Here is a 144,179-nt window from a genome sequence, read left to right as displayed (position 1 = left end):
AGCAATCATGGTCGCATTTACGAAAGTAAATGAATCAAACTGTAGCAAAAATAACTTTTCCTAATTTTTACTTTATTCTTCTTACTTGCAATCAAAAGTTTTTGTTTCACTATGCTCGCCATGGCTTGTTACAAAATGAAAATGTTTCTTATCTTATGATAACATTTTGTTTCTCTGTACTTTACCGTTTTCAAAAACATAGCATATACCTATCCCCATATAGACCCATTCTTTCGTAAATTTAAGGTGAGTATACGCTGGAAAATTTTAGGCGGGTATACCTTCGTTTCAATGTTTTTTTTATATAAATTTTAACAAATTTTAATTTTGAATCTTCTTTAAAAAAAACATTTAATTTGTTCCAAATTTACGGTTTTGTTTCTAAAATAATAATGAAGTTACAGAGAATGATTCGTTTTATTTTTAAAATAATCATTGGTGTAATAATTTTTAAAAGAATCAATTTTGGTACGTAATACTGATATTCAAACAATAAGAACATCATTTAAACGAATTTTCTATATTTTTTTGTTCAAACTTACTTTTCTAGCGTTCGATCCCAGTTCGCGCCGTATGAACTTTGTGGTGGACAAACACCGCGCTCGTGGGTATTCTCGTGGTTCTACCGTTTCCTCCCACTTTCTTCATTCCACCATTTCATTCAGTTCTCATCATTATCGTCTCCTTTAGCCTAACCGGTGTAACAGTGAGATGTAAAACTTAGAGATTTCATTTCATTTTTACTTTTCTAGAGATTGGTATAGTTACAGGTTGTGAGGAACGCATGCGCATGAGGGCTACGCAAAGAAAAGCCCACAGCAGCACAACAGCATTATGCACCTATCTCTACGCATATGTCTGTGCAAGTACAATGTGTAATTCCTGTATCTGTGTAATATCTCTTACTTCAACTACCCATTACTGAAGCCAATAATCTTGCTAAATAAATTATTACTAGGAATTATTGTAACATTAGTCTTTTATTATTATTATTTTCCAACTTTTGCATTTTTTCGCCTGTTTATTAAACTTAGGTACAACGTGCACCCCTAGGCCCGAGCCTAGTGGGCCTAGTGGTAAATCCGGGCCTGATTATACCAGTATGTTGTTTAGTCAAGTTTGAACCATTCGAGATCGTCAACCAAATTTCGGGTAATATTGATCTGTACGATATTTAATTATCCTCTAAATGTCTTCCTCTCATCCAATATTCCGCAACCGGTGTGTCGAGCCACACTAAAGGTTTGACGCTAACTTTTACCTACTTTTGGAAATTCATTGTCAAGTTATTATTATTATATCGCAGTTTGAACTAAATACAAGCCTTTCATTTCAATTTGCTTGTATTGTACAATTATCATTATAGAAAAATTTGCACTTTAATTTTGTACTATTTAACTAACTTCATTTTACACTGTATTTATTTCCTTCTTTTCAAAATCAGTAAATCCAAAGATTAGTGTTCAGAATGTTGCAACAAAAACTATAATAGTGGGATCGTACCCTAGAACCTCACTAGATATGCCGTGACACTTTTATTCAAGAATATTTTCCTATGTAGAAAAATGAAAGGAAACGGCATTTTCATTTAAAACTTCCTAGAACAGCATTTTCATGAGAGACAATTTCCAAAAATTTCCGAGGAAGGACCCCCAAACTTCCCGGTTGTGCACTCTGAATTAGAACGCCCTTGGCACTCCTGGTCTTGAATAATTTTCGGGTGCCGCGAGTAAGAAAACCGTAGAGAGATAAATAATAATAATAATAATAATAATAATAATAATAATAATAATAATAATAATAATAATAATATACATAGGCGTAGCCAGAAATATTGGATAGAAGAGGATATATTTCCATATTAATTTTAATAATATCAACTTCTTTCTTTTGTGTTAAGTAGAATACATGTTCACTTCTTTCTCTGTCATTGTGGCTCTGAACACAACATATATACCTCTTCTTTTGCACCTTCAGGCTTCAAATTCAAGATCCCGTTTCCGTCTCCCCGTTATCTGTAAATTTCTCTGGATTGCGTCTGTTTGTTATAGTTTGCCTTTTTCACATGATATAATAGTATTTGAAGTTATGCCCATCCCCTACCTAAAAGATCATGAAGCACAGTGAGCAACATAATATCTCTTTCTGGTAAACCATGGAAACGTAGATTTTCAATCGTACATCTCACTTGGTCTCTCTTCTAATGCAGTTTTGGTGTGGTGCTTCATTTTCTTTCAGCTTCGTTCGCTCTGCACGATTAGATTGACACTCTAATCACTAGAAATGACATACGGCTATGTTTCATTTAAGTAAAATATTCCTTCGTCTCATTGCCCCCTCTGGATAGGTATGTACTCTACCATTCACCTCTGGGATGAATTGTCATACTTGACATTAAACCTCCACCACAGAGATTTTCAATTCCAAGATTTAAGAAAGCTGATAGCTTTTCCATTTTAATAGTACATGAAAAGCTCAATGGGAGGGACTACAACCTGTAACCACCCCCGCTTTGAATATATATATATATATATATATATATATATATATATATATATATATATATATATATATATATATATATATATATATATATATATAGGTAGGTAGATATAGATATATAGTAGAATATTCAAGTATAGCATATTCAAGAATTATATATGCTACTATATATTCATAATATTTAAAGGAAAGGAACGGGGTCATTCCTTTATTTAAATGATCAGAGCACCACCAATAATTTTGGCAAGTCGGTGCCAATGATATATATATTGTGGTTGTTTTCACGAACTGGTGCGAGCGGTTCCACACTTTCACGAACTGGCGAATGTGCAAAAATATGGATCTGAGAAAATCGAAGTTAAAAGATTGATAACTTCATTCCTTGGCGTATCTATGTAAAACTTTTCATAAATGAAAAATATTACTAGAGATCAATGAATGACATCTTAAAATACAGTTCATAGCATATTTGCTTTATAATTTAGATTGTAAGCTGAAATTTATTGCTTTTAGTCTATTCGTCGGTTCGTGAAATTTGTTTTTACAAATTTGCCAGTTGATCGTTTGGCAGCTTTTCATAATCTACAATAGCGAATTCGTATTTTCCGTAATTCGTAGGACACTAATAACGTAAATTTCGAACAGTACAACAACAATCATAGGCGTCCGCAACGTGGGTGCCATGGGTGCCTTGGCACCCCCATTAGACAAACTTTTTTTATGTAGAATTATTACAAACTGAGAAGAGATTACGCGTAAATTATTTCCCGTCTGCATGTGTGCCGTTCGTCGCCGACGCAGCGTCGGGTGCAAGGACGCTATATTTTCTTAGGGTAAAGGGGGGGAGGACGACATTCCATATGGTGGTACTTTAAATCTGGCACCCACACTCCAAATGTCCTGCGCAGCGCACGCTAGTGACAACAATTGTTTCAATTCAAGTGCCTACGCTACTACTGTACACTATTAATATATACAAGCAGGTTTTGAGTAGCGTTATTAGCATCAGAAAATGAAAATACTGGACGCATTTACTGAAAGTAGCATACACACCAATATGTAAAGTTTCGTGAAACATCCTTAAAATTGAAAACTAATTTATAATTACACACATTTACAAGGGAAATAAGGATAACAATATTCACTTACATTCATTGAGTGGACCCGATTTGAGTAGTTGCTAACGCTTTCGGCTCTGGTGCGAGTGGTTCCGGTTTCCATTCTCGGTGGGGCCACTCGGTCGAAAAGGTGTAACAGGAGAGAGGAAAGCCCAAGTTTTCCTGGGTTTTAATTACTCACACCAGGGAAATGCCGGGATGGTACCTAATAGAGATCCTAGGACACCTCCTTCCCGAATTATGTGTTCCTAGCTACGTCATTTCTTGCACATGTCGGAAGGAAATAAATAAAATGAAGTTAGTTAAATAGTACAAAATTAAAGCGCAAATTTTTGTATAATGATAATTGTACAATACAAGCAAATTGAAATGAAAGGCTTGTATTTAGTTCAAATTGCGATAAAATAATAATAACTTGACAATGAATTTCCAAAAGTAGGTAAAAGTTAGCGTCAAACCTTTAGTGTGGCGCGACACACCGGTTGCGGAATATTGGATGAGAGGAAGACATTTAGAGGATAATTAAATATCGTACAGATCAATATTACCCGAAATTTGGTTGACGATCTCGAATTTGTTAAAATTTATATATAAAAAAAAAAACATTGAAACGAAGGTATACCCGCCTAAAATTTTCCAGCGTATACTCACCTTAAATTTACGAAAGAATGGGTCTATATGGGGATAGGTATATGCTATGTTTTTGAAAACGGTAAAGTACAGAGAAACAAAATGTTATCATAAGATAAGAAACATTTTCATTTTGTAACAAGCCATGGCGAGCATAGTGAAACAAAAACTTTTGATTGCAAGTAAGAAGAATAAAGTAAAAATTAGGAAAAGTTATTTTTGCTACAGTTTGATTCATTTACTTTCGTAAATGCGACCATGATTGCTCTTTATACGTTTAACGAAGAGAAGAGTTTGCATTCGCCAGTTCGTGAAATTGTGGTTTTCATTTTCTCAGTATTCGCCAATATAATATTGCTAATATCTCAAACACGAAGCAGACTTCGGGTCTAAGTTTTCGCTCACTAATAGTACACATGTATCTACGAGTTTTCGTAGCACAAACTCAAAATATGCGTTTTTTCACAATCACCGTTTCCTGAAAGTTTGGAGAGACTAAATTCGCCAGTTCGTGAAAACAACAACGATATATATGTCGTAATGATTTTAATAATTATCTTCATAAATTTCTTCACATCTATTTCGAAGGTCTATATGCATTTAACACATTTCATCAAATTTAACAAATACTTTCAACAGTAACAATAGGGTTGCAGTTTCCATTAATAACTTTACCGATCACGAGATTTGGTCTAAGGTCCAATCAGGTGAAACTGCGGCTCAGTGGAACTTTGATAAATTCCTGTGTCACACCAAAGCATTAGAACGATGCGTGAAGCTGGTAACTGAGGCGTCACAAAAAGTCGTCGGTTTCAATTCCAGGGATGGTTTTATAAGATATTTAATGCCAAGTTTTCAAGCAAATCATTTTTTAAACTAACAAAAGAAACTAAAGACAAGTAAGGACTGTATTTTATTAGAAACTTAAGTTTTACACAATCAGGAAAAATGTCTATTTCAATGGAAATTTGTCTTGCTTAAGTGTTTTTATAAGTGTAATACGCTGCTAATAAATTGCAAAATGTATTCCTTATACATTTATTTATCTTTTCTATAATTTTTTCTATTGAAATATGACTATAGGAAATTGTTATAGAAGTTATCTAAATTTTCTCCATGTATTGGAAAAGTTACGAAAATCGTATATTTTTTTCATGGTTTAGGGTCGTTACGCTACCGCCAGACGTAAACAAAAAGACATATTTCTTTTGCAATTTATTTATCTACCATAGGGGCAAGTTTTCCGCGATATAGCGTTTCAAACAAAGAAAAAAATATTTTTTCGGACCACTCTAATATATGAGGGTCACTACTAAAGTTTTGAGATGTGAAATAACTTACATACCTAAAATCAATTTAACACTTACATTTTCTCAAAGTATTCTCCATTACACTGTATACAATTTTTCATCCTCGAAAACCACTTTTGGAACCGGTGTTGCCAGTCTTTTTCTTCAAGTGTTGAAAGTTCATTCTCGTATGCCACTACAGCTTCTTCAGGGCTGCAAAATCTGTTCCCACGCATGCGATCTTTGATCCTAGGGGAACATAAAAAATCACAAGGGGCCAGGTCAAAGCTATACGGCGGATGAGTCATAAGTTTGACCTCCGTAGATTCTAAAAACTGAATTGTGATGTTGGCCTTGTGTGCGGACGCGTTTTTATGATGAAGCAGGATCCCACGCAATTCAGTTCTTGGACGCCGTTCCCGAAGCTTCTGGAACACTTTTGTTAGGCAAACAGTGGTGTGCCACTGAACAGTAACAGTCCTTTGTTCTTCAAGTGGAACAGTTGCAACATGGCCAGATGTGGAGAAGAAAGTTGCGACCATCTTCTTCCCCCACTTCGGGGTTTGCTTCACTTTCTTGGGTGGATTTTCGTCTGGAAATATCCAAACTGTAGACTGGCGTATATTTTCAGGGTCAAATTCATAGATCCAAGTCTTATAACCAGTAACAATGTCAGAGACGTGTCGAGAATTGCCTCCATCAAATATTGCAAGCATTTCTTCACACCATTTCACACGCATGCGTTTCTGCTGTTCAGTCAAAGTGTGAGGCACCCAACGAGATTAAACCTTCCTGAGCCGAAGATGATCATGAAGAATTTTTGATACTGCTGGCGATCCAACGTTCACTGTAGATTCAATATCCTTGAAAGTTGTTCGAGGATTTTCTCGAATCATTTGTTTCACATCGGCAATGTTTTCATCTGACACAGCTGTTGCCGGACGTCCAGCTCTCTCTTCATCTTTAAGCTATGTCCGGCCTCTTCTGAATTCACCAAACCACCGAAAAATTGTAGAAGGGAGGGGCAGGAACCACCAACCTTTCACTTACTAGCCGCGTGCTCTTCCGACTTGGCCACGGAGGAGATGAAGAAACCGTCGCTTGTAGAGGGATAAATTCTTGAGGTCTTTTGAATTTGGCTAATCAGAGTACTCCTTTAACCCGCGTATATTCGACGATAACCGTTCGGGATAAAATCTGCTCGCCATGTAGACCTATTTTTTTTTATAACAAAATGACGACTGTCTATTTACTTTATTTTATAGTTCTTCCATATTCACTTTCAAATGATCGTCGCCAGTTGCCATCTAATAAAGTTGATACATTTGTTGCTTCTAGTACACAACCGCTTAGAAAAAGAAGCAATAAATGCATCAAACGTAGGAGATGAATTTAGAACACCTAAATGGCACATGCCTAGTACATCTTGTGCTGTTAGGGTTTCTTCAGAAACATTTTGTAAAACAATTGAAAACACATCGCGCGGTTTGTATTTTGAAATTTTGCGTATACTTGGATTTGTTTAAGTATTTCTTTCTACTGTGTTTGCCTGTAGCTTCAGTTCATAAGCCTTTATAATTAGATGCCCAACATATTTGGCAATCACGCAGAAAACAACACTGAAGATTCTACACTTGTGTTAATGTAACACACAGGCTGTGTGTCATTTCAACTAGCGACACTTTACACACAACTCCAAACGGAGAGTGAGTTGTTCTAACCACTTGTTTGTGTTATATTTTAACACAATCATGTTAACATATAGACATGTCGTTGAAATAATACAACGATTTTTTACAGTATAGGCACTTCCAGTAGAACTACAACGATTAAATTTGGCAAAGTTTTTAGCCTCCTGGGACTGTATAGAAAATTTCCAAAAGTGAATATTTTCCATTTTTAGCAGCTTTAAAGAGACAAATAACTGTGTTATTTAAATAGACTTTTTGGATGTATAAAATCTCACATTTTAGGTACCGTAATTGAAATCGGAATAAAAACTAGGAAGTTTGGTATGTTAGTAGGCTTGTGAGGCGCGAGTCCGTAGGATGAGAAATTTTGTATCTGGCGACAAATTCCCACCTACTTAAAACTAGATTAATTATATAAACATTCAATTGTGCCAATTGCCAAGTTCATAAAGAAATTTAAAATCACAGCAACTGGGTAAGTAAGAAAATGCTAATCCAAATGTCAATTGAAAGTAACGGCAGTCTTTTAAGTAAATATTGGCAACAACGCATTCTAATTTTCCAACTTGGTCAGAAGTTAGCAGGGTTGTTAAAAATAGTTTTTCTTTTTAAAAAAAGAACAAAACGCGTGTTTAAAACATGAGAAAGGTGTTTAAAATGTTTTAAAGATGTTTTAAAACACACACGAAAAAATACATGTTTTAAACATTTTGAACAGTTTAAAACATGATTTTAAACATATTTCAAAATCGTGTAATCACGTATTTATTAAGCCTTTTTGCTCTTTCAACCGATCTTTTCATTTATTTTATTCTCTAAGACTGCACAGTGTTGGGTACAAAATATTACAGTATAGATTAGTAATTCTCAACTTATTTCATATAGCCACCCCTTTTATTACATCCTTTTGCCAGTGACTCTCATAAGTATTTTCTTGGATATAGTAAGCTTTTAAGGTAGATTTTAAAATTTACCAACTATAGAGGTTTCACACAATCTATCAATATACATGGCAAAACAAAAGTCCTCACCATTCTTGTGCGTTGAGAACGGGTTGAGAGAGAATGATGAAACTTGGAAGTGGTCTGACACATCAGATGGTGCTATCAAGCATCATGGCGAACATCTTTGCTTAGTATTCGAAATTTCAAATACAAATGGTGTCATGTTACATGAGGGCTAGAATTTTACCAGCAATGCAGTTGTGCGGTTATTTTAACCATAAAGAAAATCATTTCGAGTTACCGCTTCTAAAAGTTTTGTAATTATGCCTTTAGGGGCTAAGCTAGCGTTTCGTGGAGGCGGGTGAGATTTTTGTTGCAAAATTTGATTACTATTTCATAACACTGATGCTAATAAAATTATTTTATAATAATAGGGCTATGTTTTCGAAAAGTAATATTTGAAGCACACTTCATATTGTGCTAACTTTATATTTTCTGCAAGTCTGTAATTGGTTGTTTTTTGAGTCAAAAATTTATTGACGAAAGGTAATATTTGGGGCGTTCAGAGCACAATAGATCCAAATCCATTTCCAATAAATTTCAGTTTTCTTCAGCAAATGAATTCTATTTCAAAAAATAATACTTCGCAGTCAAGAGTCCAAAATAAATGTAACTAAAACCATGCGAAAAGGCGTGGGATAGTTTCATATGACAGCCGCTAGTAGGGGCGTCAGTAGAACAGGAGAGCAATCGCCCTCATCCACACCCTGCATTTCAGATCTTGGGGACAGTAAGACAATTTTAGTAATCTTTTGATAAGCAAAGTCCAACAGAATAAGCTAGAGGTAATTACACCGAATAAATACGAAGAACATACAGATGATTAAAACTGGGAAGTTGCTTAGGTCCAATTTGCTGAAGTTTAAGCAGGCCCGAAACTCGAAATTACCCACCTTTGAAATCCTTGGGTAAAAAAAAAAAATATACAAGAAAGCAATATAGGCCTATAGCTCCTTACGGCCAATGATCAAAATCCGTATTTATTCGGTGCAAGGACTTCAATTTTTAAATGTTGGACTTTGCTAAGCAAAATATTTCTAAATCTGCATTACTGACCCAAAAATCTGAAATTCAGGGTAGAAGACGGATGACTTCTAAACGAACGCCTTTATCTAGCGGCAATCATACAAAATTCTAGATTCCTTTTTTTCATGTAGTTTTTCTTTCTTTCATCTCGGATTCGTGGTTGTGAAAATATGACATTTTACGTCGATGTATTCTTTTGGACACATTCTGCATTTATGTAACGTAATTATGCATCATTGACTACGACATTCGGAGCTTGACTTGTTAATCATTCCAACGCTGCAACATACACAATATAAGTATAATGCTAATATCTTAAATGTATGAGCAAGGAGGGGTAAGTGAAAATTAGCCCTCCTCCCCATTCCGTCAACGCCCTTGTCTAGCGGTTGTCCTATGAAACTCTAGTCCACACGCTTTCCCGTCGTTTTTGTTTCATTTATTTCATACCCTATGCTACGAAGATATTACGTTTGCTGAGCAAAAGTGAACCTTTCTGGAAATGAACTTGGATTCCTTGTGCTCTAAATGTTGAGTTGGAGCCAAATTTATCCTGCAATCCAAGTTTGTTCGAAACATATAAAATTAGTTTGTTTAGTTTGATTGATTACAACTTGCATCAGTAGCAAGGCTATATGAGACAGGGCTTTTTGTTTAAAGTGGGATCCGACCCACTAATTTTGAAATTTTACGTGGGATCGCAGTCAAAATCTATACAGCAAATTCCGACGTCTCGTGTCTCTATCCTCAAAAATTAATGTTAAAAGACTGAATATTGCACCCTGCAGCGTGGTACATACATACAAACAAACAAAGTGAGATCGATTTGTCCCAGACGTTGACGTTCAGCACTAACGTTATAATAAGTATCACACTTCGTTAGTTACACGATCGACTGCCATACCTTGCGTTTCTCGCCTGATCTGTTCATACAAGTTATGCCAAGTTGTAAAGTTTCAAAGAACATTTAGAACTGTGGTAGGGAAGTGGTACGAAATAAAATTTTCATAATATAATGAGAAAGATATTGTTGATACAAAATTAATTGTTACCTGAAGTTTCCAGTTGCATCTCAGCCACACCACTGACGTTAGATTCATCAGAAGCAATTTTCGGATCAACAGTTTTACCATTTCTTTGGGTTTCCATTTTTTAACAAGCATTGCATTTTTCATAATGATTTTCGTTCTTGGAACTAAACCACCCATTTCTTTCTTACACGTTTTGCAACAAACTCGTTTGATCGTTTACTTACCTGATTGAGTTTGAGTTACTCTAATAAATTTGTACCAAATCATGTCCTTCTTTTCTTCCCGTATAACCCATGTTAAACGATTCCATGTTGTACGGAGACAGAACTAACATGCACTGTACAAACGAATGCTTGCGATATTTTAATTTCAGAACCTCAACGTCGCAATGAATACAACACAACAATTTGTTTCCGTGATAATTATTTTATTTATTTTTTAATATCAGTTCTATAAGTAGTCCAACCTTCGACTACGACACTTTCTTGCAAGTTAACGGAGAAGCATTTAAAGAATACAATATACGTTAAAAATAAGGGGGAAAGAGACAAAATAAGTTGTAGATCACCACATTGACCTGCTGTAGCCACGAGAAATCAAACCATTCACATGGGAAGAAAATAGTCTTCTGATTGGGGAGCACTTTTCGACAGTTCTCTTGCTCTGGAAGGTTTTTTTTTTTTTTTTTTTTTTTTTACAAACATAAAATAAAATGCAAATAAACATATGTTTAAGACAAGTCTTCAAAATACACGTGTTTAAAACAAAATGTTTAAAACATAAACAAAATTTGTTTTAAACAAAATCAATTGTTTAAAAAAAGTTTTTAATCACTTGTTTTAATTATTTTGTTTTAAACAAAACAACCCTGGAAGTTAGTAAATTTGGGACGAAGCGCAAATCAGCAAAAACTTGAACTAATTACATGAACCTTCGATTGCGCCACCTGCAAAGTCTATAAAAGAAGTGACAATTCACAGCAACTAGGTAACTAAGAAAATGTTAAGCTAAGTTAATTGAACGTAACGGCAATCTTCTGAACAAGGAATTTGCCAACTTGATCAGAAGTAATGGCTTTTGGGGGGAAGCTTCTCCTTTCTCCTCCTTTCTTCTTGCTGAGACAAGACTTAGCTTTTTCGGCTCTCCTGAATAAGTCACAGTCCCCCAAGAAAAACTTCCTGGGTACACCCCTGTATGATTATTTAATTATATTTGTCACTATTTTATTTGTCAGTTTCGTTTCTATGCAGTTTGTATCGTACGCAGTGTGGATACTACGCAGTGTGGATGGTACACAGTTTCGATCGTCCGCAGTTTCGATCGTACGCAGTTTGTATTCTACGCAGTTTGGATCCTACGCAGTTTGGATCGTACGCAGTTTCGATCGTACGCAGTTTGGATTCTACGCAGTGTGGATGCTACGCAGTTTTGACGCTACGCAGTTTCGGTCGTATATAGTTTTGATCCTACTCCGGTTTTTCCCTATATAACTTCAAAAAAATTCTATTACTTAATATTCTGTGATTATGAAATAATTGTTTTTTTTTATTGTTCGATCGTATGACCTTATCTGTTTTGGATCCTATGCCGGTTTCAGTTTCGATCGTACGCAGTTTCGATCGTATGCAGTTTCGATCGTATGCAGTTTCGATCGTACGCAGTTTGAATTCTATGCAGTGTTGATGCTACGCAGTGTCGATCCTACGCATGTAACCCTACGCCACGAAGGGGCTCTGAATTCAAACTTTTGTTCCTTGTACTCTTATAGTCGTCGAACATTACTAACCTAGCCCAAAAGAAGTTCTCTTGTAACTCGTAAAAGTTATCACTTGTTGGTAATGAAGATACATTTTATATATAGTTCGTACTTGAAAATCAAAGAAAAAATATTCATTGAAAATAATTAATTTCAAATTTTCCTACACTTACAATAGGTTTATTATCGAAATTATTAAATGGATATATCAAAACGTAGTGACTTTTGTCTATTAACTTACGTTTTATATAGGATTTAGAAGATATTCATTATAAACGAAAATACGTATAAAAGGAACAACTTCAAATTTCTACATTTTCATAAACTTGGCTAGCAACATATTAGTGGCTCTTACGAGCATAGCGGTAAATGTCACTTCCGTTGAAATTGAGTTATCAGGTGGAATAAGCCGGGATTCATAGAACAGTATGTAGGTAGTTTAACGATGTAGATAGTTCAATTTTGGCAAAGCACTTGCAGAAGGCATGAAAACCTTGTTTGGTATGTGTTATTACACTGAATTGCATGGAAATGTTGAGCTTCTTTCCCAGTTTACTCACAAGTTAGAAAATGTGATTGGGTATACTACTGTTTCCCCCTATCCGTCCATGTGCAAACATGATAATACAAAGTTTTTAAATCACTTCTTTATATAATTTCTATAATTTATTCTTGTAAAAGGCCTTCGTGATACTCTTAAAATTCATTTATTAATTGAATAAAAAATAATTATCTATATCAATGGTTTCCAAACTGAAGGTCATGCCTCTCTGAGGGGGGCGTAAAGAGCAAACATGTTATGACAGCAAATGTGAAATGTGAAATGATGCATAAAACCCAACTTGTAATAAGCATTTACACTTTAGCTTTAGCAAACTTCAAAACGCCAATGTTTGACACTTCGTCTTTCCTATTTCTATTGAAGATTTTTACTTTATTCAAATGATTATGCAAAGTATTTGTTTTTTTACAAAATTAAAAAAAAATGAGAACAAAATGCTATTCGAGCGTATAAGATGGAGTTCAAAAATTTATCAAGTAAGGGCAAAGGAACAACTCTTTGTGATAGTTGGCATTGCCATTCCTTAACAAGTTTCTTAATATTCGGTGACAAGTTCGACAAAGCACACTTGAGATTACTTTCCACTTTCAAACGGTTGCGATACTTCCATTTTATTGTGGTCATGTCGAAAATCCTAATTCACAAAGATAAGTTGTAGAAATGAACAAGAACTTATAAGGATTCTTTTGGTACTCTTGGGTAAACAGGAAACAAAGCCAAAATTCTTTCATACATGTTGGCTGAAACAGTCTTTGGCACCTGAATCGCATTTTAATTCAATTGCTTCATCCTAAATTTCACGTAGAAGTAAATTCACATCAATGGAATCTGAAAAGCGTTCTTGTTAATTTTCACTGCCAGTATTCTTCACTCAAATAAGGAAAATATCGCTTGAATTCATTATAGACTGAGTCTAGGTGTGAGTTAGTATTGTTCTTTTCATATGGTTAAATCACAATCTTTATTGTCAAGAAGTTCATTCAAGTAAAATTTGAAATTAATTATTTTCAATGAATATTTTTTCTTTGATTTTCAAGTACGAACTATATATAAAATGTATCTTCATTACCAACAAGTGATAACTTTTACGAGTTACAAGAGAACTCCTTTTGGACTAGCTTAGTAATGTTCGACGATTATAAGAGTACAAGGAACAAAAGTTTGAATTCAGAGCTCCTTCGTCGCTAAAATGTTAGCGTACGCGTCTTTGACGTGGGAGACTCGGGTTTCATTTCCGGTGAGAGTTCATGTGGTTCGGATTCCACCATAATCAGTAGGTTCCGTCTCATATAGCTTCGCTGCTGAAAGGGATATTAAACTCAAAATTAACTTAAGTTTCGATTTCGCTCTTTTTATGATGCTTTGTTTATATAGACTGAATAAAGTGATAATTTATTATATGGTTATTTTTATAAAATCACTATAAGAAAGGTAAATAAAATGTTTCTTAACTTAGTTGCATTCACTAACACATTTAGACTATATTCTCTTCTTTTCTTTACTACAGTTTTTTTCAATATTAACAGTTTTAAGAGTAGTTGGAAGCGAGTCTGGTACGATATATCAGTATACTTCGAAATATGCATGAGCTATTAAGTAAAATCTGAGATGTTTACAAAATACCTGCAATAGGAATGAAAAGATATATCACTCAATTTTATATCGTTCTTCTTTCTACTCCTAGGTTTTCTTAATAGTCGTTTCATGATTAAACTTCCAGTTAAAACTTTGAAAGATTTTCTACTTTCTTAGATTTTGGCTACATGACCTGCCCCCTTTAGCCTCCTAGACTCCATTTATCAACTACTTTTATTTTATTAAAGCAATGAAAATCTTCATACATGTTAATCTAAATACTTACTTCGAGCTCTTCTAATAAATTAATTATCTGACTTTCTAAAAACTTCACAATTTTTGGGTGATCTCAATATGATAAGAAATAAAATTCACTCCCATTACAAATTATCCATTTTTATCTCAATTTTATGAGCTCTAAAGATGCCAATATATTAACACACTCTTCTCTTTCAACAATTTAAACAAAAAAATTAGGAAAACCAAAAATGGATCAAAAGATTGCGGCTTGGCCAATAGTTAGTTTTTGGATCAGGGGCCACAAAATTTTTGTACAATTCTTAAATCATATTTTCTACGGAATAAGCACATCATACTGCGTTAAGTGATAGTTTGAGTTTGGCTCCACTGTTTGTAGTTCTTCAGATAGAAGGCGCAAAAGAAAATTTTTGATTCAAATATATTGGATTTTTTTGATCCAAAAATGAAAGATACAATATTCGAGTGTTATTTTAAAATGCATTCTTGTTGCTTAATTTTGTTGTTGCTCTTCTCCTGTAAAAATAATCTTGAACAGATTATATTTCATTCTTGTTACCTGGCATCCTCTTTCATAAACCTTGGATATTTCACGCCCTCTCCTCAACCTTTCTGCTCCTTGGTCATACTGGTTTTCGGCTCCCTTCCTGTGACTTTAGATGCAGATTTGTATTCTCAAATCTTGAATATAATAACAATATCCATTTCTCAAGCGTTTATATTTCTTTCCAGCCAGACTTCTGCATACTATTGTAGTGCATTATCATAATTATAATACTACTACTACTACTACCATTATTATTATTATTATTATTATTATTATTATTATTATTATTATTATTATTATTATTATTATTATTATTATTATTATTATTATTATTATTACACAATTTGGTCTTTATGAAACCACAGTTCTTACTCAATAATTATTTTGCTTTTGTACGATACTTAATTTAACGTCTCTTTATAACCATTAAGAAAAAAACTTGTCATTTAGTGTATCGTTGGATCCTTGTAAAGCAATAAATCAGTTATGAATTGTTTAGTGTCGTTTTTAATTTTTTCAGCACTTTTAAACACACCGACAACCCTTTCGACAATTAAATAAATAATGTAATTGTAAACAGCTTTAGCAACGAAAAGTTGCGAGTAATGTCGAAAGAGAACAGAGAAGTATTCAGGATTTATTTTCGGTTCTGTTGGTAACAATTAATATATGAAAATCCTACATTACTTTGTTTGAAGCTGATTAGTGATCGATTGATAACGGACTCTTTCTTTCTTGTTTCAACAGTGTCACTATTGTGCTTCTGAATAATAAACATAACCAGATTGCCCACTTCTGCAGTATTGGAACCATGTACAAACATTTCTTTAATTTTTAAGGCTGGTGTTCTTATGTGAGAGGTTTATTTTGTGGTGTTGTGAATGTATTTTTCGTTTGTGTCAGTATGTGTTTGAAGTAAAATGGCGGCTTCCAGTTCAAAGACAGGATAGTATAGTGAAGATTACATCAGGTATGTTTTTAACTTCATTGAAAAATATTGTATTCAACTACCACAATGTGTTGTGTGCCACGTTGTCCTTATTAACGGTGCTCTCTGCCCTGTCCGATTGGAACATTTGTTAGCAGTAATCCAGTCCTCAAAGCAAATCTAAAGACTTTGTTTATTGTGGAAATAAAGTCGCTGATGCATATGAAGTTGGGCTCCTCTGGAACATTTCACGAGCAAAGCGAGAAGGTGATGGAAACATTATAGGACCTTTCTCTTCTAATAGCCGAAGATTAAAAAACAAATGCTGTTCGTGAGACTTCTATCAAACCTTCCTACTTAAGGCAATAAAAATTTACTTGGGAACGAAAGCCAGAAAAAATGACAAAATATCGTTTGCAAACAACACAGTGAAACGTAGAATTAATGAAATGATGTAATGTTTAAAAGGTCAGATAATTGAAAAGGTAAAATCTCCATTTTGCCCTGTAGTGTGATGATTCCATGAACATATCTCACTGTCAGTTTTGACATTTTATACTGTATTGTCATTTCGTAAATGAAAAGAGGTTAATGGAAAAACTATTGTTTTAAAAAACTTTGGAGACACCATCCAAAGGTTCCGGTGTTTGATCTGCATTTTTTTTATCAAAAGATCCAATATATTTCAATCAAATATTTTCTTGTATGCCTTATATCTGGAGAACTGCATTAGTGTAACCAAGCCCAAACTATCACTCAACTCAGTATGATGTGCTTATTCCGTAGAAAATACGAAAACTCTCTTTCGGGGCAGCAAAAAATTTTTGTAGTTCCTGATCCAAGATCCAATATATTTAATTCAATCAATAATTTTCTTGTACGTCTTATATCTGGAGAACTACATATAATGTCGCCAAACCCAAACTATCATTTAAGTCAGTATGACGTGCTTATTCAATAGAAAATACGAAGACTCTTTTTAGGGGCAGCTCAAAAATTTTGCGGTTCCTGATCCAAGATCCAGTATATTTAATTCAATCAAAAATTTTCTTGTACGTCTTATATCTAGAGAATTACAGATAGTGTAGCCAAACCCAAGCTATCACTTAACTCAGTATGATGTGGTTATTCCGTAGAAAATACTAAAGCTCGATTTGGAGACCGTTCAAAAATTTTGCGGCCTCTGATCCAAAAGCCAGTTATTGGCCAAGATCGCAATCCTTTGATGCATTTGTTTGGATCATTCCTAAAATTCTTGGCCAAGATCGCAATCTTTTTGATCCATTCTTTGGACCATTCTTGGCCAAGATCTTCTGATCCACTCTTTGGACCATTCCTAAAATTCTTGTTAATGATTTGTCTTTGAACAGAGTTATAGGAATATCTACTGATCGAGTTCCGGTAATGTTAGGTTCGCGGTCTGAATTTCTAAAGCTGGCAAAAAACAGAAATCCTGCAATTGTTGGTTCGCGCTGCTTAATTCACAGGCAATAATTAATATCATAAATTTTACCAAGAAACTTGAAGCAGGTATAATCATTGGCTATTAAAGCTGTTAATTTTCTAAAGTCTAGTGCTCTGAGTACTTGCCTCTTTGAGGCTTTGTATGACAACCTCAGTACTGTACATAAAAATTTACTTTTTCATTCCTAAATTCGTTGGGTGTCCAAGGGTAACGTTAAGGAGGCTTTTCGAGCTTATGATCTTTTATCTGATCTTTTAAACATTACGTCATTTTATTAATTCTACGTTTCACTGTATTGTTTGCAAACGATATTTTGTCATTTTTTCTGGCTTTCGTTCCCAAGTAAATTTTTATTGCCTTAAGTAGGAAGGTTTGATAGAAGTCTCACGAACAGCATTTGTTTTTTAATCTTCGGCTATTAGAAGAGAAAGTTCCTATAATGCTTCCATCACCTTCTCGCTTTGCTCGTGAAATGTTCCAGAGGAGCCCAACTTCATATGCATCAGCGACTTTATTTCCACAAAAAAACAAAGTCATTAGATTTGTCTTTGAGGGCTGGATCACTGCTAACAAATGTTCCAATCGGACAGAGCAGAGAGGACCGTTAATAAGGACAACGTGGCACACAACACATTGTGGTAGTTGAATACAATATTTTTCTATGAACTTAAAAACATACCTGATGTAATCTTCACTATACTATCCTGTCTTTGAACTGGAAGCCGACATTTTACTTCAAACACACACTGACACAAACGAAAAATACATTCACAACACCACAAAATAAACCTCTCAGATCAGAACACCGGCCATAAAAATTAAAGAAATGTTTGTACATGGTTCCAATACTGCAGAAGTGGGCAATCTGCGTTATATTTTTTATTCAGAACCACAATAGTGACACTGTTGAAACAAGAAAGAAAAAGTCCGTTATCAATCGATTACTAATCAGCTTCAAACTAAGTAATGTAGGATTTTCATATATTAATTGTTACCAACAGAACCGAAAATAAATCCTGAATACTTCTCTGTTCTCTTTCGACATTACTCGCAACTTTTCGTTGCTAAAGCTGTTTACAATTACATTATTTATTTAATTGTCGAAAGGGTTGTCGGTGTGTTTAAAAGTACTAAAGAAATTAAAAACGGCACTAAAACAATTCATAACTGATTTATTGCCTTACAAGGATCCAATGATGCAGTAAATGACAAGTATTTTATGGTTATAAAGAGACGTTAAATTAAGTATAGTACAAAAGCAAAATAATTATTGAGTAAGAACTGTGGTTTTATAAAGACCAAATTATGTAATAATAATAATAATAATAATAATAATAATAATAATAATAATAATAATAATAATAATAATAATAATAATAATGGTAGTAGTAGTAGTAGTATTATAATTATGATAATGCACTACAATAGTATGCAGAAGTCTGGCTGGAAAGAAATATAAACGCTTGAGAAATGGATATTGTTATTATATTCAAGATTTGAGAATACAAATCTGCATCTAAAATCACAGGAAGGGAGCCGAAAACCAGTATGACCAAGGAGCAGAAAGGTTGAGGAGAGGGCGTGAAATATCCAAGGTTTATGAAAGAGGATGCCAGGTAACAAGAATGAAATATAATCTGTTCAAGATTATTTTTACAGGAGAAGAGCAACAACAAAATTAAGCAACAAGAATGCATTTTAAAATAACACTCGAATATTGTATCTTTCATTTTTGGATCAAAAAAATCCAATATATTTGAATCAAAAATTTTCTTTTGCGCCTTCTATCTGAAGAACTACAAACAGTGGAGCCAAACTCAAACTATCACTTAACGCAGTATGATGTGCTTATTCCGTAGAAAATATGATTTACGGATTGTACAAAAATTTTGTGACCCCTGATCCAAAAACTAACTATTGGCCAAGCCGCAATCTTTTGATCCAATTTTGGTTTTCCTAATTTTTTTGTTTAAATTGTTGAAAGAGAAAGGTGTGTTAATATATTGGCATTTTTAGAGCTCATAAAATTGAGATAAAAATGGATAATGTGTAATGGTAGTGAATTGCATTTTTTTTATCATAGTAAGATCACCCAAAAAGTTTGAAGTTTTTAGAAAGTCAGATAATTAATTTATTAGGAGAGCTCGAAGTAAGTATTTAAATTAACATGTATGAAGATTTTCATTGCTTTAATAAAATAAAAGTAGTTGATAAATGGACTCTAGGAGGCTGAAGGGAGCAGGTCATGTAGCCAAAATCTAAGAAAGTAGAAAATCTTTCAAAGTTTTAACTGGAAGTTTAATCATGAAACGATTATTAAGAAAACCTAGGAGTAGAAAGAAGAACGATATAAAATTGAGTGATTTTAATGCCAAGTATTAGGCTGTATAAGAATCCTCGAACATAGCACATTCCTTCATCAAAAACTGGTATTTTCGAACGGAATCCGTATTGCGATCAGAGATCGAAACGCCAGGACAATAAATAGTATGCCCAAGAAGGTCTAAAGAAAAGTGTCCCAACTTTGTTTTTTCTGAAGAAAGTTTAAGTCATCTTTCGAATAACTTTCCTCCTTAATCTGTCGAATAACTTTCGGGTTGTTTTAATAACTTCATCAATCGTGTCCGATTCCCATACAATGCCATCGAGGTAATAGTATACAGAATATTTATCCAAACCAGCAAGCGTTAACTTCATCAGATCGATCAATGCAGCTGGGGAAGTGATGCATCTTTGTGGTAACGGACAAAAACAGTACTGCTGGTCACCAGGAATCGAAAATATAGTATATAATTGACTCTTTTCAGTCAATTTCACTTGAAAAAACCCACTCGAAAGGTCAGTAACATTAATATACTTTTGTCCACTAGACCGTACGAAAATGTCTTGAATAGGTGGCACGGGGAGGATGCTGGGTACAATCAGTGTCGTAGGTTAGGGGGGCAGAGGGGCCGGGTCCCCCATAGAGGTCCGACAATGTACTTTGATGTTTGTAATTTCTTATATATTTTAATGTTTATATATTTTTTGTTTGTAATTTTTCTCCCCCCCCCGAAACACACATCTTGGCTACGTACTGGGTACAATGCAAGAATTCAACTGTCTGAGAAAAGCAATAAATGTAAAAGATCCGTTTTTCTTAGGAACTAAAATGATTGGACTGTAATAAGGGCTACTACATTCTTTTAATAACCTTTTGTTTAAGTAATTGCTGCACTTGTTCATTGACAGCTTCACTTATATCATACGGAATCGTGTATTGACGGACGTTAACTGGCTGATCAGTTTTTAGTCGAATTTCATGCTCATAGCCACGAGCTTGAGAAAAATTGTCCGGGGACCACCTAAAAACATCCTTGAATTTCGTTATTTAATCATAAAAGCGTTGTTTTTCACTGTCTGAAATTTCAGAATTCACATTTACTCTAGTACAGTCAAACTGATCACTTTTGAGGACCATTCTCAAGTGTAAGGTTAGTACACAAATGTTCTTCTCTATCTCCAACCGTATTATTTAAGATCTTATTGCGTCATAAAAGAAATCGCTTCTCAGTGGGATTAGTTACCATACAGAAGACAAAACCTGAAAAACTGGTGTGACTAAAGTTGCAAATTCATGAGACACATAATTAACATGAGAAGAATCTGGCAACGTTGAAGGTGGAATCTTTCCAAACCTTGTAACTTCTAAAGTCAATTAATTCTGATCTATGTTAGCCTTGTATGCAAGCAAAATATCCTGTCCAAGAAGTGGAAGATGTACTACGTAGGAACCACTTTAAATGGATGAAAAAAATATGTGATCCCAGCCGGAATCGAACTAGAGCTATCTCATTAACTGGCAGAGTGTTCCCCGTAACCCCTTTAAGAAAAGAACTCGTGCCCATTAACTTAGCACCACGTGGAACCATGTGAGAACCTATACACGAAATCTGAGAACCAGAATCAAGAAGAATAGGGCCCTCCTTTCCACTTATAATAGCATTAGTATGTAGTAGAGTTCGTTGTATGTATATAGGGACTTCAACACGCTTAAGAGTCGATGTCCCTTCATCATCAACCCTCTGTACTAGTTTAAATTGCTCCTACAATGCTGAGCAAAATGATTCTCTTTGCCACATTTGTGACAAATTACAGGACGTCTACTAGAATTCCGTGAATTACCACTATTATTGTTGTCACGAGAATCACTGTGTTGTGATCTTTGGCCATTCCCCCTACGAGAGGAAAAATTATTATTATTATTATTATTATTATTATTATTATTATTATTATTATTATTATTATTATTATTATTATTATTATTATTATTATTATGTCTAAATGAATTGCGCTGGTCAGTAATTTTTTCACTCTCATCTACTTTTAGACTAAACTGATTTAGTTGTTTCTGAATTGCAGCTAACTGATCTTTGTATTCCTCTCTCGGCTGTGAAGCGGAAACAGGAGAGTTCAAAGTCCGAGTCGGAACTTGAAAAGGTTGAGTTTGCATAAAATGTGTTTCTTGCACAGCTGCAGTCTCCGGAGGATTTAACTGAATTGAGGAAATTGCTAAGAATGAATTTTTCTTCACGATTTTCTCTATTGCTTTACGTTCAAGCAACACATGAGCTTTTTCTTCCTCAAGTAAATCCTGAAGCAATGCTTCCACAGTATCGTATTTCTTCTTTATTGCCAACCGCATTTATTCAGGAATAGGTCCGTCTATAATAAGCTGAATTTGTTTCGTAACCGGAGCATTTTTGTCATTGCGAAGAATAAGCTTTCTCTTAGCATATACGTACGAAACTACAGATTCAGTCTCATTCTGCTCACGTGCCCTTATTTCCTGTCCCCTTAACTGAGGTAACAAAGAATACTTAAACGCATCAAGAAACCCCTGTTAAATTGCACACATGTCATGTCAGGAATGTCTGACTGTTTTGAAAGTGTGTCAAACCAATAACCCGCAGGACCTTTCATCGAGGAACCTAGAATCCATTTCTTTTTCAAATCCGACCAATTATTCACTTGGGCTAATATTTCAAACTGATCAACATATCTCTCTACATCATCGCCTATCTGCCCACAAAATGGTTCTGGCTTGAGAATATGTGACAAAACCCCTATATTATCTGTCTGTCCACCTTCAGCCATGTCTGATTGAAACAAACTGTAACTATTTTGAAAAACTGAAACAGAGGGATCTTCTATAGTAGATAGCGAATGTGAAAACCGTAAATTTTCTTTAACCTTATCTAAAACTTTCTTGTAAAATGAACATGTCCTGGAGAAGAGGAGGCAATTGGTTCAAAAAATTCGGTTATATCTAATTCATCACTAATGTTCTAGCCTTCCGCAAAATGACACAGCATAAAAATATACTAATTATATGCACATATTAAATATAGCATATTAAAACTACTTTAAACCAAACCACCAGACGAATTCCTGCTAAAATTCAATTATGTAGAGCTGCAAGGTACTACAGAGAAAGAAAAAGAAACACAGCATCAATTCCACTATCTTCCGTCACTGAGAATAGTGTCGACATAGCACTGAAGGCAACCTAAAAATATATTAAAATCGTTGCCCAACAAATTGGGGATGTTGACTTCACCACCAGCTTTATGAAAAACTGGAAACATGAATAAGAAATTGTATAGTTCTTTCATGAAGATGCAAGAACACTAAATTCGGGATGTAGCACTAACAGAGGTAGTATTGCAATTATAAATGATATACACAAAATACATAATTAAAAGATGCACCAGAATTTGGGTACGTAAAATAAAATCTTAGGTCTGTATAGTGAAATGGTTAGTAATGTAAAGTCCCTTCAATATGTCAGCTGATTACAGCACCTTCAAATATTGAGGTAGCTCCATAACCTGTCGTCCAACCAAGTTTCTCCATCAAAATCTTATTCACACTCCCCGACAAACTCGGTGTTCGTGGTTTTATTCAGAGGCTCGTTTTACAAAACCCAGCCCCCTTTCTTCTCTTTTCCATAAAAGGTAGCAAACTTCAAATGATCCCACAATCACGTTGTCTTGACGTAAATCGAAAAATCTGGAAGGTTTAGGACATATACCTTCAAAGTTCAGTACCACAAGCGTTACCCTCACTCAACCTCACAGGAGATGACATCGTCCAACGTGAACTTACCAATATAACTGATATAATAGAAAATAAGGATTTGTGACCAATCCCAGATTCGTGACCAATCGTAACGTTAGGCACGTGAAAAAAATTGGAAACCCAAATGTACTCATATTGTATCAAAATCGAATAAATTTTACGGAGGTTGTTATGGAAAAGTTATTTTCTTACCATAGCAATTATTATAATTTAAAATTGCTACCATGTGATATGCATATGAAGAATATGTCGAGTAGGAGTGAATTTACCTGCTTACCCTTGATCATTTCAGCTCAAAACTGAAGAATTTTCGGGGAGCTCTGAAAAAAAACATACTAGTTGTGCCAAATCAGATAAGTTTTACGAAAATTGAATTGGAAAATTGTTTCCATATCACATGACATATAGTATATATGGAAACTTGAACATGGGACAAATGTTGCTAGTTTATAGTTAACGAATTTCAGTAGAACACAGCAGTATTATTTTTCAGTGTTGTGGAAAGGCATATTCAAAGTTTGATCAAAACCTAATAAATTTTCTGAAAGTTATGGAATGGATAGATAAGCACACAGTTTTCCTATGCTTACTACCAAAATCGGAGAATAGTTAGGCTATTTATTCTCCACCATATCGCTTGAAATTGTAGTTAAATCATCTCATCGTTTTTGGTGAATTACACTTTCAAGCAGTAGGGATAATTGTGTTGAAAATGTATACCATATTAGAAAATATACACTTTTGCGATTTTCTTGAAAATATATTTTCTAGAAAAGACATGCTTAATATTATTTTTCAAATTAATTTTGTAAATATACTCTTAGCCTCTGATTAATTTTAATCTCTCGAACAATAAGAGTAAGCCTTGCTTCTGAAACAAAAGAAGACGTTTTGTATCTCAAAAGTCGGAGAATTCGTAAGAAGAATTTATCCTAAAATATAATTTTTCTCTCTTAAATTGGGATAAGTTTACCCATATTTGCCAATTTCAACCTCAAGCTCCGCAAATAAATACGAAAATTTATAAAATTTTTACTATGTTGAATCAAAATGAAACAAATGTTGGGAAAGTTAGTTTGGAAAATTATTTTCTTATTATGTTTTCTGTATAATAATACTTAAAAGTGGGGATCGATTTACAGCCTGTTCTTACCCCATTTTAACTCCAGGTAGTGAGTATGATCGAGAAGTCTTTAAGATAACATACACCGTATTGTGTTAAAAAAGGTTAGTTTTTACAAAGTTATAGCGTAAGTTTAATTATCATAGTATATGTATGTACAAATTTACAACATGCGGTTGATTTTACTTTTTGGATCAAAAGATCCAATACATTTCATTCAATCAAAATTTTTTTTGACACTTTATATCTGGAGAACTACATACAGTATAGCCAAATCCAAACTATCACTTAACTCAGTATGATGTGCTTATTCCGCAGAAAATACGAAAACTTAATTTAGAGGCCGTTCAAAAATTTTCTCTCAACTGATCCAAAACTAATTATTGGCCAAGATCGCAATCTTTTAATGCATTTTTGGACCATTCCTAAAATTCTTTGCCAAGATCGCAATATTTTGTTCCATTCTTTGGATCATTCCTAAAATCCTTGTTTAAATATCACTTCATTCTTCACGAAATTTGACCACAAAAAGTTACTTTCATTTTCTAAAGTTAGAGGAAGACACATTCAAAATTTCATTGAATAGATCTGATTTTTAGGAAAGTTTTCATGGGACAGCCACACAAATGTTGGTTGAGTCGAATAATAGAAACTTGCTTACATTTACTTAAATAATTAATGTCCTGCTCTATTAAAAATACTTAAGAGAAACACTCGTTATGTTTCATAACAATTGTAAAAACATTATGAAATTTATGGTAGAACATTTTTTCTTGGGACGAATCGAAACGTCACTACAAATCAATATTAATTCCAATACAATAGGAATTTCTGGTGCGATTCGAGGTCATGCGAATTTATGGTGGAAAATGTCGCATTCGTGCATTTTCGAGGGTTTCTCCCATTTTCTCTCACATTCTCGTTGAACCAATTCTTTCATAATCATTCACTTTCATAAATGATCTCTTTCTTCATTTTAAAGATTATAAATATGAAACATTAAATCAATTTAAACATTTCATTCTTATTTCTCAATATATGAATACATCTTCTTGTCTTTGATTGATGTCAATCCCAAACAATACTTTCAATTGAGAAGCCTAACAAAGCATACGTTATTCATTATGAAACCTAATAATTTTCATGAAATATATAGATAAACATGTATTTTTAAGAAAACTTGAATTTTAAAAAAATAATTCCAAACAGTAGGAAAAGTCTTAAGTCTGAAACAGAACACACTCACAGTTTCATGAAAATCGGAAAATTCTTGTAAAATTTGTAGTGGAATATAATTATTAAAATAGGAGGTAACAAAAATAAAAAAAAATCTATACGCAAACTTTGCACTAAAATCATAATTTTAATGTCTCATGAAAAGATGTTAATTCCTAGAAAATAAATAATGAATAAATTTTTCCTCAAGACAGGATAAATTTTCCTTTTGCCTCGACCTTCAACATAAAAAATGAAAATAGGTATTAATCTTAATTCTTAAAGAGTGCATTCACTATGTTACACAATAAATCGGGTATTTTTTAAACGAAATTTATCGTGTAATATATTATTATTGTATTGAAACAAAGGTGAATTAATACTTTCATCTTTTTTTAACTTAAACTCCAAACAATAAAGTTACGTGAGAAGCTTCAAAATAGTATTCGCCATACTTAATTAAAATCAAAGATTTTTTACGGAAAGTATAGCAGAAAGTTATTATGTATCGTTACGATCAAAAGTGAGTTCCCATTCCCACCTACTGCTCTGCAGAGTATGTGACTATGATTTAAGTATAGTAAGGCAATGAAATTAATTCCTCCAGTTTAACATCTCATGATTATGTCCTTTAGGCTAACGAAGGTGGATGATTAAATGACACGATGTTGTTCCAATAAATTCACTTCGCTGGTTATCGTACCATAGATGCCACGCACCAGAGGTAAGTGTTCTACCACTGAGTTCCCGTTCCCCACTTGATAGAGTTATTAATTTGACTAGAGAACTAAGGAATTGGTTTATATACTTAAGGCTCAGATTCACAGCATCAGCGAAGTATAAGGTCAAGAAAGATTTCAATTCTCAATTTCTGGATTTCTTGTCTAATACGTTAAGGTAAGCACCACAATATGTATTAATCAGTGAAACATACTCATTTATTTTTATTTTAAAAAGCCGACTCAGTAATCTATTTAAAGCTATATTCATCTCCATAGACAAGATAGAGGGAAGAGAAAGAAAGAGATATAACATCTGTAATATCTATTTGATTCACTAAATGACTATACTCGAACTACAAGGCAAGCTAAAGAAGAGCAAGGAGATATAAAAATATGAACTTCTGAAAATGTCCTGAAGAGGTGTAAATATGATTAAATTTGCCAATATAATAATTTAATTTCTCTCGTTTCTCTTAATTTTAGTATACTTATCACTATTTTAGTAGGATTACGAGAGAAATGGAACACATTTCCTTCAAAATTTAAACCAGAAAAAAATTGCTGCTTCCCGACCGTAATTTGAACACACAACTCCTTCAATATCTATCTAACACTCTACCACTCAGCTAAATACAACACCTTTGCAATACTTCAAAACTTCATACTACTGCAACGTGTAATGCAAGCTTAACCAGATTTCATGTATTTACCTATTAGAAATATATATAAACGACTGTTTTCCTATGATTAAACATCGTATTGGTATCGGTTATAACCATAAATGTCCAAAACTAATTGATAGTAGTTTTTGTATTATCTTATATATAAAGTTAAACATTGTTTCTTTGTCATTCCATATTGATGGGCTTTTCCAAAGTTCTCCCTTTTCTTCCGACATCCTTATTCCACTACTTCTTTCATTGTCTCTCTTCTCCATTAATTTCCGTCTCCTTTAACCTAAAAGGCACAAACGTGAGAAGTAAAATTAGAAGTTTTATTTCACTTTTTGTCCATGCAATTCTACACTATTGATGGTATACTTATAGGTAGTGATGTGAGGTGGAAGATTTTCCACAGAAAATTTTCCATTTCGAAAAATTTTCTAAAAAATTTACCACTATATTTCTCGGGAAAATTTTCCGTTCTAAAAAATATCAGCAATCAAGTAACAATTCCTCAGCGATCAAACAACTGACTAAATTCATGTTTAGAAATGTTAAAAAGTGAAAGATCGTTTAAATAATCTGAAAAGTTTCATGGGTAAGACAATTTTCAGTACTATGTAGAAAAAGTGAAACAATTTTTCATGAATCGAAAAATTGTCTGTCCTGTATGGAAAAATTAAAAATTTACGTGTCGGAAAATTTTCATCATTTTGAAGCAAAAAGTAAATCGGGAAGATTTATTGCTCTGTGGAAACAAGTGAAAGGAATTTTCATAGATCGGATAAGCTTCATTGCGATGTAAAAACAACAACAACAAAAAAAAACAACTTTTCGTAAGCTGGACAATTTTGGATATTATGTATAGTGTTATTAGGTGGAAAATTTTCCGCTTCATTTAACTGCACATTAAGTTACAAAGTTGAATTCCTGAAGAGGAAAGTTAGCAAAATTTTCCAATTAGCTTCGGGAACCGGAATTTTTTTTTTTTAATATTTCAAGTTGGGAAGTAAAAATTTACATATTATTTTCTCTCTCTCTCTCTCTCTCTCTCTCTCTCTCTCTCTCTGCGAGTTCCTTCGTTGATAAGGGGTTGGCATACGCACCTTTGGCATGGGATACCTGGCTTCGATTCCCGGCGGGAACTCATGTGGTTCGGATTCCACGTTAATCAGTAGGTAACGTTTCATATAGCCTCGCTGCTGAATGGGACGTTAAACTCAAAACCAACTCATTCAACTCTCTCTATTTCTCTCTCTGTGTGTGTAAAATGCAGGGAACATACATCGAGTTCGTAGAGTACAAGTATCCCATTCTGTTATTTAAAATTTAAATTTATTAAAAGTGATGAATATTTTCCGATTCATAAAAACATTTTCTACTTATTCGTACATCGTTGTTTAGTCGTAAGATTTATTGGTAATAAATATTGTCTAAAAAAATTCATGAAGTAAAAATCTAACGATTCTTCATTTTTTTTAAAAAGGTTTCAGAAACTTCAATCCGTTCTTTCCTCAGAATCCACCTTTGATCTCACAAAATTATATTTCGTCAGTTTAATACGCGTAAGACGAAGTTTTCTCATAGCTTTACTACTTTTCTAGATTTACATACTGCAACATTTATAAATAAGTAGAGATAATATAAAGTGCCTACTGTAAATTTTTGACTTCCCAAAACTTGGATTTAAGTAACCCATGAAAACAAATTATCACCATTTTCTGAAAAAAAATATTCATATATTCATTCAGTAGTTGAGCTTTCAATAAAATAATAAAAGAAACGTAAAAAGCTGCACTGTTAGCTTGCGTTCTAAAAGCAACATAAAATTTCATTTTAATTTACAAAATTATATATATAAATATGTATTTGTTCTATCAAATTGGTATTATTTCTAATATATTTTTAAATATAATAATGGTAGTTTTACAATACAAATATCTGCTCTAAGATGATTGTACAAAATTCCAATATTGAAATTATGAATTGCGACGTTAAACACAATAAAATCAAAGCATTTCTTCTTATTTCCTGTTACAAAAATAATCTTCATAAGGAACTTTTATGTAGTTATTTCATTAGATGTACATGGGCAGGCCTATATGTGAAGAAAAAGTGGAATTTTCTGGTTTTGAAATATTTGATAAATTCAGAAAGGTTTCTTTTCGATTTCATGTTACATTTTAAATATTGTAATGGGATATTTACTCTCTGCGAACTCCATGTCCCTTTCCTGCACTTTACACACAGATAGACTCTCTCTCTTTCTCACACACACACACACAGAGAGAGAGAGAGAGAAAGAAACACTGTAAATTTTTACTTCCCAACTTGAAATATTAGAAAATTTTCCGGTTCCCGAAAGCTAATTGGAAAATTATAATTTGTTGCTGTCTAACTTTCCTCTACAGAAATTGAATTTTATAGGAATAAATATAGTGGAAAATTTTCCACCTAACATCACTCTACATAATATCCAAAATTTTTCCGGCTTACGAAAATTTTTTCCATTTGTTTCTACATCGCAATCAAAATTTTCCGATCTATGAAAGTTCCTTTCACTTGTTTCTACAGAGCATTAAAACTTTCCGATTCGCAAAAAAATGTTTTACTTTTGGCTAAAAAATGATGAAAATTTTCCGACAAAAAGTTTTTCGATTTTTCATACAGGACAGACAATTTTTCGATTCATGAAAATTTGTTTCACTTGTTCCTCCATAGTACTGAAAATTATCTAAGCCATTAAAATTTTCAGATTCTTTAAACGATATTTCACTCTTTAACATTTCTATACATGATTTTAATCAATTTTATGAACACTGAGGAATTGTTACTTGATCACTGATATTTGTTTAGAACGGAAAATTTTCCGGAAAAATATAGAAGGAAACTTTCCACCTCACATCACGGCTAAACAACGATGTAGGAATAAGTGGAGCATGTTTTTATGAATCGGAAAATTTTCCGGAAAATTTTCATCACTGCTTATAGGATAGATCTGACACTTCTAAGCCACTTTAGAGAAGAGACTTTACGCCATTGATAATTAGAGTTAGAAACTTAGTTTCCGTACAAGTCATATTGTATTTCACGTCACAGTTACATATATAAAACAGTTTGAATCTGTTAACTAATGGGGGTTTAGTATGATGGTTAACTGTAATAATAATTACAAACAACACTAAAATTACAATAACAATTACCTAAAAGTAAAATTTAACGAAGAAAGATAATTGACAGGATCAGTGCAGTAGAGCTAGAGATTTCGGCGCCCGGGGCGAAGTAGAATTCGACTCCCTTACATTCACCTTACCAAACATTTTTAAAAAAAGAAATAAGATAAGCAGCTTTTGTTGTTATACTACGCTGATTTTTTTTATCAAACTGCTAGGACAGACCAGTGCAGTACTAAAACGATCAGTATGTGTAGGAATATTTTCAAAAAGCTCATTTTGGACTTTTTGTTAACCTTGACAAAACTACCGTTGGTTGTATGCAAATCCAATTCAAAAATAATTATGAAAATTTACAACTATTTACAATGTTTCATACGATAAGAAATGAAATTTCAGGACATTAGAAACTATGAGCTTTTGTTTGAAATGGGTGGCAGCATCAATTTCCAGCAAAAATTGTAAACTTTTGAAATTTTTTTCTGTATGTGACCACAAAATTTTTCGGTTGTTTCCGGTATAAATAATAATGTGAAATGGAGCAAAAATTCAGGAGGAGCATTCTTTGCGAATTCCTTAATATTGATCTTTGGAGGTGAAAAATATGTTTAATGTTTGTATTTACAATCCAAAACAGTTTGACTACTGCATGTATTTGAAACTATAGTAATTCTTAATTTCTTTATAGATGAAAATTCTGAATTTAAGGTTATTAACTATTAGTTAACATATTAAAAATACACTAACTCACATACACACACGTATATATATATATATATATATATATATATATATATATATATATATATATATATATATATAATATGTGTATATCTTTTGTATGATAGATAGATAAAATATCACATAATTAGATACGTATGCACAAACAAAAGAAATCCTGGCTTTGCAAGTAGTTGATGAAGAAATAATCCCAATAAATTCCTTCAAATTAGAAGCATTTCATATGTAAATAAAAAAAACTGGCAATGATCAGTCTTTGAAAAAGACGAAAATCGTTGGGTTAAGTTATGACCGGTTAACCCTTTATTGGGCAGTGTTGTTCTCAAGCAATATCGCATTATATTGCGTTATCCGCATCAATTATAACTTCAGTGTTCGTCTGATTGGCATTATTACTTTCATACATTATTCATATACATGATTTGCGTGTCGCTTCTTTAGATACTTCTAATCTTCGTCAACAGGGGACAGTCAAATTTAGTATTGTAGAAGCTTTTTCTCCTACGTTCCTCGAAAGTTGTTTTCTTATTATTTTTTTTTATTTGTGGTGTCTTGCTCTGTAGGAAAATATTTCAACGAAACAGTTGTAATTACTGAGAGTATTCTTATGGTATTTTACAATAATAGGGCAATGCTGCTCAGTAGCTACACATAAGACCTATTTCATGGCAATGTTGCTTTGAAATACACACCCTTTATTTTGTAACCAAAGTACAAAAGTACTTTAAAAATTATGAAATTATGATCATCAAAACATGGTTTAACCATAAAAGCAAACTAAATATGTTAATGATAATGCTAATAATGCTGGCCAAGTAAAGGGTTAATCTCCTACTCTACAACTGCTTCAAGTCCGAAAATATTATTCCCCCTTGTTTACTTCCATTTTTATTAGTTCCGCGCAAACAGCAGCTTGCGCGTGTCTCTTCACTCCTATCATTTTTCATAACTTCATTCTCACCGTTATGATTAATCCGATTGGGTAAGTAAGCGTGATTAACGAACAAAAATTACCATTATGAAAACACCGAACACGTATTTCAGACTTTGACCATTTCTAATTTTGAAAACGCTCTTGCGTACACTATAAGTCATTACATGCCGGCATGTATATTATATCGTCATTAAGAGATCGTATATATTAAATTCCTTTAAGTAATAAATAAAAACTTGTTATGAGTCTTATTGAAACGTTTGGATTGCGAGCAAAACGAGCAAGAAACTTTTTTACAAACCTATTTTTTTGCAAACCGACAATATTGATTTAATAGGGCGCCAATACTTTTTCTGGGCGACGCATCATTTACTCATTTCCGACACTTTCTCTCTCTTCTTGCTCGTTCGGCGCTCTCTCGCTACCAGCGCCCGGAGTGACCGCTCCGCTCGCCCCCCTCATGCTACGGCTCTGTACATGATGGGACCGTCTGCCGTTTACAATTTGACCCCTTTGGTAGAATTTCTTCACGTAAATCTGGTAAATTAAACCACTTGTTACGGAGAACATGAAAAGCATACTTTACTTTAAAATATTTCAATACCTAACTAATATTCCTCCACATCCTAATACATTTTAAGGAATTGAAAAACAAGTCTACCATCTTTTCTTCTTCCTAGGCTGCGGGGTCAACATTAAAACCTCACGCCAATGAAATGTTTCGAGACATTGGATTAGTCTTACATGTAAGGTTTTAAATTATCTAACGGTTTTTGTACAATAAATGGTCTGCATAGGTAAGAAGTTACTGCAGTGAATTTCTATTCAGGCGGTCCAAATTCCAATCCAACAGGTCCGAGTTTTTTCTTTCTTTTTTCAACATGGTTAAATTTCAATTCCAATTTAAATCCATACTGTTTGATATGTAAGATCTCATGTGGAGATGGAAGGAGATGTTTGAATGACTAGAATGACAGAAAATTGGAGTAGGTCCATGATTATAGGCAAAGATTTGCATACTTATTTCCTTCAATTATTCCAGATTTGATATCAGTTAATTTCAACCATTTTTAACTCATGCATGATCAGTGTTTTTTTTTCTCATACGCAGTGTGTAGTGAAATAATTCATCATACACACAACGAATTATCATATTATTAATTTACTGCATTCATTGGACAACACGCTCCAACTAGTAGAGGTAAATCTTAGAATGGAGAAATTTCCGTGCATCAAGCTTATTTTAATGTTCCACAGGCTTACCAACTATAGTTTTCTGCTTGAAATGTCAGATGTAAGTTGGGTTGCAACTTTCCAGGCGTTTGAGATATCCGCGAAAGCAATGGACCCGACCTAACGGAATTGTAGCAGTCAGGAGGGGATTACTTTTGCTGTTGACTGTAAAAAGTAGTTTTATCATTGTTTAGAAGTAAGTTACAATTACAGATATGCTCTGCAATATCCATTTATTTATGTGAATATTGTTTCTTATACTATTGTGCCCTTTATATAACACCGAGACAGTGAAGTATAATGTCTACTTAATATTATAAATAACTTGAAACGTGGCTTAGTTTAACTTAATGTCTTATATCTCCACTGAGGAATGACCACGTGTTCTGGAAACACATGCTAAACTGTCTATGGTTGAAGAACACTTACATAAGTTTTTGAAAAATATACCGAGGTACCTGCTGTAAAGAGTGATACTTATTAATACAGAATATTGTTCGAAGAATACATACTCAGTTTCAGAAAACATAGAATAATAGCACACAATGTATTTTTCTTTAATTCTTATTTCTTTTCCTTTCTGGATACATCTTCTCATAGACTTTGTGCTCTGATAGTAGCGAAGAGTACAAGGACCACAGAAGTAGTTGCCACTATTATATAGTAATGATTGTAATATTTTAAGGAAAATTATAGGAATACTGGCTTTCATTCTATTACAGTTTTAATTTCCTTAACGTGTTGGTTGAGCCATTTATTGTCTGTACATGATGTGCAAATTAGCTTGTCAGAATATGAAATATATGGTAAAAATAATAAAAATTAATTGGTAAACTTGAGTGGGTCTATTTTCAACTAGCTAGCAAAAGGGGCTAGCATGGTGACAGACAAACAGAAAAGACTCTTGCACATGTATACAATTGTCTAGACAATTTTGAGCCTTTGAAGGTCAAAATTCTTACTACTTTTATAGTGATTTAAAGTAACATTATGAAACCACAACTGAACCATTTTGATCGATGGTCTTCTGCAATTATTCCGTCAATATCATAATCCTGTCGTTATAAGTGTTCTGTAATTTCTGGTTTTAAAAAATTGCGCGTGGCTTTCACAGGCCTCTTTTGAAATTGATATTTAGGGAGTTCTGCAGAGACCGATGCAATAATAACTTTTCGGTGTAAAGTTCGGGCTATATGGTAGATGCATTAAAACCTTCAAGCCAAGTTCTCTTAATTTTTGACGGTTCGTTCGTTCTTTAGATATATAGTCTGGAGTTGTCAGCATCGTATACGAAACTCTTCCTGTCGAAAAGTTTCAGACATATCTTTTGAATTGCTAGTTGCAGTTGCGCTAATTATCGAAAATGCAACTTCAGGTCTATCGTTGTGCCCGCCAGCAGCTCATAATGCACGATACCCTTTCAATCCTAACAAAAAACAGTACAACCTTCCTTGGCGTCAGTGTGGGCTTTGCAACAGATTGTAGACCTTCTCCTTACTTCGACCATGATCTTATTCGCACATGGCTGTACTAGGTTATCCATTTTTCATCATTCGTGATCAACCACTTCAGAAATGTCTTGAGTTTGTTACATTTCAGTAGGCTCGCAGATAGAAATTCGATCGAGTAAATGTTTCTAGTGAAATGGTTTGGCTTCGAAACATTGAACTTTGTTTTGAGACCAGCTTTACAAATGGTTTAATAATGTTAGGCTAGATTGATAGTTCATTGGCGACGTCATGACTGTTTACGTGCCACATTTGCTCGACTTTTGCCAAAATATCATCCACTTTTGCTGTGATTGCTAATTGCGAGTAGTATCTTGGATATTAAAAATTTCCAGAACGATAGAGACTAAGACATCTTTTAACTGTTGCTTTGATAATGTATCTTTGCTCATAAATAGCACAAATTTCTTCAAGGATTTGTGCAGCACTTGTGCCATTTTCGGAATAAAATTGTAAGATGTAACACTGTTTTGTGAAAGTTCACTCATCTTCACGACGCAGTACCTTGCACGTGATTACAATTACTCCAGCACTTTTTTTTACACATCTACTAGCTTCAATTGTCAGCTGTCAAACGACGTTAGTTCAGACTGGCCACGACTCTTATATCCTGAAATTTGAGATTATAACGTCCTTTCGTGCGTAAAATAGTCACTATGTTTTTTATTCTACCTGATTTATAAAACCGAGAAGGTGACCTTATTTAAACCTAAATCAGCCCTTAATTCAGATATTTGTATGTGGAACTTGTTGTTCAGAAAAGGGCAATTAGAGATTGCTTGAGATAATTCAAGCCATCCTTGACCCTATATACATTTCTCTCGCAAATTTCGTAATGTTCACATCAAAGTATGTTGCAGAAACTCCTTCACCGTATAATAACATCAAAATAATTCGCACGTTACAATTATATGATTTATTTAACAGTTATATACGGAACTTTCGTTAGTGTTTCATACAAGTCGTTCCAAATTTGGTACTACATTCGATGTTCCAACGTGGAAGGTGGCTTTAAGCTGGAAATCTTTTTCCCCTCTTGCTTCTAGAAATTGAGCATTGAGAGATCAGGGAAACATTTTAATTACAATTTCTGACAGAAAAAGAGTGAGAAGTCCACCTGGCGGCTCAAATGATAGATGTTGGGATACGGCAGGATAGGGCTCATTGGTCGGTTGTTACATGTAGCTATTTTAGTCTAAACCAAAAATAAATTCCTAACTACATCACTGACAAACAAGTCGTGACATTAAACCGGCAGAACAAATCGACGACGTTGTCTCAAAGTTTGTTATTCTCGAAAGCTCCTTCCATTTCCGACAAACAATCGACATCTTTTCTCCAAAATAGATTCCTTGCGACTTCGCTCAAGAAAATGTCAGTATATTGAAAACAACCGAGTAAATTCAGAATGCTAATAAAATAGCTTCTTAGTGACGTTAGCAGACAACTCGACATTGAAAAATGCCGGATAGATTGAGATGGCTGATAACAAATATGAAGACCATTTATTAATATCTCTTTTACTATCGAGATACAAGCCTTACAGGGGCCATTATAAACAGAAAGGCTAGCACGAACAAGATTACACTTTTCTTTCTCAAAAGAAGTTCATAAAGATACATGCCACCGCACTTAACTTTTTCTCTCACAATTTATTACATTGAATTATGTAATTCTGCAATTATTACGGAAACATTTATTTCTGCAATTCAAACAGAATTATAATAGGCACTTTCGGAAAACATCGTCCGAAGGAAAAACACTAAAAGAGTAAACTACCTTTCGTAAATTTTTTGATGACTAATAAGTTCTCTTCATTTATTAAATATGAACAAAGTCGCCAAGTCAATTTTGAGTAAATCGTCCGAGAACAAGTCACTCTAAGAGCAAACTATGCCTTGTGAATGTTCTCATGCAATGATGAATTTAGAAAGTTTTTCCAGGGGAGAATTTCAACACAAGGAGGTGAAAAGTAGTATTGTGAAAATACTAGGAATCCACATTGAACTCGATACGAGATATGATCCCGAAGTAAACTTCGTAGTTACGGGGGGGGGGAGAAACCCCTGAAACTATCACTGTTCAAATGAGTAATGGATAATGTCATCTGTAATGTTAATAAAAGTTTTATTTATGAAATACAAACAAAATTGCCTGAATCCTTTTAGCTCAGGCAGACCAGTGCGACTAATTCGGAATAAGCTGATTTCTCGCTCACTTGTTCAGATCAGGCTTAGAAACAATACTGAAAAAAATCATTGATGTTGGCTGTAGGGAACGGCCATCATGTTTAAAAAGCCGTTTCCGGTTTGAAGTTTTTAAACAATTTTCGAAGTTTTAGCAAGAATTATGAAATCAAGAAAAATGTGAAATGGGGTACATGGCGACCAAGACCACCATCTTAAATTTGAAAAGAAAACAGAACATGTCATATATCAGATAACACCGGTGTGAGCTTTTGAATCGAGATGTGTAATTCTTTCTTTCATATGTTGTATAGTTTGCATGTTATGAAAACTGAAAATTTAAAAAGTCTGATTGTTACTGACAGAATGTCTTATTGTTGCAGATGGATTAAGATCCTATGACAAATAAGCAAAAGTTACCTTGGTAAAAACTATACTTATATCGGGAGAACGCATTTTCAGGCACATTGCAGAGTACTACGATAAACGGCACCCAGACATCCAGTACAGCACAGCATGCTCGAGTGTTCGATAGTCAAATTTCGAGAAACTGGCATTGTGCAAGATAGGGCACGTAGTGAGTGACACCAATGAGGAGACGGCAACGACGATTCTAACATCGGTTGTGAAGAATCCCACACACAGTACTCGTCGTCTCTCACTGGAAAGTGATATCATTCAGTCCTCCACTGACCAGATATTGCATACCAATCATTGGTATCCTTATAAACTGCACATGCAACATAAACTAAGTGAGAATGAACCAGATCGACGGGTAAAGTTCTACAAGTTTGCTACAAGCCAATACAAACTAAATCCTTCGTTTACATGTATTCAGTGACGATTTCTATTTCTGTTTGAATGGGGAGGCCAACCGGCATAATTGCCTACTAGTGTGACAAAATTTGAACTCGGTTGGTTCGCGTAAGGAATAAACACATGCAATGGTAATGATGTGATTTTGGCATACATGACACCTTCATCCATTTTTGATTGACACTTTCTTAGCAGTGGTATCAGTGTTTGGCAATCCTGCAGGAAAATACGTCTCCGCCCCTTCTGAATCCAAACGGTAACTTTTCTTCTTATTTTCAACAAGATGGGACCACTTTCCACTAGGCTAAGGTCTGAGCCAACGATTCGATTCACAAATCCCAGGGAATTGGATTGGTCGGCGTGGTTAAGTGGAATGGTCGCATAGATTACTTGACTTCACACTTCCTAATTTCTATCTGTAGGGCCATCTGAAACAGAGTTTTGATGTCGATAAATCTCGAGATAATAAAGAACCTACAGGACCGCATTCAGTATGGGTGTGTCCATATTTCACTTGAAATTCTCTTGCGTGTGAAGTCGGAATAGGTTAGGAGAATACCAGAGTACATTAGGTGGAATGGATACAACAAAGAACATGCGCTGCAGCGTTCCCTTGGTGGATGATGGTCAAACTTTCAGCGTTCGTGCAATGTGTTGCAATGTGTAAATCATAAGATGTGAAGAAAATAATTATACAATTGGATTCCTGAGCTCACACCGGTGTTACTTGATATGCGATATGCCCCACTTCCATTTCAAAATCCATTGAAACCTTGGAATAAATCTTCAACAAAGAAGAGCGGACTGCCTGTTTCTGAAAGGTAACAGTTAAATTCATTCTCCAAGGATAACCTGGAGATTAGTTTTTAGAGGAAGACGAATGCTGATGCATTTGCAACATCTACAAAGTTTGCCCTATTGGTCTCTACGGAGATGGAAGGAACCTTTATCATCTACAAAGATGTTTTATCTCCAAACAGAAACGCGTTTATATCTTACAACTTAGAGGTGCTTAATGCTGTTAAATACAAAAGATTTATGTGTTCCCTTTGTAATATAGATGTGTCCTTTATATAAGTTGTTTTGAACACCATATACTTGAGTTTCCTTGGGTTCCCTCGTTTCCTCTAATTTCTATCATTTCACCATCATTATCCATCTCATCATCTCCGTCTTCCTCAGCCTCAGTACATAATCGTGGGGCGTTAAACTTAAAACTAGTTCTCTTTGAATTAGATAAAAGGATAACTATCAAAATCGTTTAGGGTAATAGCATCTTTTTTGCTATTTGTTGCTTTATTTTTAGCACTTTTTCCCTTCTATTTTCCTATGGATTCACCTTAAAGATGCACACCCTCCTTATAATACTCCTTAGCATCTCAATTGTATCATCGCTTTTCTATAACCTAAATCATTTCCAACCTATTAACATCTACTTAGAGTATTTCATCAGGTGCAACTATGGCTGGGTAAAACCTGAAAAATGGTAAATACAGAAAGAAAATGAAATATCTTTAGTTCCAATTCCTGCATTAAAACCACCGTTACCCGAAAACATTTTGAAACTAAAAGTATGTAAATACCAAAAATTTTGCTATTTATGTTGCAGCTGCTTAAATATTTGCTTGAATTTCTTTATTGCATGCTTTTACTGTAAAGGATTAGGATTTCAAAATTCGATACCTTCTATACAACCGAGGAAGGAAACATGTTAAATGAAGTTGAAAACTAACTATTCTAAGGAGAAGAAAATGTAACAATATCAGAGGATAAAGACAGGCAGATTTGATGAGAACGGTTTTGAACACTTATTAAGGACAGTGACCGAAGAAGGATTAACACCAGAAGTAGAGAGGCGAAAGTCAGTACATTCAGATGAAGATATTACGGTAAACCAATTCGAGAAATCAGCCACAAAGGAGCACTTTGTATTGAAGACTGAGGTAATAAGTGATTTTCTATCTGAGTTCGGTTTTGACAAACCTAGCTCATCACAAGTTACTAGGAAATTGTGTTGAAACGAGTCTCACAAAGTTCAAGTTGATTATCAGACATAATATAGCAAGTGTATACTGTAAAGAAACGAGAAAGTTAATATAGTTGGGTGTTCCGTCTCATAGCCTAATCTCCCATCTAGGTAACCTCAATCTACAGTTGCAACGCGCAAGCCTACCTTAAGATGAGGTAATGGCTCTACTATTAACGATAGAGGAACCATATATTCCCTATCTTTCCTGTGTACTTTTTAGAGTGAGACAATATTTATAATAATTGAATTAATTTCAAGGTACGAATATTCAAACTTTATTACAACCAAATTTAATCACTAATTATAGAATAAGCCAACCACTTTTTATTATTTTGTTTTAATCATTGTACAAAACTCTTAATGTTATTATTTTGAAACAAGCTTCCAATAATGAAACTTTTTCAAAAGACAAATAAATAAAATATAAAAAAAGTGCACAGATTTCTGTTCACTTATTGATATTTTTGAAGACAAAGTCAAGTTTGAATATTCATGTATTAAAGTTGATTCAATTATTGTGAATAATGTAACATGCTACGAAATATATTCAGAAGACAGAGGGTAAATGCTGTCAATTGTTAGCAATAGTAGAGCCTTTACATTCATCTTAAGGTCGCAGGGACTGTTATTGCAGACGAGGCTTTGGCGTTCACATTGGAGCTATTTATTAAATCACTTAAGCTTTATTTGATGATTCAGGGGTAAACTTTAGCATCCATAAGGGAACAGTTATTGTTTTTTTCTTTACAAATATCAACATTCAGAAAACTTGTGACAAAAGAGAAAGGTTCGAGTGTAGAATATGTGTTCAATAAACTGAAAATTTCACTCTATCGAAAAAAAAATCAGTAACATTTTGTTCGTATTTCAGATAGTTTTTGCATAAAAAACATAGAAAATTATTAAGAAACCTTAAACTAGAAATGATGTTTTCAAATAGCGGCTTTTCCCCATCGTGGACATCAATGGAGATTTTCAGCATTGTTTCTAAGCTCGATCTGAACATGTATTCAAAAAGTCAGCTTGTTCCCAATTAGTTTCACTGATTTCTTTCTGAACCTAATTTGCCTGGCCTATATCTAATAAAATCGCCCCAAATGAACTCACCAACAAGAGTGAACTAGCCAAACTGGACCCCTCTCAAGTTACTTTTATACCAAGAAATATTAATTTACGGAAAATATACATATACAAATGAAAAATATGAAAAAGAGCCGTTTAAGAGAAAATCTAAATTTTCGAGATTCACCCTTCAGTAAACTGTTCATATATTTTTAGGGATAAGAATATTCAAACACTTTTGAAAAATATTTTTAAAAATCTTAAGTTTAAAATTTGGTCCAAATATGTTGAACGATACATACATCGAGATGAACGGATGAATAGAAATTCAACAACGATTTTTTCGGTATGTAGAGACCATGAGCCGTAAATTCCTTCCGATCTCCAATTCGATTTTTCAGGATTACCTATCGTCGTACAGTGAGGTATTTTGCAAAATCAAAAGTTCTAATTAACAATAAATTACAGCTTAGTACTTTTTAGAGCAAAATGCATTATTGACAGTCATCTTTTACAACTTATACCAGCAGGAACGCTATTATGGTAGTGGTTATTCAGTCGTTATGCATACTGAACATTTTTCTGCTCGGTGGTTGCCATAAAGCAATTTTAAGTACTTTACATATTGTTGAGATGTGTGATTTGCAATGAAATTGAAAGACCAAGGTATGTATTCCATTTTAAAATTGGAATAATACACTTGAACTTAATTTTTTTTTATCTCGTACTAAATGAAATACGATAAAATAGAATTTTAAGTCAGAATTTTACATATTTTCAATAGGCTTAAGTCACATTACGTCAAAAATAAATCATTGCCTCACACTATAGTATAAGACCTTTAACAAAGTATAAACGAGGAAATATTTTCCACATCCATGGCGCTATTACAGAAATAGCTTTTCTTTTATTTTGAATATGCCATTACTAGGTAAATATATGTTAATATAGGATTTATTTTCTTTACAGAAACCAAAGAAAGTGCTACGAAAATTATCAGAAGTGAATTATATATTTCTAGTAAGGAATGACCTCATTATTCTCTTGAAAAGAAGTTAAATTACATGATTGTTTTAGAAATCACTCATTCCCGAACATATGAATAAATTGAAGTATTTCAAATTGAGGTTCAAGGAACAATGTAACATTGAATCGTATAAGGAAGAACGATTTCTACAATTATAATTGGCGAGCTGGTTATGTGAATTTAATGATGTGCCTTGAAACATTCCTAAATTTTAATAAAATTGTTTCAAATATAATTTCTGGAAAGGAGATATCAATTTGTAAAGTATTTGTAATATCAATAAAACTGTTTGGAGTTAGATATAATTGTTTTGATTAGATTCTGGCTAACAGATGCCACTTTGAAACTGTTTCTTTATATTTCCCCCATCTTAATCGGACTATACAAACATTTCTATTTTAAAACCAAAGAAGAAAGAAAATGTATTCTGTGAAGTTATTAATTCAACATTTTCATAACGTTACTTTGGAATATTATTTACCAGAAAGAAATTTTCTTCAGAAATTTCAGATCCTTGCAAAAATTATATCTCCAATCATAGAACTCCTATATGATTTCCTTCGTCACTAAAATTTCATAATTCCGAACACCTACTGATTATCTAATAGCCTGATTTCAATAATACTCGAATTCCCAGTGAATATGTTTGATTAATTTCAGATGTCGCAGAAAACGAAATCCAGATTTCAGATTACACCAAGAAATAATCATACATTGATCAAAAATAGCAACGATGTTTGATAGAACACACATATTCTCCTTGCTTTTGTTTAACTAATGTCAAATATTGAAGAAGAAAAACATCTTGTTTTGTATTCTTTACACACTTTTAATAAATTCTATTTAATAAATACAAATTTAATTGTTTGTATTTGTTCTTTGCAGGGGCGGATCCAGGACGGACTTCTGGCTGGACTGTGGGTTGTAATACTGCTACTTAGAGCTACTTTTAAGAGCTCCAACCTCTGGGATGTGTTTTATTTATATATAAAATAAGAAAGTTTCCTTTTATACATGCTACAGTCGGTATTATACATTCTACAAATATTATTCTCGAAGGAATATACAAATAGAAATCATATACTTAATAATAGAAATAAAAAAATCAGTGAAATTCTTAATTTCAACAATCATAGACTAATCGATTAAATTTTATTATAGGCAGCTGATGTGTTCGAAAGTTTATGCAAATGATGTTAACGAAAGCACCCATTTAACTATGGTACTTTATATATATATATATATATATATATATATATATATATATATAATTTCAGAATTCTATAACATTTAATTTAATGGTTAAACCACCAATATAGGATCCTTCATTTGTTTACTGTACAATTGAAGTGGTTATATCACCGTTGAACAGCAAATGGCATTAGTAGGGGAGGAAATTCAGAAATTGTGTTTCAGTTGAAGATAGCTATTGTGGTTCCTATCAACAAATTAGTCTGAAGTGTTGTGGTTGCTGTCGTAAGAAGTTACGACATTCAAAGCGTTCAACAGTTCCAATGGTGCAGTTTAAAATGACCCCGTGACGTGTTTCGTGTTTTAATCTTTTATTCTGTGAAGTCCTGTAATCGCAGCATAATGGAAAAAGCAAAGGACCTTTCTCCGCGTAAAGTGGAAGTTAACAAAATACTTCTCGTGGAAGAAAGATATACACGGCTACACATTGCTAGTAGTGTTGGAATAGAACAAAAATCTTTCACATCCACTAGAAATTAGGACAGAGTTACAAAGTAGTAATTTGGACTAAGTTCGAACGTATTTTCTCATGTAATATTGTAAAAATCTTAAAATATTCAGAAACTGAATGTTGAGTCTAATAATTTGAACACGCTGAATTTTCTCCATTAACCATCAATTGAAACTGGGAAAGATTAAAATAAACCATTTCCAGTTCTAACATTTATCGCCATGGAACAAAATGGTACTAATAGTGAAAACCAGTTTTCTGAAGGTGATTCAGGATGTCAAGAGAACATACCATCACAAGTAGCAGCACTCTACCAAAAACGAAAGTAGTTGAAATTTACAACTACTTCCGGTTTCAACATTCATTTCCATAGAGCAAACACGGTAAGAGATATCGAGATGCAGTTTTTCGCAATTGATTCAGCTTCGCCAAAATAAGTTCTGTCTTCTTCATTAAAACTGCATTCAAACCGGAAGTTGTTTAAATTAACTATTTCCGGCCTCAACATTTATCGCCAAAGAACATAATTGGAAATATATAATGACAAACAGTTTTCTGCAGTCGATTAGGTGTGTCAAGGGGAATAAATAATGACAACCGGAAGTGGTTGTAATTTTCTACTACTTACGGTTTCAATACTTACTTTCATAGAGCAGAAACGGTAAAATATCGCAACTTTCTTGCGATCGATTCAGCATTCCAAGAGTAGGTAGCTCTCCATTCTACCCGGAACGAAGAGCCTAAAGAGCATTTATGCGAAGGCAGTCAAAAATGCAGAGTTCACTAAAAATTTTATCTCTTAACCCCCAGTCTATTTGATTTGGTTGGATAGCCTGTTTCGTAGCTTGTATTTTTAGAGTGGGCATTGTTACTGTCTGATCCAACTGGAGTGACAACCAATCATCTTCATAATTTCTTTCTGTTAATAAATCATAATCACTTACAGTTGTTTGTTTCTATTTCTTGTTATTCATCTGTTATTGTTTATCTGTTAAGGTTATTGTTTATGTGTTTTCGTTTAATGTATTTCAAGTCTGTGATAACATCGCCTGAATGTATTGTTGTTATGTTTAAATTTAACATGTGTGCAACAGATCTCTTGAGCAGATTGAGCAGATCTCTTGAGCAGATCTCTTGAGATTAATCGTTGTTTATCGTTGAGTAACTACAGTGATTTGTGCAATTGGAAACAAAAGGCTACTGGTATAAAACCTGGCAAAATTCTCTGACTATTGGTATATCTGAACTGATAATATTTGACTCTTTTTCATAAACTTACATATTGGATGCATTTAACTCACAAGTTTTTCTACGTATTCCAGTTTTATACTTTAAAAGGAAATAGTATCCTATGTAGACAAAATGCCTCACCTCTAACTGACGGAACGCCACTCTCTTTATAATTATAGTTCGTGGGTAATATTTTAAATAGAAATGTTGTGTTCACTTTTATCGTTATCTTAAAGAAATTGAGAATTTTATTTAGTTTTCCCATTGAATTCACAGTATTATTGATTGATTTTTTGATGGGGATGTGAGCAACAATGCTATTCGTCTTCGTCACGATCTTGGAATTACAATGATCTACCTTACGTATTTGGAACTTGGAACTTGACCTTATGTTTTTCTGAAACAGTGCACCGAGACTACGATCTTTTCCATAATCTCAACTAATTATCGTTTATGTTTCATTTCTCGTTTATTTGTGAACTGTAAAAGTAGATCCGGCTTTAGACTAATTTGTTTTAACTTTTGGAGAAAGAGGGGTTTTCATATATAGAGAGAGATAGTGAATCTTTAAATTCCATGTAGTCAAAAACACATTTGCAATATCATACGAAAAAAAAAATACACCTTTGTAGTATCTTACAGGAATTCGATATTTAATTATGGGAGAGACTGTGCTATAGGAAGTATTACATAGAGCATAAGATGGTATATGTATGGAAACCAGTTATAGTCTTCTAATGTTTATTTTAAGTTTTGGAAAAAGAAATAAAAATACAGTATAAAATTGAAATAATTGCAACAGATGGATTATTTCATCTGATCAAGTCTTATTTAAAACTATTTCCATTAATCTTGTACACTCCGCATCAAAAAATTGCGAGAACTAACGCCGTGCAGTTAGGCCACCCAATATACACCTTCTTATCCCATAATCGTGTCAGGTAAAAAGACCCCCTCTCTCTTCTTTCTTCTCTCCCATACTAAAATTAGCTAACCACATGAGCGAAATTCTTATTTCAAACTACATATGTATTAGTTTCGATAAAATGAAATACCAAAACCGAGACGAAACAAGATTCATAAGTTGATATAGGGATAAACTGAAACACACACAATGAAAAATTGAAACCAATGGATGTCTATTACACAGAGATTCAGAAATGAGACAGAGAGAGAAAAAAGAGGAGAGAAGAAGAAAAAGAAAAGTGAGAACAGATAAAACTGTGGAATTCAAACGTAGTAAGAAAAGAACCTAACATTAAGTTCCGTTTCCAGAAATCCAACTGTAATATAGAAATAACGTTTGTTTTAACATATTTTTTCAAAACTATTCGAATATATAGAGGATGCTTTAAACATTCATTTTGTCCCTTTCATAATGGATAGCAAGCTCTATTTTAAATAGAACTGTAGATCTCCGAGACACATCTAGGATAATGTCAAAAGTTTAACACACTTGCTTTGTTTCCGGGTGGTTCGATTGCAAATTTGGTAGGGTTTATTGGCCGTACTGTTCCAAAATACATTCTAATAAACCCAGTAGATAGCGTTGTTCTTATCATCCATTTCAGACTACTAATGCAAACAGAACAAAAAAGCAAAAAAAAAAAAAAAACGAAAAGAAAAAAGAATAAGAAAAAAAGAAATACAAAATAGATCACCCTATCTACCCTATCAGAAATACCCTATATTACAAGTCCAAAGTGTATCGTAATGAAAACTTACAAATGTTGGAAAGAAAAAGTTTATGTTCCTCATAGATGTAGCATGTTTCAAATTTCAACGTGAAAAAAACACATTGAATTATAGGATGAGAACAAATTTTGTGTCGAACTAGTATAAATAAAATATTGTTTTCAAATAATCAAAGAGGTTAGAATTTTCTAGTATTTTCCGAAGATTTATCTGTTCCGAACATCCAGCATTGATTTCATCTCTTCCGGATATAGCTTAATTTGCACAGATAGAATGAACACGTTAAGAGCTCAAACGGGCCATCCTGTCAGTCGGATCATGTGGTTAGGTTATAGACCACCACTGGGTCGAGGATTCAAATCCGTAGTGACTCGGTAATCCGACTGAGACTCGGTAACCCAGAGAATAAAAAGAAGATTTTACTTATTCTCTTGCATTTACACAGTATTTTTGTCAGAGATGACCAGGACTGGAGATGTTATCCCAGAGCACGAAAAACACGACACCGAAGTTAACAGTTAATTAGATTCTCCAGAACAAGTATATCGGGCTCTTGCTCCGTTTTAACTTTGGAACATGAAGTATGTGTGTGAGAGAGAGAGGGAGAGGAGGAGAAGTGAAAGATGCAAAGACAGAATAGGGAAACGTCAAGAAAAAGAGAAAGGATGACGAATATAAATATGAAACATACTCATCATTGTAGTGTATGATGTAGAACGCATCATGATGTATACAGAACGTATCATGTATATATATTCGAATAGTTCTGAAAAAATATGTTAAAACAAACGTAATTTCTATATTACAGTTGGATATCTGGAAACGGAACTTTATAATGTTAGGTTCTTTTCTTACTACATTTGAATTCCACAGTTTTATCTGTTCTCACTTTTCTTTTTCTTCTTCTCTCCTCTTTTCTCTCCCTCTGCCTCATTTCTGAATCTCTGTGTAATAGACATCCATTGGTTTCAATTTTTCATTGTGTGTGTTTCAGTTTATCCCTACATCAACTTATGAATCTTGTTTCATCTCGGTTTTCGTATTTCATTTTATCGAAACAAATACATATGTAGTTTGAAATAAGAATTTCGCTCATGTGGTTAGCTAATTTTAGTATGGGAGAGAAGAAATGAGGAGAGAGAGGGGTCTCTTTACCTGACATGATTATGGGATAAGAAGGTGTATATTGGGTGGCCTAACTACACGGCGTTAGCTGTCGCATTTTTCTTATGCGGAGTGTACCGCTCTTCTGATTGAAATTACTGAACTTTTGTTAGTTCCATATAACTACGAATAACTTCACATCCTTAGGGCTACATTCGTTCTATTAATTGTAATCAAAATCAAAATCTTCTTTCTTTAGTTTTAATGAAAATTAGGTTAAACTATTCACAGAAAAGGAAAAAAATGTTAGAACAAAAATTATAAGAAAATAAAGCTTTTAGAAATGGGCGTTGCTGCTGAATATGACTTCAATGTAAAAAAATGACTTCAGATGATTCTCTTATGATTCATTCATATAGAATTTAATGTATTATTCAAATTATTATAATACTACAAAATAGAAGGTCATATTATACAAATAGAAAAAAACGAAATGAAATCTTTGAGTTCTACGTCCCATGGTTATGCCGGTTAGGCTAAAGGAGACGGTGATGATGAGTAATGAATGAAATGGTGGAATGAAGAAAGTTGGAGGAAACGGGAGAACCCCGAGAAATCCCACGCACACCGTGTTTGTCCACCACAAAGTTCACTTTGCGGGGGCTGGGATAGAACCCGGGAGCCCAGGCACCAGAGGTGAACGCTCTACCACTGAGCCACAGTGGCCACCTTATACAAATAGATTATTCATTTTAAATGTACAATATAAAATCGAAAAATTGATGGCTTTGTACTGTGCAAATATAACAATTATCATCCATGAAATATGATATAACATCTCTACTACAGCTAGAACAAGATCTTTTAAAATATATAATAGTGAAATATCTTGTAGAAGAATTAAAAGCTTTGTTAAAATTAAAATTTGTGGTTATTAAACTAAATTTTAGTAGATGTAAGGGTGGTTTTCTTTTCAGGCTCCTTTCTCAAACATGGTTACTACTAAGATATTGATCAAGCTTTCTTCCTGAATGTAGTGTACTTGAATACTTTGATATATTGACAATTACAATTTAGTATTTCTTAGCTCTGTGTGGGAGGTTGGTTAGCTCCAGAATTGGAAGTGAGGTGGCAGAGCCCTCCTGAAAGTATACTTAAAAGAAGAAGTGCTACTGATAGAAATCGTGGCTTTCCTCGGGATTCTCTCGTTTCCATTCACTTCCTTCCCTTCACCAATTCTTTCATCACTGGCTTAGCTATTTGAACTTAAAGTATTAAAATCTATATTAGAAAAATGGTGATTATATAACAAGTTAAAAAGAAGATTTAATTATATAATCTAAACCAGCACTTGCCTTTAGGGATGGTACCGAGACCGAGACTAGTCTCGGTATCGTCTCGAATTATCGAGACGAGACCGACACCTAGACGGACTTTTATATACCGAGACGAGACCGAGACCGAGACAGACCTTAATAAATCGAGACGAGACCTTGATCAGTCTCGAAAGTCTCGATCTGTTCTCGAATATTGATAATTATTTTGCCTTTACTCAAAATTTGTTTCGTTGCTATATGAGATAATATGGGAACGGTTGACTGATGTACAGTGGCGTATTTAGGGGATAAGTATCGGGCTCAAGCCCCTCCCGAAATAAATTTGTATTCATTTTTTTCGCATTGCACGTACAACACAAATTTTTGTTACCTTTTCCTCAAGCCTGTCCCGAAACAAAATCCATTGCCGTTGTATATAATATTCTCTCTCTCTCTCTCTCTCTATATATATATATATATATATATATATATAGGCACGGATTCAGGATATGATTAAGGGAGGGGCTAAACCATACTTTGCCTCTTTATCCAGTGTAAAGCAGAATTGAAGCTCATTTTATTCAGTGTATACCTGAGCATTATTGCGGGATATAGCCCCTATAGCCTTTCTCTTGGATCCGCGCGTATATATAAACAAGCAGTGTTACCCACGCAAAATAAAGTTGTATTTTCTGAAATTGCACTATGTAAGGTATTACCTATTTCTAATTTAGATATTAAATAAAACCACAATACCACATACATTATTCAGTGTAACAAAGGACAATACAGTATCACTAACATCAACATTTGGACATCTCCAATGACTCAAATAACATAGACGGTGCAATGCGCATGATTTGTATCTTAGCGTCAAATACTATGATCATGGTATAATGTATTTCGAATGAATGACGGAACAAAGTTACAAGAAATGAAAAATTTGACTTTTTCTAAAGACTTTACTTCGAAAACGTGCTGGCATATCACGTCTCATCATGTAGATGTTTCCAAAAGACTTAAGTGATCAAAATGTCATTTACGACAATTGTTATTTCAAACCGTTTCAGAGATACGAAACACATGGATAGTAATTGCTTTACTGCTTAAAAAAACGCATTTGTGTTGCTTAATTACAACAAGTCACACTTCCATTATTTAAGCAATGTTGCCAACTTAAATAAATTGCTAAATATTATTCTAAATATAGTGCAAACAACGTAACTAAGCTGCAAAATATTTTAATAACTCGTAATTTCTTTTATGGTGCAAGAATGTTTTCAAAAGATGACGTTTTTCATAGTCTTTGGGCTATTTATAATGTTAATGTCAAAGTTTTCCTTCCAACAATACATGTAAATGCAAATTGTAACTGAAATTAAATGTAATTGATAACTTTTCAGTAACATTGGTTGTTCCCCCTAAGCCCTAGAGGTCTACTCTACACTTTACATTAAAACCGTGATTAATTAAAAGTTCTAAATACGCCCTTGTTACATTTCACTTGTTTTAGTTTGACCACCGACCACCTCAAACTCGATCCATACCATATAGCTATATGTCATTATTCAAGGACTTACAGTTAGTAATAGACATTGTGTTGATTTTGGGTTTGGTTTGGTTTGGTTTGTTTTAGTTTAATGTCCCATGATTATGCTAGGGTGTCTAAAGGAGACGTGGAATGGAATCCGAACCACTTCGGTCGTTCAAGATCAAAAAGTAGCGTGTCTGTGCTCCAAAAGTTGCGGATTTGAACTATTTATAGGCCAAATATATACAGTAGAAATGAACTATTTAGCAACTAATGACTGGTACTAATTGAATAATTTTAACATGGGCTGGAAAATGTGCTGGACATATTGCAAGAAATTATGATCGATGGACAAAAACAATTCTAGACAGGATACCACGAGATAAATACAGCCTAGGAAACTTCCTTATACAAGAAGGTTTGACCAAATCAAGAACAACTGGGGAGTAACATGAAAAAGAATTGCTCAAGATAGATAGTTGTGGAGAAGACTTGCAAAGACCTTCATCCAGCAGTATGGAGCCGTGGTGGCTCAATGGTAGAGCGTTCACCTCTGGTGCCTGGAGTCCCGAGTTCGATCCCAGCCTCCGCCAAGTGAACTTTGTGGCGGACAAATACCGTGTGCGTGGGTTTTCTCGGGGTTCTCTCGTTTCATCCCACTTTCTTCATTCCACCATTTCATTCATTTCTCATCTTCACCATCTTCTTTAGCCTAACTGGCATATCCGTGGGACGTAAAACTCAAAGATTTCATTTCATTTTTTTCATCCAGCAGTGGATTGACAATGGTTGATTATGATTATGGCTATGATTTTATTATATCTGGACCTCAGAGGTAAACTAAACCAAGTCATAATTTCGTAATTTTACAAGAGAAGCGAGAAACCAGTTCCTTAAGTAAGACATATAGTACTGTTTTCAAACTATACTAAGTAGTTACAATGTAATAGGATGCTTTTAGACTTACATTGTTACACCACTAGAAAGAACATAGTTTATTAATAATGTATTCTTAACTCAATTTCGACCAAAAAATGACTTAGCATAGTCTACCTCTAAAGTTCATGTGTATATATAACTTTTACTAGGTAAGGTAGGGTAAAAACATCCAAAATTTAACGAAATTCGTACAGCGAAAAAAAATTGATCCTTTATATTGCACCAAAACTACGAAAATTAATACAAAAGAAAAGTAGAAAGTTAAGAATTACTTGTTTTGCCGGGACAGAGAAAATAGATACATATACCTCGAATTACCTATATACTTATATAATATGTATGTCCATGTTTCGCAAGTACTTTTCAAGCAATATAAAATTTCAGCGTAATGAACGCATGATTAGTTTTCTCGAATAAAGATCACATGCACCGCTGAGAACTCAGGAGTAAGCTTAATCTATGTTACAGCACTGGATATATGCTTATGTAATACATTAGGATCTTATGAACTTGTATAAGAAACATAATGTACTTAAAGTGAGACGCGAACTATACGAAACATCGGACTTTGAATCTCACTTGTTTGGTGATCCAACCCGAGACCACAGATAGCAAAGACGAGTGCCGTAGCTCCCACCATAAGGTTAAGGAAGTGCCTGTTTTAAAGTGCCAATTAAACACTGAGATGTGAAACGGTAATAAATCATTTGATCAATTTGAAACAAAATATATTGTAGTAATAATTTACTCTATTTGTTAAGATAATGAACGTTATATTCTGTTTTAAAATGACCATCAAAGCAGAATGTTTTTTATAATAACTGAGAAATTGTAAAATTTCAATTTCGGCGCGATTAAATACATTCGTTCTGTTATGTGTTGTGTTATCCGTTAGGAGGTATTGAACAATTCTGATTCAGAGGAAGGATATAAACTACTGTATAGTACTGGAGTTAATTTAATAGAGCTTAATTGTATAGGCAGTACTGAGGCTATTTGAGACAAAGTCTATTGCTGAAAGTGAAATATGAGTTATTATTAGGGTTTTGCCCCAGGTATGTTATACCCAGTGATGATTGAACCTGGAAAGCATTAGCACTAGCAAATTAGCTACGAAGAGCTACACGATACCATAATTCTAAGTCAAGAATGAAGGCAAAATGTAAGAAGCGGAAACGACAGATTGTACAATAGTAATACTTTCATAATTTTAATTCGTACTACTTATTTCGAGACTTTCGAGACGAGACCGAGACTAGGCCTTCGAGACCGAGACCGAGATCGAGGCAAGCATCTGTTGACCGAGACGAGACCGAGACCGAGACGGCGATTTTTGACTCAAGACGAGATCGAGACCGAGACCGCTACTTATCAACCGAGACGAGACCGAGACTGTACAAAGTATCGTCTCGTCTCGTCTCGATACCATCCCTACTTGCCTTAAAATGATTCCAATGGTTGCACTCCTAGATCATTATATTCTTCATTTTCCTCACTGTCAGACTCACTATTATGATCAATAATTAACGAGCTATGCATTTCTTCCATTAGACCATCAACGTCCGACACATTGCTTTCTACTCTCTGCACATGACTTATACAATTCTTCCAGTCTTCCTGTGTCACTAACGCAATACCTTCTTCCATTAGTACATGCACATCTTTCAGATTAATAGTTTTGTTTTCACTCGCAATGTGATTTTTTACTTTACTCCAAATCAATTCGATGGGGTTTAATTCACAATGATGAAAAAAATAAATAAATGTGGCGGGATGTTGGGAAGCAGTTTCTCAGTGAAGTACTTTTCGTATCAATTTCACCGTGATAATCTGTATTTCTTTTATCCTTTCTCCCGTGAAAAATCAGTTGAGCATTGGGAACGAAACCATTTTCAGAACCGGCATGTTCCAAAATAAGTCGTTCTCCTTTGAAACTGAAAGACAGATTGTTATGTTCGTCTTAACATTGTCGTTATTTAAGTAAAGTAAGATAATATACAATTCTGTGAAATTGAGGCATGGGTCTTCAGAACAATTTTATTTCATTTAAGACGTTATTACTTCTTTTTCTTGCAAATATTTTTTCCAAGGACAAAGTTTTTTTATAATTTCGAAATTCATCTGACATTTTACAAGTATTTACTAAAAAGTGAAACAGGCATATGTTAAATAAAGAGAAGTGTTTAAATAAATATTCATTAATTCATGAAAATAAATCATTACTTGTTCTGCAATTGCTTAGCACACAGTTTACTTTTTCAAAGCTCTCAAAATGAAAACAAAAGATGAATGCCACATTCATACAGTCTGATTTGTCTGGTCTTCTACCTAAGGAAACAATATTGGAAAATCGGGTCTGATCCAGTGATTAAAATAATTTAAAAAATAAAACCGAATTAAACTATATACTCATGGACAGTAGAATTAAGAGCTATGTTCGGAGGATAAACAGTTGACAAGAAAATTTCCTTTGTAATCTACGAGGATTAATAATTAATGATTAATAAATACGAAGTTTTAAATATTTGTTAGGGTCAGAAGGTCTCGAGCTCTTAACCTGATAGCTCTGCTGCTCATGAGGCTCTCTTACAGTAACTATAGCTTTTGCTTTACATCCCTATTATTCCGTTTTCGAACTCAGAATGAAAGAGTAAATTAAAATAAGGAAGGTTCTGAATTTAAAAATTCCAGTTATGCGCAGCTAATGAAAGTAGTACGCATAGATAACACCAAGTTCATTATCCAAACTTCTTAAGCGTTAACATGCGTGGCTCTTTGAAACACGTGGATATTTAAAACATGTCTTGATTCCAGTAACATATGTTATTTGAATAAAATGAAGATAATGTATATATTTTATTTTATACAGACAGAAACCCATAGGAATAAGCGGTATTAATAGTTATACTGTACGTAATCAAGTCAACTGGTGAGAAAATATGGTGATGGAAACACCGATGGAAACACTGAAGAAAGAAGCAGCGCATCGTCTGCTAAGGAAGGACTAGTCAGTCGAGTATGAGGGTTTATACCTTGCTCTAATTGTATTACGTACACCTCATGTTGGTATTATTAATTAATATATTTTGGTGGTACGTCAGTCAAAAAGGTTTAGAACCCCTAGCCTAGATTATATACTGGTAGAAGGTGGTAACAAATATATTCGGTCTATATGAGACGTATAAGATATAGTAGATAAAAGCTTTACGAAAGCATAAGTCTAAAATAATATTACTTGCTAATAAAATTTATCATACGTAGATATCCAGGCTGTTAGACCAAGTGTAAGAATCGGGCGTACGAATGTCTTTGTATGAGTCTTAAGATATTATTAGTAACAGGATCCTAGCTTGTTCCAGTAAGTTTCTTAATGCGTCTTGAGGCTGACTTTTTAAAAATAATACCAAGACATTTTGCTGACTTACCAAAAAGTAATCAGATTCATTCAATGTGATGGTTGAGTAAGGAGGGACTACAACAAATCTTACTCCTACATTTCGGTGGATGAAAGAGAAGTGTTTGTATTTTCTTAATGTTGAAATGTTACCAAAAAATTTTTAAATGGAAGCCTATGGATATATTATCGCATCCATGAATAGGATTATATAAAAGATAAACATATTTAAATTACCTGCTATCTGAGGTAAACCTTCTGTGGAATATATATATACTTAAATTGTGACATGATAGATCCTTAGAGCAGACCACAATATGAAAAAATGGATATTACATTTTATTACTGTATTTGTTTGAATATGTTTTACTAATTGTTATGAAAATTTTAATCAATCACATATAAGGTAGTGGAAGATGAAAGTTACGAAGTTTGCTTTTTATAATTTTTATTATTCTAACAAATCGGAAAAGGTTGTGATTGACGAAATTTGGCCTAAAATATATTTGTGTGTCTGGGGAAAGATGGTAGTTATCTACAAATAGATATAACTATAAGTAAATACAGCAAGATTGAGTATGCTAACAGTTTTTGACTTGTGATGCACATACAATACTTGCAGCTATACTATTTTTTTTTTTTTAAAAAAGAAAGCATTAACTAAATAAATATATTCGTTAAATACCTCCCAAAACACTACCTCGGCGGTATAAACTCGTAAAGTAATAGTCACAAGTTAAAGAAACGATCGAATAATTTTCGAATGAGATGCTTATATTTTCCTAGTAACATAATTTTTATGCAGGATTTTACGCTTACAACGAACACATCAAACCAATTATTTCACTGTTCTCATTAATCGTTGTATTGTATATTTTGCTCCAATCCTTTTTCAAATTTTAATTTTATAAAAAATAATCCTGGTATAAGATTATGATCATACTTTAAAAAGAAAAAGTTTGCAGAAGTAGAAAATCTTACAATAGCCGCTTTTAAAGAAGTTATTGTTACATCTAGAAAATAAACAAAAATCATGATAACTACTACTCTTTTTAGTCCTTCTGATCCGGCTATTTATTTTAAACATTCATGCGTTTAGAAGAATAAACACAGTGCTGAACAAGACTGCATTTATTTAATAAAAACAAGTTTTTATTAAATAAGTGCAGTCTTGTTCAGCACTGTGTTTATTTTTCTGATTTCATTTGCAAGACGTATGACAATGATTGTGTGTCAATTCATACTTATACGCTGTTAAGGAAGAGAATCAAAGAAAGAAACTTTCACTCTTTCTAGTCATCACTAACTTTCATGTTTCATATTTCATTCCTAGCTCTCTCCGCTGATATACTGGTTAGTGAATATGTTTTTCATGTATGTGGTCGCGGGCCCAAAATCCGGCGGGAGTGCAAAAGATTTTAATTTCACTTATTATAAATTATTTTCATTAACATTTACCTCCCATACTTTAAAGGGCATAACCGTGAGACACCAAACTAAAAAAATATTTTATCCTATTCTTTTATTTCATTCTTTTACATCACAAATGTCGAGTAAGGATTTTCTTGAAACTTTGCTGCTTAAATTTAGGGATATGTAAATAAAAAAAGGTTTAACAGAAGACGTAACATAGACTAAGGAGAAAATGTGCATCTCGTTACTCTTTGACTTGCATTTTGAATTATTTGAGTTCCTTTAGATTTCCAGGATTCCTGCCAAACAAGTTCAAGTTAGAATAATATACGTAACTTTAGATTTTTAATCAACCAGTGCATATTTCCTTCAAATCACGGTGTAATAATACTCGTGACAGTTGTCAGAACATAGCAAAAGGTACCTGCTTATTTCTCTATCAATTAATGCGAAATTAAATCGATTTCTTCAGAGGCAGACAGAGTAACAAATTATGCAATGCAGTATGCACTAAGTAGTTTGCTGTGCTTAGTTTGGGATAAATTCTCCTTATAGCACAGGTGCTAATAGTAATTTGGAATTTCTAATTGATTTCAGCCATAATTTTAATAGAGTATAATTTTATTTTAGTTATGTACTTTCTAGAATATTTTGCTTTATTTAGGATAAAATTGTAACCCATTTTGCTTTGTAGCCCAACTCTTTAGTATGAAAAGTCCTTCCAATGAAGTCTTGCCACCATACGTGTAAATAACAAAACATAAGGGAAGATAAGAAAAATACAGATCTATAGCAGAGGAGCTTATGCTTGACACTCAGACATTCTTAGAGCTGTTTACAAAATTGCCAATCGTTACATATTAAAATGTATTTTATTTGGAAAAAAGTTAAAGAAAATGCCATTCAAATGTTCTTGTGTTTCATTACTCTGTGGACACAATACGATATCTAAAACCCAATGAATTTGCACCTCTGGTATAGAGTATTATTTCAACTTAAATCATCACGAGCATAATGTATTTTTTTAGAGAGAGAGAAAGAATGCGCTTTTCCGTGGTTTTTCCACATATTTCTCCTAAATAATAATGTACTAACCGTGACTTATAGTCAAATTTTGACTAATGTAAAATCACAACGAGAATTTTGCGCCAAGTAATTTTACGTTAAATTACAATGATTAGATTTATATAATTAATAACATTATTGAAGTATTAGGCCTAGTTATAAAAGAACAAGTTAACTGACTCCAAAAAGTATTAAAAGTAAGAAATAATGAAACAAGAGCTAAAATGCAGAAAATAGTTCAGTTACAAGACATGTACCTTTACCATTTACTTTATTGTATAGTAATAACTTTACGAACCTACCTACTTAATTAACCTATATTAAATTGTACCTATTATCTATAAAGAACTTCTAATTCTATGCCATGCCAACAAATTAATGTCTCATAAAATTATGGTTAAAACTATAATTTTATATCAGCTATTAACATTTTTCCTTGGAACGGACTTTACTTTTTGTAGATAATAGTAATAAAATAGAACGATCATTTATAGATAGATACAATACAATATAGGTATTTTGGTAGACAGGTTTTATAGTTAATTAAAGTCGTTGTTTTATAATTAATTAAATTAAGTAAGTACCTATCTTATTAGCATAGCTGAATTATTTTTTGCTTTTTAGTACTTTTTAAAACTCGGTTAATGTTTTCTTTAGACAGATTGTTTATTTTCCCCTTTTTTCTTTACTCCAGCACTTTAGGTAGTTACCTAAACTAAAGGTAAGAGCACACAAATTTCCTACAAAATGAGTTGGCTTACGAAACAAGCATGAAATATTTTTCATTTACAGGTGAACTTACACAGTGATTCTATTAGCACTGTTAGCTGTTGAGGAGTTGCACAGTTTAGTTTCACAAAGTTTCTGTAACTATCATAGTTCTTTCAAACATAAAAGGAATAATCAAAATCGATGGATATATCTCGTAGCTATGCGTAAATATACATATGATAGTTACAGTAGTAACACTGTCAGGTTTCCAGGATTTGCATGATCTAGCTCCGAATCATATTTTTATGAGATTTGATTCGGACTAATGTATAAACATCACTCGTCTAGTCAAAAAAATCAAGATCTAGCTCGGAACACTATCATCAAGTCCCTGTGAAATTTACTTGGAACCAACATGAAAAAATATCCTTTAAAATATCATTAAAATTGCTACTCCTATGCCAAAGTTATGCACAAATATGATATAAAAATCTCCTCTTTTGTTTAAAGGAGGTTAAACATTTTCAGCACAGATAATATTTTATTAAAAATAAATGTCAAAATAATATAACACAACATTTTACCCGTTAATTTTAAAACATTATTTATATTTCCTTCGTTTACACGGTACATTATTTATATTCCTTTTCTTAATATTATGGTATATAATTATCGAAACTGCTATAAATAAAAAATATATTGTTTCATTCCGATGTATATTGCACTAATTCAGATATTTCTGAATGATTCATCTCCTAAGAATACTTTGTGCGTTCTACATATCTTGTCCAAGTTACAAGTCATTTGCCAAATCGAGTATGTAAAACAACATTCATAGAGTCGGATAAAGAGGCTATACACCTGAGATGTTCTTTCTTGATCTTTCACATAATATAACAAATGGCTAATTATTAAGATGACATGTGAATCATTTACGATCATTTACCGCATCTATTGAATACGGATGTGATCCTACTCTTATAAATTTAAAAAGTCCTATTCTGAAAAACTAAAATAAATATCTTTTTCTAAAAGCATATTTAACAGACTTCAACAAAAGCATTAAAAGATAGAAAATAAGAGCGCTAAAAGGCAGAAAATAATAATGATAATAACAAAGTGCTTATAGCAGAAAAAATCATTACTATTACCTATAAAAATTTTGAACTCTGCTCCAAACAAATCTATAAAAAAAAATTGAAATATGTGCCAAACAAATGAATACCTAATATAAAATTAGTTTCGATGCTAATTTTATAAGGTGTTAATTTACTTGGTTTTCCGCAAACTTTATTTTTTTAATAAATCATGGAATTTATTTTTTTCTTTAAGTGCTTTAGTATTATTTTCTGATTTTTAGTGCTTTTGTTGAAGTCTAGTAACATTGTTTTGTTTTATTATTTTTTAGTCCGTTCTTGAAGTCGATTTATTTTTCCTTTAAGTATATTTATTTTTTCCACTTCTTTGTTCCAGTTTAGTTAGGTACCTAAAATAAAGATAGAAAGATTCGATACTCGTAGGATATCAACTTTCTATAAAGTGGGTCAGCCTCAAAATACGCGTGACCATATATATATATATATATATATATATATATATATAAATCGGTCTACGTGTTACGGAATTATATGTGAACATATACATGATATAAACACTATAATCTGTTGAGAAATTTCATGGTTTAACTCCAGAGACTGTAATTAGATTCCGATAAAATATATATGGAACCCGCGAGAAGATGAACTCTTTGAAACTGAAAAACAATAATTAAAATCGATATCGGTACATCTATGTTGAAGTCATGTGTGACCACGCACAAAATGAAGTCGGTTAATCATGATATTAATATTGTCAGCCATTGAAGAGTTTCATAGTTTAGCTCTCTGAAGATTATTGTTAGAACTTTATGAAAATCAGGAAGGAATGGCCAGGCATAGATAAGTTACTACGTTTCCTCAATGATTTTAATTTTCTTTTATGTTTGTAACAATTTATCTGTAGGGTAGTTGGTAGCCTCCCGCATATGTTGATACCGTCTGGTATCGTCAATGTTGCCATATTACGCCATACTGCTGGAAAACAGGTATTTCTTACTACATACCATTATCACGGCTGTAGGATGTCTATACCTCGTATCAATGTGTCATTGTTGTTTTAGAATGATACATTCCTACCCACTATACCCACTGTCATTCTTATTTGTCCACAAAAATGGGCACAACTGCTTTTAATTTCTGATCTTTCGTGTTTCGTTAAAAATTTCTCCACCTTCGTATCTTTCTCACATTCGTGAGGACGAACGTTGAACCCCATTCCTATGGTTTATCCACAAGAACAGTCCTTAACCAGGTTGAAGTTTCATTTCATTCACACTTACGATTCTAAAATCCTGATGTTCCAAAGTTCGGTTTACACAACTGTACAGATCCAGTAGCTTCCAAGACTATCATTACGTCTTTATGAAGTTTACATGGGACTACAAGGAAAGAATAATCTTTAAAACAGAAAAGAATCATTAAAATCGGTGCAACTTTGTTGAAGTTATATGTGATCATACACAAAATTAGTTATGAACACTGTTAGCCATTAAGAATTTTCATGGTCTCGCTTCGAAGACTACCATTAGATACATATGAAATTTACATAGGATTACAGAAAAACAGAAAAAGAATAATCAAAATCAAAATCGGTGCATTTTTGTCGAATTTGTGCGTGATCATACAAATAATTATGGTATGAACACTGTTAGTCATTGAGAAGTTTCAATGGTCTAGCATCAAAGACAATTGTTAGATCCTAAAGCGTTCATGAAAGACCACAAGTAAAGAACACTCTTTCAAACAAACATTAAAAAAATCATCAAAATTAGTGCACCTATTTCGAAGTTTTCAGGGCATCGCATATTAAAATAAATTACTTACGGTTTTTACACTATACCTATTTAAATGTTTCATGGTCTAGCTCCAAGGCCTATCATTACATCATCATGAATTTTATGTGGGACAGCTCTTAACACGACATATCGCGAATCAAATAGTTCAGAGTCATTGTGACTGTCAGTAAGCCAAGATCCAATTAATGTAATTGCCTGATAGTTGTTACTTAATACATTTTCAGTCAGTATTTTTAGCTTGGTACGATTTCCTCTTACATTTTGAACATATATATTAAAGTTGTCATATTTTCCCCTAACTATATTGTCACTTCCACCTCTCACTTTGAATGTTTTTTTTACTTACGGAAGTGAAATCGGTGCACCCCCCTCATGTTGATATATTTCTTCTTGCATTTGGGGGAGGGAGCGGATGCTTCGTTTCCTTGTCGGAAATTCTGTCCAGATTTTTCTTGTTCTTTAATGACAGGTGCTTTAGGCGGTTCAGATGGCTGATTGTAAACTTTATCGGCCTGGTCAGTTTCTTGGAATTACCTCTCTTCATTGTTCTGAAGTTCAGTAAGCGTGAATCTTTTCCCTTCAATACATAAATATCGGAAATTGATATGTGCATATTTCCCTTCTTTGTGTGCTTTCATTAAATAGTACTGTAGTTGTTTACGCTCTTGTCTTACTGAACCAGAGTAATCTTGATCCACGTAAATGTTTGTACCACGAAGTTTATTTTTAGTTTTTAAGACGTATTCCTTTTTCTTATCATTCGAAAACTTACACACTATAAGTCTTGTTCTGCCCTGACACTTTCTTCCAACGCGATGAGACCTCTATATAAGGTCTTCATCTGTTCTTAATTGCAGTCGATCACTTAGCAAATCACTTTCTTCTCCGTAGACGCCCTGTCTTCATTCTCTTCTTCCTTCACCCGTAAAACTCTAAATTTTGTCTTCGTGGTTTGTTCTCGAGATCATCAAACTTTTGTTCTAATTCCAAGAAACTGACCAGGCCGAGGGAGTTTACAATCAGCCACCTGAACTGCCTAAGGCACCTGTCAATAAAGAACAAGAAATATCTGGACAGAATTTCCGACAAGGAAACGAAGCATCCGCTCCCTCCCCCAAATGCAAGAAAAAATACATCAACATGAGGGGGGTGCACCGATTTCACTTCCGTAAGTACAAAAAACATTCAAAGTGAGAGGTGGAAGTGACAATATAGTTAGGGGAAAATATGACAACTTTAATATATATGTTCAAAATGTAAGAGGAATTCGTACCAAGCTAAAGATACTGACTGAAAATGTATTAAGTAACAACTATCAGGCAATTGCATTAATTGAATCTTGACTTATTGACAGTCACAATGAATGAACTATTTGATTCGCGATATGTCGTGTTAAGAGCTGACAGAAATAGTATTACTTCTGGTTAAAATAAAAACAATTGTGTGGTGGTGGTGTTGTATTAGCAGTAAATAAAAAATATGGAGTACAGAAAATTCCTCCCCCAAACATTCCCAGTGTGGACAGCAAAAGTTTTTGTAGATACGGTTACTTGTGTATATACGTATATATACAAATGGTGATCAGAAAAATGGAAACACCTGAACGAAATTGGAACTTACCAGATTAATATGGTGTTGGGCCACCTTTCGCCTTCAGAACAGCCTTGATGGGATGGAGGCATAGAGGTCGGGAATGGTAGCAAGTGGAATTTTACACCATTCTTCGTGCAGGGCATCGACCAGTTCTGTGAGAGAGAATGGAGTTGGACATCGTCGCCGGAGTCGTGTTTCCAAGACGGACCACAGATGTTCAATTATGTTGAGATCTGGGGATTGAGCGGGCCAGGGAAGGTGTTGAGCTTCATCCCGATGTTCCTCAAACCACGCTGCAACAATGCAAGCTGTGTGAATGGGTACGTTATCATCCTGGAAGATGGCGTCATTGTCCGGGAACAACATCCGGACCATAGGATGCAAGTGGTCTCCTAAAATTGCGACAGAATCGTTGGCAGTGATTCGTCCGCTAAGTGTGACCACAGGACCCAATGAAAACCATGATATGGCGGCCCACAGCATCACCGAGCTGTGTTTCACAGTTGGGCGGAGACACTGCAGATCATAAGCTTCTTTGGGCGTTCTCCACACATAAACACGGCCCATGGTTGGGAATAGGGTGAAGAATGACTCATCCGACCATATTACACGTTTCCAGTCCTCAACGGTCCAAGTTGCATGGTCGCGGCACCATTTGCGGCGTGCGAAAGCGTTATGGTCCCTGATGAGCTGTTTGGCCCGTGCAACACGACCATGTAAGTTCATGTCATGTAATTCGCGGCGGACTGTGATTGTCGAAACAGGGTGGGGGAGGTGCTGATTGAGTTCCTCCGTCACTTGCTCCGCAGTGGCACGACGGTTCTGCGTGACAATGCGCTTTAATACCCGGCGTGACCTTTCACTCATGATTTTCTTCCGTCCACTGTTCCGCTTCCCCGATGTGGTTTTCCCGTGTGTTGTGTAGGCCGTCATCACCTTCGACACTGTCCCACGCGACACACCTAACACAGTAGCCACTGCCGTCACACTCACTCCACATAACCGCGCACCAACAATTTGCCCTCTTTGAAAATCTGAGAGGTCTCCCATTTTACACTACCTCCGTCTGCTGCAGCCACTGGATACTGCTGTTCCACTGCGCCTGACGTAGTATGGAGACCGACGTAACACACCACCACCAGCGGTCCGGCGCTGCGGGCTCCACGACACCACTGCCAACCCATATATCTGACGTGTTGCCAACTACAGGTGTTTCCATTTTTCTGATCACCATCTGTATATATATATATATATATATATATATGTGTGTGTGTGTGTGTTGTGTATAGTGCACCTGGGTCAAATCAATCAACATATAAAGAATATATTGAATACATATCTAACATACTACAACCAGGGAATAACATTCTTCTGACAGGAGATTATAATCTCTCACAGGTCACGGCAACTAATTTCAATTTCTTAGCATCTACTGGAACATGTCAAGAATTAATTCATTTAATGAATTTTTATAATTTACGAACTCTCAATAATATTAGAAACTCATACGGCAAAACGCTTGACCTAATACTCTCGAGCCTTACTAGCGTAAATGTCATGCACGAACACCCTCCCTTTGTATCCGAGGATGCGTACCATCCAGCCCTCCTAATTGAATATAAGTATATTAATTTTAGAAATGCTAAGTGTACAACGAAAAGCGAAGTAAGAGATTATAATTTTTTTAAAAGCTGACTTTGGTAAACTGTACCGCGAAATATCACAAACAAATTGGGAACCTATCACAGATAGTTTGATTGTGGACGGCTCTGTGGATTCTTTCTATAATATACTCTATTCTATTTTTCACCGATGTATCCCGAGAAAGAGAGCTAAATTTAATTATCCTATTTGGTATTCAAGTGACGTATTAATTAGATTAATTAAGAGCAAATCATATCACCATAAGAAGTGGAAGCAGGGCTCTCGGGACGCACTGTATCACTACAATAAATTTAAAGAATTGACAGCTCTTTCAAAAAAAGAAATTTCCAAGTCATACAATGCATACTTAAACAACTGTGAGGCCAATATTATAAGTAATCCTAAGACTTTCTGGACATATGTTAAGAATAAAAAGAGTAATTCGGGAAGTAATTTGTTTCATTATGATGATCAAATTTTGAGTGACAATGCTGCTATTGCAAATGCATTTATGGCAAATTTTCAAGTGGCACACAATAAATCAAGTTATAATCTTATTCCTACGGAGCAACAGAATAATTAAGAAATCCTGGATAAATTAAACATTAACTTTATGGCCATTGAAGATGTTGAGAATGCTATTAAAAAACTTAAACCAAGGTCATCTTGTGGGCCGGATAAAATGCCACCTTATATCATTAAGGACTGTTCAGAAATACTGAAACATCTCCTAAAGGTTATTTTTAACAAGTCAATAGCTTCTTCTACGTTTCTTACGAAATGGAAGATTGGTGACGTCTGTCCCATTCCCAAAACAGGTTGTCCTACTGAGCAAATAAAAAAAAATATCGACCGGTAACACTGCTATCTGTCCCATCTAAGATATCTGAAGTTATTATATACGAAAAAATTTACTCACATGTATGGTCAGTAACATCTCCCTTTCAACATGGTTCCATGCCAAAGAGGTCAACTGTAACTAATATCTCAGAACTCACACATTTTATAGGTAATCAAATTAATAAAAAGGGACAAGTAGATGTAATTTATAGAGATTTCTCCAAGCCGTTCGACGTAATTAATCATGATATACTTCTAAGCAAACTTGTGACATTCAATTTTTTACAAAACCTTCAACAATTTATAGCGTCCTATCTTTGCCAACGGAAACATCGCGTTCGATACAAAAATATTTTAACTGGGGAATATGTCGTAGACTCTGGTGTGCCTCAGGGATCGAACTTAGGACATCTATTATTTGTATTATTTGTTAATGATTTACCACCTGTAATAACATCCTCCCACAAACTATTGTTTGCTGACGACTTAAAAATCTATCGTAGTATCTCCACGGAATTAGATGTTATTTCTTTGCAAAGCAAATTCTATTTTCCAATAGTGTGAATCAAACAATTTGCTGTTAAATATTTAAAAAATGTAAAGTAGTAACATACACCAGGAAAATGAACTATGTACGCAATGTGTATACTATTAATCAAACACAGATTAAGAGAGTGGATTATATACCTGATCTTGGAGTCACTCTGCAGTCAAACTTATCATTCGATATTCATGTCAACAGAGTAGTTGGTGAGACCTTTAGGAACCTTGGCTTTGTGATGAGATTAGGAAGTGATTTTTCTAACATCAGTGTCCTCAAAATACTATACATTGCCTATGTAAGGTCTAAGGTGGAATATACAGCCATAATATGGGATTCTGAACGTAAAAAATATATAAAAATCGAAAATATTCAAAATAAATAAATCGCTTTTTAACATATAATGAAATAGAGATATAGCCGAAATTTTAGAAGTATGAAGATCGTTGAAGCAAATATTCATTACAATCACTTTAAAGCAGAAGGACTCATTTCGTTTTATCTTTTTTACATAAAATAATTCATAGTACAGTAGATTTAGAATATTTATTATCAGAAATCAAACGTCACGTCTCATATAGTATAGAGCAACCAGACCCCATAATAGCATATTCCATCTCCCAGCACAAAGGACTAATGCATGGGATGTATCGCCTGTCAAAAAAATGTGTTTATTGTAGAAAAAAGCACTGAGATAGACATTTTTAGCTATAGACAGAATTTTACTCTAAATAAATAAGGTATTGATCATGTTATATTTATTTTAAAGTATTTTGTTATCGTATTATTATGTTATCATATGGATGGATAATGGGGATGGATAATATCCATCATGGATATTATCATGATGGACAACTGTAATTAGGCATCCGCCTGTTGTTTTCTGAAACAAATATATACTCTTTCACAAAAAATCATCAAAATCTGTGCACCTATGTCGGAGCTATTCGTGAACATTGACAAAACATAGATTTTAGAGAGGTGGAGCAGCGGAACCTATACCGCAGCTCTCTCTATAAAATCCGTTCCGCCGATATATCTCAACTCTGAAACTTAGTTATTTAGATAGAGAGTGTACTAGTTGCTCTAATATTTATTTAAACGCCTTCGATATCTCTCATAGTTTTCGAGCTAGGCAGCCTCAAAATTACGATTTTCTCGATTTCGGCGTCTCGTAATTTTGAAACAACGCGTTTTTCACCTTGTGTTCATATGGACTTTTCTTATTGTTTAGGTGTGAGGATTTCACCAGTGAATTTTGGTTACACAATAAATGAACACCCTGTATATATATATGGTGGACCACTTATCTTGATACGCCCTTATACCTTTTAAACTAATAGATGCGTAACAATGAAACTTCGTACAATGCAAATGTTGATAGGGAAACATTGTTTAATATACTCTTCAACAACATCAGGTTAGCAGTGTTGCCAACTCAACATAGTTTTTTTTTAAGCCACTAAGTCAGGTTATTGCAAATTTCAACAATACATGTAAAATAATAATCTTTCTATTCTAAAGCTAACTATTCTATATTTATCCTGCAGCGTTGCAAACTAAGGACGACACAGAATCTCAAACATTGAAAAACAACAATTTTTTGAAGGGTTCTACAACAGTAATTCTGCACAATCACAAGTGACACGGCTGAGTAACACATCTAAAGTACCGTAGTGTCAAATACTAGTCATCATATGGTGTATTTCGAACAAGTAGAAACAAAGTTATATGGAAAACAAAATTCTTCAAAGGATCTTATTTCGAAAAAAAATGTTAGATAAATATTACATTCAATTACGCAGATTTTTTTCAATAGTCATAAAGACCATAATGCCACTTACACTAATATGATATCTCAAACTATTTTGTAACTATGAAAAAAATTAAATTTGCAATTTTGCGTAAAATGGCGTATTTGTGGTAACTTTTGCAACACTTATTGGCTTACATCGCTTCTTTGACATTACAGCAATATTTTTTTATCAGTTACAATTGCAGCGAGTTCTCGGAATTACATAATTTTATGTAGTGTTGTGAATTTTAACAATATTTACCATATCGCCAGAACGGATTGAGATAATAATACAGTTATTTTAAATTGTATTATTATTTTTGCATCTATGGAAAGCCGCCTCTGAAATTGGATTATGTATTTATCTAATCATTTGTTAATAACGGCTTTTGAAACAAAGTCAAACTTTCAATACTTCGTTCTTATTCATTCGAAAGTCGACATATCATGATCATAATATTACACACTAAAGTACTTTGGATATCCAATGTCCCGTCCGTCTCACATGCGTTGTTACTGTTATAAATGCTACCAAGATTTGGGTACTTGCGATACTGTAACATCCTTAGTTTGCAATACTAAATAACAAATCTGATATTGTAAGTTTTCGTTTAATATGTAGATTTGAAAAAAAAAATGAAATGAAATATTCAAGTTTAACTTCCTACAATAATGCTTTTAGGCTAACGGAGACGCATGAATAAATCAAGTAAATGATGAATAGTAGAATGAAAATGTGGGAGCAAATGATAGTATCCTGAGAAAACCCCGGACACCATGTTGTCCACACCCCTCGCACCAGCGGCAAGCGCTCTACCACTTAACTACTGTGCTCCCAAGATGCAAATTTGAAATGTGCAATATATTATAAGCTTATGTAGTACCTTTTAAAAAATATAACTTTGTGTTAATTTGGCAACAGTGTTAAGCTGATGGTATCATAGAGGATGTCAAACAATGTCCCCCTGCCGGCATTTGCATGCTACAAAATGCATGTGTTTTTGTTCATTACTTTAAGAGTTACAAGCACATATTAAGATAAATGATCCACCCTTTTTATGTATAACTAAATGGGTGGAATTGAGAAACACCTCCTTTTTCGAGGTCGGTTAAAAATAAATTAATGATAGCTAATGTTTTCCTCCTTTCCATCTTCTTTTCGATTTGTCTCGTTTTGATTATCATCTTACTGATAACCCTTTTGCAAAACTCTTAAGAAACTTTGCAAAGCTCAAGTCGGCTTTCTAACTAACTAACTCCATGACCTATGGAACCCGAAGGTTCAATGTAGCGTTCACAAAAGCTCTCCACTGACTTCTATCTTTAGCCAACTGGACCCATTTTCTATTTTGTATTCCTATTTCTACGAGATCCATTTTAATAGTGTCCTCCCATCTGAGCCCAGGTCTTTATAATGGTCGTTTTCCGATTGATCTTCCAGTTAAAACTTTGAAAGCGTTCCTACTTTCTTCCATCCTGGCTACATGACCTGTCCACCTGAGCCTCCTAGATTTGATGACACTAACAATGTTTGGTAAACCGTATAAATTATGCAGTTCCTCGTTGTGAAGTTTCGGCCATTCCTCATTCCTACTCTTCCTGGGTGAAAATATTCGTCTCAGGGTCTTTTTCTCAAATACTTTCAGTTTACACTCTTCCCTCAGAGTAAAGTACCATGTTTCGCAACCATACAGAACAAGCATGATTATCGTTTATATATTTTAAATTACAAATTCCTCTACAGAATTCGCGATGACAAGAGAATTTGAATTGAATAATAACACGAACTCCCCGCTTCTAGTTTACATTTAATTTCTTCTTGAATATGGTTTTCGCCTGTTAATATTGATTCTAGATATTTGAAAGTATCCACTTTATCAAAAGTATTATTAGATATTTTAACGCATCCATAATTTGCAGTATTACAATCCCGACGAACTTCCATGTATTTAGTTTTCTCTGCATTTACTTCTAAACCAATGTCTTTTCAAGCGTTTAATAAGACCTCTGCATTTCTTTCTATTGTTCTCCTATCATCCCCTATTAAATTTACAGCATCAGCATATGCTATAACCTGGTGAATACAATTCAACTATAAGCCCTGGTTGCTATATTTAATTTTCCTCATAGCGTACTCCAGGACGAAGTTGAGTAATAATGGCGACAACGTATCTTCTTGTTGGCATTACTCCGAACCCCTAAGCTAGAAGATAACTTCTTTTCGTCTATCCGCGACTACTTATTCAGTATATTCGCAGTTAATCTCTATATCTAGAGGCCTTCTCCTCGATCCGCAACCTGAGGGTGCGCCATGCTGTGGTGACAGGAAACCACAAGTCGGCTTTCATGTTTGAAAAAAAATATGGAACTTACGTCGATCAGATAAGTTACGAAAACATAAAGTGGGAAAATGTTAGAACCCTACGAGAACACTCCAATTAAGTGACTAGAATTGGCTGTACGGTTCAGCGCACTGGAGACAATTATACTGTGTATAGGTCACTTGTAGGCTCTGCTTTTTGTGCCAGGCTGTATTCTGTATACCAATTGAGTTACAGTAACATCCAAGGTGAGGAAAACACAAATAAATAAGCATGTAAATGTAGATCACCAGCAAGTAGATGTCAATATCATATCGACACTCTTGAGTTGCTAAATTTTGTTTTCTAACAGGAATCGTAATATTTATTGTGAAATATAATTTAAAGAAAAAATGAATTCAAACTATCATACAATATGATATATGGTATTTAAAAGTAGTCGTCATGAGATGTCGAAAGTTCGGAAGATTTTGTAAATTAAAATGAAAGTGATGTGAAGTAGTCAACATCAAGTCTTAATCAATTTTTAAATATTATCTGTAACTGGAGGAGAGTTGTATCTGAGTTCTGCTTTAAAATTTCTTCCAATAATACAACAATCTTTAACACACATTGCACAAACACCGCAGTATCTTAGAACGTATAGCTACACGTATATACAATTAAATAAGATTCCGTATTTTTTAAAGCTATTCATTGTTACTTAAGCTGATGCGTTTTGAAAACTGAACTTTTCCCCTTACGTCTCCACCTACTTTGTAAGTATTTAATCTCCGAAAGGTCAATTTTATCGAGAACTTATTTTGTTATAATGAATACCATCTTAAGATTAATCTTCTGCTATTGTATAAATTTTACATTAGACATGCATTTGACCTCCTATATCCACTTTGCCTCCTAAACTTTTGGTACAGAGCGATATTACGAGATCAGTCTGTACCAAAATAAAATGCTTGTAAATGCTCCTTCAAAGTGACGAAAATATTAAGAGACCATTATTATACTAAATTGCTATCAACATTGAGAAAGAAAATTAAGTTATTTGAATATATGTGTTCTCTATCCATATTAATTCTACATATTATTAGCATTTAACGGTAAAAATTGCCCAAAGACGAGACATATGCCAGTTTATAGTTCTCTTTGAGCTGGAGAAATTGATATGCTTGAGTGTAAAAGTTCACGTGTAGTTTTCAAAAAATGGAGATAAACCTAAAAGTTGATGCTACTTTTAGAGGTGGAACTGATACTGAAGATACCTTCATTTCGTTCTTGATTACACTTGCACGGCAACAATTCAAAATATGATTAATTAAATATATAATAAAATTATCGTTAGCTTGGAAGCTTTACTTTCTGATTAATCCGTTTAGGCTCGCAAGAACTGTACATAGGGAGAGAAGTATGAACTAACTAACATGCTAACTAACATGTAGATTCCAACTGAAACTAACATGTAACTGAAACTAACACGTACATTCCAAAAATAGTCATCGCAAGTTAATAACCTCAACGGTCATTTATAGCCTGGAACAAATATGTCCCTATGGCCAGTAAAGAGTTTGTTTTGAACAAATAAACATAAGCAATTCTATTTTATTTTTCCGAACAATATTAGCAACTATAGTGCTTATGTATGCTCAAAATAGTGTTTTTATATCCTTCAAGAATCAATGAGTGCCGGGTAAAAATTATATACAATCGGAGACTGATTTTCAAATTATTATACAACAGTTTATATTTATATACAATCTCACTTAGGCAATTCCGAAGTTTTAATATCCAGCACAAGAAATTTGAATGAATCAGGTGTTTACTAAATGGGACATATATATCCCTTAGATGTGAAATGATTAAGTGAAATAGTGTCCGAAGATTATATATGTTTGCAGGTAAATTCTCTTCTGTAGTTTCTGAGAAAATAAAAAATCGAACTCTGTGGCGTAAAGTATGTGTCATTTGCTGCCAATAATAATGGACACATTTTATTTTGCTGGAATAAATTGATATTTGTTTATGTATTGCTTGTGTAGCAAGATGCACTGTTAACCAGAGGATTGTATTCATTGTTCCTTTTCTTTTCTTAAGGATGATATATATTTCTACACGCACTTACTGCTTGTAATAATAAGCTGGAAAATATTATTCTTGACTTTGTTTGTTTAGTTTTGACTAACAAGTGTGAATTTCCAAATTACCGTGAGACATCACAATAGCGATGTTGCTTCTAAAGACACATTGAAGGAAGAATGTGTGAAGAACAATTCTTTCTAGAAAGGTGCAATCTTAAGAACATGAAGCATTTGTTTCACTAGGAATTGCCAACAAAATGCACTAAACGTTTACTTGTTACGGAACAATATTGGAAGAATAATGTTCCTACGGGACAAGAACTTTCTCGTCTCATCTCGTTTCGAGAACTTAAACTACACTTTTACATTCGAGAGAACGAGAAATATGTCCTCGTTCCTCTCGTTTTCGAGACATCACGAAAAAGTCTCGTTTCGCGATCAATACTAGTTATACTCAAGTTCTAGATTTCAAACACTTTCAGTGTTACATGATTAGTAGTACGAAAGCTATAAATTACTAATCTGATTGGAATACCATATATGACATTTACCAACATACAAAGATAAGCAAGTCATTTCAGAATAAATAGACTTTTATTTATTATTATCTACTTATAAATAAGGTTTACCTCTTGCAATTTAATACATTCTGTTCTGTAATATTTCTTATGTAGTTTAATATAAACTGACCACTCTTCATTCTAGCTTCGGAATTACGCATAAGTTGAATTAAATACTCATAAAATAAGAGCAACAATAATAAATGCTTTCTTTGGTGACATAGTTGAATAATCAGTTTTCTGTAATGGAGAAAGGTGTGAGGTTAGTTTTGATCCTGCTCGATTATGTTGCCTTAGCCGTTTGTATTTTTATAAGTAGAGGTTCATATTGCATTATTTCTTCTTCAGTTACTTAAGTTTCTCTCCATTTAACCTCAAGAATTGAGATATTACTGCTACAACTGATAAGTGAATAGAAAGTGTTTATATAGTTCTCATGCCTTTGTTGTTCACACAAATTTGTGGTAAAACTTACATTTGTGTGTGTGTGTGTGTGTGTGTGTGTTTTCGAAAAATTCATTTCATTATATTTGTTGTTTGTATACGATACAGTTATTTTATTTAATGAGAACATCATTTTCTTTTCTGAAAAGTGAGACAACCTACTTTCTACATGAATTATTATTTTAGTGTGTCCTTTTGTCTAAAATTTAATCAATCCTATGCTATTATTTCAGTTACATTACTTAAACCTGCAAGAGTTCAGATGTTTACTCCGTTTCTTTGCATTTTACATACATCCTAAAAATTTGCCTTTTTGTAACTATTTACTAGTAGATCTGTACTGTCAACGAGTTTTGCGCTTGTTCTAGTACGAATGTTGGCTAAAGAATCCGAGTAATATAGTCATCCTTTAATTAATGATATTTATTCAACTTTTATTACTATATAGCATTTGAATTTTCTATTATAAAGATTATCTATAAAAGCGAAATGCATAAGTTCACAAAACGAGATGAGAAAAGCTTTTCAAGAATAGTGACCAGATGAGAAATACTTCTTTCATCGCTCATCATTTATTGTCTCCTACTTTCATAAAACTACAATGAGTGTTGTTTTCAGGAAACTTTAATTTAGCGCTTTCACTATACTCTCCAATGCACTCTGTTATATTTCTTTTTATTTTAGTGAATAAGTTTACAAGAATTTTAGGAATTATCAAAAAAAAATGGATCAAAGATTGCGATCTTGACCAATAATTAGATTTTGGGTCAGGGACCACAAAATTTTTGAACTGCCCCAAAATCGAGTTTTGGTGGTTTTTTGACGATAAAAAATATTATACTGAGTTAAGTGTTGGTTTAGGTTTGGCTACACTATTTGTAGTTCTCAAAATATGGGGCGTACAAGAAAATGTTTGATTGTATGAAATATATTGAATCTTGCGGATCAAGGACCATTTTGGAACTCTCCCTAAATCAAGTTTTCATATTTGTACGTAATAAGCACCCCATACTGAGTAAATTTTTAGTTTTGGTTTGGCTACACTGTATGTAGTTCTCGAGATATAAGGCCTACAATAAAATTTTTGCCTGAAATATATTGGATCTTTTGATCCAAAAACAGTAAAGAATATTGATAATTTAGAAAGTATACCACATGCTGTTTACAAAATGCAATAAACTTGTAACTATTTTAAAACTGTAATCTTCTCTAATTCAATTAACATTTTTATGTGTTAAATTGCACACTTTCAAAATTAGTGTATTATTTATTATCATTGAATTATTTAAAAGAATAGAAAAAAGAACACGTAGCAATGTCAAGTATATATCACAAGAAGGATTTTGGTTTGTATGGCGCGATATTCTCCCTATTAACATGGGAACAGAAATTGGTTTCTATCACTTCTAATTTTAGTAGTGAGAATAGAGTGAAGATGAAATCTATTTTTGGGACGCTTAATTGATTGCACGAAACCGCTTCTGCCTATCTATTACCGTTTGAATTCTATAGCTATTATCGTTAAAACTTTCAGTGGTTGATGTCTGCCCCTTTCGATTTTAGTAGAGAAGTTATAGTAGAAATGGAATACACTCTGGGCACGCTTAAATTGATTACAGAAAACCGCTTCTCGCTATCTATTTCGGTTTTTATTGCATAGCGATCAATATGAAAGACATAAGTAGTTGATTTCTGCCACTACTGCTTAAAATAAGGGTTAAGAAAGAAGATGGTAAAGATTTTAGAAAGCACTTCTCGCTATCTATTGTTTGAGATGTTCGTTCAAGAGAAAAGTTAAAAATATTATACATTGAATTTTGTAAAAGCATTTCAAACGAAGGGCGAATGATCACCTAATTATATACTCAATAACTTTTACATTCTTTTGGGGCACAATTTTTGGTCAGGTCAATGTATTTAAATGTATATCTAGTACTTTTGTATGTGTAACCAACCCACAGAAATCTATGATCTTCAGCTGATTTATTAAAAGGTGGAATCGGCTTCTACTATACAAAACAAAGTCGATATATGTATTTTTTAAAAATCAGATGAAAGAACTAAGTAAATAAATAAAAATAAAAATATCAGGGAAAATACTATCATTAGAATGCTTCCTTCGTATGTACAATACTGAAACAGTTTATAATTTCATTTTTGTCTTCTCCAATTCAACATTATAATGACCACTGTTAAACACACTTTGGTCAACTCAATTAGGATATCTGATCGAATTCAGTTTTAATTATTTCTAAGCGGACCATGCAATTTCATCTCGTGTATCATATGGCGATTGCTTCGTACCACAGTTAATTTGTACTGTAAACACAGAGGTGACAAAGTTCTGAACTTTACTTTCTTGATATTTAGGACAAAGAAATATATATTTTCAAAATAATATATTGTATTTAATTAAAATACTCTTTACTTAGAATTAGATCATTAAAAGAAAGTATCATATTTCCCCTGATATTTCCTTTCTGCTTCATTTATTACCACATTTGCAATTATCATTTTAAGTTAATACATTGCTTATAAAAATATTTTGTTGATACCAACATCTAAGTACTAACGATAATATGATACATTACAATTTAAAAACTCGTGTATTGGAAAAAATAAATTTTCAAATGCTATTGTAATTGGAAAAATACTGCTAGTACTAATAATATTACAATGATATTTCTACACAATATTTCCCATAAGCATATTTCCACAAGAATGCAAGAATAAGCATTTAAATGTTGAAATTAATAAAATTCCGTTACTTTCGTTGCTTTGTAACAACTACTAGTTATAAGAATACAATTCTAAATTTAAATTGTATGAAAGATTACTCGAAAACTTAGAAAACTAATACTGATTTTATTCTTCATATAACATGTGCTTAGATCTTACGTTATTTTTGATAATTTGTTACAATATTTAATTTTAATTTTTGAATTGTATATATAATATATGTTAATTAGTCAACACTGAAGAGGAAGTACTTTTACAGAAAGGAATCAAGTTTTGTTCATAATTGTGCATTACAAATAGAAGTTATTTAGTATTTTTTCAGAGTTTCGTCTTAAACAAAATTTCAAATAAGAGCAGGTAAATTAAAAAAGGTCCAACTTTTGTTTCTAACTATAATATTTTAGAAATATTGTGTGTTCTCCGAAGTTTCTAAGAAAATTTCGTGCTAGCTGAATATACTTCTCTCAAATATGTTTTTTTGGGTAATTACTGTATATAACAAAATATTGTAAGCATAATTTGCATATTTATTTACACATTCTTGGTGACAAAGTTATAATAATTTATTATCTTGCATTATTGTATAATATATAGTTTGCAGTACTGCATAACTAGAACTTTAAAGAAGAGTGAAAAGAGGTTTAATCGAAGAAAAGTTAGGAGAGATTATGTTTGGAAGGAAATTGAGAATTGCAATATCATCAAAATGTTATGCAATAAGTGAAACTAAACACGAAAGATTCGAATCGTAAAATTGAATATAAAATACTCAAAACTTACGATGCAAACTTTTAATAAAAATGTGAATAATTTATATTTTGATAACTATATTCCCACTCTTTGTAATGCTCTGCATTCCGCGATGACTTACAAGCTTTAAAAATGGTGCATTTATCGAATTTATTTATTTATAATTAACAATTAATTATTTGTTTTAATTTGTTATGAATTGTTATAATTATCAGATAATTATTCGTTATTAATTTGTTGTGAATTGTTTTTATAATTACCAGTTAAATTTATTGTGTTATTAATTTGTTGTGATTTGTGTTAATTTCTGCCATTTTGTATAAATTATTACAAAGTTCATAAGTGGGCGCATAGTATATAATTCTCCGCCTGAAAATTGTTTGATAAAGGAAGAAGAAAAAGGTACATAAAAATATACCATCTTCTTTTAAAAAAATAAAGAATTGCATAGAGAGATTTTACTTCAGCAGTATAGAGCAAAATGCTAATTGACATTAAGCTAAATACAAATAATTTTCAAATGAAATAGAAGTAATAGTTTTCTTTCTAAAATTTGTTTACTTGTTTATCGTAACTGCAATATAAAGATGTTATTTGAAATTATGGAGTTTTAACAAGTGAATCCGTCCCAGGTTCTCGTTAACAAAGTCCGATGATTTCCTACGAAATTTAGACCTTATTGGAGCTTTGTCAAAATTTTAAGTGAATGATTACCCATTATCTGTCGCAAAATCAAGTTTTACCAACTTTTCTATTTAAGATATTGCTGATAAGATCAATGTGGTGAAGATGTCTGGAGTCATTCATTATGTTTCATCTGGAGTACCATCTTGGGAATCTTGTCCTGAAACTGTCTTCTTTTAATTGTTTAATATAAAGGTTGAGGTATGTTTATTTATGCGTATAATAAAGCAGCGAACATAATGGAAAAGATAAAATATATTTATTTATGTTACTGAAGATTGTTACCAAGTTTAACGTATGCTGCATGATAATAATTATTTCTATACATATAAAATTACGAAATTATGAAAAATAATGATAAAAGGGTCTACGTAAGTGAATATAATGCTCAAGCAATACTGTTAACTAAACCATAATAATCAGCGCTGTTCCCTAATTATTACAGAATAAGCTTTACAAACTATATCAACAACCAATGTATAATATTACAATCGAAATGCTAAATATAACTAAATAGTTGTTGCAGTAGCGTTTCAAACCTAGCGACTTACATATCAATTTATTAATAAATCTAATGCCATCACAATTAAAACTATGAACTACTGAGAAACAGCTTACTTATTGTGTTACTTGTGTTACATAAGTTTTTATTAATTAATTTTGTTTCAGATCCATTGATCATAATCAAATGCTATATTCTGATCACGGTTTTGGAAATTCCAAATATGTTCTTTCTGAATGTAGCTTACTCATATTTTCGATTCCCTGGGGTACTGGCTCCCTACAGACCGAACTTGGGTGCGTTACTGTCCCTTGGACCTACGCTCTAATCTGGTGAGTCGAGCCGTTCAAAGTCGCCTTGTGAGGTTTTCTTCGGATTGTGCATTGGACTACTTTTATCTTAGAATCTATTTCCATTGTGGGTAGTAACATCAGGAGCTACTCATCTTTGTCTGTCACATTTACGTTGAAGATGAAGAGGAAAGAGTAAGCATTACATATTCTTTATTTAATGAAAAATAAAGTAGGAAATAACGTATTACATTTTTAAAATACTGAATCATTAAAAGTGAATTAGTAAAAGCTTTCTATACATGGAATGATGATTACCCTATTCCCAATGTAAAATAGTAATTGTAGTAAGTAAACACATTTTTGGCATTCAATAATAAACGCACTTATCTAATAAATACACATAATTAACTATTACGCATATTAATCATCGTACATTTTTTAATCCAAGACGACTTCCTACGTTTTTAACAAAGAAATAGAAAAGAACCGACACGACATACTGGATATAGTTTCAGAACTTACTGTAAAACTATACAGATCAAATCATATACAGACCTTCCTTATCCATTCTCTCTCTGCAAATGTTCAAGACTAAAGCGGTAGGCAAGAAAGGGGATAAAGTTAAAGCTCAATGTATCCTAGTTATTTTGTTCAGTAAACGAAAACTCAACATCAATGTCACAGAAGCAACACCACCTCATAATTTTGGACATAAAATTGCAGCAAAAGTTTTTTCTTGAATTCAGAAGTACGAATACACAATGTATGTATAGTTATTTCAGGACTTTTGTGCTAATGGTACAAAATGTGCTGTATCAAATCTGTTTTCTAAGACAGCAGTAATATTTTCAATAAACTCTCTGTAAGGATATTTTAAGGTATTTGGTTTGTTTGCAGAATGATAATAAATATTTATGTATTGCTGTATTTAAGAAGAAAACCTATGCATTTCACGACTGTATGGAAAACACTGTATGCGACTATGTTCGCATTTTACACTTTAATAAAACTGTTCAAGACGATCCAGATAATATTTTCGACATAGTGAATTAAACATGGTCACACCCACTGATTTTCCAAATACGAAATATCCATAGCTTTGTGCAGTAGCTGGTTTTCAGTTACAGCAAAAATAGATTCGGAACGGGTGTAGATATGAAACCTCTCAACTCAGAAGTTCTTTGTTCTAGGTCCCATTCTTTTAAAAGTTGTAGCAAAAGACTTTCCAACATCTACGCTTTGAATAGAATTTTACTCAACAAAGTTAGGAGTAGTATGGTTAGTGTTACAGTCCAGCTGTGCTCAAACGAACTGCACTTAAGTCTATAAACATGAAAGTAATTAGTAATTATTGGCACTGTTTAACTGTAAATGAAGTAGCAAAAAGTATTAAAGTTTATTTTATAATTGTTAAGAAATGATATATTGATACAAATATATTGGAAATATCTAGCGACTATTTCATAATTTTTGTAGTAATTCAAATATCAAATAGCAAAAACGTGACGTAACTTCTTTCTTTTCAGAGGCAGCAATGATAATTTGAGTAAAACAACTTTCTGTAAAGAGTTTTCAAGGTATCTGCTTGGTCTGTAGAATATATGAAATAATTACAAGAATCCTATTTGATTTGTGTAATTACAAATAGGGATGCGCACGAGACAAGAGTTAAGATTGTCTCGCCTCGAAAATTGAATTTAAATATTGGAATAACTCTAGCTTGTATCAAATATCGCCTCGAAAATTCTGTCTTGTCTCATGTCATGCAGAACTCTAATTACAAATAAAATAAATGTAATATTCCGAATTTAAAAATAAGTTTTATGATGGGCTACCTTAGCACCATGAGATCATAATCCACTATTTTTGTCTGAAATATTTTTAATTATACCTTGGTATATTTGTTACTTTAAAAAGTTGCTATATAGTTATTTGCGTTTTGCTGAAGGGGATATTCATGCAAGGATTTCACTTATTTATTATTTCAAGGGTGAGCTAATGAAATGATTTCATAATACCTTTGTATATATTTTTCATTATTAAATGGTAATTAGAAAATCTATGATACAAGTTTTACAAACATCAACCACTTCAATCACTTGAATGTAAGATGATACTATGACGTTCGGAGTAAAAATGGAAATTGGAACCTAAAATTGGTTGTAAGAGAGACACTATAAATAAAACACGTTCTGGAAAGCAATGAATGGAGTCGTGACTTGGCACAAGCACAACAACACACCCCTTCCTGCGAAACAAAATATGAGTAAGTTAGCTCGTTGATACTGATTTACATTAATAACGAAGGCAGAAATAAAAGATGACCTCAAAATAAACTTTGAGATTGAAGTTTACATCCAAAGTTAAAATAAATCACTTGTTACAATACAAATATGTTACACACTAGAAATAAATTATTTTCCAACGTATTTTGTAACGCTACATTTGAAATATGTTTAAAATTGATAATGTAATGGAAAGTTTCTTTTTAAACTTTACTATTATTATAATTAACCATTTCCTCTGTTTATTTACAACCGTTTATTATTTTGTTTTCATTTAATTTCAATTATGTTCATGTTTTAATTAATGCCCTTATGTTATCAAATCATATAACAATGTTTTATTATAATGCTTACTTTGCTAAACGAACGTAAAGCAATAGACCACAAACCTTCTGATCTGATCTATCAATATCTATAATGATATGAAGAGGAAAATAAAGAAAGATTATATACTACAAGATATACAAGAACAGAAATGAAGTTCTAATAAGTTACACATTGGACAAGAATGCATTAATTTCTAACAGTGGTAAAGTATAATTTTTTAAAACTAATTTAATAAAATAGGAATTTCAAGTAAGTGTGTTAATAATCTGGTTGTGGTACTGAAATTTGTTGGCATGGCTGTTAAGAATCAAATTGTACACTTCAGGTTTTCATACTTCTCTAACTAATTGGAAGTCTATAGTAGTATATAGTAAGTATATACCAGTGTGTTGTAAAGGAAATCTACAGGGGTTGCCATGTCATTTGTCGTGATGATGTATCTTGGGTTTTTTGTAACTGTTGGCTTTTCATGCTCCCACCTAGAAAAGAAATAAAGGAGGCTTAGTCAAGTAATAAAAGAATTAGTCATAGTCTTAATTATATTTATGTAAGCAAGACTATGTTAATAAATAAATATATGAACGAATAAATAAATTAGCATGCATATAAATAAATGTAATATATATATGCACATGAGAAGATTATTGATACTTTCGTATTATTGGTGTACAAAAGCGATATTGTGAGGAAATTATTTACAAGTTACTCATATAGAAAAGGTTTCTCTACACTTACATCTAAAACACTATTTAAAAAAACTATAAAATTAGCTAATTGGATACTTACCATGAATCTTACCTAATAGGCTTAAAGTACATATGGGATGATGCCAGCTCGCGAAGGCTTCAGAAATCACCTTAGAAGCGGGTAGATGTCATGTTTTCTGCTGTTACAAACTTGCGGCTTTATCATTTCATTTCTGGAAGAAATTTTACAGAGTGGCTGTGATCTGAAATTCAATTTTACTCATTTTGTCCCGGAATATGGGTCAATATGTCTGAAAACATCTGGGAAGTCAGAAGAAGCGTTATTATTATTATTATTATTATTATTATTATTATTATTATTATTATTATTATTATTATTACTAAATTTTTAATTTGTTTATTTTTATGATCAACATATGTAAATTCCTAGTAATATATCCTACTTAATTGAATCTTTACTGAATTGAGGATATGTTTGTAATTTTATTTTATAATTTAGTTTGAATTCAACTTGTGTTAATTTTTTTCTTTTTTCTTTACTTGATTGTGATGATTTTATGTATTTTAATTTCTTTGTTTTGCTTGTTTTCTTCTTGTAATATTCTACTGTACATAATTGTATATATGACCATTATGGCTCTGGCTGTGGTCGTAATCATTCATAATAAATAAATTATTATTATTATTTTAAAATATGTGTACACTCTTTGCATTATTTACTCTCTTCGTTCTGCCTGATACTTCGGCCAGTTGCACAGTATATAGGATGGATCAAAGACGCGTCACCCTCCTTTCTTTGAAGTTGTAAATATTCAAACTATGTAAAGTTTAATTATAATTATAGATGTACACACTATTTATAGAGTTTTATGTGATACGGACATCTATTGCTTTCATGTATAAATAAATAATGCATCACTATGGGGTTCATCGTGCTCCGAACGCAAAATAATATGCCTACATGTTCTTGAGACATTTCTTTCCACGCGGATCTTTTTTGGTTCCGAGTTATTGCCATTCTAAGTTCGGTTTCAACTCAGTAAAATCAAGAAATTTCACTGACACGCGTTTGATGGAATTCATGCAATCTTTGGATGGTGATAGACTCTCACAAGATTAGTACACGTATGAAATATTATGATGGGTAGTCTTTTGATTCCTGAGTTGGGGTTAGATATAGTGAAAAGATACACATATTACGCATGTTGTCGATGAAACTCATCCCATATTGACCAAACTTGATACGGTTGTACACCGTCAAGAGCTTGATGTGTGTGATAACTTAATAGATCTATAAAGTATTATGGTGTATAGACCTTTGATTCACTAGTTGACCAGCAAAATTGAGTTTGAACTCATCGAAATCAAAAACTTTTAGTAAAACGCGACTGGCGTAACTCATCCGATTTTAGTCAAGTTTGGCATGTTTGTATATCTTTATAAAGTTATTAAGCATTTAAAATATTATGATGTTCAGATCTTTAGTTTTTGAGTTATAAGTCATGAAAATTGAAGGTTTATATTTACTTTTTTACTAATGACCAGTAAGTTAGGTACCCAAAACCTGCACAATATAATAATTAATATGCCTACTAAGATCATCGAAGTTTGACAGCACTCGAGATATTGTTAAGTGGAGACTTTTGGTTCTAGAGTTATTTGACATCAAAGCTGGTGTTTGGACGTAGTCAAATTTTAGCAAGATATGGTCATTACACGCGATCAACGGAACTCATTTGATATTGACCAATTTTGCCATGAAAGAAGATTTTTATGAGTTTAGTGTGCATATGAAATACGAGTATATAGATCTTTGGTTCTCGAGTTACTCCTCATCAAACTTCATATTTGTAATTATTTGAGTTTAAACCCCGAATTTGATGGACAATAACTCAAGAAGTAAAGGCTTGTACAGTATGATATTTTATATGCATATTAAACTTGTGAAGATCTGCCAACGTTTTTAATATAGCCCAGTGAAAATCTTTGGTTTCTCAGTTCCTGACCAACGAATTTTTGGCTTGGACTTATACAATCCGGTGAATGTAAGTAAATGCAATGTCTATGCATAACAAAGAAATGCTAAAAATCAATGAATAACTATTTTCTCCGCTATATTGAATCTTTCTAGTTTATTTAGTAGAAATCTTGAATAGGAATGGGAAAGAAAATATCAAATACGTGGGATCTGTGAAGTTTGCTAAAGCTAAATTGTAAACCGAAAATCATAACTTGTGATTTATTCATAATTTCATTGTTTATTTCTATCAGTAACTTGCTTGTTTTCGCGACCCTAGAAAGTGTTGCTCCAAGGTTAAGAACAACTGGCTTAGAGCAATAGTAAAAATTTAACTAGATTAAAGCAATGTTACTTCGGTAAAACGATTGTACTAAATGAGGACGAAACTTAACATCATAATGCAATTCTCAAAATGAACAAATGTTTAAAGAATTTTATGTTGGTACGGTTTTCATTTCTCTGGCCTTTGGAAATGACACATCTGGAGTGAACATTTCATTCACACCAATTTAATATTTAGTAACAATTAAGTTATAATTAGTGGCACTCTTCAGTGAAAAAGGGAGCAAATACTTTTTAAGTTGAGGATAAAAAGTTTCTTAATCTAAACTGATATTAACACCAATATAAATATAATTATAAGAACTTATGGAAGGAATTTTAATTTTAAAATATGATTTTTTAATTATTTATTTTCTATGAAATTTACTCTGATTTTTTCTTGAAGTTAAGTTGAATTTATTACACCCCTAAGCAATAGGTTGTATTGGGAAATTAAAAAGAAGCATATACTGTATTTAATGAAAATCGGCTTTTACGAATATAATATTTTGTTTTTCTTTAAGGTAATTTAACTTTCCTACACTCCTTGTTCATGACTGGTTTAAACTATAAGCAACAGTAGTTGTTTCAAATAAATTGCACACTACATTTAATGACAACTTGGAGAATTTTTGCAAACAAAAATAGAGTAGAATATTTTTTAAGATGAGTGTAAATTCATTCTCTTATTCTCCTCCAATTTTATCCCCAAGTCCATATCGAAACTTAGAATCATAAAAAAGAAAGATTTATCTTTTATTGAGATCATATGTCACGAGTATATGCATTTGTATTCTTGCCTTGTATTTAATCAAAATGGGATTTTTTTCAGGAAATTTGTTATGCAAATTTTCAAACAAACCTTTCATATCTTAAAATTTCCAGGAATGTATTTACTCCGATTTACATTCAAGCAATAATCTTATTTCTAAGCTTTCATGAAAGCACATCTCAAGCTTAATTAAAAACCCGACATATTTTGCGGAAGTTATTAAGGAAGAGGCACGAACTATGGGACACACAAATATACTAAATGCCTAATGGAAATTTAGAATGAAAGCCCTTAAGCAATTCGATTTAATTTGCCAGAGTTTTCAGGTAAGTTTTCATTTTGTTTATTCTATCTGATAAATCAATTCATTAGTTTAAGCGTCCTTTAGACATCAAAGTGATTAATATAAAAATGTCTACAAAGAATCGAAGCAGAAACAGTACGAAAGAAACTAACCAATTTAATAGTTGAGATTTGGGAAGTTTGATTTTTAATGTTCATTAGAAATTACTTATGTTGTATATTGGATAGATTTTGAAAATCTTCCAAATCCAGTTTGGTGATATAATTAACAAAGAACTAACGATAATATCATTAGTGAAAAGTGACCACGCTTCGATAAATTTCTAATTTTTATATTAATTTGAGAATACTGAATCCAGTGGTATTTTTAAACATAGCTACCCGTGGGGTGACGAGAAAACAGATTTTAAAATTGAGATCTTTGAAGTATCGCTTATGTCAATAGGAAAAGTGTATTCGCTCGGATACATTTCTCATATGCTGATGCAGAAAACGTCATTTCCGTTTCAAGTTTAGGCAGTTGGTTACAAAGTAATTTCGGTAGTTTATGTAAATGTGATACTTTGTAATTTTAGATTTGTTAATTAAAACTTGAAATTTATGTTCCTAGATATATAAGGAAAATTATGGACAGTTGACTGAGGATAACAAAGAAGAGTAAACAAATATTAAAAATACTAATATAAGGAGTAATACATGTTTTCTGCTATTAGTGCACAACCGAGAATGTAAAAATGATTCGTTTGTCATTTGCATTAGTTTAAAATAAACTGTAAATACAACTTCCTTTCATGTGAAACGTACTTCGTTGTAAACGCACTTAACTGTATGTGATTAAAATATGTAACAAACAATTATAACTTTTGTAATTAAACTTTTGATTAAATTTAAGATAAAATCATCACTAACCCACGCCAATAAATGCTGATCTCCTGTACTATATGTATGGAATTATTTTGTCACTCGCTTCTTTTTGAGCAGGAGTTATCATGCATTTACAGTAATTAACAGGTACCGATTAAGAATATGTGGTCACCTTTTGGAAAATGTATAGAAAAGACCTATTAATTCATACATTAAGAGTAAGCCTAATGTTCAATTATTTTATTTATGTGGGGTCAAACACAGAAACATCGTTACAAAGCGTTGTTTATTACTATGCAATTTAATGGAATAAGCTAATTAATAGTCAATACCTAGAACAAATCAGTGAGTTTTATCGCACTTATATTCCTTTATGTGTATACCCACCTTCGCTACCATCCGAAGGAATATAAGCGCAATCCGTTAATATAAGTGTGGAATATAAGTCTAGACGTAAACCCGCGTAAGTTTTCCAACTTCGCCCTGCCAGAATCGAAATACATGCACAGCTAGATTGTATTGACTACTTAACTACCAACATCTCAACAACGCTAACGCTGATAGAAAAAACAATCATTTCATAGAATACTAGTTGAATGTTTCGTGCAAAACACTCGTATTTGAAATGTATGTTTGAAACCATTTTTCGCTTTAGGGCATATATTTCACCACTTAGGTTACATTTTTCCGTGCAAGTTTACTTAGGTACACTACTAGAAATAATTGTTGAAAAATTATCTCTTTTGCTAGTTTCCTTCTTATTTACTCCTAAATGACTTGCGCTAGGCGAGATGAAAATACCTCACTTGCCATAGATAAAATTCAAGTGGACCATCAAAAGTAATTGTCGAAAAACTAAAATTCTTTTACGATTTTGGCTTATATACGCTGTCCGAATGCATGACATAAAAAATACAATGCAAAAAGATACATAGCCTGTACTAGGTGGCCACTTAAAGCACGAATGTCATCTAATCGAGTCAAGGCAGAGCGAAACTGTAAACATAAAATACAAATCTGTATATTGTGCCGAAATACACCGCCGATGGAAAATAGTATCTAGTACAGTCGTTTTTCATTAACACTCACTTATTTTATCTGTATTAAAGCACTTGTAATGTTTTTACACTTATAACCCTACATTTGTAAACCTAAGATACAGATGTATTTCTTTGTATTTAACTCTATTGCCTGCAGAATTTTTTCTTTATAAATATATTTGAAAGTATTGAATTTTACCTGTAAATCTTGCGTAATGTGGTGCGCCAAAGTAAACTTGAACCCAGTTTTCAACTAAAGTTATCCGTTTGAAACAGTTCAGCCGTATTCTCATGAAAAGGCGACGCACGAATTAGAAATATTACAGAAATGGACCCTTCCCCATATAGAAGTATTTTTTTTAACGGGGGGCAAATGTCCACTTATTTTTAATGAGAAGTCAATATGCCAATTTCATCTCCCTAACTTGGAAAGTCTATTTTTGGCATAGGATTTGAACATGTTTGTTCCCACCTCGTAGAATAAAAATTTAATCAAAGTGATACTATTGAAAGAAAAAAAAACAGCTCGTATCAAGCTCTAGCTATGCTTATTTTAAAATTTCATTTCAAATCGTTCCACTGTTTTTATTTCATGTAATGATATAACAGTTAAAGTCGATTTAATTCTTATGTATAAAGGTAAGGGATAATATAAATCTGTATGTAATTGGTGGACAAGCATAGAGAAAATAAGATAATAAAGGATATTAAAGTATTACTTCCACATCGAGACGTGATGCTCGTGTCTATCAGTACAACTCCGTATTTTCAAGGTGCACAAATTAATATATAGAATAACTTCGTTTTGTATTACAGTAAATGGTAACTATTAGTTAAATCAGATTATTACGCTAATTAATGTATAGGGATAGATACAATAACTTTATTCTCTAATGTATACTTATCTTAAGAGCGACGGAAGTAAACATCATTTTATGGCTACCTTAGCAACGGTTTGTTTGTAACCAATATGGCTGCACCCAAAGAATTTTATACCAGACGGCCTTATCAGCGTATTGCGCTTTTAATGATGCTGATTCCAGTGAAACTACTTTTAAATATATCTGTACATGAAGTCACGAGAAAAATGGTCTCAAGTTGAGATCTTTGGAGTATTGCTTAAGCGAATAGTAAAAGTTTCCACGCTTGGATACATTTCTAATTGCAATTTTAACTAAGATGCTTTCTCAAATTATTATGAAATATCTGTCTTTGGCACACATTTTAAGTACATTCCAATTCTTTACTAAACGCGTTTTAATGCCTAATATGATAAAAGGGGTAAAAAATGATTAGAGAACAGGGTTGCAGTTAGAAAAGTCATTTCAAATGATTCAGCCCTTTTATTGTGGTGAGATAACGTCAATTTGAACGTAAATAATAAAATTAAGGAACTTACTTCCATTCTTCCCCTAAAAGCGGAATTTGGAAAACATTGGGCCACTGTTCACTTATTTTTAATGAAAAGTGTATATATTGTGTTTCACCTCCTCAGCTTGAGAGCTAATTAGATATTACGGTTTTGCAAGAATTTTGAACACTTTTTCTCCCTTTAGGGCACACCTTTAATTCAAGTCACACGATAGAAACCAAGGTGAAGTCAAGTACTAAGTTAAAGAGTTCATTTCAAATGGTTTAGTCATTTTACCGATATGATGTAATATACAACGTCAATTACATTATTACAAAGTATTTATATGCAGTTGACATAGAGTACATGAAGAATTTATATACCGAGTTTTATCTCCCCAACTTCTGGAATTCGCGAAATATTCCCTTTTTCTATATATATATATATATATATATATATATATATATATATATATATATATATATATATATATATATATATAAATTAACATCGTTTGTCCTTTTATAATACCTAGTATTGATATTTAAAAATATTTTTTTTTTATTTCCTGCTCTCGTAACAAAAGAAGTTTTCTGTTCAAACCTCATATTGTAATTATAGTAGTATGGCATGTGGATTGATGGGTGAGTCACTTTTACTTTTTTATGTAAGAGTATATAGATTATCCGTTTCCTCGTCCCCCGTCTTAGAAGTGGAATTTTGGAAAGCACTTAAACACGCAATTCTTTATTTTTAGTTAGAGTTCTAATACGAGTACTTAATTTCATCCTTCTAACCTATTACAAATTCGGCGTTTATTGAATAAATGGTGGGATATTATTATATTATAGAAATTAGCCCTTTCCTCTATAGGGATGGAATTTATTCCTCAGAAACGCTGATAGACATGTTCAGTTATTTTTACTTTCAACGACGAAAAAAAAAGAAAAAAAATGTGGTGATCGTGAAAAACTCGAATTCGAAATTTCAACGGCTTTACACGGTTCATGGCCCAGATACTGATAATGTGATTTATCGACATCGTTCCATCTGTTCATTCACTCATTCGTTGTCTTGATGTACACTCACCCAGAAGCCATACCGTTTAACGAGCCTCAACCAAATATTAACGCAAGGTTTTTGTATGATTCTCCAGAGAAATCGAATTTTCTTCCTATCCCTAAAAATAAGGGTAGTTTATTTTTGGAGGTGAGATTTTTCTCTTGATTTTATCAAGAACGGCTCAGGAAATTTTGTTCATATTTCGTTCATATTTAACTTCATCGATAACTCTAAATTATTCCTGAAGAAAAACTCGCAAGGGATAGTTTACTCTTTTGGATGAGTTTCTTTTCAAACCACCTTCCTAAAACGATTTAGGCAATTTTGATCATACTTCATAAATAAATATTTAATCATTATGTTCTTATAGTATTGCATAAATTAGTTTCATGGAATTATCCCCAAGTGGTAGTTTACTCTTGAGGTGAGGTTTTTCATTAATAACCCTAACATGTGGCATAAGTCATTTATTATCATAAATTCTACAAGGAGTAGTTTACCTTTGAGGGTGGGTGAGTTTTCTTTGAGTGACGTTTTCCGAAAATCCCTTAGAATTTTGTTTGTATTTTACATAAAAATATATCGTTAATACGGTAACTGCAACACAACATTTTTACTTTAAGAAATTTGAGTCAGAAACTTTAGTACGTTGGCCCGTGCATTTCATTAATCTAATGTTTAGTTACCTAACTTCAGAAATTGATGGGATTCGCTATTTTTGGTTAAGGAAAACTTTAACTCCCCTTAGGATATTATTTTTTCCCCGCTTTCAAAACAAAATTAATTTTCTGACCAAATTTCATGTGTGTGTTACTACTAGCATGATCTGGGCGATGACGAGTCATTCTTCTGGAGGTCATACCATTCAACGAATCACAACCGAATTTTAAATTAAAAGTTTCTTTATGATTCTCCAAGGGTGGTTTTAGAATTTTGTTTTTAGCCCTAAAAATATCTGTAGTTTATTTAAGGGTAAATATAAAAAAAAATGTTTTTTTTTTTCAAAAAAACTTAACAGTTTTGTTTATATTTTATAAACTATTCTTTCAAAAACAATTTCATAATGTTGTGTAAGTCATTTCTCTGCGAAAATCGAGAAGTTTTATCTTTGGATGATTTTCTCAAGAACGACTAATGTGATTTTGTTCATATTTTATAAATAAATGTTTCATTAATAACTTTTACAATATGTCGTGAAGCATTTGTTCTCAAAAACTCTGAGAGGCATTTTATTCTCGGGGATGATTTGTTTTACGGACTAGGTTTTCAAAACAACTCAAATAACTTTGTCCATAATTCATTAATAAACTAATAATATGGTATAACTCATTTACAGTGATAAACTCTACGACTGGTGGTGTATTCTTGTGGGTGAGTTTTTCCTGACGATTTTGTCAAAAACGACTAAGACAATTCTGTTTATATTTCGAAAACAAACAATTCATTAATACTTCTACGATGTTGTATAAAGTATTCCTTACCCACGCCCCAACAAAAATTCACAAAGGATAGTTTACTCTTGAAGATGAGTTTCTTTTCAGACTACATTTTCAAAAATGAATCAGTGATTTTGGTTATACTTTATAAATAAATATATATTGTTCCTAAAATATTGCATAAATCAATTGCGTTAAATTATCCTCAAGGGTAGTTTACTCTTGGGGTGATTTTTTTTTACAATTTTGTAAAATATCACTCATATGATTTCGCTGTTATTTTATAAACAAATATTTCATTAATAACCCTAATATATGTGATTAGTCATTTCTTGTAGAAAAATCTACAAGGGTTAGTTTACTTTGAGCGACGAGTTTTCTTTGGGTGATGTTTTAGAAGTAGGTCTTATAATTTTGTTCGTGTTTCACACAAAACTATTTTATTAATAATTACACCACCTCATGATTAATTTTGCGTTGGCCTGTACTTTTTATTAGTCTAAAGTTTATACGTGAAGTTTAATTTTCTAACTTTAGAAATTAGCGAGATCATTATTTTTGTTTTTAGAAAAGATTTTAACCCACTTTAGGATATTATCTTTAAAAATCTTTTTTATCGCTTCCAAAACAAAATTAATTTTCTGTCCAAATTTCATGTTTCTACCTGTGTACTAGCATAAACGTGGCGATGATAAGTCTAATTCAATTCTACTTTTTTAAGTAATATTATTGAATACTGAATACTGAATCCAATCTCCAGTTTAAGGAGAGAAAGGGAATTATGAATATTTACAAAATGGTTCCCTTTTTCCTCGTAGAGGAGGAATTTTTGAAAATGCTGAAACGTGTATTATCTTATTTTCAGTTATTACTTTATATACTTAATTTGATATCTACAAATTAACCGAGTCCTAACATTGGACACTTTGGAAAGCAAGAAATTTCGATATCACAGAAACGACATCCTCCATCCTGCCCCCTTCCCCTTTTTAGGAGCAAAACTTTCGAAACGATGAAACTCATATTATCTATTTTCAATTAAGAGTTTATACACCGAATTTTGCATCTCCATCTTAACCGAGTTCTCACAATGTAACCCTTTAACTCTTCAGAAACGGAAGTTTTGGAAATACTGAAATACGCATTTCTTTATTTCTAATGAAGAACCTATATACTGAGTTTCACATCTCCAAGTCAGTTAGTCCTAACATTTCCTTCGTAGAAATGGACATTTAAAAAACAATGAAATACGCATCATCTTAATTTTAATAACAAGATATATCGAATTTTATCTCTCGAATTTCAGGGATTCGTTTGTGACAGGGAGTGCCCATTTATCCCCTTCGGATACGTGTTTCAAAAAAAAAACTTCCTTATTTCTTTGTCTCGTAAGGAAAGAAGTTTCCTGTCCAAATTTTACGTTTCTACCTATAGTACTACGGCATGGATGATGATGAGCCAGTCACATCTACTCTTTTGTGCAGTATATAACAATATAGATAAGAAAATAAAAACAAACATGCAACTGTATATCCATTTTTACACCCATCATTTACAAAATGATCTTAAATATTCGGAAACTAAAATCAGTTATGAAGGCATTCCAGTGGTCTCCCTTTTAAAACAAAATGAAATCTAAGTTTTACGTCCCACGTTATGCCGGCCAAGCTAAAGGAGGCGGTGATGATGAGAAATGAATGAAATGGTGGCATGAAGAAAGTGCTTGAAAACGGAAGAACTCGGAGAAAACCCACGCACACCGTGTTTGTCCATTACAAAGCTCACCTAGCGTGAGCTGGAATCCAACCAAGGACCCCATGCACCAGAACTAAGCGCTCTACCACTAAGAGACCGCGGCCCGTATGGTCTCCGTTTTAAATTATGTGAAAGAATAAGTTTTCATTTTACGTCATTACAATATAAAAACTCCTTGAAGTTTCTGAAATGAAATCACGATATAGAAGAAAGCTAATCTTTCATCTATTAATCGAGGAGTGAAGAGTTAACAGGAAATTTTCCATTATTGCGTAGAAGAAATTTTTAAAAATAAAATAAAACGGCTAGTTGATTTAGAGTTTTATGTCAGCGTCAAAGGTATTTGAGGCTATGTTAGCACCATTTTAGCTTACAATGGAACCTAAGTCAAGTCACCCTCGCCATTGGTGCATAAACTAACAATATAGCCACGAAGGAACTTCTTCAAAATGTAGCGGTTTATATTGAATGTTATAGGAAATACAGATGTTATTTTCAGGCAAAGGTAAGCTTCATTTGCCTTTCTGCTGACTAATGCCCCTTCTGGGGATTTCCCATTGAACAGGAAAACAATGAATCAATGTTCAGAAATGCAAAGAATGAGAGAAGTGGAAATGACCCAGGAGTCGACCACGTGTTTCAGGCTTAGCTGCCGCTACCTAAATACTACGTTATATATTATGTTAAATTTCTTGAAAGTACATCATATTTATCAAAACATATTAAACATTAAATAAATTCTATCATATGCTTCTTTTGAACAGTAAAAATGGTCTCACCGACAAGTTGTCTTATTTTGGTAGTTGCTTCCAAATATGTGTGTATTTGAGCTTGAATTAACGTTTTTATTAATAGAATTGAATCACTGATAACAATTAGAATAGATGGAAGTCCTGTGCATCTATAAATATTCTACGTAAAAGCTATAGAAATTAACTAGAGATTCTCGGACAGAATTTTACTTAACCTTTATTGATTACAAATTAAAATCTAACAATTGTATGGAACATGATACTGCAGTTTATATTAACTAGTTTTCCGAAAATTAAATATCACTTTGATACATAATTATACAGACGCATAATTGTTTTCTATTTCTTTCTTCAATTTTTCAATATTATAAATATGTGACTAAGATAAGGTGATCAGATTTGAAACTTGTAAAAACGGTACTTACATAAATTGCGGGGGGTGGGGGGAAGAATTTTTTTCAGATTGCATTTCGCGCACCAGCAGTTTTGTCAAGTTACAAATAAAGATGATACCGCAGCGTTCCTTAAATAATACTTAAGAAATACCAGTTAAAGGCACATCCTAAAAATTATCTTGAAGGGTTGGTACCAAAATAACAATTACACTGGCATTTTAGTGAAAGAGTGTAGAACTTACTCTAATGATTTATATTATGAGACATTTAATTCGTATTTCCTCAAAAACGGAACATTTAGGCGTCCTGTTTGAGAACTAGAAAGAAACTGAACAGCTTTTTTTTTTGTTTTAAAAAAAAAAGGAACAAGTAAAACGTCTCTTCATCTAGACTAAGAACAAAAAATCGGATCTCCTAGAAAAATCCTATAATTATAATAACAATGTTCAAGTGAATAAATAAATAAATAATATGAATAGAATATATTTTAATGAAGTTCTATTATCATTGTTTTATTTTGTGAAATTTCCGGAGAAAGATGTTTTAAAATATTCAATATTATGTGCAAGTCAGGTTGAATAGGTAAATATGCGTTTTCATTTACTTTTTTAAAGTTTATATACGTCAAAGCAACCGAAATGTTTAAGAAACGTAATCCGAACGATAAGAAAAAATAAGTGACAAAAATATGTATTGGAAAATTTAGTCGAGGAACCCATTCAACCATAGGTGAATGAGAACTGCTTTGTAGTCAAGTATTCCCGATGATGATTGCCGGTGGACCTATTGAACGTAGTCATTCAAACGTGCTTCTATATAGACAATAGATTCACTTCATGAAAACCACGGGTTCGATTACGACGTTAAATTAAATTCTAATGAACAAGAAAAGTGTGTGGGAAACAATGATCACAATGTGAGGTTTTCATATTTAAGTGATGCAAAAGATATTTGATTATTTACAATGAACTGACGTAAACAGGAAAAACTATTAAAGGAAATTTGTGCATTATTACGAAATCCATTTACTACAATGCTTACAGTATTTTAAAAGCACGATTCATAAACTTTTGCATTATTTTCGTGCATTATGCATTTCGCTCTTCAAATGATAATTGATAGTGGTAAAAGAAAATTTGACTTAAGATCGGTAAATAATTCAGTTAATCCGAGACTAAAATGTTTGATACGACGTTTTTAAAGACAAGACAGTAGTTTTTCTATGAGTCATACATAGCAATGGCAAAAGTTTCTGATAACGAAAAAAGTATTTTTTCATTGATAAAGTTGTAAAAGAACAGCGATAGACAAAGAACTGCAGTTCATAACTTTCGTCATGTAGGGTTACCAGACATCTTCTTTTTTGAACATCAAAAATGGTCCGGACGGAGTTTTAGGAAAAAGAGGAAATGTTCTCTTTTTGAAGAAATAACAACCACTTCAATTTCAATACTTGTATTCTATGTATATATACAAATACGTACTGTATATATTTGTAAACAATTGTTAATGTTAATATTATAGCAGTGTTAGATTCCCCCCCCCCCAAAAAAAGCACCCAATTTTAAGCGCGATATCTAAACTTTAGTTATATAAATTATATTTTGTTGCTATGTCATTAAGAGATTTGACAGTAAGAAAAATATTTTTCTGAAATTTAAAATGACCTCTTTTTAATAAAATCTGTCATATGGTAATTCTGTATCACTAAAGTTACGAAATTATACATAGTTTGTTGAAGAGTTTTAGAGCAAAATAATCAGTCCCTGCATATACAAAGTAGAAGCTCAAAGATCTTTGCATATCGTTTTTTTCCTTTTTCTTTTTCTTTTTTTCTTTTCTTTTTTTCTTTGTTTTTTTGGTAATATCGAGTGACATAAATTTTTACCGGGACGTGTTTTCAACTGCTTCAGATGACATCGTTATCTCAAGATTTGACATGGGTTTAAGTGCATCCTTTCTACATTGTTACAGCGCGAGAAACCCGGGCTCAGCTCCCGGTGGGAACTCAGGTAGTTTGGATTCATTTTTAGCTGAAGGTCAATGTTTCATAGCTTCCATGCTGTACAGGACGCTAAACTCCAAATCAACTATTTAACCAAAGTTTATATTGTTGTCACTCTGAGAATAATAAAAATAAGAATTATATAAGGAGGAATTTTCTATTACTATTCTACTATCCCCATTTAGTTATCATCATTGATGGGATTATCAATTAGGCTATTGTATTAACCGGCTTATCAAAAAGTTGTTCCATGTTTTGTAAAACCATAATTTCATATATGAATACTTTTCTGAAATCTTTCTCGATTCTGAAATATTTCTGTTACAGTTTTCGGATCATTAACCAGATTATTCAAACTTGAAAAATGAAAAAATAAAAGTAATATTTCGTAAGTGTGTACTTTTTAGGAGTTTGGCTTACGAGAACTCCTTTGTATATTTACACTGTTTGTGGGACAGTTCGTCTGTACGTTGAGAGACAAAAGCTCTCAAGAACTACTTAGTCAATCATCACAAAATTTGGTTAGGATGTAGAGGGTCAAACATTTGGAAACACGTTTGAGTTTGGAACCGTTATATCAACTGGAAGTGGAAGAAATCAACCAATTCCGGTTTTAACGTTGATCACTATAGAGCACAAACGGTAATAGAAAGAGAAAAGCTGTTTTTGTATTCGATTAACCTCCCCAAGAACACATTCATTCCCATCCTTAACCCTCTTCCAAAATCGGAAATGGCAGAAATCCACTATAACTTCCGGTCGCAATATTGATCCACACAGAGCAGACGATAAGAGCGAGCGTGAAGCAGAAAGTGGTTTTGTGCAATCAATTAAGCTTCCCAAGAATATATACCATCCCCACTCTAATCTCTCTACTAAGATCGGAAGTACGTATTAGAAATATATTTCCAAATCCGGTTTCAATATTAATTAAAAAAAAACTATAACACCATACAACCGAACTCCTTCATGTAATATACATGTGACACTGCTACTTGTTTCTAAATATTTTGATTGTCTTTACACTACTGTGAAAATGAAATATTAGAATAAATTTCAATAATACCTTCCTTTATATAAGTTGCAGGTAAAAAGAGCTTGCAAGCTCCTGTTCGGAAAGGCAGACAAAATACAACAAAACATGCCTAACCGGACTACCATTATTTCCACTAAAATAGTTAAAACCTACAAAATACTAATAAATTCTATTACGGCGCGATTGTTTCTTATAAAAGTTTAGGATTTAGGCATGTGGACAGCTTTTAAAATAATTGCCTATCAATGAGTATATTTTAAAATACAAAAACGTAGGTATTTTACAACAGATGATAACATAAACACGGGGCTAGAGAGGGCCTGCCTCCCCAGGATCAGGATATTTATACTTGGGTGTTTGCTTGGATATTTGATAAAGAAACTCACATATTTGAACCGAAATTATACGGAAATCGGCGCCAGTGAACATAGATATTTTTAATGCAGTTAATTAGTTTATGTATGGTCTATTCTATTTTATATTTTACTTTTTCTATTTTATAAGTAAACCTCATAAGAAAATTCATTTCTAGATCGTAATACTATTGTAAGTACTAAAATAATTTGTCAATTAAACAACAAAAAATCTCTTTAAAATGTAGTGCCAGTTTTATATTAGTTATGGCGAATAAACGGAAAGACAGTTGCTCGAAGAGCGTGTAAGTTGGCCCAATGTAACCAATAAAGTGAAGGGAAAATTATTTAAAGATTTAATGATCATATTGTGATGTCTTGTTACGGAATTCCAGAATTTGAATTACACTGTTGTAATTTTGACATGAAAGAAAAATAAACGTTGAAGGCCTGTCTCACACTGAGCCAATAAAACTGCAAGTTTGACTTATGTTGACTTATGTCCAAAATTTGTATCGCATGTCTAGAAATTATATAAATAGAAATTACTCCCCTCAAAATTTCATTGTGACGTTGGAAATGCGCAGAAGAAATCACATATTTCCAAAAAATATTTCAATAAAAAAAATTTAAAAAATAATGGACTTATAATTTAAAAAAAAAGAAATCTCCTAAACTTGCATCGCCAAATTACAAGTTCCTTTTCAGTAAACGTGGCAGACTCACAGGGAAATTTTATAATGGGAGAGGAAATTACGTGTTTTATTAGAAATACGCATAATTATGTCGTAATGATAGTTATTATACATATGGTGCAGTTAAAATTTTCGTGGGTATTAATTCTTTTACACGTAGACAAAGGACTAGATAAAAAGAATGCAAAAAAGATGCAGGAAGCAATCAACCCATTTTCTTTCATAATTTATATATTTCAACAAGAAGTTCGTAAACTTGCTTTCTTGAAGTAGTTAGCGTGCAACGTGTTCGTGTTAGATTTCTTCGATGATCATTAGTTCGAGTCCCATATACTGCGTTACTATTTTCAAAAAAAAATCTTGTTCATGATATTTCGTTAAATAACTCTGTTCCATTTTTGAAAAGAATCTTAACGTTATTTGATTCATGCTAGTCAATTCTAATATGTGCAAATAATTCAAAGTATTTTTTTGAAGTTTCAAACCAAACTTCTTTATTATCATTTCTTTTAAAAGATTATACATAGGGCCTATTTAAGAGTGTAACTAAAACTTATTAAAAGAAATGACATAATTACACTGCATTTATATAAACTACAATTTAAATATATAATTATAAGGTGAAAAAAAACTATTGTCCAGATATTAATATATATAAAACAATTTTTCTCAGAGTATAAACAAATCATCCAGTTCCTTTCCAGTACGTAAAGTGCCAAGGACCGACGAGACGTTACCAAGTTGGATAGAAACAGATTTTCGCTGTATTAGATAAGATGTGAAGCGAACTTCGCCGGAAACACATGAATTGCGTCTTCTTACCTCCCTAATGAATTCAAGACTTCTTGCACCCCAAGCACCACTGTTTCCAATAGCGATTGGAGTGAAAGCAAAAATTTCGAGAAGGTTGTTGTATTTTCTTTGCTTTTCAGATTCTCTGCGATTTGCAACAGCTCCAGCGTTCATTACTGACAAAGGGAGACTTGAATGAGCATATGTATCAGCGCATGTGAAGTCCCATAATAAACATTTACCTCTCATCAATGAAATCAGTGTCATCTCATCCGGTCGCTTTCCATCAGAACGACTGCAACCAGAAGGTTCCCGTATTGAAGGAATTCCAGCTGTGTTAAGGGCTCTTAGTATTACATCATTAACGGAGGAGTGTCGGGCGAATCTACCAGCGCTCCTCATACATGAAAGGCCGTACAGGCCACGTTGGTTAACCTCATCTCTACAAGCTGGACAGCGATGAGGCTCACAAACAGTTAAACCTAAACGTAAGGCAACAACAATTCGAAAGTTTTCATTTGACAAAGGCCTAAAGGCGGAAAAAGTATCGCCATCAACCATGCACCCGCTTCGGGAGATGAGGCAGCAAGGAGCCTGGCTTTATCTTCCGGAACCACAGCAGATTACAACAGATTATTATGTAATTGAGATGCAGTTGGTGTATACCAAGATGACTGATAACACTTTTTGCTAATTTCTGGGAGGTTTGTATCTGCTAAGCTTGCCCACTTATTAGAGCCTTCCTGAACTGAACTATCTGGGTCCAAACAATAACCCTGTGGAAGGAGAGCTAAGATTAAACGCAGAGAACCATGGTATGACGCTAAGAATGTAGGAATCGCAATATCCACAGCTCGTCAAATGCCAAGACCGCCCAAGCCAACAGGTAAACATGCTTGCATCCAAGAGTCGTCATGTAAGGAGCAGTTCAGAATTGATTCAAGGCCAGTTTTCAGGACAGTATAATATTTTTCCAGCAAAGAACTCTCATGCCAAGATGGAAAGCATCGTAAAAAAAATAGGTTAAATGAGGGATTGATAAAGATGCCCGTAAAAGAAAAAAGGCTGAATGGGTTGAAATTCAGGAAAGTCGATACAAGAATAATTCTAAATTAGATATTTTATTCAATAGCACGTTCGTGAGTGCTTTCGACGTGAGAGCAGCACCTAGAAGACAAGCATTCTGAATTGATAGAGGACGTATGCCTGGTGCAGCCTCATTAAATCTTATAAAAATTTCGTCGAATGTCGTTTCATCTGTTCCAAGACAACCCACCTCGCATTTACAACAATTAAGATGCAAGCCAAGTTGCCTTCTTAATTATTTCTATTCAGGATGAAAGAACCACCTCGGGCTCACCACTAATTGTTCCATCGTCTAAGTACCAAATGTTTTATTCGGTATTCAGTGTATAGTAATAGCGAAAAGTGCTGGGCCCAGAAGATCACCTTGTTGTATACCTCTCTGAGAAGAAATAGTGTTTCCGTTGAAAAAAAGGTCACTTGGTTGAGCATAGCATTGATAAACATACGGATAAATTAAAGAAAAATCATTCATCACTGCTGCAAGCATAGTATCCCGGCGAAGCTCATTAAATGCGTTACGAAAATCAAACTTTACAACCGCCTTAGTAGCACTGTGAGTAAAAGAGAAATAAACTCGGGTTGCGTGAACAGCTGCCTCGGCCCCATTAGGAACACAAACACCAAGCTGATGAGATAAAAAGTTCTTAACTGGCTCACGTATTCTAAAGCAAATTATTTTTGACGATATTCTGCGCCAAACATTCCCAACTGCTATGGGCCGAATACCACCATCCTTTTTTTCAGAGCTGTAAGTTTGACACCGAAAAACAGTGGGCGAACTTCCATTGGTACTTTTCCAGAAATGATTAAATTAATCAGTATTCAAATTATTGTCTGTGAAAGTGTTAAAATTATTAACAATTTTATAAAAAGAGACTGCTTCATTGTCATAACGCAAAAATGGAACTTTAGTAAAACAACACTTCCATATTTATCACGAAAGACTAAATCAGAACTACATGGAAGATGGTCAAGAATTTCCCCGTTGAAACTCAAGATGTGTGATAACTGCAATTGTTGTGTCATTTTGTAATACAGTTTGATTCTAACTTTACTATAAATAACTAATTACATTTGTTAATTTCTTCGATGCATAATATTGTGATAAATTATTTTAATTCAAATTTCTTCCATTTATATGTATAGTCACATGCGCAGTGTTTGAAAAGAGGTGGCAAGATTTTTGTTCCTAAAAACATGAGAATGGGTATAATTCATTATGTTGTCATAGTTTGGACCGAACAATCCTTGAAAGGAACATGTAGGAAATGTGTTAAAATAATGAAGTGAAAACTAGTTGTCGATTAAAAGTATCCATTAACGTGAAAAGTCACTGGTATCGTTTCACACGAAATTGTCTAATATGTTGTGGATTGTAATTAAAATATTCTAAAAGGCAGCACTTCATGTTAATTTATTTGAATTAAATAGGCATAATATTAGATTGTTTTAATGTATTTTCATAACACGAAGTGCGTGATTTAGTGAAGTCTTTACTTTGAGAAAATCCACTTGCATTCGTCCTTGCTCACGTATAGAGAACGTCCAAATGTTTTCACGAATTGAATAGTGAATCTAATGTTTACTAGTGTAAAGAAATGATTTGGTTGGATCTACAGTTTGGAAATTTAATTTTAAAGACGGATTGAGAACCATGTAGGTTATCCTCTTTTACAAGCAAACTTTTTGAAAACTTTGGGACAAGTGTCATCTTACTCCTAAAAAGAATTAATATACAAAATTGCATCCGCCTATCATGAGAGGTTCGGAAGATACTATATTTTTAACATCGAACCTATTTCTTCCCTTAGGAAACCGATTCTAATGAAACATTAAGATTCTAACAATATAAAAACCCGACTCAAGCAAAATCATGACGATAATCCAAATTTAATTTCAATACGATTTCTCCCGCACTGTAAAACATAAAATAGCATTTAAACATTTTTAGTATAGATGTTGAGGGGAAAATACGCCAAGTGTGTGATCATAAAGTGTGCCTCGCGTGTCTAAATCCTTCATTCTCCGAAAATAGTATTTAGTATGACATATTTAAAACACTTCTTCTCGGCAAACAGTTCGAGAACAAAGTGATGACATACATTTTGCACATTTTGCACATTTTGCACATACATCTAGGATATACATGAACAACACAGTTTCTACAACGGGTGAAATATGTGTCTTCTGGAGGTGTTCAAACAGTATCAGAAATGTGTACAGTGTCCTACTGTGTCTAGAAGTAATTCTGTATTTTTTGGGTAGAATTTCAATAGGCAGGGAATTAAGAAAGTATCTTCGAAAACACTGATAAGCCTTTTTGAGCATGATTGAAACTTTGTCCTGGGGAGTCTCCGCGAGGAAATCTTTTCCGTGCAACCCCTACGTGGTGATGAGACAATCAACATTAATTTTATTTTTAGAAATAGCATCTTCACCTTTTAGAAGCTAAACTTTGGAAAACACTGGGATACGTCTTCACTTACAACAATGACGAGTTTATATTCAAGTTCCTACTATTTTTATCATGAATTTTGCACCTCCTTGCTCTTTACGATATATATATATTCTAAAAGGCAGCACTTCATGATTGTATATATTGGCTATATTGGCGATATATATATTGGCTAAAGTGATGTGTTAAAATCATTACTCCGGCCAAATGATAATAATTTTCAAAAATTTCTTTTTAAAAGTTCATCTGTTTACTTGTGATAAGGAGACGACAATTTCGAATCATATTTATTTATATGTTCAGAAAGGATTAAGGTCTACAGAAATAATCTATATACCTTTCCCTACAGATCCTGAGTTTTGAAAACGCGCTTACATATAACAATTTATTTTAAGAGGAGTTTATATATATCAAACTTAATCTATTTAATACGATATACTTTTGAGATATTTCATTTATAGCCTTAATTTTAAAATTTCATCTCCCCTCTTAGAATACGCATTTTAACGAAACTCTGACATGATGACGGTGCTAATATATTCAAAAAGTCATATAACGAAACAATATATATATATATATATATATATATATATATATATATATATATATATATATATATATATATATGAAGCAACCACCTCACTTCTCTTATAGTTTCTGCAGCGTTTACCAAGACGCACTTGGTAAACTAATCATAGTGTAGTCGTCGATTAACGTGCAGTCTGTTGTTCTTCCTATTTTGCGATGATCATCAGTTCAAATCGGTGCACTAGTTTATTATTATTATTATTACATTTTGTTCGTGATTTTTCATTAAGCAATTCTCTTATTCCATAAAATGTTTCTCAATACTACTCGTTTCATGCTAGTAAATTTGAATTTTGAAAATATGTATAATTAGAAGAAATTTTCCACAAAATAATTCTAATACTTTCATGCTCGTGTAGGTAGTAATGTAACGATTTATCACGGTATTGTGCATTGAAGAAAATAACCAGAGTAGTTACTCTTTTCTGGCGAAGTTGAATTACAAAATCAGACGAAAAACTTACAATATATATATATATATATATATATATATATATATATATATATATATATATATATATATATATATATATATATATGTACTGTTTACTATATATATAGGATATATATAGTATAATTTTTTCGTCTCATTTTGTAATTTAACTTCGCCAGAAACGAGTAACTACTCTTGTTATTTTCTTCAATGTACAATACCGTGATAAATCGTTATATTATTACGTACACGAGCATGAAAGTATTAGAATTATATCGTGGAAATTTCTTCTAATTATGTGCACGGATCTATGCAGAAAATTTTAAAAGCAACATTAAATCTTTTGTTTAGTAAAAATGACTATAGATATAATTGTTGTTTTCTGTTTACTTACATCTCTGTAAATGGGCTTGTAATAATTAATATAAACTATTAATTGTCGATAAAGAAAAATGTATTGGTCAACACGAAAATCTACAAGTATCGTTTTACTTGAATCTGTCTAATATATTATGGAATGAAAGTTAAATATTGTAAAAGGCAATGCTCCAAATTAATTTGTTTGATTGTAAATGTAATAGTAAAAACGCAATTAATGCTCTTTCATGAGTGCGAAAAAGCGATATAGTTAAATTTTCACTTATATGGCTAATTTTGAGTTTGGCATCCCTTTCGGCATCGAGGATGTATGAGACGTGGGCCTATAGCTTAATGTGGGTTTCGAACCCATGAGCTCCCACCCGAAACCAATCCAGATCTTTTTCACCAAAGAGTGTATGCGAACCATTTAATCACAATTTAGGTGGTCTAACATTTTCAGGTGTGAAAAACGATTCAGTTGCGTCTGAACCTCTGGTGATGTAATTTTGAAGGTAGATGCTGTCAAAGTAGCTAAAATTTTAATTGAAATATTGCATTATAAGGAGATTTAGTGTATGAAATTAAGTTAAAACTCCCACTTCAGTAGTTTTTGAAGGATTGATCTTACGCTTGGTACTTCAACACGTTACCTTTCACCGATTCCTAATCTCATGGACATATTTGCTGAGGTGATACGTTTTACGTTTTAGCGAAATACTTCTAAACTGAATTTCGTTCGGATATGATTGACCTCAAAACTATACTTCCTAGACATAAGAGGTAGGAGGAATATCTAGTACTTTATTGTACTATGTAAGGTTTGCCGAAAAATTGTTCGCAATGGGAGATGAAAGCACGAGAAAGTAAAAATGGAAATGTCATCTTTAAATTTTGACACCTACAAAATTCTCTATTGAAAAAGAATTCGTTGAACATTGAGATAACTTTAAACAAATTCAAAATGCTTTGATGGATTCCTAATTGTTATTCTTAATTCAAAAATTTGCGAACTCTTGTATCCTAAATGGTGAGAACATAAGAGATTTCAATGTAAAAAAGTCAATTGACTTCCATTTAAAATGTTTCTAATTTTTAGTAAACATTCAGCTTAAGTATTTCCAAATAAAGTGTAATTCTTTATTGCTTTCTTACCCGAAAATATATTAATATTTATGATGTTGATACAAAAAAAAAACTTCTTTCTGACGCAGCAAGCAATGATTATAACTAACTTATTTCTAATTTAATAAGATATGTAACGCTTTTATAGATAGCATATTAGCTGAGAGTTTAACACTTCCCTCTGACGAATAGTTATTTACTGCGTGGTTTGCACAGTCCGTATGGTGAAAAATGTATTGTCTCGTTGAGTATTCGGCACGTTCTTATCGAATTTCCTGAGCATTCAGATGCCAAAGAGGATAACGGGCTGCCACTTACACTTGACCATGCACTGGGAAATAATGTTAATTTTGTTGGGGTATACTTGCATTTGAGCATGTTTCTAACGTTGTTCACGCTCTCTGAGCTTTTTTTTAGTATCTTAATATTTTCTTTGTTGCTGCTACAATTTTATCTTTTGTTCTCATCTGTTATTGTTTTTTTTTTACACATCGTTATTGCTATATATTTTACCTCATATATTTATTTTTATGTCCTATTTTTGATTTTTGTTTCAATTTAACAGCGTTTTTCTACCTTGTAACATATTCGTTTTAGCATTTTTTTTTTTTAGTTTGTGTTTGAGCAGCTAGGTTAATCGTGACGGGGACACATAGTCTCGCTACTGACGTCCCCATTACCTCCTAATCATTCCATTCCACTCAGCTGAGAGTTTACACTGTAAAAGTTATATTAAGAGGGGCTTTGGCTATCTGTGAAGACTAGGCTGCCCTATAGAATTTGTTTCAACTGCTAAGGTATGCGGAATTGAGCATTGATCAATTGTTGAATTATTATTATGTATTCTTTAAGACTAGTTTGAGTAGTTCCTGATTACTTTGTTGTTTGAAGAGGGAATTGAATTAAGCTAACTCTCGCGGAAAATAATAAACATTTTCCGAAAATAATCGTTTCAAAAACTTGATCACATTTAAGGTAACTAACGAGCATAGGTGTGCGGTTAGCACTGGCGCTTCGGAATCAGGAGTCTCCGGTTTTAAATTAAATATATGCCATCTTGGCTAGAGATTCTTCATCCTATTATGTGGAAACAGGGAGGAAGTATTTAATATATAGGCATTAACTGGCTTAACAAATATTCAGTAGTCCCTTTTTGTTAATGTTTCGGTGCATCTGGATTTTTTGGGCTTTACACTTTACTTGAAATAGTTTAAATAAATAAATAAAAATGCATAACACAATCACCGTAACTTGATCTCTCGTTGAATATAAAATTGAAGTTAAAGCATATTATTAGCAACCATTATTCAGTCAAATGAAGACAGTAACTAGAAACTATTTATTCTAAATAAACTGTTGCAAATAAATGTGTCATTTCCACTGATCTAAGCGTTTCAGTTAGCAAGTTATTCGGATAAGGTTGTATAATAGCAAGTGCAATCTTCCTAGTTGGTGTTGTTTTAATTATTTGATCCCAAGTAATAGGCAGTGTACCAAATTTGTTTTGGAAGCACATGAAAATCTAGTTAAGAATTTAAAAGTATTTTAAAAGATTTAAAGTTTATTAATGGAACCCCTAAAATTATTGTGTATGTTTAGTTACTTAAATTAGAAGTATATGCGTATTCATTACCTAAATCTCTAAAATATGAGGAGATACGAATGCGCTTCATTTCAAGTTTGGTTCTGAATATAAATTTGCTTTAAATCACTTGCAAAGAAAATACAATTTTTAACTATTGTATTTTCTTTTTTAACAGTTAATAATGAAGGCCTAAGTTTCCAATGCAATAGACGTCTTCTTGATAATGCCAAGCAATGATAGTAATTAGGTATAGAATACCTATTAAATATAGTCTGTAATTACTTTGGAATCTTATGCATGAAATATTGGCTTGACAGTTATTGTAGAAGATATCGGGTATTAATTGCCAGTGAGAGGCTGGAGTAGAGGTAGCTTTTCAGCTTCACGAACTGCGGGTTGTGAGATTGAATCCTTCTTAAAGTACAGTTTATTTATTTATTTATTATTTTTTTTTGAAATATTCCAATGTCTGCACCACAAGTTTCTTTGTATATTTAATCACATATTCACATTGATTGTATGAATGAAATGTAGCCCCTATAAAGACTGCTTGAAACTAAATGCGCTTTTAGTAGGACATCTAGTGATCATCTGATTCAACTACTGACGACGTTAATTATCGACGAGGCATTATTTCTATCATTCGATAGACATAGCCAGTGCCATTCGCAGCAAAATCTTAGCAGCATTAATCATTAAATTCCAGAGGTAATTGGAAGATCCGGGAACTGTATTAGCCCCAGTGGCGGATCCAGGGGGGCGTCGGGGCGATCGCCCTCCCAGAAGAAGAAACTTTTATTTTATTTTATATATAAGTAAAACCATCCCAGCTCTAAGCAGTATTACAACCCTAAGTAGCTCTAAGTAACAGTATTACAACCCACCGCCTCCCCAGAAGTCCGTCCTGGATCCGCCACTGATTATCCCATCTCTCCTCAAACCATCTTTAACTCTGCCCAGACATTTTCAATGTGGTTAAGATCAGCTCCATTAATTACCTCTATGCCATTTCGCTGTGCCACCCACCCACGGACAGGTGATCGATCATGCTGGAGTTGAATTACTATTTCAGGATAACGTTCGCGAACAGATGGAAGTGTTATTCTCCAAGATGAATTTATACTGCACACCTGTAAGACGCTCATCAATCCTGTGCAGATATCCAAAACCGTCACCAGAGATCCAATTCTAGCCAGTCACTGATATGCGTCCGCTGGAACGCTTATGCAATATGTAATGAGGGTCAAATCTGCTACCTCTCTCATGAAAATCACGGGCTAGTCCATCATTTGCAGAAGAAAATATATATTCATCAGCAAAAATAACACCTGTCCAGTTATGATGGATATTTTCCTCCGCAAATTGACATCGGGGTCTGAGGTATTCCACTGATAGAAGTTCCTTAATGAGTGCATGTCGAGCGAAGATATTAGCCTCCCAGAGTCGCCTAATGGCTGTTTGATACGATTGAGGAAAGTCAGTGGTTTCTCGTAGTTGACGCGAATTTGAATGAAGAGTTTCCTTGGCTTATTCAATCAGGCGACGGTCTTTCTTGTTTGTGATAACTCACTGTCTTCCACTACCACGACTACAATGAATTGTGTCCCAGTAACCTGATATGTATATGCCCATCTCTAGCTGTTCTAGGATGAATTACTACATGTCTCGCCACTTACTTAGTAGTATAACCTTCGTCAAGAACCATTATGAAACTATTTCTTGCTTCCTCCATGGCATCTACCATTCGAATGTAACTGAATGTCTACTCACGAGAAGTCACATGCAATTCGAGGCATTCACCAGATATGAACTCTCTTTTATCAAATTTGATTGTCATATCAGATGTTTGCTAGTAAGAATTGCGTCTTACTTAACAGCCATACAGTATCCCATCACAGGAAAAATAGCCAGAGACAAGTTTTTTTTTTCAGTTTTACCTTTAAATGTGCGGAATGTGAATTTTGAATAACTAAGTACGAATTTAGGGATAGTACCGAGACCGAGACGAACTTTTATATCCCGAGACGAGACCAAGACGGACTTTTATATACAGAGACGAGACCGAGACGAGACCGAGACCGAGACAGACCTCTATATATCGAGACGAGACGGAGACGAGACTTAGGTCACTCTCGAAAGTCTTGGTCTCGTCTCAAATATTGATATTGATACCTAATAAAATTTCCTTTAGTTAAAATTTGTTCGTTGCTGTGTTCGATGGGAACGGTTGACTGATGTACTTTGGCGTATTTAGGGGATAGCTATCGGGCTCAAGCCCCTCCCGAAATAAATTTGTGATCATTTGTTTTGCATTGAACGTAGAACACAAATGTCTCTTTCTCGTTTCTCAAGCCTCTTCCCAAACAAAATCCACTGCTGATGTATATAGCCTTCTCTCTCTCTCTCTCTATGTATCTATATCTATCTACTTATCTACCTATCTATCTAATATATATATATATTGTCGTCAATTTATCTGGGACATACACGATAAAGGTGAAACCAAAATACGCAGAAAAGCGAAACTATGCATGAAGCAACTATAAGGAGGGGCACGTCGTTTAACTTATATAAAATACCACTCCAGACCTAACAGTGTTGTCATCGCAGTATAAAGTTATATTTTTTTTTCAAATGGCACTACGTCAGATTATTACATATTTCAAATCAACATGCTCAACTACAACTTAAAATACCACATTTAGTATTCAGTGTTGTAAACTAAGGATGTTATATTATCACAAACATCCAAAATTTGGAAGCCTCTATGACGTATACAGCACAACGGAGATATACAAGACAATGAACATCGAAAGTATCTTAGCGTTGGATACTATGCTCATGATATAACTTGTTTTGAATGAATAACAACGAAGTCACAATGGCTTGAAAATTTGATTTTTTTTTGAAAGACTTTATTTCAAAAACATGCTTAGTTAAGTATCATATCTAATTACTTGCGTGGTTGGCAATTGTTAAACAAATCATTTTGCCGTTTGCAGCACTTCGATATTTTAAGTCGTTCCGGGGATATGATAAGCAATGATAAATTCGCAACACTGCATAAAATTTCATATTTCTGGACAATATTTAAACTGATTGTTGTTTTCCTTCTCTTTCATAGCATTGCAGGAATAACTTTTGTAGGTGTAATTACAACAAGTTCTAGCAATTACATGATTTAAGGTGTGTTGCAAACTTCCGCAATGTTTATCATATCTCCGGAATGATTTGAGATATCGAAGTGTTGTAAACGGAAAAATAATTAACACATCCATTACAAAGCACACAAGTAATTAGATATGATACTTATCTAAGCATTTTTTCGAAATAAAGCCTTTCGAAAAAATTCAAATTTTCAAGCCCTTGTAACTTCGTTGCTATTCATTCAAAACAAGTCATACCATAACCATAGTATTCAACCCTAAGGTACTTCCGATGTGCATTGTCTTTTTCCATCTCCGTTGTGCTGTATGTGTGATAGAGGATCCAAATTTTGAATGTTTCTGATATTAGAACATTCTTAGTTTGCGAAACTGAACAATAAATGTGGTATTTTAAGTTGCAGTTGAGCATGTTGATTTGAAATATGTAATAATCTGACGTAGTGCCTTTTGAGAAAATATAATTTTATACCAGGATGGGAACACTGCTCACTTGGTAAAACGATGTTCCCCTCCTTATAGTTATTTCGAACAAAGTTTCGCTTTTCTGCCTCTTTTGGTTTCTCCGTCATCATGGATGTTCCAGATAAATTATCCACCCTGTATATATATATAGCTGCGGATCCAGGATGTGATCAAGGGATTGGGCTGTATATATATTAAAAATACTGAAATTTTGTATCAAGTTGTGAAATATTGAAGGGGAAATTCTTCTTGATACTCTGCAATACCAGTAGATAAAAAAGGAGTGTTGCTAACGCAACATAAAGTTGTATTTTATCAAATTGCACTACGTAAGGTATTACACATTTCTAATTTAGATTCAAATAAAACCACAATACCACATACATTATTCAGTGTAACAAAGGACAATACAGTATCACTAACATCAACATTTTGAAGATCTCTAATAACTCAAATAGATGGACGGTGCAATGCACATCAATTGTATCTTAGCATCAAATACTATGATCATAGTATAATATATTTCAAATGAATGAAGGAACAAAGTTACAAAAAATGGAAAATGGAAAAAATGGAAAATGGAAACTTTTTCTAAAGACTTTACTTCGAAAACTTGCTGACATATCACGTCTCATCATGTAGGTGCTTCTAAAAGACTTAAATGATCATGATGCCATTTACAACAATTGTAATTTCTAACCGTTTCAGATATACCAAAGATGTTGGTAGTGATTGTTATACTGCTTAAAATGGCGTATTTGTGTTAAATTTTTATAATGATTGTTGCTTTCCTTTGCTTCTATAACATTATAACAATAGTTTTCTATGGTTTTAATTACAACAAATCGCAGTTACTATATTTTAAGTAATGTTGCCCACTTAAATAAATTGTTAAATATTATTCTAAATACAGTACAAATAGCGTAGCTAAACTGCAAAAGATTTTAAAATTACTCGTAATTTGTTTTATGGTGTAAGAATGCTTTCAAAAGTAGACGTTTTTCGTTGTCTTTGGGCTACTTATAATGTTAATGTCAAAGTTTTCCTTCCAGCAATACATGTAAATTCAAATTCTAACTGAAAATAAATAATGTAACTGATAACTTTTTAGTAACACAAGTTGTTCCCCCTAAGCCTTAGGCCTGTGTACATTTTAGATTAAAACCGTGCTTAATTAAAAGTTCTGGTTACATTTCACTTGCGTTAGTATGACCACCGACCACTTCAAACTGACTCCATACCATATAGCTATATGCAATTATTCAAGGTCTTACAGTTAGTAATACATATTGTGTTGATTTTTGGTTTGGTTTGTTTTAGTTGAACGAATGAGACGCGAACTATGCGAAACATCAGACTTTGAATTTAACGTTTCTGGTGATCCAACCCGAGACAGCACATTGCAAAGATGAGTGCCGCAGCTCCCACCACAAGGTCCAGAAAGTAAGTGTTATAAATTGTCAATTAAACACTGAGATGTGAAACGGTAATAAAGCATTTCATCAATTTGAAACAAGAATATCACGCTATTTGTTAAGATAATGAACGTTATATTCTGTTTTTAAAATGACAGTCAAAGCAGAATAATAAATAGATAATAAATGTATTGGATAATACATGAGAAATTGTAAAATTTCAATTTAGGTACGATTAAATCCATTTGCGCTACTATGTGTTACGTTATCCGTTAGGAGCTATTCAATAATTTTGATTGAAAGGAAGGATGGAATTAATTTAATAGAGTTTAATTGTATATTGCTTAAAAAAAGTCTATTGCTTAAAGAGAAATATGGGTTACTATTAGGGTTTTATCCCAGGTATGATATAACCACTGATGATTGAACCAGATACACACGCATGGAAAGCATTAGCGCTAACAAATTAGCTATGAAGAGGTACACGATATCTTAATTCTAATTTGCCATTTTCTCAAGAATGAAGGCAAAAAATAAGCGGAAACGACAGACTGTACGACAATAATAATAATACAATTTTAATTTCACACTATTTATTTCGAGACTTTCTAGACGAGGCCGAAATTTGACCTTCGAGACCGAAGCCGAGATCGAGAGAAGCATCTGTTGACCGAGACGAGACCTAGGCGGCGAGTTTTGACTCGAGACGAGACCCAGACTGTACAAAGTATCGTCTCGTCTCGTCTCGATACCATCCCTGCCCGTTTAACTTGAGAACTATAACTTTTAACTTATAGCAACAGCGCGTTTTTTTTTTTTTTTTTAGCTCAGTTTCATTTTGTGCTATTTAGAATACTTCCTATTAGTTACTGGTTGGAAGTTTAACTTCTTGCAGCACCAAGGTAGTATAAAACTTGGGCCTAATTACAGACTTACGTGGAATTCGAAACAAATGCATATCCACCTATAATCGAATCCAAAGTGTCCCCACTTCTTTCACAAGGATATCACTTAGCTGCAAGGGAACCCCACATACCTTTAAATCACATTATACTTTAACTATTTTAAGCCACATATTCTTGAATCATTTTAATTTACTTACTAGGGATGATTCCATATCAGGACCAAGTACCTGGGGAAAACCTATATATCGTCTGAAAGCTCTTGCTATGAGAAGTACGAAACCGTTTTCAAATCACGGGCAAACCCGCAACTTGACCCTATAAGAGGCTGGTTTGTTGGTGTTTTTGACCTTATGTATGGTATATTTGACAGAATAAAAATGGATGTTACGCGTAAGCGCCTGAAGGCATCATGTTCCTTTTTGGCTCATTGCTAGAATGTGACTCGAGCAAGGGTTTGATAGTATCACTTTTTACCCAGACATACTCATTTGGTCAGTGTTGCCAATGAACTATAAATAGAATGTGGTAGATGGTTTCTGTACCACTGGATGTATATAACACTGACAACCTACAATAGTTGGGAGACGGTAACACTCAACGCCTTTTTGCTATAGTGTCGTGTGATGTTTCTGACAAGCTTGGTGTATAAACGTCTCATCGTACGGAACCTGCTTTACAACTTCTTATTTTACAATTGGTTGGCAACACTGACAAACTGGGGTACTTGGGAGATGAATATAACCACAGTATATTTTCTCTAATGACGAATGATATTTATCCTACGTTTCATGGATATACATCCAGTGGTACAGAAACCATCTTCCGCATTGTGTTTATAGTTCGTTAGCAACACTGACCAAATGGGTATGTCTGGGTACAAAGTGATATTATCAAACACTTGCTCGAGTCACGTTCTAGCAATGAGCCAAAAAGGAACCTATGATGTCAGGCGCTTATGCGTAACATTCATTTTTATTCTGTCGAATATGCGATACATAGGGCCACAAACACCAACATACCGGTCCCTTATAGGGTCAAATTGCGGGTTTATCCATAATTTGAAAACGGTTTCGTACTTCTTATAGCAAGAGCTTTCAGACGATATATAGGTTTTCCCCAGGTACTTGGTCCCGATATGGAATCATCCCTAGTTAGTAATAATAAAACCTATTCATATATGTGTACAATTTAAGTATATTATGTGTAAAACAAATACAGCTGAAATAGAAAATAGTAGAATATAATCTACATATCAATGATCCATTTCATGTTTGTGCTTTAACCTGCATCTGATTTTTTGCGAGAAATGCAGAAAGTTCCTATATTTATTTATTTAATAGCAGAAACGTCCGTTCATAGGATGAGCAGTTTATTTGAAAATATTTGGAATGTTTGTTTGGATCTTCTTCCTCCACTCAGGATGCATATTTGAATTGAAGTGAACTGACGAAAACTTTCTATATGCAAAAAATTCATTTCAAAACGTTGAGTTGTTTCTCGTAGTGAGATAGGAAATATTGATGGCAAATTTATACCGTCTATTCAGAAAAAAATATAGAAATTGTCCTGCTTCCTTGAAATGTGCAATTTTCAAATACCTTGAAGCATGTGTTCTATACTTTCTAGCATAATTTTTGAATACACTATCCCTGTGGATGCACTAAAACTAACATGACACAAGCCAGGTTCGAGCTAAATGTGAACTATGTTCGAAACCTCAATTCACACGCTTCAATTCAAGAAATTTTCCCGTCATTATGAGATAGTATTTGATTGGAATGTGAAGAAAACCGTTGTAGAAATTTCCCCTTCCATCTATAAAAACGGAATTTTTTGGCAAATGCTTGAACAAGGGATTGTACATATTTTAAATTAGGAATATATACGGCGAGTTTTATGTTCCTGGCTTTAAGATTTCCTGAGTTACTCTATTTTTGACATAAACTTTTAACCATATTTCCCTTCTTAATACATGCATTCAATGAAAATAAGACAAATAAATCAATAAAAACGGCAGGCGGAGGACAACGTTACTTATGTTCAAGGTTATTATTATGTTACTTCCATTAACCTTAGAAGATCTAAACGGGGTACAAATTATATCCCACTTTTATTTTTCTGTGATAGCTCTGTAAGTAAGGACTGTTAGTTTTAAAACATTATTAACATTATTATTATTATTATTATTATTATTATTATTATTATTATTATTATTATTATTATTATTATTATTATTATTATTATTATTATTATTTGATTGGTGTCCAAAATGTACAACACTCGGTACTCCGTGGATCGGCATTGCAATGCGCGTTTTTTACTGGGCAGTTCTCATCGAATAAGAAATAGAATCTGAACTTCTTGCATATGATTCTTCATGTGATGAGAAACTTACCATAAAAAGACTACCGAAGTGAAGAATATGATGAGTAAATTCTCACGACTAACACATATCACAAGAAAAAGTCATTAGGGTCCAATTTAATCCCGCTTGGCACTCCTCGGATACTAAATAGCTTGGCTCTCTAAGGATTAATATGTGTATCCTAGAAGAGAAGTGGGGTTCAAAATATATCCCGGAAACACATTTTGGAAACCGCTCAAGTTAGACAGATTTAACTCGGATATAAAATCTTTATTAAATCTAAGCTAACACGAATTCTACCGCTTTCGAAAATGTTGATGATGATTAGGATGAAAATGGGCTGAGGAAAGCAATTTCTATATTATTTTCATTTCCAATTTTCTGTTCATAAAATAACCAACATGAGAAAATGGTTATACCATATAAAATGAATTTTTGTCTTGGGTCTAGCTGAGTTTTTATAATTTTACTTTGATTTATAAGAGCACCCCAAAGATATTCACTATAAACCTAATCTTTCCGTTGCAAATATGGGCATTTCAACCAGTATATTGCATAAATGAAACCAACCTTGTCTGTATTGTCATAACGAAAAAAAGGCTAAGATGTGTAAAAAAAAGTATCACTGTTCTCAATCTTGCTTTTTTCTTCATATACTAAGGGGGGAAGAGTGACGCATATACCATGTCAATAATAGAGTATCTCAGAGCCTCTCAAGTTGGGTACGTAAAACCCCATACAATTAAGTCTCATTAAAACTAAGTAGACATATATCTTATCATTTTCGAAAATTACACCTTTAAGGAGAGGTAAAGGGAATTTCTGAAATTGTTTTAGTCACATACACATCACCATAGGAATTTTTTGAATCATTTGAAATTAATTTTTGAACATAATTAGCACCGTTCTCGAGCCGGAGCTTTATCACGTTACTTTCGTTAAAATGCATAAAGAAAAAGAGTGCAAAATTTATGCCAAAAGTAAAGTATCACACGAGACCTTTAAGTTGAGGGCATAAAACTTAGTGTATAGATTCCTAATTTAAAGTAAGTAGACACGTATTCCAGTGTTTTAAAATTCCATTTTTAAGGAGGGGAAGAGGCAATTTTAACAATGATTTTCTTCACGTTATCATCAATACCATCTTATCATAATTGAAAAAACTTCTGGACCGTTTAAAATAATTTTAGTACATAGTTAGCTCTTAGCTCGAACCTGGCTTTAGTTATGTTAGTTTCATTAAAATGCGAATTTAGAGGGAATGGTGGATTCAAAATTTACCTCACAAGCACCTAATGTTAGAACGATGAAGCTTGGTGTGTAAAACTCCTTAAAGCTAAGTGGACACATGCTATAATGTTTCTGGCAATTCCACTTCTAAGGAGAAATAAGAGTAATTTCTATACTTTTTCTCGATCTATAAAACTAGCACTGGCATAGCCTGTCTCACAACGAGAAAACAGCTGAATTATTTGAAATTACTTTTGAACATAGCACTTGATGCAAACTTAGTTTTTTTATAAATTTACTTTGATTCTAAGAAAAGAAAAGAGGTTTAAATAAACGTTCCAGATACTTCGTTAACAAATGTACTCTTGCTGAGTGAGGAACAATCATTTCCTCTCTTAAATAAATAAATAGAGACATTATGTATTTCGTTCAAGCAGTCAGACCTAGGTTAAAATATAAATATGAAAAGCGTCCTTCATAAGTAGACTATACCTAGTAGTATATCCTATTTCCTCGTAGTTGAATTTACTTTATCTGTCTTAAATGGTTTACGTATATTGAATCCTACGTTACTGTTAGTTGTTACTGCGACAATTCAGAAATGGTTCAACTATACACGGTTTAGAATTTTTGTTAAAATATGTTGCGTTTCCTTGCGGCTAAATGTTAGTCTCGTAAAAGAAGTGGGAGAACCTTGAATTCGATTGTCAGTAGAACTGCATTTGTTGCAGATTCCACGTTTAGTTGTAGGTCCAGATCTTATAAAGCTTAGACGTTGCTTAGATGTTGTAAGAAGACCTTAAGCTTCCAACAACTGACTTACAAGTACGCTAGATGATAATGTAAGAGACTGAGGTAGGAAAAAATTAGTTGCTATTACTAATCCACAAGTGGTATCTAGTTATTGAATAGCCTACAGAAAAATCAGTTCATGCATGCTCTATAATTAGTAGAGTAGAAAGTAGAAAGTAGAAACGCTTTCAAAGTCTTGACTGGAAAACCAATCGGAAAACAATCATGAGGAAGACCTAGGCGCAGATGGGAGGACAATATTAAGATGGATCCCGCAGAGATAGGAATACAAAGTAGAAACTGGATCCAATTGGCTAAGGACAGAAGTCAGTGAAAAGCTTTTGTGAACGCAGCATTGATCCTCGGGGTTCCATAGGCCATAGTTAGTTAGTTAGTTAGTTATGTATTAACGTCACAGAAGTCTAATGGTAATTCATGCATAAAATTCATACAGAGAAAGAAAGCATCTAGTAAATACTGGTATGCGTAAATTCTTCTTGCTGTTATTATTATTATTATTATTATTATTATTATTATTATTATTATTATTATTATTATTATTATTATTATTCCTTCATCATAATTTACAATATTTAAAATCAAGAAAAATTCTTTAAATAACGTCAAAACTAAATCTTAAAATCTGCTCGAATAAAAACATACCTAGGAGCACTTTTTTTTTTTTTTTTTTTTTTTTTTTTTTTTTTTAAGAATGACATCCATGTCGCTTAGCCTAAAAGCATACTCATAGTACTTCAAGCTGAAAAATTCACTTCATCTTTTAAGAATGACATTTCAACAGTGATATATGCTTATCTTCCATATATTGTTGGTATTATGCAAATTTAGAAGTAAGAAGTAAGAGTGAATTTTGTTGCATTTGGCAAAATTTCATATTTTAAGTTACCTTAACATTGAGAAGGAACGTAGCGGGAAATAGTTGTAATCTTTTCAAGTAGCATCCAAATTAATATAAAAATATTCAGAGATTTAGTCCAATTTTGTGTTCAATTTTCAAAAATGGGTGATAAAAAAACAAAAAGTAGTGATTTGGTGAAATTATTGACGATCGTACAATACAGCAGAATTCAAGTTAAAACATTAAGAATTCAGCATCAATTTTATGCTACAATTTGGATTGTCTTCTACATTGTTTGACGGATAAACGAGGTTTCTCTTTAAGTAAAACTAGTATAGTAGAAATTCTGAGAGCAAAATTAGCAACAAATTTCTGAGTGATTTTATCAGTACAGAACTACATCAATTGCCCAATGAGACGTGCGCACAACAAATTTATTTTCAGCTTTGTGCCAAAACCAATGCAGCACAGGCAGAATATAATATTAAATCCTTATGGTTTTTATTTGATTTAGTTGATAAAATTATGGGAGTTTCTTCCCTAAAATCATATGGTTAGTTATTTTCTTCCATTAAACAATGAAAATAGCAACATTATGAGAATTTATTCATAATGTTTTTCCAACATTACAAAATCTTATTATGTAGAAACTTAAAATAAATTAGAATTTGCGGTAAAAGAGTCAGATTTATACATCTTTTAAGTTCGAGTCTGTGTTCCTATGGCGAGCACTGCAGTGCCTCGTAAAGAAATGGCGTCTGTGTAAGAAGTCCATATACTACAATACTAGTTGGGAAATGATACCTCTCTCTCTGCCTCGTCGTAAGCAGGCTTTCACATCGGATCGATGAGGGTAATAACTACCTTCAGCGTGAGTATTTTTCCGCTACTTTTCACACGTACAGAAAAGTGAAGAGCCATAATGTATGAATATGGAGATGATAAAATCATTCATGTCGTCATGAAACAACAGAAGGAAAGCCTAAAACTTGGTGTTCGTTGCGACTTGATATGCCGCAACATACTGGTTTCCTCATTTTCAGCTAGTTTATCACAAAACTTGTGTTTACCTTGATATGGTGCATAACTTCGTAGCACCTCAACTATATTTTTGTATCCCATGGTGATTTTCCACCAAGATTTCGTTCCGCCGCATTGGGAATTACTTGTTCCAGCTTTCTTCTATGAGATCTTTCCTTAAGCATGAATTCAAGACATTTGTTCTACATCCTGGCAACCACGTTCCTGTGAAGGACAGAATTTATGTAACACTTATACCCGATTTAGATACAGTGACAACACAAAGGAAGGCATTTCAAGTGCAATTCTAGAAACATTACATAAGATATGGTACAAAATTCAATTTTATAGTTATCACAAACATATAGCTAGTAGTGCAAAATCTAGTGAAAAATAGACAGAACATTTCCTTGAATCACTATATACTTTTCATCGAAACGTATTTAAATGGTTGAGGCAACTGTGTAGACGATGATGCATAGACTTTGATGGATAACATTTTTAAATGACATTGGATCTAACAAAGGACACTGGATCTATGAATTTTCTGAATATGCACATAATGCATTAGGAGTCCTTCAAACAAACTACTTTCCTATATAAAGATTTCAGCAGTTCTTTTTTTCAAAGTTTTGAGCGAGGAAACAAGTGTAGGGAGCAAAATAGGATAAAAAATACAGTAAGGCTGCTTCTAACTTCGAAATCTTTTAATTCAGGATGAAGTAGTCTAGTTTTGTCGCTGTGGTTTTGCTCTTGATCGATGAAACGCACTTTACTGTATACGTTTGTTCAAATAGAAACGAAACTTTGAAAAGAAACTAAACATGAATTGCAAGGTGGAAGCGAAAATATGTCATCTACGTCATTGTGTTTACTTTAATCTAACTAAAGTGTCTGTATTATCATTTGGATAAATTCTTGGAAATAAAATTTAAGTGTCTATACGCGTTCGTTTCATTTTGGGACCAAACCATTGTGTTATTTCCTACACGTGCAATTTGCTGAACGTTCAGTATGTAGGCCTATCCTAGTATTACAAGAAATGACGTGTCTTTGTCCGCAGGTGATAGGTGTCTAAGGTCTTTGTATATTCTTCTTGAGGAACTTTTATTGAAGACAGGTTTCGCTACAGCAGGTAAAATTATGGCCTGCCCTTGTTGTTCTTTTAGATTCAACATTAGTCCGAAAAGACAGAAAAAATAAAATTCGAGTGAATTTTGTATCACACACTAAGTTGAGAATTTGAAACATATGTATATATTAATAGATTTATAGAAGTAACTGATATGCAATTTAATAAGGCAAAGGTTATACAAATTCTAGTAGTTTATGTTCATGTGTTTAATATATAATATTCTTGATAGCCTTCATTTATTTAAGAAGCAATATACAATATACTAACATGTAAGTAATGGAAATTTTAAATAATATTATTTAAAAAATATACAGTTATGCTACTGTATACTCGAAACAAAAGAATGCTACTTTGCTTTCGAAGGGAACTATTGTATACTTGACAATAGTTTGGGTAACACTGAACTGAAGCATTCATATGTATTGGCTAACTCTCAATATTACTGGTTACGTGGCGAATGTGTTTGTAGGCAATTTGCAGATCGTCCTAAAAAATTCTTACTTTTTGTCGATTCTTGTCTAGTATTTACAGTGGAAGACCTATATGTTAAGTTTTAGTTTATTTAGTAATATTTCTTGAGAACTGGGAACATTGTATAATCGGAAATGAAATTTTTGAGTTTTACTTCACACACTTACGCTGGCTAGGCTAAAGGAGACGGTGATGATGAGAAATGAATAGAATGGCTTAATGACAAAAGTGGGGGAAACGGAAGAACCTCGACGAAACCCACGCACAAAGTTTTTGTCCACCACAAAGTTCACTTAGCGCGAGCTGGAATCGAACCAGGGACATTGTATAATCGGAATACAAATATCACTGAAGATGTTGGTTGCTGAAGAAAGGCACGGATAGCGCAACTTTGCAACTTTTTTTTAAAAGTAGTGTTGTAAGAAATGCAATGTTCTTTAGTGAACTTAAAATTTTCGTACTGTGTATATTGTTTCTTTATATTTTGTAAAGTGTAAGTGATAATCGGAGAGTAGTGAATTATAATAAAACTACAAAAGGAAGCATTCGAAATGCTCAATTTTAATACAGTCCAAAATCAGTTAATTGTAATTTACTATAATCATGTACACTATGTACGTTACTGTCAGAAGTAGATGTATCATCGTTAAGAAAAAACATACACTAATAGATACATTTTGCTATTTAGCAGTGTATTCTTTTACAGACGGAGTACGTAAATAAATAAATAGTCTATTCCAGCAGAATAAAAACTATCAATTACTAACAACGAACGACATAATTTTTAACACCAAAAAAATTAGTTCTGTTTACTTTCTCGAGAACTGTGCATAAAAAATTACCTTCAGGCACGCCATTTTGTTAAGCGCGAAGATATTTGTCTCAGGACAAAACTATATTTAAGCGATCATCAATTATTATAAAATTAAGAGTTAATTATAATTTTGGGAACCACGCTGTGTACTGTCATCTTGCTAGTGTCGTAATAAAAAGTTGATGAGGGATATACTTCACCACTAACAGGTGACGTTTATCTTCCAGCAACAAATTTTAGATTTACAAAAAAAAAAAATAGTGTCTCTCCATGTTCTCGTATAAAATTCACACTTACAAATATCATTTTGTTCACATCAATGAGTTCTATCGACTGGTATATGTCTCATGTTTGTATATTTTCCCCTCGTTATTCACTAATAATATTGCAAAATTACAAATGTATTCGTAACTCACCAGAATACATTTTCTTTTTACAGTAGTGCCGTAACACACTTTTAATCACGGATTCTTACATCAATAAACCAAAATATTTTCGCTTAGGCAATCCTAAATTAATGAAGTACCTAAGTGAACCATCCAGTGGACCTATATTTTAATTTGTTCTTAAAAGCATTCAAAAGAAAGTTATTTAAATAATTCCATACTCTACTATAAAATACATTTTGAAAAGTAATTCAAATATTGTTGTGTGGTTCTTTGAAGATCTTGTTTATTCTAAAGCAATTTTTTTTTTTTTTTGTAAACGTATGTATAATGTACTGAAATTAAGGTGCTGCTCAACGAAAAGTAGTGACAAGTTATTTAATACAAAATCGTGATAGCTAACAAAAAAAAAAAAAAAATACAAAATACAAAATGTGTGCCTACTAATAAAAGGTATGTATAATTCCCTGCGTAAAACTTAAACCAAATTATTTTCACGAAAAATTCAACCATTCTCCTACTTCAAGCTCTGCAAATATTAATTAAAAACATGTATCTGAAAAATAGCCTGATCTGCATATCTTATTGGTACGTCTCTTTTATTTTTAAAGGTCCTCTAGCGGTTCTAGGTCAAAACCCTTGACATTTCTTGAGTGTGGAGGTTTTGGCTGTGGGAGTTTTGACCTGTTCCCCATCCAGCACTAAACTCTCCTATTTTTTCAAAGTAGCCATAGGCATATATGCAAATCATATTCTGCTTTTCTGCACGTATTTCTCTTACTTTTTTTTTTTTTAAAAAATAATAAATTTCGAATTGCATATCTGCGATTTGTCTATTCACTTTTTCAAAACTACATGTATATTGCATCTTTGGCGTGAATTTCCTCTAATAATTTATATTTTCATTTACAGTAACTGTTTTTGAGCAAACTCTGTTAAAATAGACAACGCGATCTTACATTACAATTTAAAGTTTTCTGGATCAAGCTTGTATGAGGTAAAATTCCTTAATCAAGGAATTTAGACTCACATCTGGATTATTCTTAAAGTTTCGCAATATAATGTTTTTGTGGTTGCTCTTTGAATTTACGAGATTGAGATCCTCTAATGGTCCTTATACCATCAATAATTGTAATAAGTAAATTTCCTTGTGACTAAATGGTTAGCACATACACTTACGGAATGGGAGATTCGGGTTCGATTATCGGTTGAAATTTAAGTTGTTCCGTTCCCATGTTGAGCTACGATTCTCGGTGGAAGTTTATGTTGTTCCGTTCCCACGTTAAGTTATAAGCCCATGTCTCATACAGCTTCGATGCTGTCATGGGACATTAAACCCCAAGTTAGCTAATTAATAACCTGCTATGAGCAAAAACTTTTTTATGATAAATCGCATTGTCCATAAGTCTCTCGATATTTTTAATTTTGCATTTTCCAACAGAATCTTTAATTTGCTATTCCGCAATCGGAAATAATTTAATCCAAAGAAATTTGCTAATGACAAAAACATCATAATATTTGTACAAATACTGAATTAAAATTTAAAAACTTTCTTGCAATCTGCACTACGATCCATCATGTAGTTAAATAGTACCTCCTCTCCCAGTCAAATATCATTCAAACTTGCACAAAATCTAACAGGAGAAATTAACTAACTAACGTACCAAAATGTAAGCGATTTTACAAACAAAAATTAAACTTCAAAATTAAAATACCTGGTACGTAGGCCATTTGCATTATTTATATCAATTTATATTGAAGGATGCTAACAGATATATATATACACATAAGCTTCGAATATACCTCCTTCACACACATCTCACATGGATATTCTCTAAATATTGTACACTCTAAAAATCTTAAATATAACATATGTTGACACTTAGCATTAACAACTTTTCCCTCTTAATATCGTAACCAACAAAACTCCTGAAGCTCGTTTTATTTGACACAATTATATATTGACATTCTTTCTGAGAACCAAAGAAATTTTATGCATTCATAATTATGAATTTGTCTTAAGAAGTTCCTAAATCCAACTGTTCTGTAAAGATACCGTAAGCATCAAAACTTAGATAGATTTCACAGTGCTGTACAATGAATTATTAATAGAAAATTGGAAAGCTAATAGTAGAATATTTGTATATATGTGCAACCAATAGGTTAGTAGTTATTTATAATTAGGGGAAACCGCAGTATTCGTGAACACAGGGGTAATGTCTAACACCCAAGTTTATGCCCAAGGAAGCTTGTTAGAAAAGAGACAACTCTGCTGCACGCTATCGGAGAGACCTCGGAAAGTGTAGCATAAATTTGGTGATAGTCAGTTGAGTGGATTGCCAGGAAGAATGCGTTTTGTTGTTTTTGTCAGTTCACTTATAATGTTGATTCAACAGTTTGGGCAAGGTAAGTTGGCTCTTATCTTATCTATATTGTTACAGATAAAGCTATATATTTACCTATATCTGAGTATTAGTTCTTTGTAATTGTACTAGCCTGTATGCACTCAACAATTAGTTTCAACTTTAAGAATAAAATTGCGTCTCATGGGGAAATGAGAGACAGAATGTTTGCCATTACCCCGGAGTGTTCGAGATTGCCCCGTGGTGTGAAATAAATTATCAAAAATTTATTTATTTTTATTGTAAAGTAAATAATAAGTTAATGAAATTCGTTTGGGAAAAAGATCATGTCTTGGTAATAAGGTTTATTAGCTTGATTAATTTGAATAGTTTGCTATATTTGTTAGTTTAGGCCATTAGTAACCTACTTCATTTGTTTAGCAGCATACGAATTCTGTAAAACAAATGATGTGGTTATGCTCTCTGTACTCCGCAATACATCGCATAGATTGCAACCATTAGATCTGACTTTCTACGGATCTCTTAAAGCAGCATATATCAAAGAATGTTATGTTTATATGAGAGAGTTCCTAAAGGTTTTCATTTCAGATGTACCAACAATTTTCAAGAAAGCTTACCTAAGGGTTGCGAACATGGAAAAGACAGTTTCATGATTTAGAGCCGCTGGAATTTACCCTCTGAATCCGGACATTTTTCATAACGAGTTTGCCGCTAATTTAACAAGCACAGGTCCACCCATCGCAGCAATAGGAATTTCACCCGTCGCAGCAACAGTAAGTTCATCCATCGCAGCAACAAGTTCATCCGTCAAAGCTACATCAGCAACAGCAGATACTTCATCTGTAACAATCAGCATATCCACTCGTGTAATAAATAGTCCATCTACTGGTCCTTTAATGTATACTTCAAGTTATATCTCGGTAGCACATATTTCTCCAATTGCTTGTTCTTCAGCTATGACCACTTCACGCATAGGCCGAAAAATACAGCATTCACAAATTTTGACTGCAACACTCATGAAAAGGCTTTAGAAGAAAAGATGAAAAAAAAATGAAGAGTTTGATGAAATCAGTTCCTGCACTGAAAAACACGAAGACTGTCCCAAAAAAAATTGCTTTTCAAGCCCACTCTAATGTCACACGACAATTCTTCAGAAGAAATAGGTACTTCTACAACAGAAGTGAGTGACGAGGAAAGCGAACTCGAGAACATTTAGAGTTTAGATGGAATACAGGGGAACACGAAGAAGTTATGGTACAAATGTTCAAATTTCTTTTTACAAATTCGACTCATAAAGCTTGCAGTTCTTGGAAATTAAAAGCTAATGCATATGTGTGTGGTTTCTGTAGGGCTACTTCAAAACAATGTTTTAATTTTTTATGAAAGTATTTCATAATTTTTTCTTAGTATGATTCACAAGAGTGTTTTACAAATTTATTTAGCCTAGTAGCCTATTAGTAATTATTCAATTTTGTTCAACCAAATAACCGCATTTGAACATTGGACTAATAACTAATACTGTCCTTGGGAGCAGATTAATGCATTTATCTATGATTTCTACAATTCCAAATAATGTTTCCATTTTAATGAATATTTTACTTAATGCAGCGTTATCTCGGAATTTGTTTCATAAGAATACATTTTGTTTAGCCCATTACCTGTTATCTTTCATTTGTAATAATCTCAAAGATGATGAGGTTTAGTCATATTTCCCATTAGCTTGAGTTATGTTTGTAATTAAAACTCTTATTAAAGATTTAAGTACTAAATTACAGTACATTTTAATGTTTTTTAATGCATTTTGCTTTCTTTTGTAAAGGAAAATTTAAAGTAAACAGTATGTTCGGGATTTCCCCGATCACTGGCCCAATTCCGAACATAGGTGCGTTTCTAAACCATCTCGCTGATTTATTGAAAAATGTTACTTGTAACTTTCCTCTGCACTTTAGTAAACAGAAAACACTCCAAGTTGTCTATACACAAGAAATCTTAATTTTATCTCCAAAACCAAAAGAGTTATTTATAATCAAAGTTTAAGTGTTCGTGAATACGCCGGTCTCCCCTAATTTAAGAAACAAATATAGTTTTAATTGCGTAAGAGCAAAATTTAAACCAGCTTTTATAAAACCAGTCTCTAAGTATGAAAGAAGAAGGAAAATGCGTTTGTCGATAATAAGTGTTAAAAACATTGGGTGTGTAAATTTCTTCTTTGGCAAATTACAACAAATGTTTTGAAGTTACCAAAAAGGCAGTTTTACTTGACTCCCAATAGGCCTTCTCTATTATATATATATATATATATATATATATGTTACTGTAAAAGATCCAAGTAGTTTTACACAAAGAAAATCAATCATTTCTTAATACGATATATAAGAAATAATGTATTTGCTTTAATGCAAGTCACTAGTGAGGTCTTTCATTTCGAAACTCTACGGAGACAAAGAATATCATGAGAAGAGATCATTTCGAAGATATATAAGTTGAGTTGAGTACATTTTGTTTTCTAAATACAGAAACTCTCACGCTATCCTCAAAACTTGTTCTCTCATAAAGCAGAAATGTATTATTTGGTATTTTACAGAAAAGCAGAAATTGCTTTTATCCCAAAAAGTCAATAGATAAAATACCCAGAGTGGTAGCAAAATACTATTTGTTCTGGCTCTCTTTTGTGGCCAGAATTTGAGATATCGATTTTATATATATACAGTAGAACACTTCTCGTCTGTTCTCGGCTGGTCCACCACTCCACACTCCGACCGTACTAGAGCCGAACTTGTCCCGACTCGTCGGTGACTCCCGGGGCCCATTGTCGTTTACTGCCTGTCGTCACGGCATTGTTGTTTACTTGCTGTTACCTCTTGTCCGTTTTACTGCTCCTTCATCTCCTGTATCGTTTCTTCCGTTGTTTCTACAATGTTTCTACTGTAGAAAACAAATACAGTCATTTTTGAGTTCAGAGATTGTTTATTATACTGCAAATCCGTATTTTTCTGTATTTTCTGATAATCCGACCTTTCCTGCGTTCCGAGCATACCCCCAGGAAGAAAGACGATGGATTAGAGGGGTTCTACTGAGCTTTTTTAAAAAATACTTATGGTATTATAACTAATGTTTTACTACCATATAGTACCATATTAGTAATTCATATAAATTTATATATCTAAATTTCGTTGCGTTGGTAACTGATGGTGTTTAACCTTCGTTTTTAGCACTAAGATTCCATGAGACTTAGATCTAGATTTTAACACAGAATTTAGGAAAGATCTAATCGAACCAAGGTGTTCCTCTCCAGAGCTAAAAGCATGTAGTCACAGGGAAGCTTAAGCGTTGAAAAATCCTTAATGCAATAAAGGAAATCTGCTCTAATTTGTCCTAAATCGGCTGTACAGAAAGTAGGAAATAACGAAATCTGGATGTATTCTTAAGTCTGGCTGATTATGTAGTGTCATATTTATTCAAATGCCTAGAAAAACTACGTATTATTTTCCAGAATAAGGACAGATTGTCTATTTAAAATTTCAAGCATCATTCCGAACAATTGTGTAACATTTTTTTTTCTAATTTTAAACAATGGGAAACTGCTGCGTTGTTTTCTAGATTTGGAAACTATGAATGGTGTTCTTTTTTACTGAAAAAAGAACATGAATAATGCATATTATGAATATTGTATATTACAACACATATATATATATATATTTGTTTGATAAGTTATATAAATAGTTCTTCAAAAATGTTCACACATGATCGGAGTGTTTTTCTTCTTTATTTTGAGTATATATTTGTTCCTGGCAGAACTAAATCCACAGTCTGCATTTCTTCCAATAATAAATTTGTTCAACTTTCACAACTGAAATCGAGAACAGATCATTTTTAACTTCCACTTTTTATTACACACCATATTTCTTCAATCCTGAGTAAGAGAGAATTTTGTCCGAGAAAAATTTTAAAACAATAAGGGTTGTCCTAAATTTTGTATGTGCTCGTCATCCTTATTTTTTCAAGTATTCAAGTATTCATGAGTGTATTAAACCTCTGGGCAAACGGAGATATGCCCGGTGCACCTTCGTTCTTGCGGCATTTCCTCCAAAAATGTATTTAATAATAAAAATAGGTAGAATATATGTATTTCCATTACTCTCTGGAATAATACACAAAATAATTTGAGTACTTTGTGAATTCTATTTAGTAATAACTTTTCTAGGTGCGTGTAAAGTTGTCTAATCTAAACTTACAGGTATATTGCCGCGGCTGTCTTTGAAATCAAACATCAAACAGCATATTTTGTTTTACAAAGTACTTTTGTTTCAAAATTGCTTTATGTCATATGCGACCATATACATAATAAAAGTTATCTATAGTCTGCCCTAGTTGCTTATATCTATAGCTACATAACAAGAGCTCTCTGTCCGACCAATTTATATGGTGCTAATACTATTAACAACATATATCTGCAACAACGTTGATGTTAGTCTGGACTTAGTTTAATTTTTCAATTTCAGTTTACGCTTTATTTTCGAAATACCATTTCCTTAAAAGAAAAAAGCTTTAACAATCATAGCACAGAATTAAAGTGGAATATCGACTGTAGATTATGTGGGAAAAAATTGAGTCATTTTTGTAAATAACAAATCATGAACATAATCAAACAAAAACAATATCATTTTATCAAATTCTTTCCTTTTTCCTTGACATTTTAAGATAATAGTTATCTATGAACGAAACATGCTTGCAATAAGGGAATAGTCAAATTCCAATGTTAACATCTTTACCATATTTCTGATGTTTTAGGAAAATTCGGCTCCGTTATGTCACAGCATCATAAATAATAATCTAATTTCCTAGTCATTACAACGGTATATTATGAAATAAAAATAAGTGTATAGTTTTATGTACTCTGCATATGTTATATAGGCGAAAGGAAACAGATTATTAATGAAAATGAATGACTATGAAGTAATTAGTGTAATGAGAAGGCGAAAGGAAATGGAAGAAATCCGAGCAAACTCCTATGTCCTGGGATCGAACCAGAGACCCCTCGCACCAGAGGTGAGCAATTTACCACTAAGCCCCTGTGAGATAAGGCTATCATAAATTTTAGCTCCTACGTAAGAAGAAGAACATGCTTCAAAAGTTTCTGAAACAATAAGAAGTCCGTCGCCTCAATAGTTCTCACCAAATAAAATCTATTGATAATCTACAATGAGAAAACCTCGATGGTAATTTCAGAGACAAAGGACTGTGATAGAGCGTATAGGTGCAACTTTGTAGCAATCATCTCCTATGTTATCACATTTTCTTTTGTATAGTTACCATTGAATGCCTAGTATTTGCATGGGAAGAATAGGTTCATGGAAAATATATAAAATGCATATTTGAACCTCCTTTCCCCACTTGGTAAGCGTATTTAAATCAAAATGAAGTTTTGAAAAAATCTCAAGTGTTAAATATATCCAAGAATTCATTTCAAATGGTACAGGCAATTTTTTGAACACGCATTTCAATCAAAAAGTTGCGCCAAACTGTGTAGCGGAGACTGTGTTCCAATGACCTGTATCACGGACGACCAGCAACATATGTTTTACTGATTCCAGCACGCAAAAGCACTCCTTTACTCACTATCGAGAACTTCACCAGTAAACTTGTGAAGAATGTAGCCGAATACTGTTCACGGATGAATCCTAATACAATTCCCAGAGCGATTCCCATCGCATATTGATTTTCACAAACAAGGGATTCACTTTCATCTCATGGATATTTTGGAAAGAGGTCAGTATAGTGATATTGTCGTACCAGTCTGGGCAAGAGTTATGGCTAATGGTCGTACGATAATACACAACTTTGATACTGGATCACCAATGCCCAGAGATACACGGACGAAGTTCTGCATGCCTTTATGCGGCTTTCCAAGGGGACATGATTGGCCCACAGTTTCTACTAATGGATGACAATGTCCGTCCCCATCAAGCTAATCTACTGAACGACTATCTAGCGACGGAAGACATCCAATGCATAGATTGGCAAGTGCGATCTCACGACGTAAACCCTGCTACATATGATTGTGACACACTAGACAGACCGTGTTCAGTCCATCAGCCACACCGAGGACACACCAAGAGCTTTGCGTTGCTTCTGGTAAGGAGTGGAATCAGCTACCTCACGAGCTACTTAACAAGCTGATCTACAGCATGAAGTGTCGTTGTCAGACGTAAGAGGAGCAATACGCCGTACTAACCTGTTTCCCGTGTCGCCAGTGCGTCTCGTAGTGTTTCTGAATGTGTGTGTGTGTGTGTGATTGTACATAGTTTCTATATAAGTGCACCAATATTGTTCATTTATATTTGTTTGAAAGAGTAAGCTTTCGCGGTTGTTTCATACACAGTAAATTTTATTAATGTCTGTTTGGAACTAGATCATGAAACTCTTCAATGGCTAACAATCGTTAATATCGTAATTAAACGATTCCGCTTTGTGCATATTCACGCATAACTTCAACATAGATTATCGATATTCATTATTCTTATTTTTTAGGTTCATAGAATATCATTAAAATGTACCTAATATAAAATTGGTTTGGATGGTAACTTTATGAGGCATTGATTTCTTTTGCTCAGCACAAACTTCAAAAATGTTTATAGATAATAGTAATGCATCTTTGTTGGTTTCAAGCGCTTTATTATTATTTTCTGACTATTAGTGCTTTTTAGCGCTTGTGTTAATGTCGGTTAATAGTGTCTTCCTATTTTTATATATAAATATAAAACGGAATGTTAATATACAGAAACTGACCTCCTGCCCCTTAGAAGCGAAATTTTTGAAAATGTTGGGAAACGTGTTAACTTCTACGTAATGAGAAATTTGCATATTGAGTCCCCCTAATTTGAAGGGCTTCTGAGATACTTTATTCTTGGTGTAAATTTTGAATTCGCCCCTGGGAGACTCAATTTAATCAGTAACATGATAAAAGCTCGGTTAGAGGTATGTACAAACTATATTATAAAATTCGTTTCAAACTGTTCAATGGTATGGTTTTCATTGCGAACAAACAAACAAACTAACGAACATACATTCAGCTTTATATATAGTATAAGATAACATGTAGTAGTCTATATCTAGTATATGATAATAGTAGTATAAGATAATAGTATAATAATATAGTATATGATAATATGTTGATGCTGATATCATTTTACCACTATTCTATTTATTATTCCCCCATAGAGTCTAGACACATTTTACTATAGATATTGCATGGCGTAAACAAAACAAAAAATGCGAAACGCAAGGCACCATATTTGTTTTGTTTGAAAACTGTAGACATAGAATGCTAATGCAGTGACAGGAATTTGAAAGAGAAAGAAAGCAATTTACCAACTTTTGCAGTGTTTTGCACCTTGTTGATATGTTATCGTTTAGAAGCCAAAAAATTCATACTTTGAAAAGTGTTTACAACAGCCAATACACGGCCTTTTGTGCTCAATTGTCAGTCAGTGGAAGGCTATGTATATTACTTATCGTTGTTATTGTAACAACCAATAATGGGACATCAAAGCGATGGTAAACAGTTTCCAAAGTATTTTTGACTTTTTAAACGTCAGTATATTAACCAAAAATTTTTTCGGAAATTTCGGGAAACTGTTTTCTCATTCAAATATCTGTCACTGCATTAACTCCCTATGCCTATTTCAAACAAAACTAATATGCTGCCTTCCATCCACATTTTTTGTTTATACCATGAAATATCTATATCAAATTTTCCTTCTTGGTTTCAATTTTAAGAACTGTAATTGAATATATCACGTGCTGTATTTCTTAGATCTTGATTCAACTGTTGTCAATTTCTGTTTTAAACAGGAGTACATGTGGCACACGGCGGCAAAGCATTTGTGATAAAATGATAGGTTCACAGGAGATGCTCACAAAAATTCGAGGTGTTCAAAACATTTTGAGCCGCAGTGTAAGACTGCAAATAGTTAATCTTATTAATTGTGTATTCTGTCGGTATCTCTAAATTAATAATGTAGCAATCGTATAGCTAAATGGCCTTTGTAAGGAAATAAGGTACGAAGTATTGAAATGTAATGTAACGGATGGATTTTAATGTTATATGATTAACAGGCTTTCATTAGAGATTATATCGTTACAGATTTTCAAGCAACAATATAACATATATCATGAAAACATATCAGAATACTCACATGAAAAGAGTTTCCTGCACTTACATTTACTTGGTTTCAATAAGATATTGTGAATACAAAGTTTGCAATTTTCTAAAATTCATAAAATATATGAAACACCGAACTTCGATTGGTCATAAACACACTGTGCTGTAATATACATATTCTACGGTATTCTATTACGGTCCTAACCACAAAATCAGCAGATTTACGTGTATCTCATTTCATTAAACTTATTATCCATTTATTAAATTAATTTTCTAAAGTTAGGCAAGCGCTTTCTCAAGCCTAAAGACGGTCAAAATTGTTAGGCCTATTTTAGAAACAAAATAGTTTAACAAACATTTGAATAAATATTCTTGGCTTTAGAGTATAGAATAATATTTCTAGAAGGTCGGAACAATTATTATTGACTAGGTGCTTAACATTATAATTCCGATTCTTCTATTAACTCTTCAGAGATAAAAGTATCTCTTCATAACAATATTATATTAATCTTCAAAATAGACTCTTACGACTTGATTCTTAGTGTGAAGTTTAGCAACGAAGTTAAACCCCAATAAATGAATTTCTCTTACAATTTTTCTCAAGGAAAATTGTATTAAGCAAGGTTAGACTGTTGATAATATAATTGTTCAAAATAATGATCTTGGTGTTATCTGATGACGGTTTGCTTTCAATTCAAGAACATATTGCTGCTGTAGAAATAAACTATGGAATATTAGGAATTCTGCATAAATTCACAGAAATTCAAAATTAAATAGTGTTAGCTACTTATTACAGAACCTTAATTTCTCCTACAGTGGGATTTCTCTTATTTGGTCCATGCCCTTTACAGTCACGAAAGAAAGTGTTCTTCAGTTGACAAAATTCTTTGCTTAATAACTCAACAATAAGTTAACCTATTACAGTACCGATTTTTGCACGTTATCAAATTATCCTATCCTATGAATAACAACAAAAGGATTCAAATTAATTCATTTGTTCCCGAGTTATTGGCAAAAGAAAATTTGTCAACTGTCAAATACTTTCTTTTCCCTGTGTACAAGCTAAAAACTGTTCTCAACCTTTTCTAGTCATTGTTCATCACATAAACCATCCTTGCTAGTCTAGTGGCTAGCGTGTGCACCTGTTGTACGTTTTGAATTAGATTTCCAGTTGGAGAGTAAAAATATTAATTTCACAATCATTCACTATCATTAATCATCCGTCTCTTTGAGCCTATAGGACATAACCATGGGACGTTAAAATAAAACAACGTCATTGCATCATATATTTAATCAAATAGCTATGTAGGACAAATAATGAAGTTTTCAAGAAAACACTGGCTATAAAATCATACAATACTTGTCACAGTAAAGCTTATATACTGTTTCTTCATAAAATAGTAAATAGCAAATTAAATTAATACTCTCCAGTTTCCACACTTTATTTCCTAATACTCACTCATGTATGCCATACGGAATATAAGTCGATTCAGTGTTCCGAAACCTAGACTTACGATAATTCAAAGGTCACTCATGCATAGGCTGCCTTCCGAATTCAATAGACTTCCACCTACCTTAGGTATCTTCCGCCTACCAATAAAAGAAATATTCCAATCAGCGTTGTGCAAAACTAAGTTTTAAATATTATTCTGAACAACTTCTTGTTAATATATTGTTGTTGGTATTTTGTTGTTGCATTATTTTATTTTTGCCTCTTACCATTTTTACGTATTTTGGTAAAAGAAAAAAATTAACATGTTGCATCTGCAACTTTGAAAATAAATAATCAAATAAATAAGAATGAACTACTAATAACGTTAGCAATGAGGTAAGAAGTTATAATCAATTTAGTAACAATAAAGTACACTTAAACAACTAATTGTTTTCCTACACAGAACTTCAATGTGCTTTCAAACGATTAAAAAATTGTAATGATGCTATCCTTTTTTGAATTGATTTCCATTTGAAAATATGAAAAGTAGAAACAAGAAAAATCCTCACTTTTAAATGAGAGGTGTCAAACTACAATCCTACCTTGGATGTCTGAAAATCTAGTTTATAGTCTGAGTACCTCGTTCATAGACCTAATACTGAAACGTGTTAAAAAGTATTTATAATCAATATAATAAACTACCACATATTACCCGCTTCGCTGGGTAAAATAAATAATTTTAATGCACATCTTTGTATGTTGTATGGCTGAATTTGGATCTTTGAAGCATAAATGTTCATCTTACTGATCCCGAAAATTATGGATTCAACATTGATATTGCTCATTTTCAGTCACTTTAATGTATGTCACGACTCCTCATCTCCCAAGTGTCGGGGCTGAAAATGGATTTAAACAGCTTCAGAAATGTCTCTGTTCATCTCGGCGACTACAAGAACTATAGATTCAACACTAATATCGGTCATTTTTTATCATTTATATATGTATATATATATATATCTCCCTCCCCATGTTGCTGGCCAGGGCATCGGAAGTGTCACAGTTCATCACAGTGACCCCAAAAAATGTGGATTCAGTACTAATATCGGTCATTTCCGATCATTTTTAAATATCTCTTCCTCCCCCTTCCCCCGAGTTGCGGGTTTGAATTTGGATTTAATCAGGATCGAAAGTATCACTGTTCATCTAAGAGTCCCAGAAAACTATAAATTCAACACTGATAGCGGTCATTTTCGATATTTTTTATATATATCTCTCTCCACCTCCCCCAAGTGATTTTGGATTTAAACCGGATCGGAAATGTCACTGTTCATCTGAATGATCTCGAAAACTATGGATTAGACACTAATATTAGTCATTTTTGATCATTTTTAAATATCTCTCCTCTTCCCTTTCCCCTCCGTTGCATCATCAAAGTGAATAGCCTAAAGAAATCCCTGACTCTAAGCTCATGTATGTTGAAACTTTGATTGAAATTGGTCGGGTGGTTCAAGAGTGATGAAGTCACAAAGGCAGTCATTTTTATTTTAATTTATTTTACATACATCTCCCCCTCCCCTATGTTGGCTCATCAAAGTGAAACGATAAAAAAGCACCAAAGGCCCGACCCTCATATATGTTGAAAATTTGATCGAAATTGGTTGGGTGGTTTAAAAGTTATTAGGTTTTATTAGTTTTTATTTATACGTCACCCTCCCCTACCCTTCCCCTAGGATCTACCGTTAAATTGAAATTACAAAAATGTTTTCAGATCCAAACCTTATGTATCTTGGAAATTTGATTGAGATCGGTCAGACAGTTCAAGAGTTATTAAGTTACAAAAACAGTCACTTTCAGTCTTATATAAATTGATTTTTACATATATCCCCCTCTTTCTCCTCTCCTACCTTGCTCCGTCAAATTTAAAAAACAAAAACGATCCCAGACCTGATCCTCATCTATGTTGAAAATTTGATCAAGTTCAGTCTAGTCCTCCTCCCCCGGCCCTCAGTTCTACCATCAAAGTGAATAGCCTAAAACCAGCCCAGCCTCGAATGTCATCCATGTTACAAATTTGATCGAGATTGGTTGGGGGATTCAGGAGATTTAGAGTCACAAACATAGTGATTTTCAATTATATATATATATAGATTAGTTATATATTCTGTATATATATTAACAATTTCTTGGAGCTTTCAAGTTATTATATTTTTGATCAATTATATTGCAATTATTCGTTCATTATCAGAATTAAAACCCATGAAATGAAAATTCAAACCAACATTTTTTTGTTTGTTTTTCATACATCTTTAGTTAAAATATACATACATACTTGTGTTATTAGATATCTGAATCAGACAAACAGATTTTGTTATCAGTTACAATTTTATTAAATTGTATTTATAAATGTACGTAAACCTCTAATTTCAAAAAATAAAATCATGATTGACATAAACTTGTAAACTGTTGTAGTTATAAAGCAGCATTAATATTCATTCCTACATATTCAGAGTATTGCTGCAAGTGATAAAGTGAATTTAATACAATTTATATTGTTCGTAAGCAATTTAAGTTGTAATGCTAATTTTTTGATTGGGCCACCGTGGCTCAGTGGCCGACCGCTCACCTCTGGTTCATGAGACCCTTGGTTCGATCCCAACTCGAGCAAGTAAACTTTGTGGTGGACAAACATCATGCTCGTGGATTTTCGCGGGGCTCTCTCGATTCTTCCCACTTTCTTCATTCTACCAGTTCATTCATGTCTAGCCGGTATAATAGTGGGACGTAATACTTAAAGATTTCATTTCGTTCTCAATTTTCTTATTTCTTTCTGAAAAATAATTAGTACATATAACCAATTACAATTTTCTTCGGATGACAAAGCTTATACCAAATATTAGATTGCAGTAACTTTAAGACTGGGTTGAGCAAAGTAATAAAAATGCTACTTTTTGAAGTTCTTTTATTATTTTTACTTATTATTTCTTTGTAATGCGTTTCTCACTAATTATTATTAACCAGCACTGGATAAACCTGCATGTTGAATATCAATGAGTCAAATATTCAAGCCCTCCCTCTGCTCAGTATTGCCTTGAATGAAAAGCAAAATAAATAAATTTTGAAGCAATAAAGCAAAGTATGCTTACCAAATACTACAGTCTGGCTGACTGATTACTGTACATTCAGAACTACTTGACCCAGCGAAAAAAAGTTTTTAATGGTTGTTACTCTTAAATCTTAGTTGTTTTGAAAAAAGGATTGTAAAATTTTTCAATTCCTAAGGAGGATTTAAGAAAAGTAAGGTATTAGGAATTTACTTCATTTACATACTTTCCAGAAATCTTCAGTACAAGTATGTCATACATAGGACTATTAGGAAATACTCCATGGGTTAACGTCAAGAGGTGTATCATGACTCTATAAAAGATAGAGAAATAGCTCTTCCAGTTCCTCCCGTTTGATTCGTGATATGTAACACAGAAGACGTTTGACCAACTCTGTTGCTTAGCAAGATAATAGATCTCGGTCTACGAGAGATTCTTATTAGAATTTTTGGAAGCTTCACTTTGTAAGGGGGAAAAAACATAGTTCAACACTTACATCCTCAGCATTTGTGAAAATGTAGACATATGGTAATTATATTACGAAAACTGTAAATACATAATAGGAATAATGGAATTATTGCTCTCAACACATCTTAATAAAACTTTTTTGGTTCATGTCTGAAAAACTCCCGAAATGCTTAGTACACACACATGAAGTTGTAATTGTAGTTAATTAAATGCCTATTTTTATTCATTCAGATGGTACACCACACGAAACATTTTTAATGAAGTGAATTTATCCCTAAAAATCTGTCAGTATAAAATAACTCTATAAGTGAATGGTTTAAATTTAGTAGAGAAATTATAGTATTATTTCGCATTTTGTTTATTTCATCAAATAGAATCGAATAAACTTCAATTGGTGCAATTGAATAAGTACAGTACAATTTAAGTTTATACCGTTTTGTATCATGAATTCCTCAGTCTAACCGATCATGGAAAACATAAGCTCTTTTAAAAATATACGTAATTAGTTTCACAGATAACTATAAACGTAACTATGTTTGGAGTGTTCAACAGTTTCCTTAAATAATAGGTTCATATAATTAAATCCTCCATTAATTAAATCCAACACAAGGTTCCTACTAGATTATCATAAGTTAAATACTGAAACAAATGTATTGTTCTGCTTCATTCACTTAAATACATTAAAAATATCATTGTTTGAAATGTTTAATTTGAACACTTGTTAGCGGAAATTAAGCATTTTCACTAAAATCTAAAATATGAAATAATAGAATGAAAATAGGGAGAGTAGCCTTTCAAAATTGAAATTACTTCTTTTTGGACTTCATAACAAACTTCTTTCCTAGATAACATCCGCATATAATTAAGTGCTTACAAAGCTAAATTCAATATCGTGTTCTTATTAGAATGCCAGAAATTAAATACTAAAACAAGTGTTATTTAATCAAAAAATTAACTTTAACGCATGAAATGAGTGAAATATCAGTAGTTACTTTTGTATTTATTTTACTCAGAATTCCAAGCATTGGAACAAAAGAATATTTAGAAAAGAGATTTAAAACAACTATTGATTCTAGAACCATTGTGCAATTCTTTCAAATTCATACATGCTTCTAACAACAGAAAATCATTTTTGAATATTTCGAATTGAATTTTAATAATCATTATTATATCTCCTAAGTGTTTTTTTTATTATTTCAAAATCATATTTATTGTGTCTTACAATATCTGTAAAATTCAGAACATTTCTACAAATTAAAATTGAAGTATAACTTACTAGTAGATAATATATGTACGATTTGATTGTCATTGTCATTATAAGCTAAAAGATGTTGCTGCTTTCTTCATTTAAAATGTATGCTATAAACTTTACACTTATCCCAATTTTATGTTGGCTCTTGCAGTAGAATTTCAGACAGAAAAATTTCAAGCAACCAGCTAAAATTTTAAAATTTCCCTAGTAAAAGGCACTGTTTCAATATTTTCACCTTCTGCTCCTTGAAACTCTAATTTGAAATTATCTAAAATTTAAATTTATTATTGTTCAGACTTAGTAGTTGTTTCAGCATTAAAAGTTTTAAAAATGGAAATACTTAGTTGTTCTAAGGACATTGGTACAGAAATATTTTGTTTTACTTATATTCTCGTTGGCGAAATATTACTAGGGCACGTTAATAATAAATTTGTTACATGTAGCACTTCATGGACTATGTGTATTTAATTCTAAAATTTTGGGAACCTTTGCTACTCTAGATCGTCTCGCTGTGTATTGTTACTTACACCTATCTTAATTAATTTACCTTACCTAAAACTATAATGTGTTTATTTCTAACCTTTCGTTGTTATAAAGCAACAGAATAATTGATGGATGGATAATGATTTCATACCCTTTTGTCGTTACCTTAAAATAGTATTAAAACTTATTCAGAAAATAAAATTACACCCTAAAATTGGTATAGATAAAAAAAACATTATAACTTAAAATGTATTTTGAGCTACTGTTGTGCTTGTAACTCATTTATGTCAATACAGCGTATTTGATACACTTATAACTGTCAAAATATTCAGCAAATAAATCACAATTGTAAATTACATAATTTTGACAGTATTTACTAATTGTATGTTCCACACATACAGTACATATGATATATATAAATACTTCGTTATTCTCCACGAGAAAATGTACAATATTTCCACAACAGACCTCACATGTGCTGTAAAGAATTCATACTACAGGTAGAAATATTGTTTGATTGATTTCATTATGTCAATTTGTTGATTATTTATAAGCTAATTGGATCATGAATCATTTTCGTGCAAGTGATAGAGATATCATAAATATTCAAAGTGATATATAAGAATATGTTGTATTTTAATTACAGTTTTTATTCTGTATCCTCAAGTGTAATTCTTAAGCGTACTCGTGTTTGATGCAGGGGAAAAGCTTTATACCCGGCGTGAGTTCATATAGATTGTATCCAGCGTTAAGCTGTGGGTGCCAGTGTCAGATATCCTAGACAATAGGGAATTAATTATATATATATATATATATATATATATATATATATATATATATATATATATATATATATATAAGTTAATGATCCTTTTTAAAAAATCTGCAGATTTTTAGAAACCAGAACCGTATTACTTTACTTAAAATAACAGACAGTAATTATCTTAAAAGTTGAAAAGAATATTTAATATTTTATTTCACTTGAGCACTTGAATATATTTCAAGTTGAAGATGACTGCCACGTCTGGAATTTGTTTTTATGCACTTTTAGAAATAGATTGTATATTCCTGTGGAATAGCAACATGTGAAGTATTCTAACTGATTGAAGTAAGAAGGAAATTTGAAAATATTTGCTTTCGAAATAAAAATTCATGCGATCGCTTTGGTTAAAGTTACAATCATATTATGTGAACACCGCAAATTTTATCTTTCACAATGTGTTATATTAAAATCCAACATTTGATAAATATTAACTTACTGGCTGCAAATTTACCACAGTACAGCCACTATTAGAATCTGTTCATAGAATTTGCTTTATATTTATCAATAAAAAAATTAATACATAACCAAATCTTGTACTTTTATATATGTATCAATAATAAATAAATATGCATTTATTCACCAAGAATAACATAGGTAAAGTGTAAAGATGCACGTGAAAACTTAAGGTTTAACTATATATATATTCTGCTTCATTTTATGGATTTTTAAAAACTTTAGTCAATAAAAATATGAAATACGAAATCATTTTCTCTTTCATGAGAGGTACATGTTTATAAGATCAATTTAAATGATTTCTTACTTAAAAAGTTAAATGAAAACGATCAAACATCTTTAACTTAAATATTGTTTGAAACAAAATCTTCTGCTTAAAATATTGATTAAAACAATTTTATCTGGCTATATGATCACATATCGTAGTAAGGTTTTCATGGAAAGAATTTTGTGGGAAACAAAACCAAAAAATGAAAAAGTATCTTAAAATTACTGACATTAGAATCTTTACTAAATTTTTATTGTGTCAACAACCTGTAGTTATTATTACTGGCGTTAGAAAATGACTTTCCTTAAACAATAAATGGAATAAAAAGTATAGTCTAGTGTACTTTAAAAAAGTAGTTCTTTGTTTTTTTTTTCTTGTCGTCCGCCCTCTGCCAAAACACGTCAATTTCCGTAAATACCACCTGTAACCGTAATTAAATATGCGTTTACTTTCGTAGAGTAAAAATGAAATAAAAATGTGATTCTTACCTGCATATTAGGATTTATTGCAAGTTATTTATTTATTTATTTATTTAGTGTACAATTCTATTAATTTTCACTTTCATAACTTTCATGCTATTTTGCTACTTTTAATTATGATTATTACAATATCATTTCCTTTAATATCTTATCATTTTGCATGCCATGTTCAGCAGTTTATGTAGCCATGATTTCCAGTTTTTACAAATAAATTAAGTATATTATTGCCATCTGTGTATTATTCTGACTTCCGTGAGTGAATTTATATTGTAGTTGAAAACTTGAAATGATATTTATTTTATTTTATATTACAAAATCGTTTAAGTAATCATAATATCTTATGAATACACTTGTGCAAGTACGAAGAGAGATGTGTATTAGAAAAGTGTTAAGTAAAGTAATGATATTCTTGAGACTCTTTTTGTGTTTTGATTCACGTGTTTCTTTAACTTGTATCAATTCTCTTCAAGTTAATTCATTTCTTAGAAATTCTGCTTAGGTAATGAACTGATGCTCTTCAGTAAAAAAAATGACTTAAATTGTAACTCTTCCTCATTTTTAAGCCACAGTGAATACCAACTCAATGCTGTAGAATCGTCTTTTCTCATCATATTTTAATTTAAATTCGAGTTTTTATTCTACAATGATTACACCCGATAACAAAGAAAACAATGTGAAATTATTTATGATAGTGAAACAAGTACAATGAAGGCAAACAGATGCCTATGTTTTAGGTGAGATTTGAAACGGAAACTGAAAATATATCCGTTAGGTCAAAAGAAAGTTTGTTATTAAACTGTAAATAGAATAAAATGTATGATCTTTTTATGTTTTGGCACCGTAAATAATAAAAACGCTATTACAATTATGTAATGTACTATACGTATTAACTCGAATTTCACCTTCAACGCTAACAGCATAATCCAACCATAGTTTCCTCCTGAACTCTCGGAGAAAACTGAGCCTCCAGGAAATGTTGCTCAGCATCTGGAATACACTGAATTGCCACACGTATATACATACACACATAGACACAAGCGCACAACACAAACAGGAACATTTACCACTACTTGCTCTCAGCTACCTCACAACTCCGCCTTGCATGAAACCTTCAGATGAAGGGAGAGGGTTCTGCAGAGTTCTACAAGAGATTTGCAGAATGGTACTTGGTTTGAAATAGCGAATCGTAGAACTGGTCTGTTGAGAATTGTTAGAGAAGACGTTTCGCTCTTTGACTTCTGCATATCCTTATTCATGACACCCTGCTATCACTTTTTTCTTCCATTGTCGAAATATGTATATATTTTTAATTGAATTTTATCTCTATTGAAAAGCCTATACTCTTCTTTAATAATAAAATACTAAACAATGTTAAATATACTTATTCTCAATAGAGTAAGAATCCACGTTTCCTGCAACGAAATGCACCAAAAGTAAACTTTTTATTATTGAAATACATAATGTAGAAAATATACTTGTAGGTAAAGTGTTCAGAGATGGGAACAAAATATCCTTCAACTTTCTTTTATACTTTGTAAAAAATAGCATTGCACCTTACCTTTGTAATATAAATTATTTAATATCATGGCTTGACATGTTATTATGTAAGGTTTTGGCACAAATGTAAAATAATGAACAAAACCAATCAATTTCGGTCGTAGTTATTTAAAAGTTAATTTTCCACCACTTCGAAATGGTTATAAGGTAACAAGATATATATTTACTCTATAATTCAAAATTTAAAAATTTGGTTCTATACATATTAATAAGGAAAATTTGTGATATCAGCAATACGAATCTCTGCACGCATAAAAGAATGTTAAAAAATAATAGATTATATATAATATACGAATTCGTTGAACAGAGCGATCCTAGTGCATTTAATGTTGATTTTATTAAGAGGTAAATTTAAAACTTTTTTATCACATAAGTAATACTTACTTTTAATTTCTGACAATTCGGAACTAACTTTTAATTATGGCATTAGATTATTAAGAAGAGGAAAAAGGGTATAAAATATCAATAAAAATATGAGTTCGTATTATCGTTAGTATATTATTTCAAGCCAGGTTTAGGAATAAGCTAAAATTATTTTTGTCACAAGCAGGTAATCTGAAACTAGTTTCATTAGGAGCATAAAGTAATTGTGTATTTAATTTCAAATAAACTGTATATGCTTGATTTCCACTTTAAAACAAAGTGTGATTTTTTAACATTTTTATCTAATAGTTAATATATTAATTACTCCTAATTATTAATTGCTAATTACTATAATCATTTCTGTTTGTTACGCTATAACTTCAGCAAAAGCTTTTGCTATCTGCATTATGTAGGTTCAATTGAATGATGTAAACTGAGAAAATGATCAAAATAACGCCTATTAGTTTTACAATCTCGTGTAATATTTCTTACGTATGTTAACATCTTATTACATATGTTACCTGTATTTCTTTAATTTTTATTCTGTTTTGGTTCATTTGTAAATGCATTTCAGCATGGAAGTTTTCGTATATCAAATGAGGATCTACAGCTTTATGTTAAATGGAGATCACATTTACTCTAACCTCAAGTCAAATCTACCCAAAAGTAAAAATATGAACTCTCTTGTCACGAAAGAGCCAAGAGAAGCAAGTAAATGCATGTAAAGAAGTATCTTTATTATAAATAAATCAACACTTTTCGGAAGTTCAATGATGTGCCATTCATTTTCTAAGTCGCGTTAGTGACCAAATTTTGCATCTATAAAATACTGCAGACAATAGTATGCTCTTATCGATTTTTAAATTGTTGTTCCTCAATATTAGTCTCGATGAGAAAGAGGTTTTGTACCGGTCCAGCATTCATCTACTTTTGGCTTTTTATTAACTTCATTTTGATATGTTTAAGTTCCAACCGTATTTCAATTGCTTCACTTCTTATACTTCACTTCCATCGATTACAACGCTTTCGTCATCTGGATAACGTGATTCCTCCTTGTCATATGTCTTTTCTATAGTTGCTTCCAGGAGGCTGATTTCTATGTATGCTAATAACAAAATAATCCGGTTTTCCTGCAGGATTTCACATCATCTATCAAGACCATGTAGTATATCATCATGCACACGAGAATCTGGTTAAAATCTCTCAATTGTAGTTCTCTATTACTATCTTTGATGTTTTTAATGGCCCATTCCCAAGCAAACAGAAATGATCATAAGATGTAACCTACTTCAGGTTGTTCCAAATTAGTGAAATCAGCTTACTGATTTCGGAAATTAATTACACAGCTACACACACAAAAACTAAAAGTTCTGTGCATCGGACCCCAGCATATAGATTCGATATATTTTGTTACACAGAATCCAAATTTCGAAATCCCAGGACGATTGACCGTGTCAATTCCTTTTTATTGGTGAAAATCTCGAGCGAATTTGGATATGGGGGATACGCGTAACGCAGCTATAAATAAAAGTTGTGGACATCTTACCCCAGGGTATTGATTCGATGTTTTTTTTTTTTTTTTTTTTTTTTTTTTTTTTTTTTTTTTTTTTACACATGATCCAAACTTCGAAACACCGGGATGAGTGACCGTGTCAATATTGTTTTATTGGCGAAAAATGTGTTGTCCCTACCCAAAATCGCTCAAACGTTTCGTCCATAAAAATTGCCACGGTCAATCGTCCTCTGGTTTCGAAATTTGGATTCTGTGTAAGTTATCCTGAGGTCCGCTGCACAGAAATTTTTGTATTGCCGTGTATTCTCCTTATCTAAAATCAATCAAGTCTTCGCCCATAACAAAACATTGACATTGTGAATCGTTCTAGGGTTTCGAAATTTGGGTTCTGTGTAACAAATTTTATAGAATCCACATCGTGAGGTCCGCTGCACAGAACTCGTTCTTTTGTACAGCTGTATTACGTATATTCTCCCTATCGAAAATCGCACAAATTTTTCGCCAGTAACTAAAACTTTACACGGTCAATCTTCCTGATTTTTCGAAATTTGGATTATGTGTAATACATCGAATCTATACACTAAGGGCCGGTGCACAAACCTTTTATTTTGTGTGTGTGTGTGTGGGTGTGTGTGGCTGTGTTATCAAACAAAAGAAAGCAAATGACTTTCTATACTTACACTAGGGTTAAGGAAGGCTAAGCGTCCTTCATAAACATTTTAGGGAAAGAGACTATTTCCTGGGAATCGGTTTTAGCCGTTATGTACGCCATTCCGCACTACAATTAATAGTTGAGATCCACTATGGTAATATCTATTTGATGCATACAAAACAA

At 32.8% G+C, this 144,179-nt stretch overlaps 1 long non-coding RNA gene across 1 annotated transcript; it reads right to left on the bottom strand.

The window, feature by feature from the left end:
- Positions 1–77,144: 77,144 nt before the first annotated feature.
- On the bottom strand, positions 77,145–141,184 carry LOC145671894 (uncharacterized). The gene is made up of 4 exons (XR_014128560.1): positions 140,814–141,184; positions 132,727–132,742; positions 117,870–118,044; positions 77,145–80,795 (listed from the first exon to the last, which is right to left on the bottom strand). It is a non-coding gene; the product is annotated as an uncharacterized LOC145671894 (long non-coding RNA).
- Positions 141,185–144,179: the final 2,995 nt, after the last annotated feature.

Source organism: Thermobia domestica, chromosome 15, assembly GCF_964235325.1.
Source record: "Thermobia domestica chromosome 15, izTheDome1.hap1.1, whole genome shotgun sequence".
NCBI lineage: Eukaryota > Metazoa > Arthropoda > Insecta > Zygentoma > Lepismatidae > Thermobia > Thermobia domestica.
This window is presented reverse-complemented; position numbering and strand designations above follow the sequence as displayed.